This window comes from Sarcophilus harrisii, chromosome 4, assembly GCF_902635505.1.
Source record: "Sarcophilus harrisii chromosome 4, mSarHar1.11, whole genome shotgun sequence".
Classification (NCBI taxonomy): Eukaryota; Metazoa; Chordata; class Mammalia; order Dasyuromorphia; family Dasyuridae; genus Sarcophilus; species Sarcophilus harrisii.
In genome coordinates this window covers 267,892,711-268,036,889 of record NC_045429.1, presented here as the reverse complement: position 1 = coordinate 268,036,889, position 144,179 = coordinate 267,892,711, and the positions used below count along the sequence as shown (strand labels likewise).

The following is a 144,179-nucleotide window of genomic DNA, read 5'->3' as shown; positions in this document are numbered from 1 at the left end:
TTCCAACAAATGCCAATCATGAGAACTGTCTCAAGACCAAAGAATGATTGTGTTGTGGATACTTTCATGTATGTAAATAGCCCTAGCATCAAGCAGAATTAAGCAGGGAGAGACTTTCTTTTGCAAATGTAATTTTCTTCACTCTGAAATTAATTAAACTTCTGTTTGTGTCCTGACTCACCTGTCTCTAGCCTGCTCTTTTTCGACTCCAGCCAACCATAACTTAGAGCCCAGTTTTGATCTTGTTGACAAGATCAACAAAATTTTATTTAAGAAAGGCAACACCTTTGTTAAGCATATACTAAATGAAAGCAACTACAAATAACAAGCAATGGACAAGATGTGTCATAGGATCCCCTAAGAGTAATGTCAGAATAAATTAAATGGACATGGAACATATTATCAGACTTGGATAGAAGAATTTATGAATAAATAAGAGATAGCGATATTTGTGAGATGTAAAATGGATCATTTTGATTACATTAAGTTAAAAAGTTTTTGTACAAATAAAACCAATGTTTCCAAGATCAGGAGAAAAAGCAGAAAATTGGGGGGAAATTTTATAGACATTTTCTCAGATAAAGGTCTCATATCTCAAATATAAAGAGAACTATGTCAAATTTATGAGAATATGAGTCATTCTCCACTTGATAAATGGTCAAAGGATATGAACAGGCAGTTTTTGCATGAAGAAATCAAAACTATATATAATCATACAAAAATGCTTCAGATCATTATTAATTAGAGAAATGCAAATTAAAACTACTCTGAAATATCATCTCACACTTACCAGATTGGCTAAAATAATAGAAGGGGAAAATGACAAACATTGGAGGTGATGTGGAAAAATTGGGACACTAATATACTGTGAACTGGTCTGAAATTATGCCCAAAGAATTAATAAACTGTGTATACCCTTTGACCAAGCAATATTCCTATAAGGTCTATTTCTCAAGTTGATTAGGAAAAAAAAAACCTATGTGTTCTAAAATATTTGTAGCAACTCTCTTTGTGGTGGAAAAGACCTAGAAATTGTGGGGATGTGCATTAGTTGGGAAATTAATGAGCAAGCTATGGCATATGATTGTGATAGAATAGTACTGTGCTGTAAGAAATGATGAACAGGTCCATTTTAGAAAAATGTGGAAAGACTTACATGAATTAATGCTGATAAAGTGAGCAGAATTAAGAAAACATTGTATATTGTAATAGCAATATTGTTCAAAGAATAACTGTGAACAACTAAGCTATTCTGAGTATTATATTCAAATCAACTACGAAGTACCTATAAAGGAAGATACTATCCATCTCCAGAAAAAGAACTGATAATTAGAAGTACACATAGTATGTGTGTGTGTGTGTGTGTGTGTGTGTGTATCTGTCAAATGGAGGCCTTCTCTAGTTTGGGTGGGGAGAGAGAGAAAATTTATAACTTGCCATGTAACTTCTCTCCTCCCCCCAAATTAAATAAATAAACATTTTTTAAAAGTGATTTTAGGAGTGTTAAAACTTACAATGAACTGAAAAAAGCTAGGAATAACAAAAGGGTGGGTTGTCTCTTTTATTTCTTTGTTTTTAATACATATTAGGTAATAGAGGCAGCATGGTATAGTGTATTATGTTGGGTTTAAGTCCTACTTTTGACAGTTACAGACTGTGATCCATGCAAGCTCCTTAACCAACTCTGTATTCTTGACAATTCTCTAAGATGCAGACATGATACTGACCTATATTGGGTAGAGGGAATTTTCTCAGCTGAGAGTTCACTATATTAATGAACTCAAATGCCTAGTCCCTGTTTCTATAGATAGATTAGATCAAAAAAAGAAGACTCAAAGAAAGGAAGGGGCTGCTGCTCAAGAAGGATGAGCCAGTAAAACCTGAGAGAAGGCAGTTGCTGACCTGTTCTGCATCTGTTTTCTCTGCCATGGGGAAGAGTGATTTTTGGACTGAAAAGGACAGAACTAAAATAGCTACTGGGGAGTTGATTTAATACACTAGATAAGTAAGGTGACTATAGAAGAGCACTGAGCTGCCCTGGATAAATCCAAGGTGCTTGTCCCAGAAAAATTGCATCCTAGGGATGAACTGATGATGTCAATGCTGAGCCCTTGTCAATGATGATATCTAAAAAGTTGTAGAGAACAGGAGAAGCATGACCAACTTGAAGAAAGGCAACTATTGTCCTGGTTTTGTTTTAAAAGAAAAGAATATGAAGTTTGCAAATTATAGTCCAAGGAACCTGACTAATTCTGGATAAAGTAGGGAAAAGGCAGCCAGGTGGTACAGTGGATAGAGTACCAGGTCAGTGATCAGGAAGACTCACCTTCTGAAGTTCAGTAGTTGTGTGACTAGGTAAAAGGCACTCTACAGTCTTAATCACTGACCGGGTATTGTCTCAGTCAAAATGAGACCTATTAAAGAACTTAGCTAAAAAGGTCCTTTCCTACTGCATTCAGAACCAAATCCAATTATCTTGATCTACATCTTGCCGCTGGACCCTGATGGTTCCGGAGGAGGGAGAGAGGCTGGTGACTGCAGAGCCCTCTTTCACTTAAATCCAATCCACTCTCATGTAGTAACATCACCTCCCTGATCATCATGGTCCTCTTAGAGCATGAAGGACAAACAACAACAATGATCCTGGGCAAGTCATTTAACCCTGTTTACCTCAATTCCTCATCTGTAAAATGAGAAAGAAATGGCAAAACACTCCAGTATTTTTGCCAAGAAAATCCTGAATAAGGTCTTGAAGAGTTGGACATGACTGAAATGACTCAGCCACAACAAAGTGGAGGAAAAATGAAGTACTATTAAAGGGATAATTAGTGAATATCTTGAAAAGGAAGCAGTCACCACAATGAGTCAACATAGCTTCATTAAGAGCAGGATCTGCCTAATAAATGTTACTTTTCTTTTACAGATGACTAAATTGTCATATTAGGGGACATGCTGAAGAACTAGATTACCTAGATTTTCGCAAAGCATTTGATAGGTTCTTTCATATTGTGCTTGTTAAAAGTTGGAAAGATGTGAGCCAGGCATAAATATAATTAGGTAGATTGGGAGCCAGTTGAAAGGCTATACCCAAAGAGTAATCCTTAATTGTTTCATGAGAGCTTTGAAGAAAGGAATAGGATACCAATAGAATATAGTTATATGCTATGGTGTATTTATTGCTATAATTTTTATCAGTGCTTTCAATCAGTCAATCAAAAATATTTATTAAAAATTTCTGTGCTCCAGACAAGCACTAAGCAAAAATAAATAAATAAAGATAAAAAACAACCCTTTCTTCAAGGAATTCACATTCAAGGGATGGGAAATAGCATGTACATGATTCTGTACATAATAGACATATACAGAGTGGATGAGAGATAATATCAGAAAAAAGTATTTGAGCTGATACTTGAAGAATCCAGGAATTAAAAGAAAGAATTGAAGAGGAAGAATATTCCAGGTGTTGGGGAGGGCCAGTACAAAGGAAAGAGATAAGAGATGGAAATGAGTTTTATTTAAGGAACAGAAAATAACCCAATGCATTTTAGAATGTGTATAGGAGAACAAAGTACAAAAAGATAGGAGTAGTAACAAAGGGCAAGCAGATTGAGAACTTCACCACATAGAAGATTTTTTTTCCCCTGGAGGTAGTATTGGAAGCCAGTGGGGTTTGTTGAGTAGAAAAGTGATAGAATCAGATGATGGTTTTGGGAAAATGACTGTCAGCCGAGGTGAAGGAATATTGGAGTGGGGAAAGATTTGAAGCAGGGACAATGACCAGATGAGAAATGATGATGAAGGTCTGAACAAGGGTGGTATCCTAGGGTAAATGAAAGGAAATAAATTTGTATGAGAGATATTCTGAAGGTAGAAAAGATGAGAGTTGTCAAGGATGACAAAGAAGTTGTGCAGCTGGCCAATTAGAAAGAACATAGCATCCTTGATTGTAATAGGGAAGTGAGGAAGAGGGAAGAGTTTAGGGGAAAAATAATGAGATCTATTTGAGTCATACTGAGTTTGAGATGCTTATGGAACATCTAGTTCTAATTGCCAAAAGGCGTTTGATGATTTTGGATTATAACTAAGAAGGTAGACTAAGACTGAATATGTACATCTGAGGACTAGAGGTTTAGATATGATAAATGAAGTTGTGGGAGCTAATGGGATCACAAGAGAGATAATATGGGAAAAAAAAAAAACCAGAAGAGTACTCAAGACTGAGTGTTGGTAAACAACCACAATGGGCTGGCATCAAATGGATGAAAAACTAGGAAGGAGAATTCAACTAGTAAAGACAAGGTGATTGGCAGAGCAGAGACAATTTAGCAGAGGGAAGCATGATGGAATTATCAGAGGGTCTTGGCAGCCCTGCACTGTTGTATGCAGAAGTTGTGATGGCAAGATATATAGATGTGTGTCTTGGCCTGGTATATGCTCCTTCATGCCTGTTCTCTGGCCACATATATTTGCAGGATCTTGATTAATTGATCAACACATATTTGTTTTTTAAGCACTTACTATATGCCAAGAATTATGCTAAGTTCCTGTGATACAAAGAAAGCTAAAAAAAAAAATAGTCTAAACTGATCCAACTATTCTGGAGAACAATTTGGAACTATGCCCAAATTGTGCATACCCTGTGATCCAGCAGTGTCACTATTGTATCTTAAAGAGATCATAAAAGAGAGAAAAGGACCCACATGTACAAAAATGTTTGTTGCAGCTCTATTTAAAGTGACAAAGAACTGGAAAATGAGTAGATACCCTTCAATTGGGGAATGGCTGAATACGTTGTGGTATATAAAAGTAATAGAATATAATTATTCTATAAGAAATGATGAATAGTAGGATAGTTTACCTCTCAGACCTGTGGAAGAGGAAGGAATTTATGACCAAAGAACTAGAGATCATTATTGATCATAAAATAGAAAATTTTGATTTTATCAAATTAAAAAATTTTTGTACAAACAAAAGTAATTCAAACAAGATTGGAAGGGAAGCAATAAAATGGGAAAACATTTTTAACAGTCAAAGGTTCTGATAAAGGCCTCATTTCCAAAATATATAGAGAATTGACTCTAATTTATAAGAAATCAAATCATTTTCCAATTGATAAATGGTCAAAGGATATGAACAGATAATTCTCAGACGAAGAAATTGAAATTATTTCTAGCCATATGAAAAGATGCTCCAAGTCATTATTAATCAGAGAAATGCAAATTAAGACAACTCTGAGATATCACTATATACTTGTCAGATTGGCTAGAATGACAGGGAAAAATAATGTGGGGATGTGGGAAAACTGGGACACTGATGCATTGTTGGTAGAATTGTGAATACATCTAACCATTCTGGAGAGCAATTTGGAACTATGCTCAAAAAGTTATCAAACTGTGCATACCCTTTGATCCAGCAGTGTTACTACTGGGCTTATATCCCAAAAAGATCTTAAAGAAGGGAAAGGGGCCTGTATGTGCAAGAATATTTGTAGCAGCCCTTTTTGTAGTGGCTAGAAACTGGAAACTGAGTGGATGCCCATCAATTGGAGAATGGTTGAATAAATTGCGGTATATAAATATTATGGAATATTATTGTTTTGTAAGAAATGACCAACAGGATGATTTCAGAAAGGCCTGGAGAGAATTACATGAAATGATGCTGAGTGAAATGAGCAGGAACAGGAGATCATTATATACTTCAACAACAATACTATTTGATCATCAATTCTGATGGACATGGCCATCTTCAGCAATGAGATGAACCAAATTAGTCCCAATAGACCAATAATGAATTGAACCTGCTACACCCAATGAAAGAACTCTGGGAAATGAGTATGAATCATTACATAGAATTCCCAATCCCTCTATTTTTGTCTGCCTGCATTTTTGATTTCCTTCACAGGTTAACTGTACACTATTTCAAAGTCCAATTCTTTTTGTGCAGCAAAATAACTGTATGGACATGTATACATATATTGTATTTAACTTATACTTTAACATATTTAACATGTATTGGTCTACCTGCCATATGGGGGAGGGGGTGGAGGGAAGGAGGGGAAAAATTGGAACAAAAGGTTTTGCAATTGTCAATGCTGAAAAATTATTCATGCATATATCTTGTAAATAAAGAGCTATAATAATAATAAAAGAAATGATGAATAGGCTGAATTCAGAAAAGCCTGGAAAGACTTACATGAACTGATGCTGAATGAAGCAAGCAGAAGGAAGAAAACCTTACATAACAACAGCAAGATTTGTATGATGATCAATGATAGACCAGCTATTTTCATCAGTGATCTAAGGCAATTCCAATATTTGGATGGAAAATTTCATTTGCAGACTTAATGTGAATTGAAGCATACTGTTCTCACCTTTTTTCTTTTCTTTTTTTTTTTGCTTTCTTGTAGTTTCCCCCTTTTATTCTGATTTTTTATTCCAACACAACTCATATGGAAATATGTTTTAAAATGAATGTACATGAATAACATAAAAAAAAATTTAAAAAGTCACTTCCCTCAGAGAATTTATATCTTAATAAAGGAAACATACAAGGTACAGATAGAGTATAAAGAAGATAACTTTATGAAAGGATGGCTTTAGTGGTCTTCCCTAATCTGTGATGTGGTACTCTGTAAGAAAGTGTATTCCATGTATGATTGGGATACAGTGGAAGTGAAAGGGAGGAGAATCTTTTTACTTTATTTGTTTTGTCATTTGGGTAAATAACTTTAAAGTGTCCTTTGGATGACTGGTAAGAATTTCTATTGGAGATCTGTAAGCGATGCCTCAATCCTCTGATAACTTGTCTGCTGATCCACATCTGAGAGGAGCCGTAGGATGTATGTATTGTCATGGTGTTATGCCTCAGTTCTCTTTAACTGTTCTGACTTGGTTTCCCTGCACTAGTTTCCTTTGTCTCAGTTTCCTTAACTGTTCTGTCAAATCCCCTTAGTCATAAAAACCCACTCTAGTCCATTAAGGTTGGGAACCGTTTACTCTAAGGTTATATATTGCTAGCAAGATAAACAAGAGAGCAGAACTCCTGTCCTCAAGAATTTACAATATCCCTCTAAAATATTCCAAGATACCTCATTGACATCTTTATCTCTGGGTATTCAGACATCCTGTCTCTGGGCTTTTAGGAGTTATGGTCTCCCCCCAACCTGACAGAAGCCTTCCCGCCTTTTTTACCTTCTTTGTCTCTAGGGTTATTTAAAGGAGGGGGCCGCTCTTATTCGGGGTTGCATTCTTTGAGATGACAGCCCTGGGACCAACATGGTTTCCTTGGTCCCAGTATATCTTTATCTCTATCTGACTGGATAATTTGAGACGAGAGTCCTGTCCAGTCAATTATACTCTCCAATTAATAAACTATTGAAAACTCTCTAATCTCTCTCTTGCCTCATTTTCTCCAGCATTACAATGGGAGAAATATCTCTTTCTGAGTTCAGGGAATAGGTAATGCTGCTGAAATTGATCTATTACAATGCAGAAATTACAGAGATAAAAACCTAGTTTTTATTATTCTTAAGCATAGATCTTAAACAAACAAATAACCTTGAACAAAGATTAGGAGTCTAACAAGACTTCTTAGAGACAAAATTACATCAGGGTGACAGAGAAATAATTATTTTACATATTGTAATCTTATATGTTCCTCTTAGGCTATAAAAGTTAAAGAATAGATAGAATGATAATCTCATGCTTTCTTCAATGATCTTAAAAGTTGAACAAACTTGCTTAAGCATCATAATTTCATGCATCCCCTAAGGAAACAAACCCACTTAAACCAACTCTGTAGGTAAATTAATTCAGGTTGCAGATTAGACTACATTTAGAGGGTTCACAATAGGCTGTTTGAGGGGGGAAGATTTGCATATCATCAAGAAAATTGGCATCAGAGAGTAAGAAATAACAAAATCACTTTGGAGGGTGCAACTCCTTTTTGGTTATTATCAGAAGAATATCAAACATTCTTTTCTTAAGAGAATTAGTACTCTAGGAGTCAAGTATTGACCAGATGACTTTAATATTAGCAGAAGACAGACTTTTAGTTAACCAAATATTGGAAAAGAAATGAATCTGAGATCGAAAATAAAATTCATAAATTAACTAAATAAATATAAAAATCACATAAATATATAAGAAATAATTATAAAAAATAAAAATTATAAGTAAAGGAAATAAAAATTCCCATAATAATGTAGCAGTGTGCTGGTAAATATTTCCCTTTCCTTTCTATCCATAAACTCTTTGGAGGCAATTGGGGTTAAGTGACTTGGCCAGAATCACACAGCTAAACCTGAGGGAGGTTTTAAAATCAGGTAGTCTTGACTCCAGGATCAATGCTCTATCCATTGCACCCCTAACTACCCCACTGGTAAATTCTTAACAAGAATATACTTTTCAAGTTTAATCTACATTATCATTTTTTCCCACTAGTTTCTTTCTTTCTTTCTTTCTTTTTTCTTTTAATTTTATTTATTTATTTGTTGAGGCAATTCGGGTTAAGTGACTTGCCCAGGGTCACCAGCTAGAAAGTGTTAAGTGTCCGCAAGGTCAAAGTTGAACTCAGGTCCTCCTGACTTCAGGGCTGGTTCTCTATCCACTGTACCACCTAGCTACCCCCTTCCCACTAGTTTCTTAAGTCTAGATAATCAACAAAATAATAAATCACACTTTGATTAATCATGTTTACTGATTTCAGATGTGTAAATATCCACACTGTAAATTTAACAATCGTTCTCCTGAGCACAATCTGGTGTTATTCGATCCTGTACAATAGACAATAAACCCCTTGAAGACAGGGATTTTTTTCCCCAACTTTATGTCTTTAGTGCTTCCATAGTGCTTTGTGTGCAGTAAATCTTTATAAATGTTTGTTAAATTGATTTGTTGTGGTGTAATGGATAGACTGTCAGGCTCGGAATGAGGAAAATGAGTCTTCCTGAGTTCAAATTTGACTTTAGACTATTACTCACTCTGTGACCCTGAAAGAATCATTTCACTCTTTTTGCTTCAGTTTTCTTTTTTATAAAATGAGCTGAAGAAAGAAATGGCAAATACTCCAGTATATTTGCAAAGAAAACTCCACAAGATGTCATGAAGAATCAGACAGCAATGAAATGACCGAACAACAACAGTCACAGTTATTTTCTTGTCAATGTAGAAGCTTCCATCCTCTACTCCTTTCCACCATGATAGATCCATCATAGTTTGGCTTGAGGGGAAGACTTGCTGGAATTCCTGATTTGGTTCTAGACAAGATGCATCATTTGGCCTCTGTAATGGAAAAAAATTCTAAGGTGCTTTTCCCAGAAGAAAATTGTAGAATCTCATTTGGGTATGAATCATTTGCATTCAAATCCTCTTCACCTCTTTCCTGGATAGTTATAATAACCTCTTAATTGGTCTCCTTGTCTTTTACATCTCCCCTCATCAATCCATTTTCCATGTAGCTGCTAAGTTCACATTCTTAAAGCAAAGATCTGACAGTGTTAATCTTCCTTTCCCCACCTCAAAAAGCTCCAATGGCTCCCTATTGCTCCTAGGACAAAACACACATTTCTTCATTTGGTATTTAAAACATTTCACAATCAGGCTTCAGTTCATATTTTCAGATTTATTTCCTGTTATTTCTTTTGCAAATGTTATATTCCAGCCAAAATGACTTACTTGCTACTTCCCATTTCCTTTGCATAGGCTGACTGTCCCCTAGTTCTGGAATGCTTTGGTCCTTCAACTCCTACTCTTGGAATACCTAGCTCAGTGTTATCAGTGTTATCACTGATTTAATCAAATAGAAGTGGGGCTCCTGAGTTGTACATAAGGATCTCCACTGGAGCTTATTGACTTAGAAAACCACATATTCTCATTATCTAAGTTCTCTTGTATTTTGGGGGCAGCTAGGTGGTGGAGTGGAGAGAGTGGTGAGTTTGGAGTCAGATGTGAATTCTAATGTGACCTCAAACACTTAAAGAGCTATTTAACCCTGAGTGAGTCATTTAACCCTGTTTACCTCAGTTTCCTCATCTGTCAAATGAGCTGGAGAAGAAGATGGCAAACCACTCCCAGTATCTTTGCTAAGAAAATCCCAAATGTGGTCACAAAGAGACTCTACAGAGCAACAACAGTAATGTATTTTAATTTATTTTGTTAAATATTTCCCAATTACATATTACTTTGGTTTGGGTGAACTCAGGAGTATTAAAGGATGTGGCTATTGTGTTTGACATTTCTGCTCTTCATGATTTCTTTCTGATTTCCACCACCACCCATCCTACCCACACACAACTATTAGCACTGATACCCATCCTGAAATTACTTTGTATGTGTTGATTGCTTTCAGTTATGTCCAACTCTGCATGACCTCATTTGGAGTTTTCTTAGCAAAGATACTGGAGTGGTTCACTATTTTTGTCCTCAGCTCATTTTACAGATGAGGAAACTGAGGCAAACTGAATTTAAGTGACTTGCCTAAGGTTGAACACATCCTAAGTGTCTGAGTCCACATTTGAACTCACAAAAATGAATTCATATGCTTTATACACGTTTTGTAACTATTTCATGTTTACTTCTTTGTAAAAGACTATACTATCTCCTCTTCCTCATACCAGTAGGATATCAGAGCAAGTATTTCCATTTTTGTCTTTATAGTCTCGGTAAAATGACCTAGCATATAGTAGGTACTTAATAAATGTGTGTTGAATTGAATTGAATTTATAGTATGGTCTTATAATGCCCTGAAAGGGGGTGGGATGATTCTGAGTTAGAGCATTGTTCAGTTTTTTGTAGAGTCTGGGAAGCATTTGTGTTCAGACAGTTTCTATACACGGATGACCCACGATCCTTTGCTGTAACCCCATTTCCAAATGATACCATGCTATGCCTTTAGGAAAGGACTTTGTCTTTTTTAAAATTCTCCTACTGGCATCACAGCAGGATTTGTTTAGGCCAGGGTTTCATTTTGTGTGGGACAGATGGACCAAGGACATAGTCACCCTTCTCGTGATAGACAATAGGAATTAGTTTTTCAGATTTACTAGTATTTAGAACAGGAATTTGCAAACTTGGCTTTAAAAATATATCTTTGACAATGATTTCAATATAATCAGTTTTTTATTGTAATTCCATATATTTTATTTTGTTCATTTAAAAATATTATTTTGATGTAGAATGAGATGAATCTTTGAACATAATTAATGCTGAATTTTATTTTTCTTGACTACAAATATATGTTAAAAGTTTTGCTTTTCTTTCTTTATTTTCACCCAATAGGAGGGAAAGGTTAGAGGGAGAGAAAAAAGATTTTTGTTAATTGAAAAAAATTAAATTAAAGAACATAATTCTTTGGAATCCATAGGCTGGATAAAAGATTCTATGACACAAAAATATTAAGAATTCTTACTCTACAAGTTCCTCTCTAAAAGCATAGCAGTCATATTTTTGTTTGAGGGTATAAGAGTGAAGTTCTGAGCCATTCAAATGGGCTTCTTTAGACATGGCTCATTGTGAAGTATATTATTTGGTCTCTTTTTGTCTCCACAAAAAGTGCTAAGTGGTTTTGCCTATTCTGTTTGAGTATAATATAAGGTTTCTAGAATAATGCTTTTCTCTAATTCTCCCACTTCCAGGCTGCAGTTCCACCTCATACTCTCCTGAATTTTTATCTATTATGGGATGACATATACAATATGATCCCCAAATCCTCTGCTTTTTTATCTCCCCCAAATGTAAAGCAATTATTTGGCAACAAGATTTATTCTTATACTCATAGACCCATCAAACCAGGGAAACTTTTTCTAGATCTTTCCATTGCCCTTACTATTGCTATAATACTATGAATGTGCCCAATCTTGTCTGATCTCAGAAGCTAAATGAAGTTGAACTGGATTAATACTTGGATGAGGGAATTTCAGATAACAGTGCTCTCCTTCTGCTCTCTTTTGCTATGACAAGCAGTTTTTGGTCTTCTGCTGTTTTTCTCTTTTTCTTCCATTTTTCCATTATTTTTTTTGGTCTCTTTACCATACCAGCTTTGGCATCTATCTCCTACCTCATATATACAAACATTTATACATATACATATGCATTATATATACATACATATGGTTTAAATTTGAGCCTCTTTGTTTCTCAGTGATTCAAATTTCATTTAAAACATAACATCCAAATTTCCCTATGAAATTAATAGTCTTCTTAAAATCATATTTTGTTCTACGAATGTTCATATATGTCATACATATGATTTATCCCAGGTTCCACGTGCGCTGTCAAGTTGCATCTCCAAAATGAAGCTGGCTACATTTCCCCTTACATTTCTAAGAGATAGTCCTGAGGGATTGCTTGTGAGCTCCTACTTCTCTCAATTATCAGTTTGTATCAACAAGTATTTGCTGTAGTGCCATACAAAACATATTTCCCACTAGTGCATACAGATTCCAATGGAAAACAGACTTAAGATCAGAGTGTGCAAGTGGCAAAGGGGTAGCTCACAGTTGCTGAAAGTACTTTTAATGGTTTCTTCAAGATGATATCTTTTGGTATGATGTAGCTTTTCAGCTAAGCTCTTGTAAATTTCCCCATCTTGTCCGATGTGTCCATGGCTCTTGATACAAATGATGCCATTAATTGTCCAAGGAGACCACTAAGATATCAGTGGGAATATGAAGAAGTCCAAATCCTCTGGGACCTTTGAAATTCAGCAAGCAAGGTAGGAGGAAAGAGGCCAATGCTAAGATGGAGTTTCTCTAACCCCCATTTCCTCCTCTCTCAAATAGTTCCTTCTCAAAAGTCTGACTGGAGTCCTCTTTTCTTGATCAATGATCATTTGAATCTCCTAGGTTCTGAATTAGCTCCTGATTTTATACCACTTCTTTGCTCCCCTGCCAGGGTATGACCAAATCCCTTATTTAATTGGCACCTACTTCCTACTAAATTCACCTCAGCTTATCCAGTGACTTTCAAAGACTTTTTGCACTTAATCAAAGTTTTTGATCAATTGAGGCATGTTCTCATCTTGCTAAGGTATCAAAGCATTGTATTTTGGCACTTCCTTTAAGTGGGGTAGTGATTGTCTAGGTCAGGCGTTCTTAACATGGATGGATTTAAGAATATGGATAGGCAGGTTGGATCTTTATTTTAATATAATTGGTTTCCCTTATAATCCTAATATTTCTTATTTTTTGATTTTAAAACATTATTCTGAGAAAAGGCCCATAAGTTTCACCAGACTGTCAAAGGGATCCATGACACAAAAAAGTTAAGAACTTCTGGTCTAGGCTAACTCTTACCCCTTAAATATGATTTCTCATTTTATTTTTTTATCCTCTTAAATAATAAAAGTTAAATACAAATGAGATAAGAGATTTTGATACTCTGCAGATTTTAAGTCCTCAACAATCCAATATCTCATTTTATGTATTTCAAACTATTTCTTAGTGCTCAGTTTCCCTTGTTTTCCCTGAGGCAATTGGAGTTAAGTGACTTGCCTAGGATCACACAACTAGGAAGTGTTAAGTGTCTGAGTTCAAATTTGAACTCAGGTCCTCCTGACTTCAGATCCACTGTGCCACTAGTTTCCCCTAATTTCTCATTTTTAATAAAAATTTTTCTTCTTTCCCTTTAAATCACCAAATACTTTACATACAAATGAAGAGTCATCCTACATCTTTCACCAAGTGAATTCATCCTTTGTATTATTCTATAGTTTGTTTTCTATTCATTACTCAAATCCTGTCTGAAAGGTGTATTTCTTCATACATATATTTTAGAACTTTTATTAAGCTGAAGTTTTTTTTAAAGAAATTATTCCTTTCAGGTACCAGAATATTAATCTGTAGCAGCAACAACATCTTATATCCTTTAACAAATTTAATTTTTTCTTTTTTAAATTTAACTTATTTTTTTCTTTTAATTTTTAATTTAAATATTTTTCTTTGCACAAAAGTACTTTTTCTTCCCTATTCAGCTACATTGCTCCATATAAAAAGGACTTTAAAGGGACAGTACCTTATGGTAAAAGCTTGGAAATAGTTTGGTGGAGGAACTGGAATTTTTGGATTTTGCTCCCTTGTTGGAATGGTTTTTCCAAGTGATGATGATACCTTCTTCTCTGGGGTACAGTGGGGAGAAAGAAATCAATTTTTGATTTCTTGACCAACAGACTTGGGTAACTATGAGGAAAAGAACAGAGTGCTAATTGTCTTCCAACCTGTTGCAATCCATGCCAAGCCCATTGCTATGGGGCTCTTTCCTATGGTGGAAATCAGTCTCCTGCTTTTTTGTGAGGGATGGGGCAGAATTGGTTAAGGGAAGAGAAGAACCAGTTTTCTCACGTCTCTGCAGTCTTTTTGGGCTCCTCAATCCTGATTCTCCTTTCCCCATTGATAAATATTGATCAGAAATTTAGTTTCCTTCTGAAAAACCACAGTCCTTAGACTTATATCCAAGGGAGAAAGAGACTTCTCTATTCTGTTCCTCCCCCTACCTTTCTCTAAAGGATACTTGTAGGATGGCAGACCATACAGAGAGATGGTCCCATCATAAGGAGAAGTAGTTAGGATATCAAAGAAAAAAGGGATTCATACCAGAGTAACAATAAATGAGTTTTATTCAGGGAGCTTATTTATCAGGCTTGTCTTGAGTGGCATCAGAACAGTGGCAGGTTTCTAGCTCTGAATTCAAGTCTAGCCAGATATCCGTGGTCACATGCAAGTTCCCTCCCCTTCCCCCCCATGAAATGTAATTGTTCTTCTGTTTATATGATGATTATGGTACCTTAAATCACATCTCTACATTCTTGCTTCCAGGAAGCAAATTGAGACCAGAAAGTAGGGTATTGGGCTAGAATGATTTTTAATCTGCTCCCTTAAATATTGTTATCCTAGAGAATGGGATTTTCATGTTCAAACTAACTTCTCACTGCTATTTTGTTAATTGGGGGAAATAAGATTCCAAGCTTTATATCCAAGGTTTAAACTATCTTTTCCCTAAATATCAATTTCATAATGAACTCACTTAGGAAATAGCAAAGAAAACTATTTATCCAAATTGATAGCAAAACAGAAATCTGAAAGTATACATAAGGAATATAAACTAGACAATACAGAGTGAGGGAGCTATCCCATTGGGAGTGAGGTTACTCAGTTCAACCAAAAGAGAGAATTCTAGAAGTCTTCCAAGGGGAAATTCCCCAAAGTCCTTAGTGTAGCAAACTAGGCAAAAGGACATGATGGAGACAGTTCATTCCTCTCATGTTTCTTATGAAATCTCCTCAGAGTCTCAGCAACTTGAAGTGTAGTTAACCTTATCCATCTTGTCTCTTGAAGCTTCAAGCCAAAAGCCAGAAACATTTGAAGCTCAGAAACTAAAGAAATTAAAGAATTTCAAGAGATATGAACTTCTCTTTCTTGTCCTTTCCAATTCCACGTTGTGCCTCTAGCAGATAAAGGGCATGGATCTCTTCCAATGAAGAGAGACTCCCATACCAAAAAGCTTTGGGACTCGGGTTACACTTTCTGTGTAGGAGAGTGAGGAGCAGAAATTGGCAGAAGCATTCTGAGCGTAACAGGACCTTGCTAGGGTAAGGAGACTGGCCATGATTTAAAGCAGAGTTGTGTGCTGTTGTTCAGAGTCTCAATTCAATGCACACAGAGAAGAAATGTTTCTCCTTTTTGCTTTTCCATAGCACTTTATAAGAGAAACCAACCTTCTTGTCTATTAGAAGATGGCTAAGCTCTGAGTCTTTGGACATTTCTTTTGTTTGAGTTTACTTTGATCTTTTTGCTATTAAAAAATGATGGCTATGGGGCTAGGTGGTGCACTGACCCTGGACCTTGGAGGACCGGAGTTCAAATTCAGCCCTAGACGCTTGACATTTACTAGCTGTGTGACCCTGGGCATCCCCAAACCTCACAAAAAAAGATGGAAACTACTAAAATGTGTGTTCTGTCCTGGGTCCTCATCTTTTTTCCCTTTTATGCTATTTACTTGATCATCTCATCAGCTCCCATAGGTGCAATAATCACCAAGTGTCTCAATTTCAACATGTCCAGAATAGAAGTTATGATCTCTCTCAAAGACTTCCTTCTTCTGAACTTCCCTATTCCTACCAAGAACATCACCATTCTTCCAGTTACTCAATCTTACAACCTTTTTATCAGGTGAAGAGAAAAGCAATAAATGTATACCATAGAACAGGTGGCTTCCAATCATAGTTATAAAACTGTAAATCCTCCTCCCCTTTCGTGTCCTTTAAGAAAGATTGCCTTTCTACTCAGTAACATTTCCTGCCAGTTGCTTGGCAGTGGTTCCTCAAAAAACCCCTATTTTCCCCCTTTTGCTTCCTTCTTCCTCTACTGGAAGAAAGAAAGGAAGAGAGGCAGAGATAAATATAATACATACATACACACACACACGTGTGTGTGTATAGAAACAGACATTCAGAGAGAGAGACAGAGGCAGAGAGATAGAAATGAGCAGAGACAGAAAAATAGAAGGGATCAGGGAGAGAGGGAGAGGGAGAAGGAGTTTTGATTATTTGAACAATGAGCATATATATTTGCTAGGGCTTCTCCAAGTATCACAAGGAAACAAAGCAGTGTAGATAGCGACTGGCTGGGTAAGTCAGGCAATACATTATCCCGGGGACTGAAAAGAAGCCATTCCCCAGAGAGGAAGAACTGCAGGAGAGGCAGAAGAAAAAGTCTCCCCCTCCCAAGGGAGAGGAATAAAGGTGACTGACAGTCACTACCCAAGGAGCAGGAAGCACAGTCACGCTGCGTAGCTTCTCCCTGTCCTCCCAAGTCTGCAAATTCGCTGAGACTAGAGACTGTTATTTCTCTTCTCTGCGCTTGTCTAGCCCAGAGTAGACTGGTGAGGCGTATGGGCTGAAGACTGATGCCGACTGAATGCTGATGCAAGGGAGGCCCCCCACCCCCTGCCCCCAACGCGTGGTCACAGTGGCCACCTTGTGGCCTTGACACTAAACTGCAGCGGCTTTGCTGAGAACAATGGGGGGTGCGGGGAGGTAAGTAGCAGGTTCACAGGATTCAGATCTGGGGCAGCCGTGTCTGCTTTGAACATAGGAGTACATTTGTCACAGGGAGCCCACATTCATTTTAAGTTCTCCTGAAATTATGTTGGTAAAGGCTAGAAGTTGGAGGAGGGGAGGGAAAGCTGATTTAGAGCTGTGGGAAAGGTCACAGGGAGAAGTTTTATAGACTCTCCACCTGGTAACCCAAGATGGAGGAATCACAGAATTACAGAATTACAGAGCGGGAAAAGACCTTGGTAGGTATGTGGGGGTGCAGTGGAAAGGCTGCTAAATATAGGTTCAGAAAACCCTGAGTTTAAATCTGGCCTCTGACCTGCTTCCATTTCTTCATCTGAAAAATGGGGTTAATAGCACTTACCTTCTCGAGTAACAACTCGAGAATGAGATGTAAAATTAATTTTTTTTTATCTTTGTGTGTGTGTGTGTGTATGTGAGAGAGAGAGAGAGAGAGAGAGAGAGAGAGGCAATTGAATTCAGGTCCTCCTGGTTCCCACTTACCATCTAGCTGCCTCATAAAATATTTTTCAAATGTTAAATTTTAGCTCTTATCATGCAGGAAAAGAATTTCAGGATAATATGTCTGATAAATGGTCATCTAGGTTTTAAAGACCAAAAACTTGAAGAGTGATAAAGTGAAGGTGGCTCAGTGATAGAGGCCTGGCCTGAAGTCGGGGAGAGAGAAGTTCAAATTCAGCCTCATATTCTTATTAGCTATGTGATCCTAAATTACTTGATCTCTTCTATTTGGTCCCAAAGGGCAGAATCAGGAGTTTTAGGTAGAAGTTGCAAAGGGCCATGTAGACTTGTTGTCAATTCCTAATGATGACTATTATCTCAAAGTGGAAGGGGCTGCTTCTGGATGGAGCAGGTTGGGGGTCTTCAAATATAGCTTGGATGAACATTTTGGGGGTTGTAGAAAGGATTCAGGGCCAAGGATTTATGACTTTTTCATTAGTAAGAAATTACTTTTTTAGGTTTTTGATTCCGTGGGAAAAGTTCGTGTCGTTTGCCAGTGGAGAGCACCCAAACTAAAGTTGCATAAAGCCAAATCCTGGCTTTGGCTTGTGATTCAGTCACTTTCCTGGCCTTTTCCTATGTGGCTGTGGAGCAGGGAGGAGAGAAACATGAAGAAATATGAAAAAACCAAGACCGAAGAGATCCTTTTCTGTCTGTTATTGTGAGCAAGGAGCGATCCAATCACCTGACTTTAACTTTTCCTTTGGCTTTCTACTCCCAGCATTCACAACTGATACCCATCAATTATTCCTTAAGTATCCCTTAAGCACATAATTTGGGCTATCTTTCTGTCAGTGTCCAGCAGCAACTCAGGGAAGGGAAGATCCCTCTCCTTATTGCTCACCTTCCATCTGAGTGAGCAAAGTATTGTTCAAATAATCATAGAATTTAGAATTAATGGAAACCAAACTAAGAAATTTGAGTCATCCCATGGCACATAAAGCAGTCTTAAACCCTAGTTCTCTAATAATCTTTCTATTGATCTGTCTTGCCTCTTCAAAAATCAAATATACCATTGTGGGGATCATGGAAGCCTGTCATTGGATAGAAAAACAAGAAACAGAGAATTCCATTTCTTTGGTAATTGGTGTTCTCTCCTTGATCCTCAGGAGTGGTTAAAAATAGCTGGAGGTGACTCTGTGAACTAAACTAGCAGTGTACCTGGAAGTGTGACTTTTCTTATTTAATCCTTTTCATCCTGTTTTCACCACTGACTTGCCAAAAGACTTTGGATGAGTTATTATTCTCTGTTAGTGTCAGTGACCTGAGACATAAAATAGGTTACTGTTTTATCCTTGCCAATCTACCTTAACAAGGGATATTAAGGAACAGTAAGCAGGAGGAATTTGATAGTACTCTGCAAATACAAGAACTAAAATCAAAACCTGGATATTACTTTGTGGTTTTGGAAAACCTAAAAGGGTAATATAAATATCCTGAATATGTGTGTGTGTGTGTGTGTGTACGTGTTCTAGCATTAGATAAATCTGATGAATTTGCTTGCTCAAAACAGTAATTCCGATGTTATTTTATCTTTATGGTTATGCCCAATTCTTCATGATCCCATTGGGACATTTCCTTAACTGTATGATCCTAAGCAAATCATTTAATCCTGTTTGCCTCAGTTTCCTCATCTGTAAAATGAGCTTGAGAAGAAAATGGCAAACCACCCTAAGTATCTTTGCCAAGAAAATCTCAGATGGAGTCATAAATAGTCAGGGATGACTGAAACAAACACAGCCTTTCTCCACAGCTTTGGAACCAAAGCTGTTCTCTTGGCCAAAATTAGGTTGAGGATGGAGCATTTGCTGATGCTGAGAAGAATAGCTTTCAGGCCGCTAACAGCCAGCATGACTAGGCTCAGTCCCTTGGGAATTTTAATGTTGTATCTTTTATTTTCAATTCCATTCAGTAAATGTACTCTAATATAACATGTGAGTGTAATCACAGAATCGCAGGCTTGGAACTGGCAGGGACCCCAGAGACCAGCTAGTCGCATCCATAATTGAATAAGAATCTGCTCTATATTATGCCCTTCAAGGGTCAACCAGCCTCTGCTTGTCTCTAATGGGAAGGGAACAGGGGCACAATATTAAATGTTTAACAATCAACTTTCTGAAGAAAAAAAATGGAGGGTACACCTTTACATTTAATCTACATTATTAACATTTTGGGCAGGTAGATGGCACAGTGGATAAAGTACCTGAAGTCAGGAAGTTCATCTACCTGAGTTCAAATATAGTCTCAGACATTTATTAGTTGTGCAACCCTGGGCAAGTCACTTAACTGTTTACCTCAGTTTCCTCATCTGTACAATGATCTGGAAAAGGAAAGGGCAAGCTGCTCTAGTATCTTTGCCAAGAAAATCCTAAATGAGATCAGAATCAGGCATGACTGAAAAACAACTAAACACACTGAATTAACATTTTCCCCCATCACTTTCTTGAGTCTAGACATTCAATAAAACAATAAATCAATCTCTAATTTGCAGCAGGTTGCCAATTTCTGAGGTGGAGATGATTACACTAAAAATTAAACAATCTATTTTCTGGAGCTGATATGAGCTAGCTCTGGCACAACCCTGGAAGGAACCCACTATTTCCTAAGATAGCCTGTTCCCCTTTGGCATAGTGCTAATTATTAGGAGATTTTTGCATCATAACTAAATTTGCCTGTCAAAATAGTTAATATTTTAAACATTACTTGGTTTATGAGAATACCCAGAAATCTAAGTGTGAAGGACAGATATAGTTCCTACCTCTGTGGAATTCCTGATCTGAAGAGGAAATATAGATCCTACCTTATTAGACTAGTGATGAGATCTAGAGTTCAGAGGGGCACAGAGCTTGAGAGTTGGAGGGGATTGCTGAAACCACCTAGTCAAACCTCATTTTACAGATGGAAAAACCAGTGTTTAGAGTGTTTAAGATAGTATGGTGTAAGTCTAGAAAAATGGGCTGGCATGAGGTTATGGAGAGCTTTGAATGCCAGGCTGAAGAGCTTGAACTATTCCATAAGCAATAGGGAGCTATTAAAGGTGTTTGAAGCCAGGGATAAGGGAAGCTGGGTATTCTCCTTGAGAGCCCACTCTGTAATCATAGGATCATAGAATTGGAAGAAACCTTATAATCATCTCTTCATAAGATCATTGGATGAGACCCTTGATACCATCTAATATCATGGTTACATTACAGATCAGAAAACTGAAGTTCTGAAAAGGAAGTGACCACTTAACCACTTTCATGAGATCATTCACCATAGAGCCTTCATTGGCACAGGAATTTCCATAGGTGTCCTCTTCCACATATGACTGTCATGGGAATATATACTTCATATACTGTAGCTAGTAAATTCTAATCAGAATTTAAATCCGGATCCTGCTGCATCAGGGCTACCAACCTTCTAATTTAATAGGTAAGGAAGCTCATACACAGATTCAAGTTTCTACTCAATGAAAACTCACACTTTTCTTTCCTTCCCCTCCCCTTTCTTCCCAGTCTCCAGGGCTTAGGGTAGTTGGAAATGGGTTTTGTTTTAGTCTAGATCCATTATAAACCTCTTCTTGGTCTTTGCTTCCTTTCCTTGCTCTCTCTGCATCCATCTCATCCCCTCCTTTCTCTAGCCTCTATACTCTAGGGAATACTGAGCTCAGCTCTTCCCATCAGTAAATCTTTGGCTAGAAGAGTGGAAAATTAGATGAAACAACTGAGGCTCAGTTGTGCCACCAAAGGGCTAAAAGAAGAATTGACCAAGTCAAGTCAAATCAACAGTCATTTATTAAAGGCTTACTGTGTGCCAGACACCATGCTAAACACTGAGAATACAAAGAAAGATTTAAACATCCCTCAAAAAACAAAAACAAAAAAGTCCTTTCAAGGAGTTCACAATGGGATGAAGGAAACAACATATAAACAACTATGTATAAAGAAGACATATATGTGATAAAATTGGAGATAATCAGAGAAGACACTAGGATTAAGGAAAACAGAAAAAATAGATTCCTTTGTTATTTCAGTGTTAAGGGCATGGAGAACTATTATTATTTTTTCTCAATAGTATTTTATTTTTCCAAATACATGTAAAGATAATTTTCAACATTCATTTTTTATAATAGCTTTTCATTTTTCAAAATACATGGAAAGAGTTTTCAACATTCATTCTTGCAAAACCTGTGTTCCATATTTTTCTCCGTCCCTTCTCATCTCCCCCCTCCTCTAGATAGCAAGCAATTCAAAATAGATTAAACACATGCAATTCTTCTAAGGGTATTTCCATATTTATCGTGCTGCACAAGCAAAATCAGATCAAAAAGGAAAAAAAAATGAGATGAAAAAAAAAAACAAGCAAGCAAACAACAGAAAAGGTAACAGTACTATGTTGTGATCCACATCAGTCTCCATAGTCCTCTCTCTAGATACAGATGGCTCTCTCATCAACATTAATTTTTGTAAGCCTTTATGGTTTTTCTCCTTCTTTTACCTACCTTGAGACAGCAAGCAATCTGATATACGTTAAACATATTTAACTCCTTTTAAATATATTTCTATATTTGTCATGTTGTGCAAGAAAAACAGAGCAAAAGGGAAAAAATCGTGAGAAAGAAAATACAAACAAAAAAGGTGAAATACTATGCTTTGATCTATATTCAGTCTCCATAGTTCTCTCTCTGAATGCAGATGGCTCTCTCCATCACAAGTCTATTGGAACTAGCCTGAATCACTGAATTTCTGGGAAGAGCCAAGTCCATCACAGTTGATCATCACACAATCTTACTGTTACTGTGTACCATGTTCTTCTGATTCTGCTTATTTCACTTAGCATACAGTTCACATAAGTCTTTCCAGGCTTTTCTGAAATCAGCCTGCTCATCATTTCTTGTGGAGTGATAATATTCCATTACATTCACATATCATAACTTATTCAGCCATTCTCCAACTGATGGGCATCCACTCAATTTTCAATTCCTTGCTGCTACAAAAAGAGCTGCTACAAACATTTTTCGCACACGTAGGTCCTTTTCCTTTTTATTTATTATTTTCATGCATTTTCTTCTTATCTCATATAACAAGAATGTCTAATATTTAGAGAGGAAGGCTTTATTTCATTGGACCATTTTCATGAGGTCATTCACCATGGAGCCTTTCACTGATACAGGTATTTCCATAGGTATCCTCTTCCACATATGACTGCCATGGGAAAAAAGATGCCATGACATAAAAACTCAGTCCTAGAGTAATAAATACTTTGGATCAAAAAAAGTTGGGAAGAAGACAAGAATCATAATGGTATCAGGGCTGTACCATTTTGATCAGGTTATGAAATAAATTATTATAATTTTTATATTTTAAATCTTTGAGGTGAGGTTTAACTGGAATTGATTTTAAAGCACTTCAAGGAGGCTAGAAAATATGGGAAGCTGAGATCAATCTGTACCTGCATAGATAGAGATGGGGCTTAGGCTGGAAGTCAAAGATTGGGGTTCCTATTGTACCTGTGTGAGAGTCACTGAGGTGGAGTTGGAGTGGAAAAGTGGAGCTAGTAACTGAAGCAGCTTGAGCATGGAGCACCATCTAGTGGTGTACCTAGAGACTGCACCCTGAGCAGATAGTCTTACCTTTCTACTTGCAGCCTACATGTAAAACAAGTCCTAATGTAGTGAGAATTTCTGCACCTCATTTATTTATATGTTCATCTCATTTGTGGAGACACAAACATTTTATGTCTATCAAAGAAGTGGAAGAAGTTAAACCTAGAGATAAAAATAGATGGAATACTATTTTTCACAACAAAAGCAATAGGAGGGTTGTAATGTTGCAGAAAAGGGGAAAAAATGTATGGTCCTTGGAATCACAAGACAGAAGATCAAATCCTGCTTCTGACACTTATTATCAATGTGACTTTAAGCAAGTTATTTTACCATAGACCTCAGTTTCCTCGTCTGTAAAAAATCAAGGGCACTGAGATTCTTCCCAATTCTAGATCTGTAAACTAGACCTATGAACTATGAAAATGTAACTTTACACTAACTCTACATTCTTAATACTTTCTGAGAAAGCTAATTGATGTCAACAGGTTGATTGATTAGGGAGCACATCAGATTGTGGTTCCTGAAAAGGCCCTTTGAGTCCTCCCCTACTTATGTAAACAGGAAGAGGGAAGAGGCTGAGAGGGGTTATTAGGCAAACATAAATATTCATTCTCCAGTGGTTAAATATATGAACATGCAATTGTTAAAAGCAATGGTACTAATCACTTGAAAAGCTGTCCAAACTTTCTAGGAATCAGAGAAATAAATTTAAAATAATTTTGAGGGGCCATCCTTGAGGGGGAAAGGGGCTCTTAGAGACCAGTGAGTAAGGTTACCCTCCATGATTTTTTTTCCTCCCTGGGAAAGAGTGAATAGTACAGGATGAATCAGAATGGATGGTTTGTGATAGTTTTGTCTTTCACTCTCAAACTCATTAGAACTTTTGGGTTTTGGGTATCACCTTTCCTCTAGTCACACAGGACTGTAATTTTGATGTTATCCTTCTTTCATCCATATATCCAGTTGATTACCAAAATTTGTTTCTACCTCTTGCAGTTGTCTTCTCCTTTCTACTTTTATGACTATCATCCCAGTTCAGATCCTCATCATCTTTCCCAAATTATTATGATATTTTCCTAAGTGGTTTCCCCTGTCTCAAAGTTTCTCCCCATCTTCCACAAAACTATCAGATTGATTTGGGTCTGACCATGTCATTCTTCCTACTCAATAAAGTCCCTTTGGAATCTTACCATAAAATAATATGTAATCTTTAACTAATCCCTATTTAATTTCTGGTTTTTGCACGTTTTATAATGTTCATAATTATTAGCATTTTGTCTATGATTTATAAAATAAATTTATAAAAAATATTAAAAAAAACCTAAACTGGTGGTATATGCTCAATTTCTTTTTTCTGACAGAGGTGTATGATAGGAGCAGTATTCTAACCTATGCCTTCATACAAATTAGTCTGGTTTTTCCTTAAAAGTAATTGAAACTATCTTTTAAACTTGATTGGTTCAGGAGACCAAAGGCTCAGGTTGTTGACATAATTTTCTTGCTGATTAGTCACAAGGAACTCCAGCTATTATGTTTGGCAAACAGTGATGGCCTACTGGCAAAGGAAGTTTGCTTAGCTGGATCAACTAGGAACTGATAAAGGAATCTCCTTTTATTAATTGTTAAGTGACCAATAAGTGTCTCATTTTGTTCCAAAATTGAATTGCCTAGAGGTAACTAGTTAGTGCAGTGCATAAAGAATACTGAACTTAGAATCAGAGACTTGAGTTCAAATCCTATCTAAACATTTATTATTTGTGTGATTCTGGGGAAGCCAGAATAATTTAAAAAAATGATGATGATTATTATTAACTACCTGGGCCTGGCCTGAATTGGGTCTGTCACAGAACAGGATATGTGATCAAAAAAGTTTCTAGGAGATTATTCTATAAATCAGATGTTTGATTAAAAAGAAAAGTATAATTATGTAGTAACATTAAAAAATTTATTTTCCCCAATTACATGTAAAACATTTTTGTTATTCATGTACACTCATATTTCCATATGAATCATGTTGAGAGATAAAAATCAGAACAAATGAGAAAAATATGATCACATTTAAAAAACTGTTTATAATAGGAAAAAATGGAAACAACCTTGTGATTGTGGAACTAGTTGAACTGTGGTTTGTCAGTGAATAAAGGATTGCTATGTAGAACTGAATAATGAATATCAGACTCTTATAAACGAAAATGAAGATAGACCAGTGATGAAACACGATCCTAGGGAAAACTAGTACACAGTGTTTTTCTCCACTGGCATCCTCTCCATGTGGGGAAAAATTAAAGAAATCAAAATCCACCTTACATAAGGTGGATCTCCTCACTCTGTATATCCTTGAACAAACTTCTGGGAGGACCTAGAGAAGAGTCAAAAGGAAAAACAAATATGGCTGAATTGAGATTTACATCCTTGGAAGAAAGATCCATATTAGTGAAATCATGGATCTATTTGAGTATTTGAGAATATTAATGGAATGGAGTATGCTTACATCATAAAAATGATGAAAAAGAAAAAGGAAAGATTTAAAGCAAGGAAAATATGAAGAAAGCTGCAGAATTCAGAAGAACAGCTTCTATACCAATTAGGAACAAATTAAAAAAGAGGAAAAAAACTGGATAAAAGGGAAAAGAACAGACCCCAGTTTTGAGAATGCAGTTTGTATCTCCTGCAATCTAGAAACCAGAGATGGTTGTTATGTTTCCAAGGAGAAGGGAATGAATCTCGCTTTCCCTTTATATTTTAAAAATAATGTAAATAATTCAAATTTAATTTTAGGATTTTAGTATTTATTTTGCTAATTTGTTGAGGAAATTATTAAATTTATGATGAAAAAAGGTTAGCCATTAGAAGGATGATTATGTCGATCGCATGCAGGATTGCTTGTAGAATGTAGGTACTGGAGACAAGGAAACTAGTGAAAAAGGCTCTTCCAGTATTGTTTTAAAAACAAGTGAAATAATATTTATGAAATAATTATCAAGGTGCTTGGCACATAATAAATGCTTGTTCTCTTCTTTCCTCTATTTCAAGAATCTGAATTTCTCCAACTTGGTATTCATGGTCCTTAACGCTTGATTCCCATTGTATCTATTCAACTTCATCTCTTCCTATTTTCTTATATCTATAATTCAGTGCTAGTCCTTCCTCTGAATATGTTATATATGTATGAATTAAATGCTTTAACTTGTTGGTGTGATTTATTCCCTTTCTTTTTCCTCACAAAGAGTTGGACATGACTGAGTAACAATAATCAGAGTTACTCAAAAGTGATCCTGAAATATTGAGCAGACCCTGTCACTGGAGGTCTTTAAGTCCACATTCTTGTGGAAAGGCATGGATAGAATTAAAGGAACTTTGAGGTCCTTTTCAACTCTGAAATTGATTCTATGCTTTTGGTCTAATTCCAATAAAGTTACAAAGAGGCAGATTTCTACTTGATGGGAAGGGGAGGTATGCTAACAAATGAGACTATTCAAAAGTGGATCACAGATTAAGAACTGAAAAGAAGCTTAGAAATCATCATTTCATAGATAAAGAAACAGGTTTTAGGGCAGCGAATCTTTGCTCAAGGTCACATACAAGCAATGTATTGAAATGAGGCCTTCTGACTACAATTCAGTAGCTTTTCCACTGAAACATTCTGTCTCTAAAGGTAGTGAGCTCCCCATCAATGGAATTCTTCAAGCAGAGCCTGGATAACCATTTGTGTAAATGAAGTTCTGGTTCAGCCTTGGGCTGGACCTCTGAGATTCTTTTCACTTTTAAGATTTTAGGAGGTGTTTAGCTGCGCATTTAGAGTTATTAGAGGCAGGAAGGAATTGCATAGAAGGTTTCAGCTGAATTTGTATAATTAAAACAATATCTAGGTACTTTTCCTCACGCCTGTTCTTTCAATGACACATAATAGAGTGAAGCTGATCCTGAAGTTCTTAATGGAAGACTATCTGTTAGGTCTCTCTTAAGTCATAATGGGATGTCATGGGCAGGGGGAGTCATTTGTAAGCTGGCTTAAAAGCTAATTCTTTATTGGCACTTTGGACATAGAGAAGAGCCTGAAAGTTATATTGCCCTTTATTATAAATAATATTCAAGTATTTTGTACTTATCTATATTCATTGTATTCCCTCAGGAAAATGTAGTAAGCTCTTCGAAGGCAAAGACTCTGTCTCTGTCTCTCTCCGTGTGAACCCGAAGGTGTGTCTAACAGTATCTGGCATACAATGTGTGCTTAATAGATTTTTCAAAAAATTGATTTGAGGGGAGGAGGCTCCAAAGTAGGCAGGGATTACTTCATTTTCATTGAAGCATCCCGGCATGTAGCACATAGCATTCTGTACATAGTAGGTGCTCATTAAATGCTTGCTGAATTTAACTGAACAATAATAAATGGAAATATGAAAAAATCTCAATAGATTTTCAGGGTTAGGAAATGCCGATGGGCCTGGCAACCAACAACAAGTAGTGTGAATCAGTTCGTGGTAAAGCAGCTTGATCTTCTCATTCTACAAATGAAAAATCCAATTTTGCTTGCTGGGTAGCTCCCAGCGCTTTCGCATGCAGATCTGTTTTTTTTTTTCCCCACCCTTGCTCTTAAGGTCTCCAACTGTATCACATTTTAGTGGGATCAGAAGCCTGAATGAATATGAAGGGGACAAACCATTCGGAAGGAGGCTGGGGAAAATCAAAAAGGTCAATTCCAACTTAGACAAAGGGAGCTTCTAGCGCAAGTGAAAGGAGAAAACACTTTCGAAAAGAGCCGGGTCTCCTTGCCGTGCTCCACGACTCCCTTTCTCCCCCGGTGCTGAGAATGCACTTAGTATCTCCCGTAACCTAGAAACCAGTGATGGTTGTTACGCTTCCAAGGAGAAGGGAAAGAATCTCGCTTTCCCGGCTCTCTCCAACTTGCTCCTAACCTCAGGCTGGGCGGCGGAGCATTTCATTAGCTGCAGCTCCAGGTACCCCCTAAGGTGATGGAGCCCAGTGAATCATTCTCACTTGTGGAGGAGGCCAAGAACGATGGTAGGAAAACCGTGAAGGAGATTTTGGGGGGCTTGATTGGGAGTGAAGGGTGCTGGGAAAAGGTGAACAATAGCTTAACATGGGCTCCAGCACTTAGTACAGGGCCTGAAACACAGTAGGTGCTCAATAAATGTTTATTGGTTGATTCGTTCATTGATAGTAGATACATAACTGGTTATTAAGAGTAAGGGGTGGGGCAGCTAGGTGGCACACTGGATAGAGCCCCAGCTCTGAAGTCAGGAAGGCCTCCGTTCAAATCTTATCTCAGACACTTAACACTTCCTAGCTGTGTGACTCTGGGCAAGTCACTTAACTCCAATTGTCTCAGAAAAAAAAAAGTAAGGGATGTATGAGAAAGAAGGCATAAGTACAGCTATACACACCCCTTGAAGCTCCTTCCTATCCTATAGAATTATGGCCTCAGGAGAGGGAGTGGGCTCCAATGAAAAGACTTTCCTTTAGAGATCACTAAAATCAATCCCTCCATTTTACAGATGAGGAAACCAAGTCCTAGAGAGATGAAATAATTTAGCCAAGATCACACAGGTAGTTAGTGGCAGAAATTGGATTCAAATTCAGGGCTTCTAATTCTGCTTGTTCTAAATAAAAATGGCTCTTCCCACAAGAAAAAAAAAAAGACTTTCCTTGCTAATCCATCCTTCTGGGTGACAAGGAGTCAGATATGTATGTCATTCATGAAGCTCATGCTCAAGAAGCTTTGGTGGCTCCCTACTGCCTCTGGAATAAAACAAAAACTCCCTTGTTTGACATTAAATTTCTCCACAAACTGCTGACAGCCTTTCTTTCCAGGATGTTTGCATATTTTTCTCCCTCATGTGCCAGTTTTTCATCCAGAAAAACTGTGCTATTTACTGTTCTCAGTGTCTCACATTGCTATCTTTGCCCAGGCTCTTCCCCATTCCTATAATGCTCTCCCTTGCCACCTCCTATTCTTGAAACCACCAGCGGTTTTAAAACTCAGTTCAGACTTCCTCCTTCCTGTTTCCTCATTTGTTAGTGTTTCCATGCACCACAGTGATGAGCCCTGTGTATTTATTCACCCTGCATTGACTTATCTGTGAACATTTATCAATGGAATGGAAGATCTTTGAGGACATGGAACATCAGTGTTCTTAGCACTGTGACAACTGATATGTAATAGGTACTTAATAAATGCTTGTTGATTAGATGATTGATGTGAATCTCCCCAGGGTAGCATTCATGTTCCATTATTGATCAATGAAAAGGAAAAATTGAACAACTGGCCTTAGCTCTGCAAGATCTAGGGTTAAAAGGTTAGAATCTAGTCCCTTTGGCTTAATTTACCCATTCTGGCAGCAGCCCAAGAGCAATAGAGAGGTGGTAGGCATGATATACCATTCGTTTTAGTTGGGAAAATTGAAGCAGGAGAATCCATAGTCCTTCTGCACATTAGATATTCACTTTCTTGAGAACAGAGCTTAATATTTTTCCTGAGGCAGGTGGGGTTAAGTGACTTGCCCAGGGTCACACAGCTAGGAAGTGTTAAATGTCTGAGGTCAAATATGAACTGGAGGGCTGGTGCTCTATCCACTGCTCCATCTAGCTGCCCCCCAATAATTTTTTTAAAAAAGAAATTTAACTGGCCTCTCACCTGGTTCTCCATCATGGCACAAGATCAGGGTGAAAAGGAAAACTCCATGCTAGAACTGTGCATATGAAAGCTTTGCTTCAACATCTGTGTTGGGGAGAGTGGGACTGGATGACCTGGGAGACCAAAGTGTTGGAGCTGCTCACAGGATAAACCCCAGTGTTCTCCAAAGCACACTTTATGGTCAGGTCTTTTGGAATCAGGAAAAACAAGATCATCATTCACCAGACAGTCATGCTGCCAAAGCTGAAGAGATTCTGGAGAAGGGGCTGAAGGTGCTAGAACATGAGTTAAAGAAAATAAAACTTCTCAGATACTGGGAACTTCAGCTTTGGGATCCCAGGGCATATGGATCTGGGGGTTGGATGCAATGCAAACATCATCATCCATGGCTTGGACTTCCATGTGGTGCTGGGCAGGCCCGGGTTCAGCATGGCAGACAAGAAGCATGAGACAGGCTGCACTGGGGCCAAACACAGAATTGGCAAAGAGGAAGCCATGCACTGGGTCCAGCAGACATGCGATGGCGTCACTCTTCCTGGCAAATAATGTCCTGTTTTCTATTAAAAGGTCAATAAAGTCATCACTGAAGTAGAGCGAAAGAGGGAAAGGGAGGGAGGAAGTGAAAGAAAGGAAGAAAGAGAAAGAAACAAAGAAAAAAAGTTGAACTGGGTATAGTTGTGAATATGTATAAGCCCTTCACCTGGGAAAGACTGAAGATGGTGGATCTCTTGAACTCAAGAGTTTAGAGTTGCAGTAGGGATAAGACAATTGAGTTTAGACATAAGACTAAAGTTTAGCACCAATATATATAAGCCCCCAAGATAATCAGAGCCTATGCATCCATAATACCAATGAGGGATGCACTTCTAGCATGGGTGAGAAAAGAAAAAAAGTTGAATTGGATACTTTAAAAATGATTTTCTCCAAAACTCAGTCTTCAGTTCTTTTCTTTCTTTTTTGTTCAATTTCATTTACTCTCATAGCTTATCTGCTTTGTGAGGGTGGGAGAGGTGAGTCCTAATTCTATATTTCAACTTCTGTTCTATTGTTTATATTTCCAGCTATGTTTTGCACTTCTCCGTCTGAATGAAGTGCTTTTGACTAAATAGCATTTTCTCTAAAATCAAACTCTCTGTTCCCTACTCTACTTACATACCCTTCTTGTTCAGTCCTATCCAACTTTTCATTACCCTGTGGACCATACTGTCCATGGGGTTTTGGGGGCAAATATACTGGGGTTGTCTGCTATTTTCTTTATACATCCTGTCCCTTCTCCCCATCAATTGCCACTCTTGACTTTCCTAATTCTGTCAATAATAGCTTTCATTTCTGAGTCACTAAAGATCAAAACTTTTAATTATTCTTGATTCTTTTTTTCCCTCACCCTCCTCCCAACCCAGTCAGTTACAAGGTTTCATCTTCCTACCATCTCTTCTAAAGCATTACGACATAGTGGAGAAGCCACTGGACTTGAGACTTGGTTTCTGTCTCAGATAATAGCTATGTGACTCTTGACAATTCATTTAACCTGTGTCTCATTTTCTTCACATGTCCAATGAATGTGGTAAACTTGATGGTTCCTTTTACTTTGGTTCCATTCACTTTTAAATTCTGTGATCTTGATTCCATTCATTCATTTCCATGCCCACTGTCACTATTCCGAGAAGGTTCCATTGTCATTAATATTACTGCAGAAGCTTTCCAACTCATCTACCTACCAGCTTTCAGCCCCTTCATCCTTCCTTCCCATCACCAGTCCATTTTACAAAGCTATCATGTGAATCTTGGATTCAGTATTGGAGTTTGGAAGATAGGTATAGGGGTGGTAGAGAGTAATAGTTGTAGATCTGGGAAAACATTGGAAATCACATTTTATACCGGAAGAAACCGAGACTTAGAGATGTTACGTGACTTGATCATGATCACATGGGTAGTAAGTAATAAGGACCTAATTCGTGGTTATCTTTCTACTACACTGCCACTAGAAACCCTTTTTTGGGGGGGGAGGTCTAGAATTGTGATTTCCTTGGTATATGGGATACCTAGCAAGGAAACTCCTACTCTGAATGCTCTTAACTTAAAGCCTGAGAGAGTTTCCTGGGGAATTGAGAGGTGAAGTGAGTTATTCTGACATAGCCAGTATGTGTTCTGACACATACTGGAAGGGAACCTGAACCCAGGTTTTTCTAATTCTCATTACACTAATTCTCATTACTGCCTGTCATGAATAGTTTTTTCTTGGGAGCTATGCGAGTAGATAGTTCACTAGAGAACTGAACATAGAGATAAAAGGACCAGGAAAGGAGCTCGAAGAAAGATCAAAGTTAGTGGATAAGATGAAGAAAAGCTAGTGGAAGAGTCAGAAAAGAAGGCAGAGAGTTTGGAGGAGAAGGTGTAGTGTCACAGAAGTTAAGGGAGTATTTGTTAAATAAAAGAGAGGGCTTCTGTGGAGGAGGCAGTGAAAGAAGTGTACTTTTTTTTATTTTTAGGGAAAAAAGTCAAGGAGAAAATTTAAAAGAAGATAGATAGGTATCAGAGCAGAGAATTCAAGAATGAGAAAAGGTCTTTGGATTTCTCCATGGAGAGGTCTGTAAATATGGAGAGAGCTCCTTCAGTATAGATGTAGGGGTGGGGAAAGGAAGGGAAGAGTCATGAAGAAATAGAAGTGGGGGCTGTGATGATGATAAAACGAACATTTATGTGGTGCTCTAAGCTTTGCTGAGTTCTATACCTAATGATTTTAAATATATAATATATGAAGAGAATACATATATAAAATATATAAGCAAATGAGTACATGGGTAAGTAGGTGGTCCAGTGAATAAACCACTGGGCGTGGTATCAGGAAGATCTGAGTTCAAATCCAACTTTAGATATTTCCTAGCCTATGTAATCCTAGGCAAATCACTTTATCCCATTTGCCTGTTTCTTTATCTGTCAAATGAGCTAGAGAAGGAAATGGCAACCCACTCCAGTATTTTTATTAAGAAAGCTCCAAATGGGATCACAAAGAGTCAAATATCCCAACATGAGTCATAAAGCAATGTGTATGAAAAAATAAATTAAAAGAGTCAAACATGATTGAAATGACTGAACCCACAAATATAAGCATATGCATAAGTAAAAAAATATATATATATATAATATATATATTTATAATTGAATCTCACAACAATTTTGCGAGGTCAGTGTTATTATCCTCATCTTATAAATGAGGAAACTAAGACAGATGCTAAATGACGTGCCCAAAGTCACACAGCTACTAAGTTAGGATTTGAACTCGGGTCTTCCTGACTGAAATCACACCTTATCTGTTAGGCTATCTGGAAGTAGTATAGATTGTTCTTTTGAGTGAAAGTGCTTTACAGAAAGAAGGAAAAGCAAAATATATTTTGTAATTAGATTTTGACCTTTCACATCTTAGATGAGCTTCAAATACTGAACAAAATGCTATTTTTGATAATGTTATTAAAGAATTAAAAATATGTTGTGGCAGGTACCAATGGCAATGGCAGTGTGGAGCCTGAGGAACATGGTCCTAGTGTCAATCCACTTACACATCCCGTTCCTTCGTCTGTTGCTGAAAGTTCCTGCTGTCTTCAGGTTCTCCCCAAAGGACAGGCTTCTACTGAGTAAGAGTCTGATAAAGATTTATGAACCACTTTAGCCTAATAAAGCTAATAGCGCAAACAGCTCATATTCATGTAAGGGATGGCCTGATAAATATTTAACCAATGACTCTTAGGGGAAAATGTTCCTATGACCTACTTTTAGGTTTAGTGTCCATTATTAACATTTTTTCATCATTTACTTAAATCTGATAAAAATTTATTAATCATTTTAACCTAAAAGAGCTAATAATTTAAACAGCTTGTATTTATACAATATTGGGTTGGTAAATGTTTAACAACTGGCTCTTGGGAAAAAAGATGCCTACAATACATTTTTAAGTTTAATATCTATTGTTAATAGTTTCCTATCACTTTTTAAAAGATCTACGAATCATTTTAGCTTAATAGAGTTAAAAGCCTAAACAACTCATATTTATACAAGAGCAGACCGGTGAATAGTTAACAACCGACTCTTGGGGAAGAAATGTACCCATTCTACATTTTAATATGACATTTTCCCATCACTTTCTTAAGTTGAGACAATTAACAAAAATAAATCAACAAAAAATGGTTTATAGTATTTGCCAATTTCTGCAATATAAATCCTCATATTGAAAATTGAACAATTGAGTTTCATGATCCAGTTCAAGATGGCTCTAGCACATCCCTACTTTATATAATAATAACCTATTTGTATAGCACTTTTGAGATTTACAGAGCATCTTGCTCATAACATCTCTATGAACTAAATAGCATAAGCACTGTTGTTTAGTCATTTCAGTTATGTCTATGTATGATCCCATTTGGGATTATTATTATTATTATTATTATTGGTAAAGCTACTGGAGTTTTTTTTGTTTTTTGTTTTTTGTTTTTTTTGCCATTTCCTTTATTAATTCACTTTATAATGAGGAAAAACTAAGGCAAACAGGATGAAGTGTCTTGCCCAGGGTTACACAGTTTAAGAAGTGTCTGAGACCACATTTGAACTCAGATCTTCCTAAATTGAGGCACAGCTCTCTATCTACCACAACATCTAGCATAAGGATTATGTTCCCCATTTCAGAGGTGAGGAAATTGAAGATATTTTAATATTTAATATATTTATCTTATATATATTTAAACTATCTGCATGTACTTAAAGCCATGAAAAGCTTCTGGAAAGGAGCTTGAAAAGAGGCCAAAGTTAGTGGGAAAAATGAAGAAAAGCTAGTAAAAGAGTCAGAAAAGAAGGCAAAGAGATTGGAGGAGAAGGTACAATGTCACAGGGCTTGGACCAACTTCCCATACTCTTAACTCTCAAAAACTAGAATCAAGTCACACCTCTTGATGCTACTCTTCTATCCCTAGAGATGGGGTGGGATTAGGAGAGCAAGGATGATTTGCTGTGAGGGTGAACTGAAAGCCAAATCCTAAAAATTCAGTGTGACCATTTTACACCTCGGAAATCAGCAAATTTACAAATCAATGTCTGATTGATTGTTTTGTTGATTGTATAGATTCAGGGCAGTGCTAGAAACCACTTTGATGATGCAGAATAAACTTCTCAGTGTTTTGTGGTGTGGTTTTGGAGAACCAGTTAAACATTTACTAGCACAACCCCAGCTAGAATCAAAATCTTGGAAGAGGTGAAAATGAAACAAAACGATGCTCTTGTAGAATACTGAGGGTGGAATGTATTGGTCCGGGTCAAACATCACTCACAAATACTCTCCCAGCTCTGAATCACCTGTATTCTCCCTGAGCATTCTGTTTTCTCTGGAAACTATAATGCTCAGAAATCATCTTCTCATATATCAATATATCAAATATGATAAATTCATGATAAGAGGGTAAAATGTTAAGAAAGGAGAAGAAGATGAGACCATTTCTAGCTGGAAGGATCAGAGAAAGCCAGACCAGTATTTACTGACAGTATCTACCTAGTTTTGATATTACCAAATAAAGTTCATTCTAGTCAAGGAAATACTTATTTGGAAAGTTCTTTCCAAAGCATTATTTAAGGAAGGGTTAGAGTTAAATGTCTCTGACTTTGAGTTTACCAGTAAACCAGGATAGTTCATATATAGAAACTTAAATAGCTAAAATAGTGTAGTGACATCTGCAAATAAACACTCTTTTCATTAGAGGAAAACTTATGGATATTTCTATAGGGAAATTCTTTTGGGAGAGTCAGTAGGAAATTAATTTTGTAATTGATGATGCAAAAACAATGAATGGATTAATTAAAATAAAGTCATTAAAATGAGGGAAAAGGAAATTACTATGTGGTTTTAAATGTAACATATTTTTGTGCCTTTTAAATTAGACAGCTAGATATTGCAAGCAGAGAGCACTGGGCTTGCAGTCACCAAGACTGGAGTTCAAGCCTGGCTTCAGACATTATTTGTGTGATTCTGGGCTTAATTTTAACATTTCATCTCTGTTTACATTAGTTTACTCAGTTGTGAAATGGAGATGATAATAAGATCTATCTCCTAGAATTGTATAGAGGATCAAATGAGATGGTATTTATGAAGGACTTAGTATAGTGCTTGGCACATAGTTGTTGTTGTAATTATTATTATTATTATTATTAATGTCTTGGCATAACCCTGAATGCCTCATCTTAGTTATAGCTCTCTTTTTTGGGGGGCAAGGGGTCAGGCTAGAGTTGAATAAAGAAGGCTTCATTTTAAGTTTAAAAAAAATCAGTTTTTAAAAAAGTTGGGCACATTGGAAATTTATGCATGCCTTTTAATTTTCTTAAAATGAGAAGAAAATATTGATGAAGGATTTAATAAAATAGATTAATCTCTGTGTTAGTTCTGGATTTAATCACACATGCTCAGTTGCTTTATTTCCTGTCTATCAAAATACATGCTATGATAATAAAAGGGCCATGGGATTTATAGCTAAAAGGAAATTTAGTGATCACTTAGTTTAACACATTCATTTCCTACAATGTGAGAAACAGAGACACACACAGAGAGGCCCAAGGTCACAGCAAAGTTAGAATTTGAACTCGGGTTTTCTGACTCCATTTCCAGTATTTGGTACAATTCTAGAATGGGCTATATAGGATGACAGTGGAACTCAATCTGTGGAATACCAATAATGGCCATCATTTGGCAATATGAAATAAATGAGGAAACAAAGGTTCGAGTTTCTGAGTTGCATAAACAAATGGGGACCAAGCTCTTCAGTTTAGCACTGGACTTCAAATATAAGAGGAGATAGATTTTTTTCTTTTTTTGCATCAAAAGAAAAAAAAATTAACAAGATATAAACCAGGATATAAGATTAAGTAATCTGATTTCTAATTGAAGGAGAGACTAAGGACTTTCCAAGTTGGGAGAGAGAATGAATGAATTTCAAGAGTTGAGAAGAGGAGAGTAAATAGGTGCAATTCTCCAAAATCATAAAAAGAAGTGTCCTATTCCCCACAATTGTCTGTTTTCAGTCAAAGGAGCAAAGAAACGGTAACTGACCAGTTTTTAAGATACTGGAGCCAGTTTTCAGATAAGGGTCAGTTTTCAGATAAAACATATGAGTTGCTTGAGATGTAATAAAACTCCTTGTATCAGTCTTGGGATCTGATTGGGTTTTTAGTCGGCAAAACTCAGGTCCTTAGTTAAAATTCTTGTTGTTTGTCGGTAAGCAATAATAGGTAGAGGTGGTCTACCACCAGTTATAAAGGGCTAGGTTCAAACAGTGCAGTAGTTTTCTTATAATTCCCACATTCGAATGAAATTTTTTCATAAGACAGAAATTGGACTGGACTTACAACTGAATACAAAGGAAATTGAGCTAGCTCCAGAATTGTCACAAGAGATGACTTGTTCACTAAATTCCCAAAATTCCATCCATGATGAACATATGTACTCAATGAATACTTGTTGAAATCAATCAGCATTTATGTGGAGTATTGGGGATACCCAGAAAAGTATAAGACAACCTCTAGCCTCAAGGAATTTATAGTTTAATGAGGGGAGACAACAGGCAAGTAGCTGCGTATAAACAAGCTATCTCCAAGGTAAATTGGAGATAATCTCGGATGGAAGGCACTAAGGTTAAGGGGGTTGAGAAATGACTTGTAAAAGGTGAGACATTTGGGGTAGTTAGACCTGGAAGCAGGAGGATCTGAGTTCAAATGGGGCCTCAGTCTCTTAATACTTACTAGCTGTGTGACTCTGGGTAAGTCACTTAACCCAATTGCCTCCCCTTCTCCCCCCCAAAATAAAATAAAATAAAAATAAACTAAACTAAGATGGTGAGACATTAGCTGGGATATGAAGAAAGTCAGTGAAACTCAGAGGGAGAGAAAAGGAGGGAAAAAATTCCAGATATAGAGGTGAAGTTGGTGGGAGACAGAGTGTTATGTTGTAGGAACAATGAGCAGTCCAGTGTCCCTGAGGCAGAGAGTGCTTGGGACAGGAAGAAAAAAGACCACTGGAAAGGTAGGAAGGAATGCTATGGAGGACTTAAAAAGCCAAATAGAGGATTCTGTATCTGATTTTGGAGGTTATAGGGAACAAATGGAGTTTATTGAATATGTGTGTGTGTGTGTGTGTGTGTGTGTGAGAGAGAGAGAGAGAGAGAGAGAGAAACAGAGGAAGAGGAAGAAAAATAGAGACCGACAAAGAGAGAGAGAGAAGAGAGGAAGACAGAGACAGAGACAGACAGATAACAGACAGAAATAGTATTTAAATTAATGTTATATAAATACACATAATTATATTAGGTTATAATAATGACATAAATTTATATATTTATATTTATTATACTATAATTTTATATAAATTTATGACATGTTTTATACATTTGTATACAATTTATATTATACTATATACATTTATACAATACCTATATTTATTATATCATATAACATTATACATGTTTTATTATATATATATTTATTATACATTTTATTGTATCATTACAACATTATATCACATACATTTACATAAATTCCTTTATAGAGTGCTTTCCCAAGGGTTGTTGGGTTGCGAAAAGGGAAGTATCTTGTAAACCTTGAAGTATTGTAGAAATGTTATAGAAATATAGAAATTATTACTGTATAGCTATGAGTTACTAAATGGTAGAGTTTTGCCTTACTCTAGTCACAGAGATAGCCATGTAAGTATGGAATGAATGAATTAGCTCCAGTTTACTTTTCACCAGAGCTCATTATCTCTGGATCAGTCTCAGCGCACACACACACACACACACACACACACACACAAATCAGAATCTTTTCTGCTTCCTTTGTAGTCATCCTACGGCGGATGTCGAGCTGCTGCCCAGGCCATCACCTTTTGCCATTGATGATCCTCTGGCAACAAAAATTATAGAGAAAGAATATCCAAAGGAAATCATCCTACTCCGTGAGTGAAGTCAAAATGTGAGCCTGTGTCTTAAAGATCCCCAGCAGGAGTAAGCTCTGGGAGGGGGATTTCTTATATGGGATATGTGGCTTGCCTGACACACTCCTCTTCCATCTGTCCCCCTTCAAAAAAAAAACAAATCCAAACAAGACAAAGCAAAAATGTCAATGAATACTTGTTGGAGTGGCAGCTGGCAGTGAACTTGGGGGAAAATTAGTATAATTAGGAGTTCTTAACTTTTTGTGTGTATCATGGATCCCTCTGGAGAAATCAGAAGAATGCTTTTAAAATTATAAAAGAAAATACATAGGATTTCAAAGAAAACTAATTATGATAAAATAATTAATATAAGTATATATCACAAATATGAATGTATAAGTTATATATGATATATAAAATACATAAATATACATTTATAGAATATATATGACTTTATATTATATCAATAAAGCATGTGAATTTATATTTATATAAATATCCATATATTTATATGTGCATATAAATAGGGAAATATAATATAACAATATATTTGTATATTTATATATAAAATATAGAATATTTTTATGAATTTATATGAATAGAAATATTATAATATTGTTGATGTTGTTCAGCCTTCTTTATTGAGGAGGACCAATAACATCACAAGAGTGATATACTGAAATTAGCATCACTCTTTCTTCCTGAGTCTGTAGATGGCTTTGGATGCAGTGGGTGACCTTGATCCTTTAAAATGAAGTCTTTCCCAGGCTCAGTTTATTTGAGTCAATGCCCTTTCAATGATTTAGGACAAGGTAAGAATTGAGACAAAAGATGATCTAATGAAATTATTTTTGGTTCCAGCCAGAAATTTTGAGGTCTTCCTTTCCCAGGTTGATAAATAAATATGACATATATATATATATGTGTGTGTACATAAAATACGATTGTAATAAAAATAAAAAATAATAATAAAATATAATATAATTTTTAAAATTCCCTATCCTAATTCACAGACCTCCTGAAATCTATTCATGAGTTTCTTGGGGATATATGTGTCTGTGGCCCTCAGGTTAAAAACTCCTGGTATAGAATGAGTTCCCTGTTTCCTTTGCCACTTCAGAACACCCCTTTTTGCCATATAGCTGGTTTGAAGTGAGAAGGAAAAATAAAAAAGGAATTTTTGACTTTCTATTTCTTTCTCTGTCTCTCCCCTTCTTTTCTTTTCTCTCCCCTACTCTTTCTTTCTCCCTTTCTTTATTTTAAAAGATATTTTGTCTATATCACAGTTATTTTCAGCAGGAAACATAAAAAATTCCTCACTCCTCCCTTCCTGTTCCTTAAAGCTTATAAAGATCTGAGAATAGGACAAAGAAAGCAATTACCTTCCTTGCTAAAGCTGTATAGTTACTGAGCACATTTAAGAAGGTCCATTCCAATACAATTATTTTAAAAATTCTTTTATTATTGAATGATATAAGTACTTCTTATAGGTGGATTTTCTTATGTCTTTCCAAAGATCAAAAAGATGAAGAATGGAGTTTTTATCCAAGACATGGGCATCTTCATACCTATCATAAGGGGAAAAAGTGTCATTTCGATGGTGTCTTTCGGGCATACCAGAGATTTTCAACAGAGATAACACTGGACAAATGCTTTGGGAGAAAAAAATATGGTAATTCCCCCTCTCATTTTTCTATTCTTCAGTATCTTCCTCAATAAACACTTACTCTTAAGTCTGGAAGAATTCCCTGGAAGGCAATGACAAGCTCTGGCAAGTTCTACCAAATGGGAAAGGCTTTCTGTATAGGTGTGTTGATAATAAGAATAGCTTTTAGTTTTTCAAGGCATTTTATATATTCTGTCTCTCTTGATTCTTACATATTCCTGTGAGATAGGTACTTTTTATCTTCATTTGACAGAAGAAAAACTCACACCTGAAAAAGGTTTGTTGTCTAGGGCCATATAATTAGTGTCTGAGATAGGATTAGATCTTGGGGCTTCCTCAATCCTAGTCCAAGGTCAGGCTTACTTCCACTATGCCACACTGAATGAGTGATGTTGGACTTGCCACACCATGGCAATCATAGTGAAATCTAACTAGGTTAATCACCAAGCTTGACTATAAGGTGGGGGGAGGATGAAGGATGTATTCTGGAGCCATAATAACTCTTGAAAACTATCTATTGAATAATAAGAGGATTGGAACCTGTTTTAGAGGAACGAGTATTTATGTGGATGAAATCTTAAATCCTTGATGTATTGTCCATAAGCTAAAAGCTCAGAGGATGTTATTTCCCAGCTCCATGCTACTTCATAGGAAGGCATTGCAAATCAATGCAATTCAATTATTTCTTAATGAAATTTCATTTTTTCAATAAGGAAAAAATATATTTTATCTCCTTCCCACCTCTCTCCCCATTAAAAAAGAATAAATATCAAATTTCAATTTAATAAACTTCTAGTATGTACAAAGGACTATGCTAGATGTTGAGAGAGACATAAACACAAAACTGTTATAAAAGATGGAGGGAAGATGGGAGCAAGAGTAGGTCATAGGGATGGAGAAAACAAATTCCATTATAGAAATGTTGGCATCCTACTGGAACATTACCCTTTTATGTGAAGGAGAAAATCAGGCTCAATATGGATTACTTTCAGCTTGGAAATCACAGCACATATGTAGAGACATATTTTTACTTACCTCTGAGTTTTATAATATGGTAATGTCGCATTGAAATCATCACATGTGTGTTTTTTTGTTGGATATTAATAGAAAACCTTACTGAAGTCCAAAGAAAAGTATTTCTACTTAGCTTATGTTTTAGCTCCAGACATTAGCATTACATTTTCCTTTCCACAGTTCTAAGCCTGAATAAATTGTTGTAAAGTTGAGTCAGACTCTTTGTGACCTCGTTTGGATTTTCTTGGCAAAGATAGTGGTATGGTTTGCCATTTTTTTTTTCTGCAGTTCACTTTTACAAATGAAGAAACTCAGGCAAAAGGATTAAATGACTTGTCCAGAGTCACATAGATGGTGTCTAAAGTTGGATTTGAACTGAAGAATAGGAGTCTTTCTGACTCCAGGTCTAGTGTTCTATCTACTTCATCATTTAACTGCCCATATTGTTAATTAACATTTCCATACAACTTTTTTGACCATTTATCTCTTGGGGATCTTTGAGTGGAAAGTTCGTTCACTCTTTGTATTAGCTATTATATTCTCATCTGCGTGTCTTCTCTTATATCTGCTATCCTCTCAGATAGATGGGTTTATTTTACTATTCATTACTTTTGGAACTGACTTCTGGTGAAAAGTCAGACCTTGTATATATTGCTTGATTACCTGATAGCAACTAGGGGTTAAATAACCAATGGGGTGGAACTGTCGTTGGTATTCTTCATTCCCTTTAAAAAAATTTCAGTTGCTTTTGGAATTTATCTCTTACATTTTAAGGAGTCCATCCCTGTGGTAAACTGAAGGTCACACTTGATCAATTGAAGCCAAGGAATATGAAAGGAGATTAGTTCTTGCTGGAGGCATTATTTTTAAAATTTAATTAATTTTTTTTATTATTATAGCTTTTTATTTACAAGATATATGCATGGGTAATTTTTTCAGCATTGACCCTTGCAAAATCTTTTGTTCCAACTTTTTCCCTCCTCCCTCCCCCCTCCCCCAGATGTTAGTATACCAATACATGTTAAATATGTTAAAGTATATGTTAAATACAATATATGTATACATATCCATATAGTTATTTTGCTGCACAAGAAGAATCGGACTTTGAAATAATATAAAATTAACCTGAGAAGGAAATCAAAAATGGCAAGTGAACAAAAACAGAGGGATTGGAAATGCTATGTAGTCATTCACACTCATTTCCCAGAGTTCTTTTGCTAGTTCTATTCATTATTGAACAAATGGAACTGATTTGGTTCATCTCTTTGTTGAAGAGCCATATCCATCAGAATTGATCAACTGGAGGCATTCTTTAAATGGATCAAAGACTAGCTTAAAAGGTAGCTTGAAATTTTGGAAGAAAGGGTTGGAAAGAAATTGAGTCATATGATTTGGGGCTTTAATTAAGGAAAGAGGGTGCTCAGACTAATCCACAGGGAAGCCAGAGGTGGGCTTAGCAAATTTTGGAGCCCTGTAAATATAGCTTTTCATAGCCTTCTGATTTGTGGCTTGGTTTCTTAGTATCAAACTAGACTGCCCTGTCATCATGATAGTAACATTTACATTTTATTAGATGATTTTATTTTATTGCTTATCTTAGAATTGATAACACCATCTTAGGGAAAAGGTTCTTAACATTTTTTAAAATACAGATGCTTTTAACCTAGGGTAAAATCCATAGATTTTTTTTTCAGAATGATGTTTTTAAATACATAAAATAACATAACAGAATAACAGAAACCAATTGTATTAACATTCAGTTATCAAAACATTAGAAAGAAATTCATTGACACCAATTAAAAGCCTATGCCAAAAGGAGACAGAGATCAAAATAAATGAATTGTTAATTATTATATAAAAATTTTATATTATGTATAATTAATTGTAAACCTATATAGGGTATGTGTGTGTATTGCTCATGTCTTTATGTGTGCTCAGAATAGTCTGTGTAGGTATGGCTCTTGGGAATATATTAACCGAGAGTATCCTACTTCTACTCTCATCCAAGGGAGAGGACAAGCAGGAGATTGGTGCTAGAGGCTGGTCATTGGGCTTTCCACACCAAAAGGATACTAGGCTAGAATTATAATTCTCTGCCCTCCATATATATTGTTAGGCTAGACTAAATAATTTTTAGGTTCAAGCTGCACTCAGATTGCTATCCCTTAACAGGGAAGGAATGCCTGAAGTAATATATACAAAATTTGACTTTTTACCTGAAGTAAGTTCCACAAAGACCACAAGTACTGAGTAATAAAATAAACCCATATAGCTAAGCTATAGCAGATATCAGAGAAGACATGCAGATGAGAATAAAATAGATAATACAAAGACTGAATGAATTTTCCACTCAGAGAGAGTTATCTTAGCTCAACTAAGAGAATCCTAGATCTTAAAGGGAAATTCCTCCAATTATCTAGTGTAGTAGTACACTAAACTAGGAACATGATTAAGGTGCTAGGTCCTCTAAATGGTTTTTTTTCCCCAGAGTCTTTTTCTTCCTTCCCAGACCTCTCCTTGAAGAAAATCTGGACCCACATATTTCCTCTCTCAAAACTGGGAGAATGGAGAAATTCAATGGGAAATAAAGATAATGTAAAAGCAAAATAGTGATAATTTTTTGAAAGACAAATTATAATGACCACACTTGATTCCACAAGAGACATGAAAAAGCACATTCTTTAATCCTCAGAGGAGGAACACTGCATATACTCCATATAATGTCAGACACAGTTGATGGATTGGTTAGCTTTACCAAACTTTTTTTTTGTTTGTTTATTTTTGGTCTCCGGGAAAAGGAGGGAAGGATATGTGGATATATGTAGATGATATAGAATATTAATATATATGTACATATATATACACACACATATTTTAAAGAACCACCTTAGACTTTAGTCATGTAGTTAAGCTCTTAAGGCTTGTTTCTTTCTTCATCTGCAGAATAAAAGGGCTGAAGTAGATTCTCTCAAAGATCCCTCACACTTCTACTATTAGAGAGGCAGCTTGTACAGTGAAGGCACTTGATGTCAGAGGAAATGGGTTTAAATTCTAATTCTGCTACATACTCCCTGTGTGATTTGGGACAAGACATTCAGCTCCTGTGGGCCCTAGTTTCGTCTGTAAAATAAAGGGGTTGGAACAATACTATATGATGACCAGTTCTGATGGACCTGGCCATCCTCAGCAATGAGATCAACCAAATCATTTCCAATGGAGCAGTAATGAACTGAACCAGCTACGCCCAGAGAAAGAACTCTGGGAGATGACTAAAAACCATTACATTGAATTCCCAATCCCTATATTTATGCTCACCTGCATTTTTGATTTCCTTCACAAGCTAATTGTACAATATTTCAGAGTCTGATTCTATTTGTACAGCTAAATAACGGTTTGGTCATGTATACTTATTGTGTATCTAATTTATATTTTAATATATTTAACATCTACTGGTCATCCTGCCATCTGGGGGGGGGTGGGGGGGTAAGAGGTGAAAAATTGGAACAAAGAGGTTTGGCAATTGTTAATGCTGTAAAGTTACCCATACATATAACCTGTAAATAAAAGGCTATTAAATAAAAAAAAAAAATAAAATAAAAATAAATAAATAAATAAAGGGGTTGGAATAATTGGTCTCTGTGGTTCCTCTATGCAGGAGTGTGCCAATAAATGTGTAATAAATAATTAGCTTCCCAGGGGAAAAGTGACATAACCTTTATATTTAGTTGCATCATTAGCATTTCCCCCCATCACTTTGTTAAGTCCGGGCAATTCACAAAATAGCAAGTCTTTATTTGTATGATTGTCGATTTCTGAGGTAGATTTCACACTAAAAATTTAACAACTCCCTCAAGTAGATTTGAACTGGCTCTAGCATATCTTTGATCTTATGATATAGTCTATAATATTTATTTACTATTCACCTACCTATACTCACTCATTCATTCATCTGACAAATATTTACTATTTAATGTTTACTTGACATTTGAGAAATATTTATTAGCTAATATTTATTTTGAGAGTAATATCTCTTGGAAGTTTATGACATATGCTACTTTGTGCCATATATCATTCTAAACATTTTTCTCTTTCCCATTATAGTGCATTGCTTAAGAAATGTTGATTGAATATATGAACAAATTAATTTTTCCATTAAGACTCTGAAGGAATGACAGGTCTTTTTATTTTCTTTCTGTACTTAGAAACATGTACATTGTACATACTTGCTCTTTTTTAATGTTGATGTTTCAGCTCACAGAGTACTCATTAAAATTTTTACTTGCCTATAAGATGTTTAATGAGGATAAAGGGGGAAGCAGTGACTTTCATATATTTTTATTTCTGGTGGAAAAAATATCAGTTTTTGGATTTTTAGTTCACATTCAATTTCTGTAAGCTGACTAATGGCCTATCTTTAACCTTTATGTAATTTGATTTGGGGCACATTACTAATAGACATTGATGAAAGGAATGGACTCCCAGAACGAACTCCAGGGGATAAACCATATTTAAAACCAGAGGAATGTCCAGATTTTTACAAAGATGGAGCAACTGTAACACCAGTGAATTTTTCAAGGTGAGTTCTAGTATGCTAGTGTTTGCTTTATTTGGTTACCTTTATTTATTGTTGTCAACAAGCTTGTTTTGTGTCAGCTATATGCTAGATGTAGAGTAGCAGTTTATGGTAGCTATATTTATACAGACAAAAAAGAAACACTCCCTGCCTTCCAGGAGTTTAGATTCTCTTAGTGCAAAGCAACCTGCAAATAGAAAATTAAATACAAAATGTATAAATTTTGGGGGGAGGCCATTAGCAATTGAGGATGGGGGTGGGGATGGGTATCAATATAGGCTTCATGTAGGAAGGTACAATTGAGCTGGATTTCGAAGGAAGCTAAGGATTGTATAAGAGGAGAGAGTAATTTCTAGTCTTAGAAGAAAAGATTGCAAAATCACAGAGGTAGGAGCCTAGATGTTATATTTGGGGGAATGACCTACTAGTAGCCTTCTTTAAGACCAATACTGAGTGTGTGAAAGAGTGAAACAGAATCAGAATAAAGGGCTTATAAAGCCAATCACTGGAGTTTGTATTTGATCCTTGAAGCAAGAAGAATCTGGGGGCCCTTTATGAATAAAGGAATGGCTTATATTGATATCTATTTAAAATTACTAATACAGGAGGAGTCCTCATCAAAACTCCAGTCAATAAACACACACAATGTATGTGCTAGGCCTTGGGCTTAATGCTGAGAATACAAAGGTACATAAAAGATAGACCCTTTTCTCAAGATGTTCTCACAATCTAATGAGGGGAGAGAACATGCAAACAACTATATCCAAACAAAATATAGACAGGATACATGGGAGATAGTTAAAAGAGGAAAGGCACTAACTTTAAGAGGGACCACGAAAAGCCTCTTGTAGAACATGAGATTTAGCTAGGTGGTACAGTGGATAGTGAACCAGTCCTGGAGTCAGGAGGACCTGAGTTCAAATATGGCTTCAGGCAATTATTAGCTGTGTGACCCTGGACAAATCACTTAACCCTGTTTGCATTCGTTTCCTTATCTGTAAAATGAGCTGGAGAAGGGAATGGCAAATCACTGCAGTATCTTTGCTAAGAAAACCCCAAATGAATCACAAAGAGCTGGACATAACTGAAATGAAACTGAAAACCAGGGGGCACAGATGAAGAGAATTCTAGGAATGAGGGTTAGCCAATGAAAATGCCCAGAGTTGGGAGTTTGAGTATCTTGTTCAAGGAACAGCAATGAGGGCAGTATTACAAGATCCCTAAGTACCAGGAGACAAGGTATAAGAAGACTAGAAAGATAGTACCCATGGTAGGAAAGTCTTTGAATGACAGAAGATTTTATATTTGGCCCTGAAGATTATAGGGAGCCACTGGAGTTTATTGAATATAAGTTCATTAAAGTCAGACCTTAATCAGTTTGACAGCTGAATAAAGGATGGGCTGGAGTGATGAGAAACTTAAAGCAAGACCAAAAGAAAATTTTTAAAAATTTCCTTAAAAAGATTTCAACTTTGATCAAGTCCAAACAGCAATAAAAATCTTAACAATTAGCAGTGTCCAAAAGTGAGTTAACTTTCTTTGGGAGATAGTGAGTTCTTCTTTACCGAAGAGTAGAAGCTGGATAACCATTTGTCTGGTAAGTTGTACAGGGGATGGATCCCTGGTCAATTATAGATTGGAAGAGATGTCTCTGAAGTTTCTTCCATCTCTGAGGGTAAGGATTTTATGAAGCAAGCATGTTGGGAATATATTAATGTATCACTGAAGATATGTGTGTGGTTCCTTGTCATTTGGACATAAGTAAATGCACTATTATTTTGTTCCCACTATCAACCTCTGCCTTCTACACTCCCCTCCCCTTCCCACCCCAGCAAAGTCCCTTAAATTTCTAGATAGACTTAAGACTATTGATCTTTGATTTCTATTACAAATAACATGAGTTCTAACTTGAACTCAAATCCATTGGAATAAAGAGATCCAACTAATCAAAGATGAAAATAATTAAAAATTAATGAGGATTTATTTTGGAAGAACATGGAAAAGTGTGGCATTGTGTGTGTGTTTTTAATTTATTGATAGCTTTTGGGTTTTCTATTGCCTATGTTTCCAAATATATCTCTCTTCCTTCCCCATTTCCAGTCATTTCTTGCAACAAAAAATTCCAAAGGGTAAATAAATTAGTCTGGCAAAACTAACCAATATATTAAAAAAAATCTGATATTTAGTTGAATAGTCTATGTGTGGTAGTCGTTTTTCCCATTTACCAGCATACTGGCTTTTTTGATTAATTTCATTTTATTTATTTGTAATTTCAAAATGTATATATAAGTATATATATATGTGTGTGTGTGTATGTGTGTGTATTTGCTCAAATAGGTTATGTGTGTATATATATATATATATATATATATATATATACATACATACACACACACACACACACACACGAGTTTCAATAAATGTAGCTTGCAAGGAAGTATAAAGAGATATCTTTGGAATCTTTTTTATCCTTCTCCAAGGAAAATTTTGATTTCTGCCTATAGGGAAGGCAAATGGAGCATTGAGACTAACCAGTTCTGCTTTCCTCAAAGCAAGTTTATCAAATTAGAATGATACCTATCTGTTCCCTTAAATATTGTTAGTTTAGGGGGAATTGATTTAAGTTTAATTGCTTTTCTGGTTGCCATCTTTTAATGGGGAGAAGACCATACAAAAGCTTGATTGTCTTTGCATCAAATGATAATTATAAGAAGATCATCACAAATAGTGAATAAATCTATTCATCCAAGCAGACTGCAAATAGAAATCAGAGAATTTATACAGATTAGACTATACTAGACAATATAAAGTGAATATGGAATAAAATGTGTTTGTGTGAATGTGGTGTGTGTGTGTGTGTGTGTGTGTGTGAGAGAGAGAGAGAGAGAGAGAGAGAGAGAGAGAGAGAAACACACAGAGACATAGGGAGACAGTGAGAGACAGAGAGAAAGAATCAGAGACAGAGAGGCAGAGACAGAGAGAGACACACAGAGAGAACGAATATCCTATTTAATCCAAAGGAAAATTTCCAGAAGTTTTTAGTCTCGTAAACTGGAAATCAGGGACATATTGAATCCTGGCTCCTCTACATGTCTCCTCCTTCCTCAAGTCACTCTTCCTCGTTGAAGAGAAGCTAGAACCACTTTGTATGCTAGAGACAAGAAGATCTCTCTCTCTCTCTCAAACTCCTCAAGAAACACTGATCATGAGCATCAAATACTCAGTCTTTCCATCAAGGTCTTATGTAATAACGCTGGGTTATATTTATAAATATAACAAAGTAACATCTATTACAGAATAGAAGGAATTTCTATTTCGGTGAAAACAAATGTTGATCTGGGTGCAGTGCCAATCTTTGCTAATTTTATGGTTGCCTTTCATTGTTTTCAGAAAGCCATATATAAAGAAAGTAGATACATTTATTCCTCTGGAACCTCTGCCAAAAGAGTATCAGTAAGTATTGTTAGGTTATTTTATATTATTTATTTAGGTAGATCACAATGCATGGGCAGAATTTGCCCAATGAATTTTCATTTTTAAATCTTTTTGAGAAGGCAAAGGGGATATAATGAAAGGAAGGTTAAATTTTGAGTTAGATGATGTGTTTTTAAAATTCTAGTTCCTCCATTCTGTGTAACCTTAAGTAAGTCATTTTACTTCTCAAGGATTTCATTTTCTCATCTATAAAATAAGAGAGATGGACTAAATTATCTCTGAGGTTCCTTTCAGCTTATAATTAATCCTCCTTCGATTTACTAGGCTTTGGCTGGGTAAAACACAATTATTATTGGGGATGTTTGTCATCATTTCCACATTTAACTGGTAAATCTTTAATTAAACTTTAGGGATGATTCTATTCCACATGACTGAATCTTAGGGATGAGATTAGCTGGGTGAAAAATAATTTTAGAGATCAATAAGACTACATTATGATACTTTATCAATTAAGATCAAAGATTTAGAACTGGGAAGGACCTTAAAGGTCATCTGGTCCAAGCATTAATGAGGAAAAACAAGGCCCAGGAAGGTTGTGATTTTCTCGAGGTCTCACAAGGTGACAGGTAGCAGCAGCTGGATGGCCCAGTGGATGGAATGCCAGTCCTGGACTCAGGACTGAATACAAATCTGATCTTAGACACTTCCTACCTGTGTGATTTTGTTACAAGTCACTTCATCCCTTTTACCTCAGTTTCCTTAGCTGTAAAATGAACTGGAGAAGAAAATGGCAAACTACTCCAGTATTATTGCCAAGAAAATCCCAAATGGGATCATGAAGAGTTGAATGTGATTAAACAACAAGAATATGATATGAATCCAATTCCAAACCCAGGATTCTTTCCACTGTACTACACTGCCTAGAGAGAAAGAACAGAGACTTCTGAGGTTTTGATTTTAGTTCACTAGAAATGTCTTTGATTAAATGAAATTCAGGAGAAGTAGCATTTTTGAGTGACACGACAGATAGATTGCTGAACTTAAAATAAAGAACACCTGAGTTCAAATCCTGCCTTAAACAATTATTAGCTGTATGATTCTGGATGAGCCCTTTAATCTTTGTCTGCTTCAGTTTCTTTATCTGTTAAGTGGAAATTGTGCTAACACTCATCAAATGAGACAATATTTGTAAAGTGCTTTGCAAACCTTAAAGTGCTATATAAATAAAAATATAAATTGTTATTATTTCATGAACATTAACAGCATCATAACTCTAGAGATGCAAAGGACCTTAAAGGTCATTTAATCTGACTACTTCCCTATTTAATGCATGAGGAAACTGAAGCTCAGGGAGGTTCAGTGAAGGTCACATAGCAGCCAGAGTTGGTATGTGATCCCAGATCTTCTGACTTTAAGGTCAATGTTCTTTAGAAGTAAGATTAGAACTCAGATCCTATAAGAGAACAAGAGGCAGTGAACAAGATGCTGATAAGTTCAGCATGGACTTCTTGTTGAATCCGAGTTCTTGTGTAACACAAGTGTGGGGATTTATAGAATATTGGAAATGCTTTAAGAGAGGTTTGGATAATGAGGATAAAAATTCAATTCAATTTGACCAACATTTATCAATTATATGTTATATGCGAGGCATGTGTTGAAGATACCCCTCCCTTCCTTCCCTTCCTTCTCCTTCTTCCCTCCCTCCCTCCCTCCCTCCCTCCCTTCCTCCCTCCCTCCCTTCCTCCCTTCCTCCCTTCCTCCCTTCCTCCCTTCCTCCCTTCCTTCCTTCCTCCCTTCCTTCCTTCCTTCCTTCCTCCCTTCCTTCCTTCCTTCCTTCCTCCCTTCCTTTCTCCCTCCCTTTCTCCCTCCCTCCCTCCCTCCGGCCCGGAAGGCAGAGTGTGTGGACCCTGGAAGAAAAGAGATAAGGGCAAGAGAGAGGGGACGAGCAAAATGGAGGCAAGTCGAATCCATCTGATCAAGCCTCATTTTAATGGGTGCAATAGTACAGATATATATAGCAGTAGAAAAGAAGGCAGGGTTGTTCAAACACAGTACAGGGTGGGGGTCCATGACAAAGGGTTGGTATCCCGCCCAAGGATGAACTGCTCAGATGTTTCTGGTGGCAGGAAGCTCTATGATGTGATTAGGGGATGCCTAGATATCTGCCTATTCAAAGTTAGGATGTGATTAGGAGATTCCTATTCAGGAAGTCTTTGGTATAATGTGAGTAGGAGATTCAACCTATTCAAGGTTGGCCTTATGTGGCTGTAGATTAGTGCCTGCTCCCCACACTTTCTTTTTAGACAATTTAGATTAAATGACCTGCCTACAGTCACAGTTACTCAAATGTCTGAGGCCAGATTTGAACTTGGGTTCTCCTGAAGCCAGGCCTGTCTTTGTCCCAGGGACTTCTTAAAGTTTTTCCATTCATGATCCCTTTTTGCCTGAGAAATTTTGTGTGACAATGAATTATATATATATGTATATAAATCAAATATTTAATGATAATAAATCATAATTCATAACCCCCATATTCACTTACAAGACCATAAATGGAGTCACAAACCACACTTTTAAAAAATGGGATCACAAACAACAGTTTAAAAAACTGTACTCTATCCACTGTACCACTTAGCTGCCCCTTCTTTTAACATTCTTTTATCATGATTCTATGAAAAATACAGTTTAGATGATTATACAGTTATGTGAATTCAGAATTGCTTGAATGAAAGGACTGTTGACTTAATGGGACATTGGTGAATATAGATTTCTGCCACAAAAATCAGAAAGATCAAGAGGAGGGGCTTTTTTTCTGTTTTTGGAAGGGGGGAGGAGAAAGAGGTAGAATTAGGAAAGGAAAAATGGGTGAATTTTTAAGACAACAGGTTATCTTTTTTTTTTTAAGGTTGAGGTGCCAGCATGATGCCCAAGTGGAAGTAACTGGCAGGTAGTCTGAAAATATGGTGATGTGGGGACTTAGAGATTTGAGAATCATCCTATTCAATATTTATTAAGCAAGCATGGTATGCAAGTGACCATGTGCTGGTCACTAGGGATGCAAAAATTTAAAAAAAAATCCAGCCTCTGTCCTCTGGGTATTTACATTCCACTGGGGGTGGCAGTGATACAGATAATGACATATGCACATAAGTATAACATAGGATTGGGTTTGCTAAGGAGCAAAGGAAAGCTCTAAAGCTGGAGTTACCAGTATGTTGAGGGCTTGTATTCAAATAGGACCTGAGCAGTAAGTAGCAGTCTATCTCCAGTCTTCTCTAATAGTGTGAATTCAAATACACGGGACCACTTTAGGAGGTTGATTATTTGCACTAATTAGCAATCCAACTGTGGTCCAAGTATCATCAGCCCCCTTTTATAGTCCTACAAACTGAAGTGCTGAGAGTTCAAAATGACTTGTTCAGTCTCACATCACCTATAAAGCAAAGCTGGGATTTAAACTCAAGTTCTCTGATTTCAAGCCCAGGGTTCTTTCCTCAATATCATGATGTCTCTCTACAGTTGTACAGGTAAATGTTACTGTCATATGACATGTGGTCTGTTCTTCCTGCAGCTTGCCTTACTTTTTGAAGGAGAAAAAAAGGAAAAAGCAAAAAGAAATAAAGGAAGTAGAAGAACTTGATGACTGGATGCCAGCAGTCCCCTTAATGGATTGGTTATTCCCTCCTGTACCACTGGCGAAACAAAAAGTGGTAACAGTTTGAAAAGCATTGGATGTTATAAGAATAAAACTTTTTGGGGGGTTATGTAAAAAACATGGCAGAGTACACCCTTCTTGCTTGTTTATTATATTCAGGTTGACTTTTTTTAAAACATGAATTTTCTTTTAAAAATATTAAAGTTTTCTTGATAATCTTTGATTTCTAGTTCATGGTCATTTATTCTCTCCCTTTCTTACCTCCCATCCCTTTCCACTCCACCACAATTGATCATCTTGCCCCATTCTAAAGTCTCCTATCTCTTTACTAATAGGAAAGAAGCATTTTTAATCACCTGTACTGGAGATTGGTCATTACAATGAAATCAGAACTCAGCTACATTTAATGTTTTTATGTTATTGTAGATATAATTATATATAATTTTTCTTTGTTCTGCCAATTTCAACTTCATCTGCTTGATTTGCCAAGAGGAGAATGGATGATGGATAAAAGGAGGAGACTAAAAGTATCAGGAAAGTGTGGTATCTTCTAGAACAGAGCTTCTTAAACTTTTTCCACCAACGACCTCTTTTCACCCAAGAAATTTTTACATGATCCCAGACATATAGGTATATAAATCAAACATTTACTGATAATAATTTCATGACTCCCCACATTCAATTTCATGACCACTCACTGGGGATGACAGTCCGCAGTTTAGGAAGCTTTGTTTTGGAGGAGTATGGTGTTTAAGACATAGCTAATCCTCCCTTCTGCCTCCCCTCCCTACCATCCTTCTTTGTGTCTGTCTCTCTCTCCCCATTTTTCTGGGCTAGGACTTTAGCAGGCAGACAGTATCACTTTTTTGGGCTTGAGTGAGAAACCAGGAGTGGGTTGTAAATTAAGCAGTGAGCGGAGTTGATGAGTTAGCCAACTTGGGAGACAGCAGCTGCAGTACAATAAAAATTATACAAGTTTCCATTGATTAGGGCTTCTCTTGTCTGTCAAATCAACCAAATCAATTATACAGTTGTCTGCTTAGAGTACAAAACAGTCTATACTACTGCAAAGTAGGGACTATTTCATTCATTATATTTGTACTCTTGGGGCCTGGCAGAGTACCTAGCACATATTAAATAATTAATGCTTGTTGATTGATTTATTGGTTCCTGAATTTGTTCTAACTAGACACATAGGTTCTCCTGTTGCAGGGAATATAAGAGTTGAAGCATATTATTGAGGTGTAGACCACATGTTGAGGTCTACATTTGGGGTACCTAAATGAAATTAGGGTTTAGTTAAGGTCTAGTGGCAGGTTTGGGGTACAGAGAGTCAAACAGAGTTCCCCTGCAACCTCCTTGGATTCGGCGCAAGGATACGACGGTATAAGGTCTAGTAGCGGCATGGAATTCCCAATAAAAGCATTTATTGGCCCAGAGAGCTAGATTAGTAAAAGAGGTTTATTACTGAGTTTAGAAGTAAGAGATAGGTGTAGGTAGAGATAAGGAGGGCACTGGACAGAGGGTCCAGTGGACAGAGGGTCCTCACATGGTGACCATGTTTGGAATCTCTGCAAAGAGGGTTCCCAGTGTGGCCCTTTTAAGTTGGAGACTTAGCTTGAGGGGCTTTGGGGTGTAGCCCAAAGTTGCTCAGATCCGGGTGGGGCTGGGACAGGTCCGGATCTTCTATTGAATTCCCAGCATCATTATGAGCCTCAGACTGAATAATTTTTGTGACGAGGTAAAGTGACCTCCATACCAATGTGTTAGAGGCAATGTGTCCTGTAAACATGAGGCACTTTCTAGTTGTAGTCACACCCTGCCATCTCTTTTGTAAATTGTGTTCAAATTTCCCATTTGAATTGGCAGATTAAGGTTTGTGGTTCTTCAAGCAGGTAAATGAGAATGTCTTTTTCCTTTGTGTCCTCAGGGCTTATCATGTATTTATTAGGTACTTAATAAATGTTTACTGACTGACTTTAATTTTATTTTATTCTGCTTTTATTAATCAGATTAAATGTTTGTTCTCAGTATGGGAGACTTGAGTAATTATAAAAAGGATATTGTCCAGAAAAGAAGAGGAGTGGACAGTTGTTAGGGGCAGAAGCAAGACAGTGATTGACAAATAAACCTTTCAATGTCATAAGGATTTGGCACATCTAATGTATGTAGCAGAGCCAGTTAGTGAATGGCAATCCACATCTGGGTCCTCCTGATAGTTTTAAAAGATCAGGTCACCCTCTATGTTCCCAGTGTGCCACCTGGTGGTCACAGAAAATATTTTTCTCTCAAAGTTGTAGTTCTTGTGAATCTATTGTTTAGATTTAAGGTGTTTCCCTTTTGCTGAATATTTTCATCTTCATCATCATCACCATCTCCTCCTCCTCTTCCTATTCCTCCTCCTCCCAACAATTTTCAGGCACGGGCTGATCCACTTTTGAAGATCCACCAGACAAAACATGTCATATGTTTCTATTCTTTTTTTTCCATTACTCACCAGCATCTTAATTCAGACCCTCATCACTTCTTGTATGGACTGCCGCCAAGACCTCTTAATTAGTTTCATTTTAATCCATCCAGCACATGACTGATGTAATTGCCCTTAAGTGATCTGGCCATGTCACTTCCCTTCTCAAGATACTCTGTACTGCCTCTAGGATCATATATAAATTGCCTTCATTGTTTTTTAAAGTACTTCACAACCTGGTCCTAATCTATCTTTTCAGTAGTCTCATTTTACATTAATAACCCTTCCAAATTCTACAATCCAGCCAAAATGGCTTTCCCTTTGTTTCTCACACATGGTATTCCATCTCCCATTTTCTTTCTTTCCCACCACTCCAGGCAATTGGGGTTAAGCGACGTGGCCAGAGTCATACAGCTAGTAAGCGTGAGGCTGAATTTGAACTTGGATTCCTCTTGACTTCAGGGCTGATGTTCTATCCACTGTACCATCTAGCTGCCCCCTTCATTTTGAATTTCTAAGTCTTTATACTGCTTTCTATACCTGGCCTCCTTTATCTTTGATGTTTGTGGTCCCCTGATTTTAGGGCAGGGGGCTTTTGTTCTAACAAGTCAGGCAATCCTAAATCTTCTAGTTTTGGAATCTGCCTCAAAGGACTTTCTATAACTCCCCATCTAAGAATAACAATCTGTCTGATTTTGAATTGACTACTTCTCAATTCATTGCTGATTGATAATCTAATCAGTGAGAATCAAATTCTGGAAGACCACTCCTCTGTCCTATCTCTGGGTCAGAAAATTAACATGCCAATGGTAGAAAGCTGGATAAAGTTGTCGTCTGCTCCTTATTACTCTGCTATTTCTCTTTTGGAACCTAGCCCCCTGTTTTCAGCGTTAATAAACCCTTTGCCACTTAGAGACTGGTTCTGAGAATTCTTTTGCCATACCTGCAAACCCGACCTGGGGGACTCCCAAATGTTGTTTTTAGAGTATCTTACCCTTAACATCTTCAGCTCGTAGGAGTTTTTATTTCCTTCAAAATTCACCTCAGCTATCACCTTCTAAATGAAGCTTTGCCTGATCTCAAGGAGGAGGTTGTAGTATCCTTTCATTTTGTGCATATTGATTCTGTCTACTTAGACATGTATATTCTCTAACTCAATAGGATGTAAACTCCTTCTGAATAATGACTTTCATTTTTAAAATTTATATCCCTGGGTCCTAGTATAGTGCTTGCACATATTAGATACTTGTTGATTAATTTGTTTCTGCATTGGACAGATAAGTCCTCATGTAAAAGTGATTATAAAGGTTAAAGATATAGAAAGTCTTGCTATGCTGGACAAATTTGCCATAAAAGAAAAAAGAGGGATGTAGCTATAGGAAGGGGAAAATGTTCCCCTAATTCGATGATAATTCCAGGCAAGAGTTATATAGATGATTGCTTAGAATTTTAGCCAATTTTCATTCAAGAGGAAATGTCATACAGGAGAAATCAATGCAGGAGAGTGCTACATCTGGTGCAATGGATAAAGTACCCAGGCTACAATCAGGAAGAACTGAGTTCAAATCCAGCCTCAGACACTATTTAGCTATGTAGCACTGAGAAAGTCATTGTAACTCTGTAAACTTCAGTTTCCTCATTTGTAAAATGAGCTAGAAAAGGAAATGGCAAACCACTCCAGTATTTTTGGCAATAAGACCTCAAATGGGATCATGAAGAGTCAGATACAACTGAACAACAAACCTCTGCCAAACCAAAAGTCGCTTTCCTTACTTTTCTCTGAGATAAAGCTCAAAGATATCAACACTAAAAGCTGCTGGCATTATGGATCATTGATTTAATGATCCATACAATTATGTATGGACTCAGTCCCATACATTCCCAACAGTCATGCTTGGAATCAGATTTGGAATAATATCAATTACAGTCCCATAAGAGTTTACTTTAAACAGCAAGTTTAGGTCTGTATTCAATTATTATTCACGTTATTGAGAATAAATATTTAAATATTATAGACTGATCTCTCTCTTTTGGAGGCAATTAGGGTAAAGTGAATTGCATTTGGGAAGCTGGATTTGAACTCAGAGACTTCTTACTCCAGTGTCTATGCTCTATCCACTGAATCACCTATTGTCTGTAGATTGACCTCTTTATTAAATCCCTAAAACTGTAGCCTTTAAGACTGGTTGATTCAAGATATAGAGCAGTCCAGGTATAAATTCATAAATTTCATAATCATAAATTACCCAAAAACTATTAATATGGTATAAACTTACTAAACAGTATTAGGAATTTCATTCTCAGAAACCACATTTTGAAGTTTTCCAAGATAAAGATCATAGTAAGTAGCAGTCATTTCAGGCAGAGCAATAAGTTATAGGTTGGGTTACAAGACTGTCTTCCTTCTATATTCTTTTGTTTTTGTTTTGCAGTCAATCAATCAATCAATTTTTATTAAGCCCTTACAATGTGCTAAGCACTAGGGATACAAAGAGTATAGTTTGGGTATAATAAGCATTTGTGCCCACTGTGGCACAGCGTCTTATGATCTCCTCTAAAGGAGCATCTTTGTCTAGTCCCCATATAATTCTTTTGCAAATCTCATTGGCATTTTCCTTAGCCAGATGTCTCGTCATTATTTCTGTAGTAGTATTGTCTCCAATGGTTCTGATTACAGCTGTTTGCAAACGTCCCACAAAATCTGCAAAAGGTTCATTGGGACCTTGCTCTATTTTTGTGAAAGCTTTATTTCCATCTTTCTGTCCAGGGAGAGAATTCCAAGCTTTTATTGCAGCCTTAGAAATTTGCTCATACACTGGTATAGGATAATAAATCTGCTCTGAATTCTCTGCATACTGACCTTCACCAGCTAGTTGGTCAAAAGTGATTTGTCCAATAGTTCCTGTTTGCCTATTGCGTTGAGCTTGAAGCCTACATAATTCATGATACTCTGAAAGCCACAACAAATTTTGTCCCGGTTCTAAGCATGTTTTTGCTATGGATTTCCAATCATTCGGGGTTAAGATTTCATAAGACAAATTATCTAGCAACATCTTCATATAAGATGATGTAGCCCCATAAAGAGTACAACCCTTTTTCAAATCTTTAAGTTTTTCCAAATTAAAAGGAGTGTATTGTCTTTCTTTTTGACCTGAAGAGTCAATCTTTTCCATCACAGGATATACATTTATAAAATCAGATATATCTTCTCCTTTATTTTTTGCTTTAATTAATGCTTCTTCTAATCTTGTCATATTCTGCTTCACAGGAGAAGCTGACTGTGTTTCTGCCTCTCTCTCTTCCTATTCTTCCTCAGATGAGGAATGATCTAATTCCTCCTGCCGTGAAGTATCACACTTAGAATTGTACTTAACTCCATTATCTGAATTTTCCTTCTTATCACCTAGTTTAGTTGGCATTTTCTTCTTTTTCATTTTAACACTTAAATAACTTCTTATAGCCAGTTGTATTAAATTATATGTATTAAATATGTCTTTAGAAATTGAGTTAGGGCCATTTTTATTACAGAATTGACAAAGATCATCTCCTACTAATTCCCATTCATCCAGATCTAATTCTTTCTCCAGAGAGAAATAAGGACATATGTTCTTAAGTTTGTAAAAGTTCATTGATCTGCTCCATAATTATAATCAAACCTTCGCTTTCCATAACTTTAACAATGCTCTCTAAACATTTTCCTTGTACAGAAACAGAAGGCTGTTTTCTAAAGATCTGTCCCATCTTAGCTGAAATTCTACTTTAATTCTTTTAACAAAATTTCTTTGTTGTACTCACTCTAATTTCTGAGTTTGAAGAGACTTTTCTACTCCATCAGGGTCATAGGCTTTTCCACTTAAATCCACCTTCTGGAGGGAGAGGGATTCTGGGTTATCTGCCAGAGTGCTCTCTGGCCATAAGGGAGGTGTGAATTCGGACTAAGCCCTACACGAGTGAACTCCATTGAGTACTTAAATACTTATGAGCTCTCTAAAGGTGTGAACACAAGCATTGTTCAATCAGTTCCACTTAGTACCTTGTTTCAATTTCTGGCCCAAAATAATTCTTTCTAAGATTAAATTAACTCCAATGGATTAACACTTTGTAAAAGATTCTAACAAAAGCTTTTTGTTTACAAAGCATATGCATGGGTAATTTTTCCAACATTGATCCTTGCATAACCTTTTGTTGCAAATTTTCCTCTCAGTCCCTCCACCCCCTCCCCTAGCTGGCAAGTAGTCCAATACATATTAAATATGTTGAAATACATGTTAGATCCAATATGTGTATACCTATTTATACAGTCTTCTCTATTCTTAAAATGAAAGGCTTGCTATTGTAAGTATGGCTGCAGGGCCCTTTTAAAATTCAGATGGTACGGCAACAAGAAGACTTTACAACTATCAATTCTGATGGATGTGGCTCTCCTCAATATTAAGATGATTCAAACCAGTTCTACTTGTGCAGTGATGAGGAGAGCCATCTACACCCAGAGAGAGAACTTGGGGAACAGAGTGTGGAACACAACATCGAATTCTCACACTCTGTTATTTTCATGCATTGTGTTTTCTTTCTCAGTTTTTCTTTTTCTTCCTTCTTGATCTGATTTTTCTTGTGCAGCAAGATAATTGTGTAAATATGTATACATATATAGGATCTATCATGTTTTTCAACATATTTAACATGTATTGGACTACCTGCCAGCTAGGGGAGGTGGTGGGGGGAAAGAAGGGAAAATTTGCAACAAAAGGTTATATGCAAGGATCAATGTTGGAAAAATTACCCATGCATGTGCTTTGTAAATAAAAAAGCTTCAATTAAAAAAATAATAATAATAAAGAAAGAAAAAAAGAAAAGAAAAAAAATTAAACAAACAAAAAAATAAAATTCAGGGTAGAGCCAGCTAGGTGGTAGAGTGGATAGAGCAACAGCCCTGAGGTCAGGAGGGCTTGAGTTCACATAAGGTCTCAGACACTTAATACTTCCTAGATGTATGACCCTGGACAAGTCACTTAATCCCAATTGCTCTTGAAAGAAAAAAAAAAGAAAACATAAAATTCCTGTAGTGGATATAGCCATAATTCTAGAAGTTGAAAGCAGTTGCTACCAAATTAAGATGTAGTTTTAATACAGTTAGTTAAGTAGATTTAGGCAGAACTGATTTCCTTTAAGTAAGATGATTTGTAAACTTTCTCATTCTAAATAGGTATGAAACTAGCTCTTCCACCTCGGAGTCTCAAAGCTCTCAGGTTTAAGTATTATAGTAGAACATATATCACCAGCGGAGTTGAAACAAACTTAAATCTAAGTAAAATAAGTCTCAATGAAGAAAAGTTTTGAAATCTTTATTATAATCCAAATGAAATAAAACAAACGACAGAATGGCAGTTTTTAAACAATTCTTTAATAACTAAGTTTATAACAACAACCTAACAGTATCCCAATAATAGGAAAAGTCATTTTTCTAAATATGTTGATGTTACCAAGCTTCACAACATAATATGCACTTAAATTATTTTGTACTAGTTGAGATTCACAACAGTCATTATTAGGTTAGCTGGGCCAAAGACTGTCATTGCCATTAAAATTTTTCATTCTTAAAAGTTTCTGGGTGGAGGACTGATTTTTGGGTCCAGGCAAAAAGCCCTAAGAAGTTTGAGCTGATGCAGGCAGATATGGCCCATTGAAGTCTTTGAGAGTTTTCACAGAACACAGAGATAGCTAATACAATGATTCTATAATAGCAATGAAAAAGTTTGGAATATTGCAAGCATTACCAAAATGTGACAGAGACATGATGTGAATATATGCTGTTGGAAAAATGTCTCTGACAGACTTGCTTGACACAGAGTTGCCACAAAGCTACAATCTGTAAAAAATAAAATAAAATGGAATATCTTTGAAGCACAAAAAAATGAGGGCCTTTAAAAGATAGAGGGTAGAATTAATAGGTGATTGACACCAATGTATACTTGGGTCATACTTACTACTTCTGATTATAAAACAATTATTTGTACACTTCCATACTGCTACCTACTTGACTACCTTACTTTGTATCAGTTCATACAAATCTTTTTATATTTCTCTGAATCCCTTGTATTCATATCTTCTTACAATTCAATAGCATTCTATAGCATTTATTTGCCATAAGCAGTTCATTTTTTTTTTTTTAATAAAAGCTTTATTTTTCAAAACATATGCATGGCTAATTCTTCAACATTAACCTTGTGTTCCAATTTTCCCCCTCCCTCTTCTCTAGATGGCAAGTAGTCCAATATATATGTTAAACACTGTAGAAATATGTAGAAGGCCACAGACAGTGGAGGAACTCTGGGTGAGGTATAAGACCCTTCAGACCAGAGGGAATTTGCTGACAATGTCTGATATAGCTCTCATCACCCTTTGGGGACAGTTCAGTCTACTTGAGAAATCAGGGGAGTTGTGACAATCTGTTTTACTTGAAGCAGATACTTGCAGTAAAGAGGCATTTACATAATAATATCAAGGTGCTTATAGTTTAGCTGATATGTGCTGTGGTGATACAATCATACTATAATTAGCACATGCTCAGTGTGTTGTGATGTAATTGTACTAATAAGGTGTTTAAGGCTGCGTAAAATTTAAATGATCTATTTTATAATCACCTCTTTTCCTCCTTCGGTTAAGATTTTCCCCAAAGGTATTTCCTTTCCTTTTCCTCCAATGTTTAATAATGGCACTTGGGATATATCACATCTGGGCCAGTTACTATTCCCAGCTTTTTCTTTTGAAGCATCAATTCCACTTCTTCACATGGTGTACTGGGGACTGAAATCCTAAGGCTACAATTCAGCGGTGCCTCTGTCAGTGATGACGAAAATAGATTTGTAAAGAAATGCTGACAAATTTGTCCTCTTTTTTAGCTGTTTTGTTCCAGCTAGTTATATTTATGGATGTCCTTGGTAGGACGCAGCTCAATCCCATTTTATGCTAAGCCTTTCTTTATAGTCTTGTTAGCAGCTGTGTTTAGGTCACCCTGAAGGCTCTTATGCCAATTTTAAGAGAACTTTATTCTTGCTTCCAACCCCAAACCAATGCAGATTACCTTTTACAAAAAGTCTTTCCTAAACCCTTTTAATTTTGGTATCTTCCTTCTTTTATTTCCTATTTTCTCTGTATTATATAGCTTGCTTGCACATCCTGGTTTCCTTGTCTCTATTAGAGTGTGAGCTCTGGAAGGGACAGGGCTTATCTTTTGCCTCTTTTTTTTTTGCATTTTATACAAAATAAATATTCCATAATATTTCCATAATTATGGATTTCCATAAAATATCCATAATTATATAAGCATATTCTTAATAAGCAAGTATTCCATAAATAAATATTGACCGAGATCCCACTTGTTGCAGGAGCCACCTGGCGGGCAGGAGAGATCCCTTCATGTGAGAGGATGATGACGCAAGGAGACTGAGAGGCGGTTGCGCTCTCCGACCTCTCTCCTCCAGCTCTGATCTATTTCGCTTCCATTTCACAAACATGTGTCGGTATAGGCTGATGGCAATTCCTCCCAGTGTGGTGCTTCCGGAGAAAGAACCAACCGGACCCTTAAAGGTCAAGTCCCCTTTAACCCTTTAGAGGCTTTTAGGGCTTCGCATTCTGGCGCCGTCCTTAACACCACTCATCGATCGGGCAAAACGCCAAAATAAAAATAAGATAACGGCGAACTGAAACGTGTGAACGGAATACAAGAGAGAAAAAACCTGCCGCAAAATTCTTCCTCACTCACACAACAACTAATTCTTGCCCTTCCCACACTCCCAGTGGGGCGGGGCGTCGGGGATGGGGGAGGGGCGCGGGGAATCAGGGGAGGGATTAGCGAGCCTCTAAAGCCCCTGACAGCTCCCGGTCTGCGGGCCTGAGCCACGCAGGGCTCGCTACACCTGCTTTGTGATATTTACCTTTTAGTTGCAGGAAATGACATAAAGCGCTCGAGGGCCGGCATTTAAAAAAAGTCTCTGAATTTCTCGCCCGGGGCCCAGCCATTCACATTACAGGCGCCTAATAAATATTCATAGAATGGAACAGAATCGAACCTCCGCTCCCAAAGCTCTAACCTGCCCCGGCGAGAGAACGAACTTTCCCTTCTATGACGCGCCTCCCGCCGTCAGACGGCGCTAAGCGTACCACTGCCCTCTCTCCCCGCCCTTCCTCGACGCAAGCGCAGATCGATCGGGGAAACGCAGCCGCTTATTCCAGCTATTTATGCGCCTGCGTGCCAGGAAGCGCAGGCGGGCGCTTGGACCGGGAATCTGTCTACCTTGTTTGGGCCCGGTAATCTCGCGTGATTAACCTCCTCTCTACGCCTGCGCAGAGCACTCTGGAGCCGAAGGTCGTGCTGGGAAGAAGGGTTGGTTTTGAGTTCGGGGACCGCTACGCCATTTCAGTGTTGGCCCGGTCGCGTCGGCTGATAGCCGAATCTCTCATCCCTCCGCCAAGATGCCGCGTATTATGATTAAAGGGGGCGTATGGAGGAATACGGAGGTGAGTTTCTTCTTCCTGCCACTCTACCTGGCCTCCCGCGGTGGTGTGTGCGCATGCGCCGTCTGCTGTTCTAGAGGCTATGGGGGCGGGGAGGGGAGGGGAGGGGAGGGGGTGGTCAGAATCCTAAAGTGTGTAAAGTTGGAAGGGACCTTAAAGGTCTCCATCCTTGTGCCTTTCCCCTGCTTCCCTTCGCCCTTTATGACTTGACGCCACCCTGCCTTTCCAGGGTTATCTCCTTGCTTCCGCGCAGTCTACGATCCAGTCAAAACTGGACAACTGGGCAGCGCTCCATGAACATCCTGCGCCCAACCTCCCACTCTTGGTGCCTTTGCTCTTGCTGTTCTTTCTCCCGCCGTGTCCTTCCTACCTATCATGTAACGTTACATTTCTCTTTATCCTCTAACGCCCAGTTTAAAAGTCTAATTTGCAGAGAGCAAGCCCATTGCCTTCCTAGACAGTCGTTGTCATTTTAAATGACTAACTTCTAAGGAGTTTTTCTTTATATGAAAGCGAAATTTGTCTTCTGCCAACTCGGTGGTAATAATAATAGCCAGCAGAGTTTGCAAAGTGCTTTATATTTGATCTTCACTATCTCCCTGGGAGGAATTTGCTGTTAATTAATTGGTTTAATTAATCGTCTGATCTGCCCAGGGTCACACTAGTGTTGTGTCTGAGGCAGGTTTTGAATTTATGTCCTCCTGATTCTAAGTAGGGTTCTATGTCTTGTGCCGCCTGTCTGCTGCTTGTATTTTCATTGACTATAGTTGATTGTGTTTTCTGAACGAATTTAATCCTCCTTCCAAAAAATTTTTTTGTTATTCTGAACTTGACAATCACCAAGAAAATGACCGTTTCCATGTTCAACAAACAAAAAAGATTATAAAACTGCAAATATTGCTTATAGCTTTAAAAAAAAAAAAGAATATGAGGGGCAGCTAGTTGGTATGGTGGATAGAGCATCAGCCCTGAAGTCAGGAGGACCTGAGTTCAAATTTAGCCTCAGACACTTAACACTTCCTAGCTGTGTGACCCCTGGGCAAGTCACTTAACTTCAATTGCCTCAAGGGAAAAAAAAAAAAAAATATATATATATATATACACACACACACACACACACACACACACACACTTATATATCTATATATATAAATTCAATTTGTTAGTTTTAAAGTTGTCCTTTTCTTTTTTAGACTCAGAACCATCTATTTTTCCTATTTTTATATTTCCCAATGGCTCTTCCTTCCTTCCTTTTTTTCCTTTCTTTATTGCTATTAAACACAGTCAAGCAAAACAGATCTACTTGTTGGCCAGAATAGAAAATGCCACTTTCTGCATTTTTTGTCTATTATTTCTCTTAAAGTGGCAACAGTTCAGTTTCAGATAGATTGAAGACCTAAATTCAGATCTGAAGCTTAATATCTTTGTGACATTGAGCCAGTCAATATTCCTGAGTTTAACTTTTCTCATTTCCAAAAGAAGGGGTTTATGATTATACTGCCTTTGATATTTCTTCATACTGTAGCAGATCTGTGTTCTTGTAAGGTATTTGTAGATAGCTTTCCTGTCCTGATGAACTTTCTCTTCTTCAGGCAGATTATTCCTTTTTCTGGTGCCCTAGTTGATAATAGCACATTTTCAGCTGGGATGATGGAAAGTGTTAGAGCTAAGTCCCGAAAGACAGTAATGATTCTTAAAGCTTTGGATGTAGGAGGGAGTTTATTTCAGATATGAGAAAATAGCTTGAGCACATGGAGGTGAGTATTCTGAGTGATTCAGATTTCTGGAAAATAAAGAGTGTAAGAAGGGAGAGTAAGGTGAAATACTATTGGAAAAAGCATATTGGAGCTGGGTTATGGGGAATTGTTCAAGACTAAGAAATTTGCATTTATAAACAGTAGGCAAGATTTTTTGAGCAGGCGTGATATGATTTAGATCTTTGCCTTGGGAAGGTTATTTGGGTATTTTCTGAAGAATTGTGTAGAGAAGAAACTGTAGGAACTGTTATCATAGTTCACAGAGGACATGTTGTGAACTTGGCTTATTAGGATAGAAATGGTTACATCTTAGTTGAAGCTAAGGTTCAGAACATTTGGGTTCATTTAATAGAGTTGGAATTCTGGAATACAGCCAGTGGGTAGGATGGGTAGGATAACATAGGAAAGCTGCCTATTCAACAATTCTCCTGTGTTAACTCTATAAAACTTTGCTAGCTGTTGGGGATGATAAAAGAAGTCTAGATTAAAAAAGGATTTCTGTCAGAGAGCTTATCAAAATGTGTGGTAGGGGGAAGTTTAATATGCTTTTGAGCAATTTCTGGGGTTTATTGGATTCTTTTAAATCTAACTTTGTTTATCATTAGTGCAGAATAACACTACATAAGGCATATGGATACGAAAGCTAGCATCAATCAGGAAAATTTGTGTGAAAGTCATATCTGACACATATTTGTCTTGACTTTGTGCAAGTCATTTACTTTTCAATGCTTTGAGTAGTTCTCCAAGACTATAAGTTGTATAAATTGCAAAGCAAGTGCTGATTTACATTAGCCATCTTTCATATCCCTATCCTCCCCTCCCCACCCCCACACAATATTCTGCCCAGAGTACTTTATCTCTATCAGGAGTTGAATAGTCTGATTCATCATCAATCCTCTGAAATCATGATTGCTTGTTATGCTGATCAGAGTTCCTAATTCTTTGAGATTGTTTGTCACTGTATAAAATTGTTTTAGTTTTGTTCACCTTATTCTTCATCATTTTATCTGTCTTCCCAGATTTCTCTGAAATGATCCCATTCATCATTTCTCACAGCACAATAATATCACATTACATTCAATTCCAAAACTTGTTCATTCATACCCCAATTTATGGGTACACCCTCAGATTCCATTTCTTTGTCACTTCAAAAAGAGCTAGAAATATTTTATATAGCCTTAGTTTATTCCCCCCCCCCTCCCTTAAATCCACTCTTCCCCCTTAATCTTCCCCTCCCTACTACTTCTCTTTCCCTGTTAATAAAATATATATTTTTTGTTCACGCGCGTGTTGTGTGTGTGTGTGTGTGTGTGTATGTGTGTGTGTGTATTCTTCCATCTTTGGATTGAATCAGATGAGAGCAAGGTTCAAGTATCAATTACTCCCCCTACACAGAGGACGGAGGGGGCAAATCTCCTTATTTATATAAATGTCTGCTTGTACATGCTGTTTATATGAGAGAACTTCTCTCCTCCTTCACTTAAAATTTTTCTATTCTTTTGAGATCATCAAGAAATAACAAAACCACTTCTATATCTTGCCTAATTGGGCTTTCTCAATGACTTCTGATAAATGATTGGGCTGAGAGGAGAGACAGATTATCTCCAGTTATTAGAGTATAAGCAGTCTATCCTTATCTAGTCCCTTATGGTTGTTCATTTGTGTTTTATATTTCTCTTAACTCTTTTGTTTGAACTGAAAAATTTCTATGCAGCTCTGGTCTTTTCATCAAGGAAGATAAGTTATTTTATTTTTAGTTTTATTGTTGTAATAATAGCTTTTTACTTTTCAAAATACATGCAAAGATAGTTTTCAACATTCACCCTTTCAAAACCTTGTGTTCAAATTTTTCTCCCTCTTCTCCCCCTCCCTAGACAGCAAGTATTCCAATATAAGTTAAACGTGTACAATTCTCCTAAGCATATTTCCACATTTATCATGCTACACAAGAAAAACCAAATTAAAAGGGAAAAAGTAAGCAAATAACAAAAAAGTTGAAAATACCATGTTGTCCCTAGTCCTCTCTCTGGATGTAGATGTCTCTCTCCATCACAAGTCTGTTGGAACTGGCCTGAATCATCTCATTTATTCAAAAGAGTCACGTCCATTAGAGTTGATCATTACATAATCTTCTTGTGGCTGTGTACAATGATCTCCTAGTTCTACTCCATTTAGCATGAGTTCATATAAGTCTCCCCAGGCTTCTCTGTAATCATCCTGTTGATTGTTTCTTATAGAACAGTAATATTCCATAACATTCATATACCATAACTTATTCAGACATTCTCCAACTGATGGACATCCACTGAGTTTCCAGTTCCTTGCTCCTACAAAAAGGGCTGCCACAAACTTTTTGCAAATGTAGGTGGGAAGATAAGTTGTAAGAAGACAGGGAAGGGTAGGAAGGATCCAGGTTATCAAGAACTTTAAATACCAAACAAAGGATTTGATCCTGGAGGTAATAGAGCCTTTGGAACTTATTGAACAGGAGTATGACAAGGTCATAATATACTTTAATTTAAACATTTAAACATTTCACAATTAAGATATACCAATACCTTTTTTATGATCCATGAAGTTACAGGCCCAGGCCCATAGTAGAAATATTAAGCCAGTATAATAATAATAGCAAGGTAAACTTTATATAATGGTTTAATGTTTGCCAAGTGGATTATATTTACTCATCGTTGAAGTGAATACTTTATTGTCCTCACTTTACTGAGGAGGAAAATGAAGTGAGGTCAGGTTTCTTGTAATTAATACAGTAAGTGAATGTCAGTGGTAAAATTCACATCTAAGCCTACTGGATTACATGTCCAACTTTCTGTCCACTGTGATATAGTAGGAAAGGACTTGATGGAAGAATCAGAAGAGTTAATATCAGTTCTGCCAGGTGTCAGCCAGGTGACTTTGGGAATCACTTTTTTGGCCTTGATTTCTTCATTGGTGGAATGAAACCATTGAATCATTTAATTTTTTCATTTCTTTTCCAGCTCCACAATTCCTGATCTTCCTTTTTTTTGGGGGGGGGAAGAAGTAATGTTCCCTAATCTTGTTTGGAAAACCATAGAAACCTGCTGTATTGATTCTTTCTAATAAATAATTTTTGTTATATCCTTTTCTTGTTCATTTCCTTAGGATGAAATTCTCAAAGCGGCGGTAATGAAATATGGGAAGAATCAATGGTCTCGGATTGCTTCCCTGTTGCATAGGAAATCAGCAAAACAGTGCAAGGCCAGATGGTATGTGCAAGTCAGTGAGGGGAAGCTGGAAAAAACTTAATATGTACTTAGTTTTAATGGGGGACACATGGCAGTTCTTTAAATTTAATTAAGGAAAGAGCTGGAATTAGAGTGTGGTGTAAAGATCTGAGAGTCAGGAAAACTGGGTCCTAATCCTGGTCTTCTCATAAACTTGTTTGACTTGGAGCAAGTTACTACACATATTTGGGCCTCAGTTTCCCAGCAAGTTGGAATAAGTATAGTTGCCCTATGCTATAGACCTATGAGAGTGGAAGGAATATTTCAAGACTTTAGAAACTTTAAAGCGTAAGTGGAAGTAACAAGGAGGTTTAGGAATAGATTCCCAACTAAAAGTATAGTTTTGACATTGGGAAAATTTCATCTATAGTCCCACTATTCCAGTGAAAAATATTGCAGTTTCATAGAATATGTTTAAATGTATAAAAATGTATTTTATACCAAAATAACCCATAATATTATCCTAAATACATCTGGGAGTGTTTACAAATGGGGAAATCTGACCCTGAGTGGAACCTTATGAGCAGAGTGACTTCAACAATGATGGTGAAAGGGGAGAGCAAAACTTACTAGCTCTCAGAGCAGATAGGGAGTTATTAGAGATATTAATATGATAATAAAAAAGAGGAAGAAGGTAGCCTCAAAGGGAAGGGAACAACATAATTTGCAGCATGTTTTTTAGGACAAGAAACTTATAAGGGGTCCATGAAGGGTACAAAAGAATTAATCCATGTTATTAGTTATCGAATAACACCATTTCTTTGTGACAGGTATGAATGGCTGGATCCAAGCATTAAAAAAACAGAATGGTCTAGGGAGGAGGAAGAAAAGCTTTTACATCTGGCCAAATTGATGCCAACCCAGTGGAGAACCATTGCCCCGATCATCGGGCGGACAGCTGCACAGTGCTTGGAGCACTATGAATTTCTCCTGTGAGTGAGTCTTTGAAAACAAACAAACCATTTGAATCATACATAGTATATGTTGAAAAAAACTTTGGATTACTTCTTTTGATGATAAATAATTTTAAATCTGAATAAAAGTAAAACAAGTTAGTTTAAAAGAAAATTCTTTAATGTATAAAATCAATGTCAATAGCCCTTATGTTGTTTAGATTTAAGCCTGTCATCTGCTAACATGAATTAATCAGGAGGAGGGTGAGTTGTCTCAGATTTCAGTTAAATTGAAGAAAAATTAGGAAAAAATAGGATATAAAATAAAGTGTGTGTTTCCTATTAGTCCTTAGATTAATAGGCACAGTTCTTTGAAGTTCTTTAATATTTGTTTTATTAGTTGAACTCCAACTTGATTTTTGTAGTAACATACACAATATATTCAAATCTTGAAGTCCTCTTAAGGACATTTCAAAGATTTGCTGAATTTCACTAGAATAAGGTTTTGAAAGCTATGGTTACTCTTAACATGGAAATATTTTTTAAGCACATGAACAAAAATCAATTTCCCCTTAAAATTTCTTGGGGATAGTAAGATTCTATATATTTTATTTTTTCATTTATATATTCTAATTATTTTAAGAATTACTTAAATCTGAATGGATACCTTGGAATCACAATGATTGAGAGCTCTGTTTAGGGAAGAAGGAAATAGTATACAACAAAATCATTAACTTTGCAGTTAAACCTTAGGCTATGGACAGTGTTCTGGGTATACAGTTCCAATCCTTTTTTTCTCCTGCTGTTTAAAAATGTTAGGTTAATGTCTTCCGTGATTTCTCTCTCTGTGGAAGAGGGCTAAATAGCCTTTTAAGTGATTTAAGTAATTTGAAGACTAACATAGCCTTTCCTTGATTCTCTTGAAATAGGGTGACCATAACCACAAAAAGATTTTACTTTAAAAACTAATGGCTACAGAGAAAGAAAACTGTAGTCTACTCTAACTAATGAATATTAATGCAAAAAATTTAAATAAATTCTTATAAGGGGACTAAAAAATATTTATCCAGAAAGTAATTCATCATGAGCAGTTTGGATTCATGCTAAGGATGCAAGAATGGCTCGACATTAGGAAAAAATGAATATAATTCATTCTCTCAGCAACAAAGATAACAAAAGCCATGTGGTTATTTTAATAGATGCAGAAAGAACTTTTGACAAGATATGGCATTCATCATAAAAACTCTAAAACACATAGCTGTGAAAAGGCATTTTTTTAAAAATATTAAAAACATACATATTTTTGGGATTTCTAAAGTAATAGATAAGGGGAATATTATGGATAACATGTAGGTTATCTAGATTTTAGCAAAGATTTTATAAGTATCTTGTAGTAGAGAAGAGATATGGGTTAGGTGAACATGTAATTAGATTTAGGATTCAGAACTAGTTGAATAATTAGACTCAAATAATAATTGTTAATGTTTCATTACCAACATGGCAAAAGAAGTGAAGTGTTCCTGGGATGTGATCTTTAAATCTACAAATAACCTAGAGTTGTTGGGGAATAGCTCACACTTTATGACAAAATCAGATTTCAATGAATCTGTTAATTTAAAATTTATTAGAAACAACTGTAAAGTCTTTCCCTTGGGCACGCAAATGCCAGCTTCAGAAGTCCAGGGTGGTAAAGATATGGTTAAATAGCAATACTGAAAAAGATCTGGATACTTTAGGGAACTGAAGGCTCAATGTGAGTCATCAGAACAATGTGTCTGCCAAAAAAGATTATGTGACCTTGACTTCATTAAGAAAGATAATGCTTCCAGGAAATAGATCATACTTCTACCACACTCTGCCTTTGTTAGACCTTATCTGGAGTATTGTATCCAGTTTTGGATACCTAGAGAAAATAAGACTCAGGGGGATGTAGTTGCTGAAAGGGTCGTTATGTGAAGGAGGCTTAAATTTGTTCTATTTGGTCACAGAGGAGAGTACTTGCAGCAAAAGGTGTAAGTTGCCAAGAGGGCATTTTTAGGCTTGATGTCAACTAAAACTTTCTGTCAATACTTTTCAGAAATAGAATGGGCTACTTCCCTTATCTTGAAGTCTTCAGGTTAGATGGAATGACCAGTTGTCATTTATATTATAGATTGGATTAGATGACTATTGAAAGATTTTTTTCCATCCTCACATTCTCTTGATTCTGTGACTTCATGTTTCTCAAAACGAGGTTTCCAGACACTAGCAGGAATAAAGCAAGCATACTCAGTTTTCTTCATAATTATTCAGTATAATTCTAAAAGGGCTAGCTGTACAGTAAGCTAAGACAACAAAATCAAAGGCATAAAGGCATTGCAAACTATCTCTTTGCAGATGACATCATGGTTATATAAAAAACCTCATGGTATCAGTGAAGAAATTAAGATGATAGTTTCAGTAAGGTTTCAGGATGAAAAAATAAATTCATAAGCTCATAGCTTTTCTTTACAGTATTAACAAAAACCAAGAAATAATCATATCTAAAAGCTAATACTAATTAATTGCTAACCTCATGCTTTAAGACTTACAGAGTACTTTGCATAAAAATTTGTTCAAAATTACCACAAACTACATTATAGAGTGGTAGATATTGATATGTCCTTACAGTGCAAGAAAATTTGGGTTCAAGTACTTCCTCTCTGTTTGTTCAGCCTATGTGATTTTTGTACATGTTCTTTCAAAGGTTCATCATAGGGGATATACTTAACATGCTGGAGACCTTTTTTTCATTTTCCTCAAGGTGCCAGTGGAGCTCTCTGGTTAATTCTTTATTCTTGCTGTGTGACCAACTCATCTTCATTTTCTATCAAAGGATGTCTTTTTTTCTTTTTTTAATTAGTTAATTTATTTTAATACATATTGCTTTATGAATCATGTTGGGAGAGAAAAATCAGAACAAAAGGGGAAAAAATTATGGGAGAGAAAAAAAAAAACAAGGAGTGAATGGCATTTTCTGTCCAATTTCTATTGGGATTGCTTTGGATAACTGAATTACTGAGAAGAACCAAGTCTTTCATAGTTGATCATCACACATTTTTGCTGTTATTGTGTACAATATATTCCTGGTTTTGCTTGTTTTGCTCAGCATCAATTCATATAAATCTTTCCAGACCTTTCTAAAATTAGCTTGTTTATTTTTTTATAGACTAATATTATTCCATTACCTTCATATACTACATTTATGATGTCTTTTTTTCTTCAGAGTTCCTTATTAGTTATATTGAACAGTTTACAACACCCACCATGTGCCTTTCTATCGCCTTCTGTGATTTTTTTTTAGTTCTCATTTTTAGAGTTCCAAATGCAGTTGAATTTGTCCTTCTATTATATCGCAACACCAGTTGAATATTAATAATTGAAAAAATTGGCCTTTGCTTTCATGGAACTCCTGGGTCAGTAAAAGAACTCTGCAATTTCTTGAAGGTAATCCAGCTTGCTCGCCTTTTCCTGTTTAACTCTGGGCCTAACTAATTCATCTGTCTTGTCTGTTCAAGATATACATACCATTGGATCATCTCTCCAGTATACTTATTCAGTTGTTTCTTGAAATTCTGGCAGTTGGCCTGTTCTGTGTGGGTGGTTGAGCCAATTTTTATTAAGAGGTTATAATCCTCTTCTGAGAGGCCCTAATCTACTCAGTGTCATCTGCAAATAGGAGCATTTGCAGGACCTGACCACATCTACAGGTAACCCCTTTTTGACAAGGACTATGTGCTGAATCTCCATCATCACAGTGGTGAATACCTTTGGAGAACATATGTGTCCCTTTTATATAACTGAGGGTTATCAAATGGTAATTTCTGTTATTTCTTCTTAAAAAATTTGATTTTTTTTTGACACATAGATGGGGACATGTAAAAGAATCAGTAAGATATAGCATTTTGTCTTACTGATTCAAAAAACAGTTTCATAATCAACAAGTACCAAACACAATGAAATCATATATTCTTTACATCTTTCAGTTAATTGTGAAATGATAATATATGATCTACTGTTTAAGGTAGCTCACAAAAGCCTGCTTATTCCCTCATCAGGGATGTCCTTGATTCATATATAGACGACTCTCGAAGATTTTATATAGATGAGGGGAATTGGCATATAGGCTTGTAATTATTGCTATTCTCTTAATTGCCTTTTTTTGGGTATAAGGTCTGAAGTTTTTTCCATACCTTTTACATATTCCCTTCACTCAGATACTTGGTATATTAGTCTCTCGATTTACTCTGCCTCCTGCAGAGACAGCTCTTTCCCTCTTTCCCTTCATTTCCCCTCCTTTTTTCTCTTACACACACATACATATTTGCCTTTTCCTCATCTTTGTTCTCTTTAGAGCTACTAATCCTTGAGGGAGAAAGAACATTTTGTTAAAATGGCTTTTGTAATTCTTTTCCATTTTTCTAATGTTTCTGTTCTCTTCCCTACTTTAATCCTTGAATGACTTTGAGATGATTTGGTTTATTTACATATCTTGCCAAACTTTGAAATGGTTTTACTCTACACTTTTTCATGAAATGATTCTCTTCATAATTGTTCATCATTCTTTTTTTTTTTGTAAATTTTTGCCTATTTTTTATTTTCAAAATATATGCAGTTTTCAACATTGACTCTTGCAAAAGCTTGTGTTCCAAATTTTTTCTCCCTTCCTTCCTTCCTTCCTTCCTTCCACTCTTTCCCTTAGACAGCAAGTAATCCAATATATGTAAAACATGTGCAATTCTTCTATACATATTAACACATTTATCATGCTGCACAAGAAAAATCAGATCAAAAGGGGGGAAAAATGAGAAAGAAAACAAAAAAACAAGCAAAGAACAGCCAAAAAAATGAAAATACTATGTGGTGATTCATATTCAGTCCCCGTAGTCCTCTCTCTGAATGTGGATGGCTCTTTCCATCACAAGTCTATTGGAATTGGCCTGAATCACCTCACTGTTACAATGAGCCATATCCATCAGAGTTGATCATCGCATAATCATGTTGTTGCTCTGTACAATATTCTCTTGGTTCTTCTCACTTCATATCAGTTCATGTAAGTCTCTCCAGACCTTTCTGAAATCATCCTTTTTTTCATTTCTTACAGAACAATAATATTCCATAACATTCATATACCATAACTTACTCAGCCATTCTCTCACTGATGGGCATCTGCTCAGTTTCCAGTTCATTGCCACCACAAAAAGGCCTGCTACAAACATTTTTGCACATGTGGGTCCTTTTTCCTTTTTTATGATCTCTTTGGACCCAGTAAAGACATTGTTGGATCAGAGGGTATGCAGAGTTTGATAGCCCTTTGGGCATTGTTCCATATTGCTCTTCAAAATGGTTTGATCAGTTTTACAACTCCACCAACAATGTATTAGTGTCCCAATTTTCCCATATCCCCTCCAACATTTATCATTATTTTTGCCTATCATTTTAGCCAATCTGAGAGGTGTGTAGTGATATCTCAGAGTTGTATTAGTTTACATTTCTCTGATCAATAGTGATTTAGAGAATTTTTTCACAAGGCTAGAAATGGTTTCAATTTCTTTATCTGAAAATTGTTCATGTCCTTTGACCATTTATCAATTGGAGAGTGTCTTATATTCTTATAAATTTGAGTCAGTTCTCTCTAGTTTAGGAATGAGCCCTTGATTAGAGGTCTTGAATGTAAAATTTTTTCCTCAGTTTTTTGCTTCCCTTCTAATCTTGTCTGCATTGGTTTTGTTTGTACAAAAGCTTTTTAATATAATAAAGTTATCCATTTTGCATTTCATAATGTCCTCTAGGTTTTTTTTTTGTTTTTTTTTTGGCCACAAATTTCTTCTCCACAGATCTGAGAGGTAGATTTTTTTTTTTTGTTCTATTTTGCTTATAGTATCACTCTTTCTGTCTAAATCATGAACCCATTTTGACCTTATCTTTGTATAGGGTGCGAGAGGGTGTTAGGTGTGGGTCAATGTCTAGTTTCTGCCATACTAATTTACAATTTTCCCAGCAGAGTTTGTCATATAGTGAGTTCTTATTCCAGAAGCTGGGGTCTTTGGGTTTGTCAAACACTAGATTACTATAATCATTGACTATTGTGTCTTGTGAACCTTATTTATTCTACTGATTGACTACTCTATTTTTTAGCCAGTACCAAATGGCTTTGATGACCGCTGCTTTATAATATAGTTTTAGGTCTGGTACAGTTTGCCTATTTGTATTTGTAGCAACATTACCTTTGGTAGCCATCTTTTTGTTTGTCAAATAAGTCTGAGGTTTCCTAAGATCTTGTTTGGCCTTTTTTTATCCTTTTTTTTTTTGTGACAATTAATTTACATTGATTGAACTTGTTTCAAATGATTAGATTTGGTTTCTGTATAATTTCTGTTGTTTATTTCCTGTTTTTCGTTTTAAATAATTTGTTGAAATAGTTTCAGCATTAAGTTGTTTTCAGTCACACAACTTTTTTTCCATTAATTTTCTTAATTTTTTATTTTAAACTCATCTTGAGCTTAAATGCTAAGTTTAGGGTCTGACTAGTAAGATAGATGATTCAGGTATGATGGGAACTGATTCATATCAACACCACTTCTTTTTCTGTCAAAATATAATTTATTTTTGTCCTTTGTGGTGTTATTTGGTACTCATCAGATTCAGTGTCTGTTGATTCATTTTTTTTGAAGAGTATATTCCTAATATAAAGGTGTGAGACTTTTCTGTAAATTTTCAGTCTTTGGTGTCTCTCATTCCTCTTCTTGAATCATGCTTTCCTCTGTATCTAGCCCATCCTTACCTTCTCTCACGTTTACATTTAAGTTACCAATTTGTCTGAACATATGTTGATTTGATTCAGAGCCTCTTATCCCATTCTTAGTAGAATTTGTTTACCCCTAAATCACAGCAACCAATGTTAGTGCATAAGCTGCAATAATTTATGTGGTAATTTTTTTGCAAATGCTTGTTAGTTTTACAATAATTGATGACCAAATATGCTTTGAAATAATGTTTCTTGTTGCATGTGGGTATATGATAAAAGTTACTATGCCAGCTTCTTTCTTCGCCATCCATCTATTTAGCTGCAAATTCCTTTTTCTAGTTTAATTTATAGCAGGAATCTCAAGATGGATATGATTCAGTTTCTCTAGGAATATGTTTGTTGGTATGGTCATTGAACAAGGATCTCACATTTAAGATATCAACAGTCAAGGTTTAATAATGGTCTGAAAATTGTGAAATTCTTAGCACCTTCTTTGTTTCATTTCCTGCCCCTCTGCCAGCAACCCTGCAGGAATGGAAGGGGGCATGCCCAGGACTGAGGATTGTTTGAATAAATAAAACCTGCAAGACACTTTTTGATAAAAAGAAAGGGATACGGTTACTAGTTCATGGGACTGCAATATAAAAGCTCACACCATGAAAAGAGATTAGGTATCATTCACAATTATGGGAAAAGAGATTTTCATCTAAACAAGGGAGCTAGAACATAAAAAACTAGAAAATTTTGACTTCATAAAAGTTTTTTAATTAGAGGAGAAACAGCAGTGTGGAGAATACTTATATTTTTTCATAGACACAAGTCTGATGAGCAAAGTAATACAGGGATTTGACATTTCTGGAGTAAATGTAGCAGTGATGGTAAAGGAGACAGAAGATTAAGTGTCAGTTTTCAAATTAAATATTAATTGTGAAGTAAAATGTTTGGTATAGCAATTTTTTTTTCCCTGCCACCTTTTATTTAATAAAAGCAGGAAGAAATTAGTGAAGAGAGATGGCTTTTTTTTTCTTTGAGAACTTTTAATTTTGGCTTATTTAATAGACAGAATCCTAAGGCTGTGGGAAGTATAAATTTCTAAGAATAAGTAATTGAAAGATGTAGGTATAAGGATAAGATTCTGCAGGTCTTGGCCCTCAGTTTCCCTTCACATCCATGGACAGTGAACTATTAATTCACTCCTATTTTACAGCTGCTGAATAACCCTGGGAGCAAATATAGCTTAAACACTGTCCTGGGTGGGTTCTGGACAAATCCATCAAGGATGCATTATCTATATATTGGAACTAGCCATTCCAGGAGTAAAGCTTCACTCTTGAAAGACTCTGGTAGGACTGGCCCCCCTTCTGGATTCGCTCAAGAAAGTGAACTCAGTATTGCTGGCATTTAGTCACCTTTGTTCATGGGCTATTTAAGTCATGATAGATCAGTACCCAAATTGGAATCTCACCCGTGGAGAGGATGCTCTGCTGGGATCCTCCTGGTCGGGATTTGCAGGATTGTGATCTGAGATTCCCCAGCCAGAGGACCAATGTTAGTGCTTCCCTTAATTGGTGATGTAGTCTGTCTTCTCTTGCTCTCTTGTCTATGTATCTCTTTATATTGTATAATCATATTAATCATAGGATGCATTAAGTGTCTTTGTTATAAGAACTGCACTGTCAAGTCTTGTTTTCCTTTTTTATAATTCATTGTTATTAAACAATTAAATACAACCTGGTATCTTAGGTCCTGTTGTGGGAGTGAGCCATTACATAGGAGCAAATTCATAAATCTTAATTTATGTAATTCCTTCTTTCCAGGGATAAAGCTGCCCAAAGAGACAATGAAGAGGAGACAGCAGATGATCCACGAAAACTTAAACCTGGGGAGATTGATCCAAATCCAGAAACAAAACCAGCCAGGCCTGATCCAATTGATATGGACGAGGGCAAGTGTTTTCCCATGATGAAATTGTTTTAACTTTGAATTGCTCAGATTTTTTTTTTTTTTTTTTTTACCTCTCTGGAGTTTCTTAACTTGGAAACCTTTTGGCAATTATTCTTTCTCTTTAACACTTTCTCTTTTCTTTAATGGTTTCCATTTTTTTTTGTTTCCTTTCACAAATTAATTGTTCTTTTAACCAGTGATTCTTTTATCTAATTGTCTTCAAAGGAACAATAGTTATTGTGGAGAAGAGGGGAAGTCAGGATATCCGAATCTTGTTCCTAATTCTATTGTGGGTGATTTAGGTCATCTTGGGAGGAAGTTTAATGTCTCTTAGCCCTAGCTTGCAAATACATTTGACACTTGGTAACAGCTCATTTATCCTAGGGTTAGGATCAGATGGGATAATATTTGTAAAGCACTTAGTACAATGCTTGAAGTGCTATATAAATTCTAGCTATTATTATTACCTCACAGGATTATTGTGAGGCCCAATGAAATGATAGATATGAGAATACTTTGAAAAAGTTAAAAATGCTATCTATATGCACTAAATTCTACACAAACATATAAATCTTCAAAATGACTCATAATAGTAACTCATATTAGTAATGGTGTTTTATAGTGAGGGCAAACCTATAAAAGGAGATAATACTAAAAGGAAATTTACTTGAGGGGAAAAGATATTTAAAATATGAATTAACCCTCTAGTATGTGCTTGATTTTACTAGAGATACTGAGTTGATGATGGAACAGAAAAGATTCTCTTTTTTGGATCTCTACACGAGTATTGGGTGTTAAATTTCCATCTTTTTTTTTTTTTTTTAAAGTGTATTTAAAAAGAGTCAATTATGTGAAAGCCCATTCAGTTTTATTATGCAACAGGAAAGAATCATTTGTACTATATAGGTTCCTAGTATCTTCCTTTTTCTGAGGGAAAGGCATTAAGGATTTTTTCTCCTCCACAGATGAACTTGAAATGCTCTCAGAAGCTAGAGCCCGTTTGGCAAATACCCAGGGAAAGAAGGCCAAGAGAAAAGCAAGAGAGAAACAACTGGAAGAAGCAAGGTCTCTCTTATTTTTTTTTTTTCACTGAGTCATTTGTTAATCAAAATAGTCACAAACCCATTGAAAATATTGTGCTTTTTTTTTTTAAACTATGTCTTGAATATTAAAGAATTGTTCATCTTTTCTTAGTGTTAGCCCTTAATTTCATTGTCCTAATATTTTGATGGTATCCTAATTTTTTCCTTATTGAATAAGCATTATAATTGCAGAAATGGTAAGTTTTTGAAGTCATAGCAGAAATAATGTTTTTTATTGCTTGGAATTTACTTTTTGCTAGCTATTTATATGATATACTAATACTTTTCAAAAAGAGGATAATGGTTTTATGACTAGAAGATACCCTATGTTTTGACATGCCTGCTAATTAAGTATGAAGAACTACTGACATATCAGGAATTCTTCTGATTAATAAGAGAGTCCTTTCTAACTAAATGTTAGATTTTTCCTTTAATTTTATGGAAATGCTTTTCTATTTAATTTTAGAAGGAAAATTTGCTCTTAACATTTTCTAACTTTTTGGAAATGCCTTTCCTTTTTAATTCTAGAAGGAAAATTTGCTCTTATCATTTTCTGATTCCTCAGGCGCCTTGCTGCCCTTCAAAAGAGAAGAGAACTTCGAGCAGCTGGCATAGAAATTCAGAAGAAAAGGAAAAAGAAAAGAGGAGTAGATTATAATGCAGAAATTCCATTTGAAAAAAAGCCTGCTCCAGGTTTTTATGATACATCTGAAGAAAATTATCAGGCACTTGATGCTGACTTTAAGAAATTACGACAACAAGATCTTGATGGGGAGTTAAGATCGTAAGTAGCCTTTTTAATTTTTAAAAAAATTTTCATTATAAAGTGGTACTATCACAAAAAACACTCAGAAGGAGTAAAACCTTATATAAAACCCTTAAAACCATTTAACAGAGTAGAACTAAATGAACAATAAAAAAAAGCATCCTTCCAAGTTGAATCAATCATATTTGAAATCATATGTAACATTTCATATCCATAATTAACATGCCTCCATTTTCTTTTAAAAATAATTATCTTTTATTATCATATTGCCTTCATTTACAAACATCTCTTACCCCCAATCCACCCAACTGGTCTTTGTAACAAAGAATTAAAGAAAGAGGAATATAGAATCAGTTCAGGAAAACTAATCAATATTTCATCTCAGCCAAACTGCATAGACATTTCATAGCCCTTTCTCCCATCTCTGCAAAGAAGAGAGGGAGTGACATACATTCACTTTTCTGCTTTGTTCACTATAATTGTACAGCATTCAGTTTTATTTTTTTGTTCTTTCCATTTACATTGTTGTACTGATGTATATTGTTTTTCTCATTCTGCTCACTTTACAAAGTCTTCCCATTATAATCATCATCTCTTATGCTACAACAGTATTCCAAACCATACCCCAATTTGTGTTTACTCACTTTTTTCCCCATTATTTTAGCACCAAAAAATGTTGCTCTTAATAGATTAATGTTTATGGATCCTTTTTTTTTTTTTTAATCATCGACTACTTTAAGATATATGTCTAGCAGTGGGATTACTGTGGAAGGACTTGGACATTTTATTAACCTTATTTCTGTTTTCCAAATTACTTTCTAGAATGTTTGTACCAATTTATAGTTATACCAGTAGTACATGTGAAGGGGTGTGAGAATTGAGAATTGAGAGATCCTCTAACAGCAATGGGTTCCCTGTTGGTTAGTGGTAGGTTTTGTGAAAGAATTTGCTAGATCCCCAATGAATATAGGTTGGAGGTTTATAGCAAGAATGGGTTTATTTATGCTAAGAAGACAGCTTTCTTAGGGGGCAAACTCCTGATTAGGAATTAGCAGAGATGGATTGACAAGCCTTTGGTTTGTCATGGCCCCTAGCTGGGACTATTCTTCAACTCAGTAGAGGAGTTGACCATGTTCCAGGCCAAGATTTCCAATTGAATGAGATTACTTATTTGGGAGTTTCCCCTAGAAGAGTGGGCCTCCTCTCAGAGGCCAGGAGGCCAAAACCTTCCCCCAAAGATTCTTTTCCAACCCTTCAGAATTAAGATTAAGGGGGACACAGTTTGCATCAGTGCCCCCCCAGATTAAAGGGGACACAATTTACACATTACATGAATGTGCCTCTTTCCACTAGCACTGTCCTTCTAGCACTAACTATTTTAATCTTTTATTGTTTTTGTCAATTTGATAAGTGTGAGGTGAAATCTCATATTTGTTTCAATGTGTAGTTCAGTCAGGAAGTTGACAGCAGGTACTTACAGTGTGATAAGTGTTGGTGATATAAAGGCAAAAATATGTTCCTGACCTCAAGGGTCTCACTGTCTAATGGGAGAGATAATATGAAAATAACTATGTATATTCAAAATATGTAGTGTAAATGGAAGATAATTTTAGAAGATAGTCCTCGGTCATGGGGTAATTTCACAAAAATTGGTCTCCTCCAGAAAGCAGGATTTGAACCAAGCCTTGAAGGAAGCCAAGGAAGTCAGGAGATAGTAGTAGAAAGTATTCTTTGCCTGGAAGAAAACCAATTAAAAGACTTTTGGGAGATGGAGTATCTTTTCTGAGGAACAAGAAGTCCTGCCATGTTATGAATGGTATTAATTGAGTATTTTATTTATAATCATGGAAATAATAGGGAGCTACTGGAGTTCGTTAAGTTAGGGGTGATGGTCAGATCTGTGCTTTAGGGAAATTATTTTTGGCAATTGAATAGAAAATAGATTGAAGAGGGGAGAGACGTGAGGTAGGAAGACCCAACTAGAAGGTTCTTATAATAATTTTAAATTCTCATTGTAAGTTATTTGAATCAGTCTTTGATGTGATTGTTAATAATTTTTCATTCTTTATATATAATTATCAGTTGGGGAGTGGCTCTTATTATTCTTTGTATTATACAGAAATATATGTGGGTCTGTGTATATCTGTTCTGTTTGTCTTGGATGTTAGACCTTCCTCAGAGCTATTTGATTCAAAAGTTTTTCTCCTTTTCAAGTTTTTTTTGACAGTTTTCTTTACATCTTAGCTGTTCTAATTTTGTTCCTGCAAAATTATTTCCATTTCTTATAATTGGAATTGTCTCTCTTTCTGTAATCTCCTATATTACTAGCTGGGGCAGCTAAGTGGGTCAGTCCAGAACACTGGGCTTAGAGTCAGAAAGATTTCATTTTTTTGAGTTCAAAACTGGCCTCATACACTTATTAGCTGTGTGACACTGGGCAAGACACTTAATCCTGTTTTCCTCAGTTTCCTCATCTTTCAAATGAGCTGGAGAGGGAAAATGGCAAACCATTCCAGGATCTCTGCCAAGAAATCTCCAAATGGGGTCAGGAAGATTAGAATTTAATTTAGATAGTTGAGCAATAGCAATGTATTCCTAGCTTCCTGATCTTTAAAATATTATCTTTTAATACTAGATCAAGTTCTTAGGTCTTGTGAATTTCTTGATGGTGTTTAATTCTTGCTAAAATGACACATTTAAAGAAATCAAGAGAGACAGTGTTGTATATTGGCTAGAAAATTGGCGTTGGGAGTCAAGAAGACCTAGATTCAAGTCCTACTTCTGACATTTGCTATCCCTATAACTGGGTGAAATCATTTATCTTTTTCAAGTCTTGGCAACTCTAATTCTATATGTTGCAGAATAGTTGTTGACAATGCATTGATAAATGGAGTTTCCTTCACCAATTAAATTATATCTCTAAATCCTCCTCCTTTCTAAGAAAAATTCATTTGAGAGTATATTATGGGAATGTTATTGATTTGTGGCATTTTAGCTTTTTTACTTACTTTATGCTATTAAATTTTTTTTTTGCTGGCAGAATTATTTTTTGTTTATTCATTTTCTGTTTTGATTGAATGTTGTTTTCCAAAATAAGCATAGAATACTATTCTTTCTGGATTAGACTGTGAACTCCTTGAAGACAGGGACTACTTTTGCCTTTGTATCTTCAGTTCTTAGCACAGTGTTTGGCATGTGGTAGTTGTTTAAAAAAATGCTTGTTGACTTGATTTGACAAGGGGTTTGACAATATATATCAGGATGGAAAAGTTATTCCTGACTTTTTTGACTTTTGACAACCAGCCTTTTGGTATCACCATTCACTTGGAAAATTATTTAACTCTTTTCTCCCCCTTTTTTTTTTCCTTCCTCAATACTTCATTACAGTGAAAAAGAAAGTAGAGATAGGAAGAAAGATAAACAGCATTTGAAAAGAAAAAAGGAGTCTGATTTGCCATCAGCTATTCTTCAGACCAGTGGAGTATCAGAATTTACTAAAAAGAGAAGCAAATTAGTACTTCCTGCGCCTCAGGTAAATTGTGAAATGTTTTTTTCATTATGTTAACCATTGCATGTTTGCAGCCTGTATGATAGATATCCAAAGTTGGAAGCTCCCTAAATTTTACCAAATTTTTTTTTTTAAACTTATCTATTGTCTTATTAAATTTGGAGGCTCCTGGAAAAGAATTGTGGAACTCACTGTGAAATGTATATAATCTTGGTGTCTGATGAGCCCTAGAAACATATTTACTTCTTTCTGGCTTCAGGTACTTCCATACAGATGCACATAGCCTTGCTAATGTTGTGACTTTGCCAGGAGCCTTAGAACATTGTTTGAATCTTTGGAAAAGCGTTTTGCTTTCTTCTGCCTTCATCTGAGAAAAAAACTGAATATTTTCTGGGGGTGGGGGGCTTTGTTAACTTCTCCCATATTCTTCTTGCCTCTGATTGAGGTAATCCATTTGAGCAATGGTTGGTTAGAAATGCATCATAATACCAAGGAAAATCTAGTTTTGTTCAAAATAACAACCCTCAAAAAGCCATTTCTTAGCTTCATAAAATACTTTTTCTGCAGTCATTTTAGAATGAGGCAGAGCTTTCAGCCTGTGGTTGGTGAAGCTAGGGTAAATGGAATATTTTTGGAGAGGTGGAAAGAAAACTAAAATACTATAATTTTGTCAGTAAAGGATATATCCATTTTAATCCTGAGAACCAAGTGAAAAAAATATACATATGAACAGGGCACATTGGGTTTTTGGGGCTGGTTACAGGAGCATGAATTAGTTGTGTCATATTTAGTGTGACATAGTGTAAAGTGTACTAACTTTAGCATCAGTGGAGATGGGTTTGCAGTACTCACACTAATATATAAAGACTCCTGGATTTTAATACTGTCTTTACCATTAACTACTTGGGTGATCAGCTAAATCATCTTATTTCATTCAGTTTCTCCATTTGTGAAATAAAAGAGTTGGTGTATTAGTTTACTTTAAAACTTTATGACATTTTTCCTTTTTCCCTTTTCTTTTTGTTGAGAGAGGAATATAGAAAGATGTTTTACATGACTTCACAGGTATAAATTGATAGCCTTGTTGCTTGTCTTTTCAAAGGATTGGGTATAGAGGAAGGGAGAGAATTTGTAACTTAAAATTTAAAACTAGCAGAATGATGATAATAACAAGTGAAATTAAAAAATAAAACACAAATCTAATTTATATTTTAATATATTTAACATCTACTGGTCATCCTGCCATCTGGGGGAGGGGGTGGGAGGTAAGAGGTGAAAAATTGGAACAAGAGGTTTGGCAATTGTTAATGCTGTAAAGTTACCCATACATATAACCTGTAAATAAAAGGCTATTAAATTAAAAAAAAAAATTGTACCAAGAATGTTAGTTATAGCAATAAAGGAAGAAAAAATAAGAAATAAAAACAGGCAATGAGGAAATAAAGTTGTAACTACAGGTGATATGAAAATTCTAAGGAATTAAATAAAAACAAGAAATTCAAGAAAAAAAAATAATAAAACACAAGTATATAGATGTCTGATTTAAAAATCCTACGGTAGGCCCCCCAACTTTATGTATGGGTCTAAATATATTAGTAAGTGTTTTGAGGGAGTTATTGTTTGAAAACTTTTAGAACTAAACAGAAAAAAGCTTATGGTAAGTTTAGGCACTATCAATAAAATTAAGAGTCAAATAAAATAAAAATACATAAATCCACAAATTCCAAATTATTTACAATTTAAAAAAAAAAATCTGATATGATATGAAATGATAAAATAATGTCAAAATATTGTATTTGTTTCCATGTTTTCTTCTAGAACTAATCCTTGTAAATTTAAAGCTATTCTAGTTTGGGGATTAAACATTAAAATATTACTTAGATCGTTGATTTCTTCCTTTCAGATTTCAGATGCAGAACTTCAGGAAGTTGTAAAAGTTGGCCAAGCAAGTGAAATTGCACGTCAAACAGCAGAGGAATCTGGCATAATGAATTCTGCTTCCAGTACTCTTTTGTCTGAATATAATGTCACCAACAATAGTATTGCTCTGAGGACACCCAAAACTCCCGCTGCCCAAGATCGAATTCTGCAGGTAAGTATATTTACCCTATACTGTACAGTATAATAATACAGATAGATAGTTTTGTATCATGAAATAAAGCATGATATTTTGGGGTTTTTTTTGTTTTGTTTTTAAATCTTATCTTTTTGGCAAATAGCTGGAGGTTGGGTTTTTGAAATCACAGTTTAATAGACCCTTACCTCTTGTCTAGTTCAGGCTAAACATTAAAAGATTAGTTATTTTAAAATTAATTAATTTAAAAAGATTATTTTAATTACAATTTCACTTTTCTAAAAGAGAAACACCTTTTAATCAATTTTACTTAAAGTATATGAACTTTGTTCATTTGTTTCTTTTGAAATGATTACACTTATTTTAATACTTAAAAAATATCCAGATTTACAATTTTTATCCAATAGTTTTGGCCAACTGTATTTGTAGGGTTTGTGGCTCAAAGAAGAGAAGTAGTAGGGTATAGGAATGTGGGGCAGGAATCAGGAGCCTTAGAAATTCAAGTTTCTGGCTGCCTTTTTTTTTTTTTTTTTTTTTTAAATAGGTTGACCTCTACAGTTACATAACCATTTTGAATCTTAGAAGAATCTGAAAATTGGGGATAAAATTTCTTTTTGTTATTGTGATAAAGTGGTATGTGTATATTTTGAGAATATCTTTGATGAAAATGAGAAGAAGAAATCATTGTTTTATAGATGGTACTTTGTAGCAGTTCATAGCTTTAGTCATTTAGTTGAATCAGAAATGTAGAGAAACAAGAAACTTTAAGTTTCTCTTGTTTTTAAAAAATTATTATTACAAATATTCATTTAACTGAGTGCAAGACTTAGTATAACAGATTTCATCCTTAGAGGCCCTCCTACAATCAGTTGGTTCATGTGCATATGTTATGATCATTTTCCTTTTTCAGATGATTTTGTAGTGATTTCATTGAACTCTGAACACTACATTAGATTGTTAATGAGATTTGTGACCACTCAAAAAAAGATTGTTTTAATGATCAATATATGAAAAAATCAAGTGGAATAAGAATGTTTATTGCCTACATTATGGTATAGGCAATATGTTGAATTTTGGTTATTTTTACAAAATGCAAAGTTCAGTGATCATTCTAAGGATTCTGAAGTTTGCAAACCTCATAGATTCCTGAGCTTCCCTTAAAGTTCAGCCCAAGTACTGCCTTCTAAAGGAAGCCTCTCTTAATACCCCTGTTTGCTAGTGTTCAGACATTACTTTGTGTTGTTGTTTTTTTTTTTTTGCATTTTATTTTCTATGCATATGTTGTTTCCCCTGATGGAAGCAAACTTCTTAAGGGCAGACAGTTTCATTTTGTTTCTGTATCTATAGACAGCAAGTATTTATTGATTTGAATTGAGTCAGTTAAGCAGTTTACATAGATTGCAATTGATATTCAGTACAGTTATCTACAAATGTAGAAAATTATCAGATTCATCAAAACTCTTAAAAATTTATTAATTCATCATTATTCATTAAATGCTTACTATGTGCTAGTCACTGATAACTACAAGAATACAAAAACAGACATGATATGATTCTTGTTCTCAAGGAACTGACATCCTATCGGGAAGATTTGTCCATAAGTATATGAAAAATTTATACAAAGTAAGTAAAATGTAATTTTGGGAGAGAGGGAACTAATTGCTGGATGGTTCAGAAATGGCGTCATGTCTCAGGTGGTCTTGAGGAAAACAAAGGACTCTGAGAGGTAGTGGTGATGAGGTAGTGGTGATGAAGAAGTACCTTCCAGGAAGGTGGAATGGCCAGCATAAAGGCTTCTGGATTGGAGATAAGGTGTTGAGGAATAGCAAGGAAGAACACTGTTTGATAGTGGTCAAAAAAAGAGTGATTTAAAAAAAAATAAAATGTGCATCTTCTGATTTAATATTAATTTTTGAATTTTTAATATGCTTACATCTTTACAAAGTGAACTGGCAACTTGTAAAGATTTTGGCTTGTGATTATTATAGATTAGGACACAAAAGCATGGCTTGAAACAAAACATTTTTGCAAAATTTCTGTTGTATGTAGTAAATTGAAAGAAAATATTGAAATACTAAACATTGTCACATTCTAGGTTTCTTAATTGAACATAAAGATTTTGATAGAATTGTTCATGTCAGTAACAATGTTAACATGGTGCTTATGCATTCTATAAATATTTCCCTTCTAAATCGTCTTCACATTGCCAAAAATGTCTGAAACGTACTTATTTTAAACCTCTTGTTAAATAGGAAGCACAGAACTTGATGGCTCTTACCAATGTGGACACCCCACTGAAAGGTGGTCTTAATACACCATTGCATGAGAGTGACTTCTCTGGTGTAACTCCTCAACGACAGATCATTCAGACACCAAACACAGTCTTGTCTACCCCATTCAGGTATGGTAAGCATATTACAGGACAAGTTTGTAGTGGAGAAAAATCCTCTAAATATTAAGGATTAGACAATTTGTTTATTTTATTGAGATAGATGCAGAATGAAAACAACCTCATTTAGTTTTTATCTTCCCTGCTTTTGTACCTACCCAAATGCATAAATAACCCTCCAGAGTTTAATTACAGAGTGTTTTATCCCATTCTCATAGTCATTTTCTTTTGCTAAAATGAAAGTTTGGTGAATTATTCCAAAAAGCTTATACATCTCTGGTTCATTGAGGTGGATGATGTGCTTCCCTTACAACAGTTGGGAGGTGGATAGTGCAGGCATCATCACTGCTCCCATTTTAGATTAGGAACTTTAAATCCCAAGGATAAGTGACTTGTCCAGGATCATGCAGGTACTTTTTTGAGAACATGGGTTGTTGTTATCTTTTAAGGGAGAAAAAATTTCAGTGAAAGATTGTAGAACTAAGGGCATGTTGTTTTAAAAGGAATTGGAACGTGTGGTTCCTTAGAATTGCTTTTGAGATTTAGTTTGATCAATTTAGGTATTTGCTATCTTAATGGCTACTTGACATAAGGAATATATTTCTATCTGTTGTAACTTTGTAAGTTAACAGATTTTGCACACACACAGACAGTTGCATCCTTACAGGGTTAAGACTAACCCTTACAGGGTTAATTAATTGGGGAGCTCCTAGAAGAGGAAACTCCTGCTAATTAAGAACTGTTATTTTTTTCTGCAATTTATAGTCTTAGACTGTTGTAAAAACACAGAATTTTAAGTGACTTGCTTGATCATGCAGTTCATAGGTGGCAGAAGTAGTTATTTGAACTCAGTTCTTTGTAAGGGCTCCAAGGCTAGCTCTCTGTCAGCTATTCTTTGGTTGCCCCTTAAATAACTTGCATAAACCTTTTGTGAAAGATTAGGAAGCGTTGTTACTCCCCTTTTTCATATATGCATCTTTTGTATCCCCAACTAAAGTTTGTGAGGCAATAATAATGTTCTTTAGTAAGTAATATCCTCATTTTCAGGTACTGTAAGATTTGCTACCAGAGACCTATAACATGTTGCATTTTATTAGTATAAGTCTTTCCTTTTTGGTTTGTTTTAAAAACTTTCCTTAACTTGGGAAACAGTAATTTTAATCATGCAACTGAGCCTTTATTCCTTTTATTCTTCTGTAGGTCTTACTTGACACTGAGAAGGGAAATATGAATTTTGCAAATACTGATTTTTCTTCTCTCCTTTTTCCTATGAAATATATGGGAAAGAACTCTGCAAGCATCATCATTATGAGAGTATGGTGTTACTTGTGTTTTTAATTTTGCCAGGACTCCTTCTCATGGAGCTGAAGGATTGACTCCTCGAGGTGGGATGACTCCTAAACCCGTTGTTGGCACTACTCCAGGCAGAACCCCTCTAAGGGACAAGTTAAACATAAACCCTGAAGAAGGATTGGCAGATTACAATGATCCCTCATATGTGAAGCAGATGGTAAGAGACAAACATAGATCCTATTTTCATCTCTCTCTCTCTCTCTCTCTTTTTTTTTTTTTTTTTTTTTTTAAATCTTCTTTCATCATTTGGAGCTTGTGAGTAGTAAGTTTTGGGTAAATTTGTAAAATGAGACTTTTTTCTCTTTCTCAGTCTTATTAAAAATATCTCAAAATCTGCATTTAGAAACCAGAGGAAAAAAATGTTTTGAAGGAATTGAAAAAGTAACATCTTTTTTTTTTTCTTTTAAACTTCAGTAATACAACAAATGCTCATGGATAATAATGTATTTTCTTGGATTGGATTTCACTTTACCTTTTGTCAATTGTATTCCTAACTTCTGTGTTTTGTTTAAACTTATTTTCTTGTCATCTTATTTGTTAAATTGCGTAGTTAATTTTTTTCCTTGGTTTTTGTATTTAACACTTTTTAGGAAGAGACCCAATCTTGACATAATTTTAGCTCAAAGAATGGGTTGTATTGTCTTAATATTTACTAGTGAGATCTATAATATCCTTTTGGTTACTTTGTGACATGATATGTAGAAATTTAAAAAGCTACAAACTCTATTTCTGAGGTGCAAAATCACACACACACAGAGTCTTCTTTTGCACCCCTTGTTCCCTCATTAACCAACTTGCTCTGCCAAGCTTCAGCCTTGGATCACTCTCACCATCTTCCTTGTGCGGTTGAACAAAGCTTGAGAAATCATAAAACTGCTGACTAGGGCAATCACAATTCCTGTGATTTTTATACTTCCTTACTTATCCATTCATCACAGAAACTCTTTCAGACTTTTTTATCCCTCTTCAAATCCTTCCATAGTTCCCCTCTCACTTTTCTCTCAGCTTCATGCCAAGACCTCCTTCTTCTTTTGTCTCATTTTATATCATTCTGATGCCTTCTGCCACTATTTTCTCATTCGCCCCATCTCATATGGAGAAGTGACCCTTTTCATCAAGACAAGATCATCTGTATGCACCAGTGATTTCATTTCATCCCATCTTCTCCAGCAGATCGCTCCCTCCACCATCCCTTCTCTCTCACTTATCTTCAGTCTTTACCTGTCTTCTGGCTGCTCCCCTATAGCTTACCAATGTGTCATAGTTCCCTTGTGCTCAAAAAACCCTTTGGATCCATCCATCCCTACTAGCTCTTGTCCATGTTTTCCTACCTTTTGTGGTTAAATTCCTTGAGAAAGCTTTTACTTCTTTTCTTCTCACTTCTCATTATGATCTTAATGATTCTCATCTCATTGTTCAACTGAAACTATTTCCTAGTTGATTCAGGTAGCATGACAGAGTGGTGACTTAAGGAGCTGACATATTGTCCCCTATCTCTTCTGCCTTTTGTGTACAACCTATTTGAGAAGATCATCTACAATAAGTGCTTTTGCTTCCTCTCTTCTCGCTCTTCTTAATCTTGACTTCTGTCCTCCTCATTAACTGAAATTGGTCTCTCTAAAGTTACTAATGATCTTTTATCTTAACATTGTTGGTCGCTCTCTTTTTTCTAGACTCTTGGGCCACCATTCTTTTTTACAACTACTATCTGATTATTCCTTCTTGGTCTTCTTTGCTGGATTTTCAGTCAAATTAGATTTGCTAATTGTGGGTATTCATAGGCTGCTGCCCTGGACCATTTTTGCCCTTTATATTATTTCACTTGGAGATCTCATGAACTCCTGTGGATTTAGTTGTTGATTCTCAAATCTACTTATCCAACCATAACCTTTCTGTTGAATTCTAGTCTTAATACTATATTTGGGACACTTTGAATTGGATCCCACTAAAAAACTCACAATGTCCAAAACTGATCCTTCCTTGACCCCCCCAAAACAAAACAAAACACTTCCTCTTCTCCTAAATTGCTAATTAAGGTTGAGGTCCCATTGTGCTCCCAGTGGCTTAGGTGTACAGCCTAGGCATCATAGTTGACTCCTTATTCCCTTTTACCTTTCGTATTCTATCTGTGGCTGAGACCTATTGACTTATCTTTGTAACATCTTTTCTTCCTTCACATTATCACTATCATGGTACCACAGTCCTCATTACCTCACATTTGGACTATTAGATTTTCTGCTAATGAGTTTGCCTACTTAAGAGTTCTCCTTTCCCTTGTTCATCAATTCAGATATCAAGATCTTGCAGATTTGACCATTTCATGGAATAACCTCCCAAGATCAAATATAAAATCTTCTGGCATTCAAAGCCCTTTATAACTTAGTGTACCTCCTAATCCCCCATCTTTCTTATACTTTACTTCCTCCCCACCCATCTTCCAACTCCTGCTGTGATCCCATGACACTGAGGAAAATCTCATCTTTCCACAGGAAGCCCTTTCCTGATTTCCCTTAATTCTAGTGTCTTCCTTCTATTGATTATTTCCAACTTAATCTGTATATGGCTTTTTTGCACATAGTTGCTTATATGTGGTCTCCCCTGTCAGTCCCTTGTAAGTTCTTGAGGTTACTTCTCATGCCACAGAAAGAATTTAGAAATGTAGTATTATTGGTGTACTTTGAAATAGAAAACAATATATTAATTTACCCATAATCTTGACCACATTAATTTTATTAAAGCAGCTTTTCTTTTACATCTCTGCTTTGTCTTAACTGTTATCAGACTTTTAAAATTTATAATCTCACCATGCCTTGACTCTAGGCTTGTTGAATTTTTTTATCTCAAAGATATGAAGTAGTTTCCTTCTTATAATTCATTAGCTTTATCCTGTGAATAATACAGCAGTATCAGATTTTCATTAAAAATTCAGATATGTTTCACAATTGACAGTAGCCTTGCATAGCATGATAGTAATACAGAGGACATTGTTCTTTTTCTTATGGTATTCTTTGCACTCTGTGCTTCCCTGATATGTGCTTGTACCCCAAGATTGTTCTGCGCTCTAGACTTTCCCATTTCTTTCTCTCTTTCCTCTATCTAGTTTTACTTGATGTTCTCATCAGGTCCTTTGGGTTCCATTATCATCTATTTATAGATGACATCCAGGATATTTTAATTAAGGACAGCCTTAAGAGTTTGAAAATCCCTATTCATCAAATAAACATTGAGTTAATAATTCTATTTGGAGAAACATTGAATCTGATTGTTTATTGATCGATCCATCTGTGATTTCAAAAGATCTCATTTATTTTCAACAGGAAAGAGAATCTCGAGAACATCTCCGTTTAGGTTTGATGGGCCTTCCTGCTCCCAAGAATGACTTTGAAATTGTTCTGCCAGAAAATGCTGAAAAGGAGCTAGAAGACCGTGAAATTGATGAAACTTATGTAGAAGATGCTGCTGATGTAGATGCTCGAAAGCAGGTAACATTTGTGTAAGAAAATAAAGTTTGTGGTCTGTGTTTTGCAGGTTTAGGAAATGTTTTGGCTCTCACATTGAATAACTGGAATTTAGAGTTTTCCTTAGGGAGTTTAGATGGGAGTGAAAATGGTAGAAAATCATATCTTTATCTTTATTTTATGGAATTTTGTATAATTTAGTTTTATGATATTTATATTTATCATAAATCCCTGTCTATTTTGATGTATAGTCAACTCATTTTAGAAATTGAAACGAGTCTTTATGAATGGTATTTTGTTCACCTTTATATCTTAAGGAATGGCATTTTGATTGGGGTTGATGTTGGAGATGTAGCTCAATTCCTAAGGCTTTATTGTCTCAATAGAAAATAGTTCAGTTTAAAGAGTTTTTTGAGATGAATGAGAAGAAGTCAGTGGAAATGATAAAGTATATTTCCTGAAAGATTAGGATTTTTTTTGGTACAGGAAAGGAAAAAATATTTAATGGATGGGAGACTCAAAACAGTTTAGGAAATATTCTAGGTGATGGAAGCACATCCTTAGTCTCAAAAATGTGGAACATATTAGGAAATGTTTAATATCTAGGGCTTTATTGTCTCAAGAGAAAATGATAGAGATTTCCTTACTTCACACTTAGAATGTGTGATTAGCTTTAGCTTTAGAGATTGGAAGCTAAGTAAGCATATATATAGAAATATAGAGATTTTTTTTCAATTCACATTTATTAGGAAATGTCAGATTATTTTGTATTTGAATTAATAGGTATTTTTAAATGTTCTAGGCTATCCGAGATGCAGAACGTGTAAAGGAATTAAAACGAATGCACAAAGCTGTTCAGAAGGATCTGCCAAGACCTTCAGAAGTAAGAATTTAAAAATACCCATCTTTCTTCCTAACTTAAATTGTTTCTTTTGAGGATACCACCCTTAAGGTTCTCAATTTTGGAGCCATTTTTGAATTTTTTTCTTCTCCCTTACATTTCCTTTCAAGTTGTGATTCTGTTTTTCCACCATATCCTAAATCTGTCCCCTTCTCTCCTCTCACACTGTAAATACCTTAAATATCAGGTCTTTATCAATTCCCTTGAACTTCTGGCAGAAGCCTCCTACTTAGTCTCTCCAAATGTAGACTCTCTTCTTTCTAGTCTTTTCTCTTCACAATCACCAAATAGTGATAACCACACGCTGCTTCAATAATTCTCTCCTTTCTCTAAAATCAAATATAGATTTCCCTTAAACCTGAGGCCAGCCTGCTTCTCCAGGTTTGTTGCACAGTGCTATTCCTTGTGTGCTTTATGTTCTAGCTCGTTACACAGTACTCTCCATATCTTTAGTGTTTGTGAGTCAAACTGGCCTAGGTGCTGTTTCTTGTGCTCAGCCTTCCAACTTTGTCTTTGCATAGTCTGAGCCTCCTTACCTGTGCCTTGTAGAATCCTGATAATTTTAAAGTTTGCTTCTGGTGTAGCTTTTCACAGGATTGCTGCACTTGTTATTCTTTGTCCTCTTCTAGAAATTATTTGATATTTAATTTGAACATACTTTGCCAAAAGTTTTTCCCCCAAAGGAATATAAAGTCTGGAAATTACTTGGTGTTTATTTTGTATTAAATGTTCTATATAAATATTGTTTTCTCTCAAGAGAATATAAGCTTCTAAAGGATAGGAAAATAAGCTTCTAAAGAATAGGAAAATAATTTCATTATTTGTAATCCCATTGCCTGCACAATTTGGTGGATAAGTGCTTCAATGCTTGTTGAATGAATGAATAAGTCTTTTAATGAAATATCCATTCTTTTCATACGATTCATCAATCTTTTACCTGGCCCATATAATTTTATCTAGTTAAATTATTTCATTTTTGTACTATATAGGCTTAAGAAATTTTGACAGCTTGTCAATTTAGTCCTTTAATATATTTCAGTGGTATTCAGAAATTATACAAGTAAAGAAATGCTTTAAAATTTGGAAAAATTTGTTGCTTGATTTACACTAGGACAATAGCAGCCTAAATATTCCTTAAACTTTCGTTGTATTTGGTAATTGATTATGTTTAATCATATCATGTATTTTTTTTTAAATTTTAGGTAAATGAAACTATCCTAAGACCCTTAAATGTAGAACCACCACTAACAGACCTACAGAAAAGTGAAGAACTGATTAAAAAAGAAATGATCACAATGCTTCATTATGATCTTCTGCATCATCCTTATGGAGAACAAGCTGGAAATAAAAAGGGGAAAACTGTAGGATTTGGAAATAATAGTACTGAGCATATAACTTATCTAGAACACAACCCCTATGAGAAATTCTCCAAAGATGAACTCAAGAAGGTATGGTGTAACTAGAATATTTTTATATCTGATACACAAATTATATCTATGAATTTTGATCATTTTCACACTGATCAACAATTGAAAAATTCATTCAGAATCTAGGTGTTTATTATAAGCATAAAGAGAAATTGTTTTATGATGTAAACCGCTTATTGTTCATTAGCAATTTTAGGAGCTTTTTTTACCCAGTTATTATTGTTCTACCCCCCTTGTTAGAATAAACGAAGACTGCAGAATTGGGCCCATTGAATTTCTTAAAACTTTTTTTAAGTAGGTGCTTTTGGCCAAGGAGATGAGAAAACTTAGATGTTCTTACAAAATATACAAAAATTTACCATCTTTGAGAGTAGCAGTTTTATCAGATAAAATCATCATTTTGTTGGCATGTTTCAAATTCTGAGCCTTGTTAGTGTGGTAGGTGAAGAAAGATTACTATGATCATATAATTGTTCTTACTGCTATTGGTTACTTAGGCTTTAATGGTGCTGCTACTTGACTTTCAATAAATTGTTGCTAATTTAGAGTTATGGGGGAGGTAAGCACATAGAGATAATTTTTTTAGCACATTCCATGCTAATTCAGGGGTTTTATAATTTTATTTACTCAAATTTCTTCTATTGAAAATTTTTTAAAAATTGCAATCTTCCTTGTATAAATCTTTTCTATTTCTTCCCTCTTTTCCTCTCTACTCCCCCCCCCCCCCCCCCCATCTTAATTGTTTTTCCTGATTTGACATAGTGGCCATTATTAGGAATCATCCTGTCAGTCTTTATAATTTACTTTAGATAAAAAGGTTTAAGTAGGATTCTAAGCATGGATTTGGATCAAGGCAGGGAGAAAGAGTATGAGAAGTAAATCCTGGTTAATTTTACTCTGAATGCTCTTTTACTTTGTATCATTATTTTGTAGTAAATGGGAATGAGATTTGGATCAATGTTCCAATAATCAGTTAATTAGCTCTTTTTGAGTAAAGATCATAAAAGAGGAAGGAGAAGTGAGAAAAAATGAAATATGTAGACTAATACAACTTCAGCTTACAGTGTTGACTAATAAAGGTTCTTGGAGGAAGTTATATTTTTGATACTTTTTCAGTAGTATAATTTAAATTGTAATGTAGTGAAAGTAGGATATTAAAGCTAAAAGGGATATTTAAGATCATCTAATCCAACCTACCAGTTTTCTAGGTAAGGAAACTGAAGTTTAGAATAGCAGTAATTTGCTTATTAAGGCCACACAAATTAATAGTGATACAGCAAGGCCGGAGAAGTTTGTTATTCTGAATTAACTACTTCTAATTACTTGGAATCCTTTGTGTGTTTTTTGTTTATTTGTATTTTGTCATTATCACTTTTCTAGTGTTTTTGAAATTATTAAATTATTATTTTTGCAAAATAGATGAAATAATTTCTCTTTGCTTACTTTTTTTTTTTACAGTAAACTCATTCTTTATAGATTATACCACAGTAAATTTGAGCCTTTTCTCTAGTTACCACAAAAACTTAATTATGAGTTTTTGTCACATATGATATTAATATAATTTTGATATGAAATCATGGTATTTTATAAAGGGACTTCTAGTTTAGCTGAATAGGAATCCTTTTGTCAAGATCAGTCATTAAATAGCAGTCTTGTTCAGTTTCCATTCTACCATACTATATTATCCTCTAGCCCACACCTCTCTATTTGATCATGAAACTTCCAAGTTTCTGTAACAGTTCCATAATCTATTAATGCACTGTTTTGGGCTACTTTGATCTCTTCCATTTATGAATTTCTCTTGTTTTTACTTACATCACCCAATTTGATACTGGAATGTAAACTAAATTGTTTCTTTATCTAATTTAGTTAAACAAATCCAACAAATATTTATTTAGCATCTACCATGTATAAGTCATTACACCAGGTGAAATGAGGGGTAGTGATGAAGTAGATAATCATGCCCTTGTGAAGCTGTAAAATATAATTGTTTGGAAAAGACATGGTATTACAGATTTAGAACTCAAATATAGATGAAGAAATTGGGACTTGGGAAAGTGGGATTTATCCAAGACCATACAGTAATAAGTATTGGGGGTATGATTTGGATCCAGCTTTTCTGGCTCCAGAGCTGGTGTTCTTTCCACTGTATTTTGAGCACAGGTAATAGCAGCACAAAATGTAAGAAAGTTTTATTCATAAGAGGGTTGTATGGTATGCAAAATAATTACTGCTCTCCCTTTTCTCTGTGATCTTGGGCAAGTTATATTATTCTTTAGTTTCCTCTTAAGTAAAATGAGAGTTTGGGATTAGATGATCTATAAAGCTCAACATATTAAGAGGCTAAGACTGCTTATCACATCATTACAAATTAGTTAAACCCAAAAGAACCTTTTAAAAATAATTTTTCTTTTATTTTGTGTCTTTTTTTGGCAATTAAATTTTATTTTTTTGCAAGGAACAAAAATGGTTCTTGTTTCTAATTGAAAAAAAAAAAAGGAAAAAACAAAACCCTTATAAAGATATGCATGGTCAAGCCAAACATTATTTTTTTGACCATTCTGAAAATATACATTTTGTACCTTGAATCCATCACCTCTTGTCACCAAGGATTGGTGACATGTTTCATCATCAGCCCTCTGAAAATCATGGCTTAGTCATTGTGTTAATTAGTTTCTAAATCTTTCAGAGTTTATTATTTTTAGATTTCTAATATGATTGCATAAATTGTTATTTTTGCTCTTTTCACTTCACTCTGCTTCAGTTTACAAAGTCTACACCCAGAGAGAGGAGTGTGGGAACTGAATATAGACCATAACATAGCATTTTCACTCTTTCTATTATTTGCTTGCATTTTGTTTTTTCTGTTTTTTTTTTCTTCTTGATCCGATTTTTCTTGTGTAGAAAGATAACTGTATAAATCTCTATACATACATTGGATTTAACATATTTAACAGTGGATTACCTGCTATCTAAGGGGGAAGGGAAGGAGGGGAAAATTTGGAACACAGGATTTTGCAAGGGACAGTGTTGAAAAATTACTCATGCATATGTTTTGTAAACAAACTTTAATTAAAAAAAAATAAAGATTAAAAAAAAGACAGTCTTCTCAGATTTCACCAAAACCATCCTTTTGTCTTTTCTTATGGCACAGTGGCATTCCATTCCATTCATGTGCCACAATTTGTGTTGTCAGTCTCCCCAACTCATAAATACCCACCCACACCCACACCCACCCACCGAATTTTTTAATTCTTTGCTACTATAAAAATGGTTGCTATGAATATTTTAAAATATATTGGGGTTTTTTTTTCTCTTGTTAATCAGTTTTGGTCTAGGTGGTAATATTTGTAGATCAATGGAATATGCCATTGATTGACTTTTGAGGCATAATTACAAATTGTTTACAAAATGAATTGGATTAATTCACAATCTTACCAATTATGCATTAATGTTCCTGGTTTCCCACAGCTCTTCTGTATTTTTCATTTTATATTTTTGTTAACTTGGCCCCTCTAATGGGTGTAAAGTGTAGCTTTAAAGTTGTCATTTTGCATTTTTCTAATTATTAGTCATTTGGAACATTTATGGCTATTGATAGCTTAAAAACTGCCTTTTCTTATCCTTGAATCATTTTGGTTGGGGAATGGCTCATATACTTAAATTTATCTTGGAAATGGCTTTTCTCATAGGTTCTTGCTGCAAAGATTTTCTCCCATTCTTTCCTCTTAATTTTAATTGCATGGATTTTTAAATATGGAAGCCTTCAAGATTATTGATTCCAGGTTTCTTCCCTTTTCAGATGAGGGAAATTGACAGGGTTCAGAGAGTTTTGCCATGTGAAATATGGTGGCAAAATTTTCAGCTAGTTTAACTAGAAGAATGAGGAAAAAGTAGGCTTTTAGAAAAATTAAATAGGCCATGTTTTTAAAAATAATGACATATTCTAAATATATTCTCTTATTTTACTTTAAATGTGGGTTTTATATGATGGTCACTTTTCCTTGATCCAAAATCTTTTGGGCTTATGTTTATTTTCCTACATTACCAGCAAGATTTAAAGCTTATTACAGTATTCAAAGGGTTAGTTGCCAGTTTATTATCAGCAATATATCATACTGGTAAAAGGCCATAAAGGCAAAGGTAGACTTTTAACATATGTCTGGACTGCCTTTTTGACAGTGTACCATGGTGGAGTTGGGCAGATTTCCCCATACTCTTTACAGTTGATAAGAGAGGCTGAGCTTACTGAAATTTGTCCTATGTCCCTCACTCTATACTCTGACAGCCCAGAGGATATTCCCAAAGAAGAGACATATATTTTAGTAAAAAAACAAAACAAAACAAACAAAAAAACCTCATAGCTTGATTCATATTCACAATATTTATTACAGTCTGTAAGGCATAAATGAAACAAAAGGGTTTGGAAGACAGAAGAAGGAAAGGGAACATGAATAGTATTTGGCATTTGACTAAAATTTTAAATCACTACTTGGTATGATTTCATAGAGCTCTTAAGTTCATTTTGTATAACTATATAGTTTCTTCTACCAAGTTTTGCCTTGCCTTGGAAAACTAAAGCTTTTATAAAGTTTTCATTATAAACTTGGTGATGGCAGGTGTTCATGGTGTTCTTACTTATTTAAATTATTACCACAAACAGGCTCAAGACCTTTTGACACAGGAGATGGAAGTAGTAAAGCAAGGAATGAGCCATGGTGAGCTGTCCAATGAAGCTTATAACCAGGTGTGGGAAGAATGTTACAGTCAAGTTTTATATTTACCTGGGCAGAGCCGATACACACGAGCCAACTTGGCTAGCAAAAAAGACAGGATTGAATCTCTTGAAAAGAGACTTGAGGTTGGTATCCTTTTTTTCTTCTTTCTTATAAAATGTGACGTCTTTATAATACTGATTCCCTACTAAGCCAAATCTTAGTGTTGCTGAAAGATGCAGAATGAGAGAACTTTAGTATGTTTTAAATTTAAAACAGGTTATCATGCCCCATACCCTAATAATTGCCAAAAAAGAAATAAGCAGAATAGCTTTCTAATCCTCCTTGTCCTTGTTTAGTAATTATACAGAGAAATTGATGGGACCTCAGGGTATTACCCAGGCCCATTGTAAGTCTGTAGCATTTAAGTTTGAGTGGAATTAACTCTGGACACTTTTCAGGGCCAATTGAAAGCCCTCCTCTAGGATCAAGGATCATGCATTTCCTCTTAACGGAAATGTCTGTACTTAGGGGGCTTGCTTCCTAGTGCCAATAAAGCAAAATTGAAAAGCTGCTCCCTTTGCTAGTAGTAGTTTACACAAACTCTAGGGTATAGTGGTAGAGCAGAGATGCTTTACCTGGGTTATGGCTTAATGATTTTACATGTCTGTGAAGTAAGTTGGAATGTATCAAATGGAATTTCACAGCATGTGGTTTCTTTATATAAGCTGAATGTTTTGAATTCCGGAAGCTGTGTTGGCTTTTTGCCAGTGGTGTGCCAACTGCGGGACAGCAGACTGAACTGCTTGTGAGGTTCATGAGGGTGGATTTTTTTGAGATCTCAGAGTCAGACTGCTCACAGGAAGGGATAAGTGTTCTACAATTGGAATGTCAAGATTTACTTCTTAGAGCTAAAATTATTATTTTTTCCACTGGGCAAGTTTAACAATTTTATTTCTTGGGAATAAATCACAGCAATATATTTTTAATTTGAAAACTGTTCGGAGTCTTTAAATAATCTGTTTTCTATAAAAATATGTCTATGGACCCCTGTTTGGTGTTGTTTTTTCAACCACCAAACTTAAAAATTGGAGAGATCTGCTCCAAGAGAGTGGGTATCATGGATGGGGGAGGCATGAGTTTGGTTTCCTCATGAAGAAATCTTCAGAGCAAACTTTAGAGGTTTTCATTGCTTACATTTAACTGAATACTAAAGCTGTACTTAATATCTTCCAGTAGGGTGTACTGTTGCTCTGTGTTTATTTTTACTTTACTATAAGAGTGATAGTAAAATGTTGGTTGATTTGTGAACTTTATTTTCTATTATGTGGATTTCATTTTTTAAAAAATAGGTTTTTAGTGGTATTTTTTGTTTTTTACATCATCATAGTTATTCCTGGTATTCCTCCTCTGTCCTTGTTAATCATTTTCAGTGAAATGATTTCTAGCATGTGTTAAAATGAGTGTAATAGTCAGAATTTAGGTCTAGCCCTTAAATTTAAAAAGGTTTGAAAGTGATATAAATTGTTATTTAAGGAAGTTTGGCTGAAAAGTAAATTATGACATGTTAGTTATAAAATGTTTATATATATATATATATATATATATATATATATCATTCATATATATGTTAGTTATAAAATCCTTCCTTAGAGGTGGGAAGTGATACTTCTCCCAAAATTTTACTGGCAGGGTTAATTTATGGAAGATACATTATGTAGCATTAAGTTCTTAGAAATAGAGATTGACTTTAATACTGCAAATAAGATAATATAGTCAGCAATTCATTGTAGTGTCTCTGAATTATATGGCCACTTCTCACTTTATGGAATTTTTCTAGCAAAATTATCTGCACAAAGAATATGAACAATCCTATTTCTCTTCTGGCTTCTATTATAAAGTCAGAATCATTTGCTAAGAAAAAAGTTCCATTAAACAGAAGAAAACGGAAGAAAAAAACATTAGTTCAGATGGTTGTTAACTTCATGGTATGCTGAGTGGGGCTGTTCTTGCAAGGATCGCTTGCCACTTATGTAAACTCTTAAGACTTGGCACATTGATAGCTCTAGTGTAGCAGCATTGATAATAAGATTCAGTAAAATCAATTAATTTGTGTCATACAGCTTGTATTTAGCAAAGATGAGTTTCTTGAATTTTTTTCCCCTCTGTTGCATTTCAGTATGACATGATCTTCCATACAGTTTAGGCATTACATAGAAAATAAAATCACCCATGGTTCCCTAGAATTTTTTATCTTAATAAAATCTGACAAACAGGAAGATAATGAAAAAACTTTTCAAATTGACTCAAAGGCAGTTTACTTTTCCTTTCTTGTGTTTGATGATTTTAGTTGTCTACTCTTTATTTTTTCCTTCCTTTCAAAGTTTACCTTCTATAAATTATTTTTGTAGTTTCTTGGAATCCATAGCCCAGTGTTTTGAGCCGGAGATTTTTACAAAGCTCAAATTAGGTGTAATTTTTGGCATTAAATGGATGCTAGTAGTTTAGAAATTATTAAAATTACTGGTGATTTGGGGATTGTTAAATGACTCAACAGTATGGGGTGAGGTAACTATTATAGGTAGAACCTTCCAGGATATAAAAAGCTGCCATAATTATTCATGAACAGTTTTTGAGTAAAAGGGTTATCTTAATATTATTATTAAGACCCAAGTTTTCCTCTTGTATGAATAAGTCAGTGTGATAACTTCTTTGTTTAGTTCTCATGGAAACTGTTGTGCCAAAAGACCTAGCAACTCGTTTCCTATGAATCCTTTTCCTGAACAGGTTGGGAGAATAAGTAGGAGGATGTGTATAAAACATTCACTTGATGATGTGTAGTAAACCAGATCTATAGATTATAGCACCTGCACATTGCACATGCTCTCTTTCCCTCTATCCCCCTTCCCTTCTCTTCATAATACCTCCTCTTTTCCTCCTTTTTTCTCCTTATCCCCACCTCCATATTCCTCTCAGTGCAAGAAATATTGATAAATTTGTGAATGCATAATAATTGGATTTGGCATTTAATGAATCTCCACTCCTTGATGGCTCTGAATAAGATGGTATTATATGGTTCTTGATTTACTGTGAAACACAACATAGCACAGTCAATCCAGAACTTACACATTTGATTTTAGAATGTGTTTATTTTTATTTTGAATATAAGTAAAGTAACATATAAATATTTTGGAAGTGATATGTAAGCATTTCAGATATGGTTATGATTCACAGTGGAGTTGACTTGCAGATTAAGGAACCTCCATGGTGCACCCAGTTTGAAATATAGGTTATTGAAATCACATTCAAATAGAAACAGATCCCTGCAGTTATATATTGACTTTGAAAAATACAAATTAACAATTATAATTGTATCAAATATTTATTTTGTTAAACATTTCCAGATTGTGTTTTAATCTAGATCTTGCACTGAAGAGCTTTGCACCCAGACAGTGAGTTTAACATAGCTGGTGAAACCTCAAAATTAGACATAATGAACAAGTACTTCATCAGAAATATTGCTTCTGAATTTGAAAAACAATGAAATGGGAGTCTTTTATGACTTCTGACTCTCTTTAGACAGGTGAAGAAAAAAAGACTGCACTAAAACTCTTCTTTCAGCTCCTTCTGTTTAAAAAAGAAATTGTGTAAAAAATTGTTGTTTTTGGAGGTTGAGACATTGACTTGGGAAGAATGAGGAATGGACATTCAAGGGTGATTGCCCATTGATGGCAGAGTAAAAATCATGCAATGTACTCTTACTATTTTACTGACAGACAAAGCATGCTGCTTGGACAAAGCCAGCTAGGAACTGGCAAATGATCCCTTATTGAATGGTGGTGTAAATAGCCCCAGATATGTACAGGACAGTCTTAACAGTTGGTATTCATAACAACCCTTAGTCATTGAAGAAAAATGAAATTCTTATTCTACAAAGGCAGGGGAAACACAGGTATACTTACACTAATGTTTATTGGTTGTGGGAAAACAGTTTGGGGCACATCAACCTAGATTATAAAGGTAGAGTTAGAGCCAGATGCATTTTAGAAGACCATCTAGTCTAGCCTCCTTTTAAAAAGAAACAAATGAAGAAGTGTGTGTGTGTGTGTGTCTTTGTCTGTGTGTATATGTACATAAAGCAGTTAGTTCCATAAGAGAGATTGTATTTTAGAGCACGTCGCTGAGGCTTTTCTGACTTCTCCACTCTGGCGGCAGCATTGTTTTGGTTTTGAGGACTCATACGATCTATCAATTAGCATTATTTAAAAAAATCTCTTCTGGAATGTTTCTTTTTCCTCAGAACTTATTCTTGGTTAGAACTGGGGTTTCTTTCTTGGTGTTCTTATTTTTATTTTTGCCAAGTATAGAGCACTAGGAATTTATTCTAACTTCAAAAGAGCCAAACAACATTCAAGGTGTAGTCAGCAGCCCTCTTGTGGTGAGGTTTGGTGATAATAAATTGTGATTGCTTTTGCAAAATGACATTGGTTAGGGAAATAGAGGAGTGCTATTTGGATTATATGGGCAGCTAGGTGGCCCAAAGGATAGAGTGCTAGGTGTGGAGTCAGGAAGTCCTGAATTCAAATGTAGCCTTAGACACTTAGGTAGTAGCTATGTAATTCTGGAGCTGGAGAAGGAAATGACGAACTACTTCAGTTTCTTTGTCTAAGCTGAATGGAGTCTTGAAGAATCAGACATGACTGCAATGACTGAACAAAAACAACAAAAATTTTCAGACTCAGACTGGAAACAATTGAAATAAAAATAATTTAATTTGTAAAAGGGCAGTCTCCTCAGCTATTTGGAAAATTTAGCTATCCAAGATGAATACATTTTTAAAGTTTCTGGTTATTTACTTTAGTCTACTTGTTTGTTCATTAATTGAAATAAGTGCTCTTTTAACTTGAAGAATTTTTTATTTGTCTTGTGTTATAACTTTAGAAGAAATTAAGTAATTTGAAGCACTTTTTTGGCATGCTACAGAAATAACTTATAAATATGCAATATGTAAAACACATTTTAAATTTTGTTTTACCCCTTGAAACCAAATGGTGATCCATATGTTTTTAAATGGATACATCTTTGCCTTCAGAGGAATACACAGTTCACAAAACCACTAAAGTGAGAGAGTTGTTGACAGGGACTATAGAAGGCATTTGTGTTGTATTAGTAGTTGTAGAGAATTTATTATAACTTACTGTGGGGCATCATGAATAGTTTCAGAATACAGAGCCATGATATTCACTTTAAAATAGAGCCTGTTATTCAGGTAGAATAGTTGAGACACATTATGAATATCTGACACAGGTGCTGCTATACAGCCCACCTCACTCCCTTTTTTCATCTATTTTCATTTATATACATCATATTGCAAGCTTACCTGTAATAATCTCTCTCTGATCTTCCTGTAAGTAGTAGAATAGCTTCTTTGTTTCCAATGCAGCTGCTAGATTGATTTTAAAGACCAGGTCTAACTCTCTCCTGCTCAAGAAGCCTGAACAGATCATCTTTAACTCCAAAATGAAATACAAATTTGTGTGTGTGTGAGTGTGTGTGTGTGTGTGTGTGTGTGTGTGTGTGTGTGTGGTATATCCTGCTTGTAGAATATACACATATATATTTGTGTACAAATATTGCTGAATGTTAGCAAATAATGTATTCTGTAAATGTTGCATGACTGAAAGTCAGAAAATATTTTGCATTAACAATATATTATCGGCATCCATAGCTGAACCTTGGAGTCCAAGACTTTTACCTACTACTAATGTTTCTAGGAGTGGCTTTTGTTTGGTCGGAATAGGTTCACAAAATCATCCATTAAGTACCTTCAGAATGCTTAAAAATTTAAAGATGGAGACAGTTCTAAATGTCTAAGTATTTTTTCATCTGCTTGATATCTTTTATTTATAGAATTCATCTTTTGCTAATATGTTTAGTAATTTTTTTTGTCAGTCATAATATGTTTTCTTAAAAATCTTTGTTTTTTGAAGTTTAAAGTATTTTTATCTAAATAGATTAAATGATAATTATCCCGCTTTATAAATTTACCTCTTTGGTAGTAACACAGCACTCCCTTGTCCTTAGCAATCCGTGCACTAGTTTTAGTAGATGTTTGTACTTTTGCTTGATTAAGCACTTGATTACTAAAAGGAAAATACACCCTACTGGTGTCTAACTGTTCTAAAATGGAGGTGGCAATGGTTATAATTGAATACCACTGAGTTGTCTTAGCAGCTATAAGGAAGCATTTATTCCTGGCTCTCTAACGTCTAATATACCTTTAGTGTTGAAAAGCCAGATTCTGGGGAGGTGAACTTTTACCCTTTATTTAATTTGGCATCTGTTGTGCTATGTTCTCTGAGAAAACACTGCTAACATTTTCCATGAAAATAGCCTAAAACAAGAAGCAAATCCATATGACCACTAAAACAGATACATCCACATGTTAAACGCTACACCTATCTAAACCATAGGATATCTGAGAGTAAGGGATTTTTTTAAAGTATAAATTTTTTTATTTTCAAAATATATGCAAAGTTAATTTTCAACAGTCAGGCTTGCAAAATCTTGTGTTCCAAATTTTTTTCCTGTCCTCCCCACTCTCTTCTCTAGACAGCAAATAATTCAATATATGTTAAATATGTGCAGTTCTTCTATACATATTTCCACAATTATCATTGCTGCAAAAGAAAAATCAGATAAAAAAAATGAGAAAAGAAAACAAAAAGCAAACAAATAACAACAAAAAAGTGAAAATACTATGTTGTGATCCACATTCAGTCTCCATAGTCCTCTCTCTGGATTAGATGATTCTCTATCACAAGTATGTTGGAATTGGCCCGAATCACCTCATTGTTGAAAAGAGCCACTTCCATCAGAATTCATCATCACATAATCTTGTTGCTGTGTATAATGTTCTTTTGGTTCTACTCACTTCACTTAGCATCAATTCATGTAAGTCTCTCCAGGCCTCTCTGAAATCATCTTGTTGATCATTTTTATAGAAGAATAATGTTCTGTAACATTCATATGCCATAACTTATTCAGTCATTCTCTAATTGATGGACATTCAGAGTAAGGGATTTTTAAAAAAAGGCATAATTCACTTTGTTATCATTATATGGAAGTGGTTTGGAGATGAGGGTGGCCTGAATTGGACTTACTGATCATAATTTTTCAGTTGTGACTTCTAGTATTATAAAAATAAGTAGGTTCCTTTGCTGCCTTTTCTCTAAGGCAGTATGCTATATTAAAGGAAAAAAGCGAGAAGAAAAAAGACTTTTCTGTGGGCTCAAATATTGAAAAGAATTTTTCCAGGGACATTTCAAAGTGCTGAAGGTAGGTTAGTTAAGTTGTAGAGTCAACATTTACAGTCTCTTGATGTTAATCAAAACCCTAAAAGGACACATTTTGGTTCTACTTCTCCCCTTTTAGTGACCTTTCCCAAATTAATGTTTCTTGAATAGGTTCCTAATTGGTCTTCTGGCATTTAGCTGTAATCTCTTTCCAATCCATCTTTTATAGCTGCCAAATTGAGGTCTTACTATGTTGTTCTCTAGCTCAGGAAGCTTCAATGTCTCACTGTTACCACTAGAATAAAATAGAAATTCCACTGTCAGTTTTGTTCTAAAAATGAAATCTACCCTCAGATATCCCATTAATGATGATCTTCAAAATACTGTACTATAGTCCCTGAAAGTATTTTTTAAAGAGTTTAAGAATGTTTTGAATTATGATAGTTTGGTTAGAATAAGTGAATGGAAATTTTGAAGTGGACAGCCTTTATCTGAGTGTGTAAAAATCTTGGTGTGCAGAATTTGTTTTCATTACTTTTATAGTCACATCTCAATTATTTGATTAAGTAAATCTATGATATAAGAAAGGCAGGTATTTTTGGTAAAAAAAAAAATCACTTTAAAATAATTTTAGTGAGCAGCAGTATGTCTCTTATGTTCTACCATTTTCTCTGAAATCAAGGAATAACTTTTGTAATGTCAACAATTGGCAGATGTTTTTCAGCTTAACTGTTGTTTGATAGGTTGTTGATGATGACTTCAGTACCTTCACTTATTGCTTGCTCTTAAAAGTAGTAAAGACCATTATCCTAGAATTCTTGAAACTTGGTTATAAAGTGAGAATAAACCTATAGATCATAGTACTCCTTAGAGAAAAGTGTCTTGAATAGGTTACTGTCAGCTACATAGGTTTTAGAATGTCAGCAGAAGGTTCTTTTTGGAATAAAACTGTTAACCTCATCTGTTAAACAGGATTTTCATATATATTGGATCCCCTAAAACTCTTTGCATTGCCCATGTTTTAGTAAATAGTAAGGTCATAACAAGATTGCCTGAAACTTATTTGTCAACTTCTATGGATGATATGAAATCTAGAATACTGAAGACTGAGTGACCTCAAAGACTTACTACTCTGTCATTCCCAGATGTGATATGATGTGATGGTCTCTTTTCAGATAAATAGAGGTCATATGACCACAGAAGCTAAAAGGGCAGCAAAAATGGAAAAGAAGATGAAAATTTTGCTTGGTGGCTACCAATCTCGAGCGATGGGACTAATGAAACAGTTAAATGATTTATGGGACCAAATAGAGCAAGCTCACTTGGAACTTCGTACTTTTGAGGAGTTAAAGAAACATGAGGATTCAGCAATTCCAAGAAGACTAGAGGTAATATGGTTCTTCCTTGTGGCCATTTGATTTTTATTACTTTATAATAAAGAGTGATGAAACAAATTAAACTTGTGTGATAGCTATCTACATTTCAGCCCATAAAATTTCCTTAATGACCAGACATTCTGAGGCTCTGTCAACTTTCTTTGACCATTTATTTCTGTTCACTTTTCTTTTTATTTGGTTGTGGTTAATGTGTACTGTATTCTTCTGATTCTGCTTTTTTTGCTTTGTACTATTTTTAGATATCTTCATAGATTTTCTATGTTAATCATATCTCTTTACAGTTTTGCTATAGTAACATACCATCATTTATTCAGCTATTCCCTTATTGGACATTGATATTTCCAGTTTTGATAATCTTTGAATAATAATCTTTGCCAAAATTTGAATAATACTGCTATATAAATCTTTGAGAAATTAACATTTTCTCCTCCATCATCTTTCCTGTTTTTTCTGCTTCCTTTTCTTTTCCTTCCTCCTTCCATTTTGTGGGTGTGAAGTGGTACTTCACAGTCATTTGAAGAAACAAGGACATAAAAGTTAAATAACTGAAGTTGAATGTTCAGAATAGAGTTTCTTTATTAGTGAAGCTGAATGATTTAATAAGTGGTCATTGTGTTTCTTTCTTTGTAAATTATTCAACTATGTTAACTTTTATTTATTACTAGATGGAATATTTCATAAGATAGTATAATTTAAAAAAAATTTCATATTTTTGTTTTCCCAAGTGTTTAAAAGAAGATGTTCAGCGACAGCAAGAAAGAGAAAAGGAACTTCAGCAAAGATATGCAGATTTGCTCCTGGAGAAAGAGACTTTAAAGTCAAAATACTGAAACAGCATTTGAATTTTGTTATAAAGAGTCTGATGCTTGTTTTCATCTTTTGGAAGAATGAAGCTGATGTTTATGTTCATCAAAACATTTGCCTGTTATCTATGACTTTGAGTTTGTTATTTGTTTTGAATGGATTTCATCATCTAGATTCTTTATGTATAAACTCTGACTCCACAAAACTTTTTAGAAGTTAATTTATTAAGAGAATCATCTTTCTTTTAGTAATGTCATGTTTGCTGAATTTTTTTTTTAGTTTGACCTTTAAAAATCACATTTTTTATTTTTAAAAGTGTTCTTAAACATGTTGCCTGTGAGAAAATTCTTGAATAAAAATTAACTAAAATTTTTGAGAACTATCATGCCTTCAGTGTTGGCAAATATTCATTAATTTTATTAATATCTCTGTGCCTTTTTAGTTGCCTAAGGGGTATGTATGGTGAGGGGAGGCCATTGAGAAAAGAGTGATCAATGGGAGAGAGAGAGAGAGAGAGAGGTACATCAGTAAGATTTGGATATTGGGTAGTTCTGAGAGAGGGAAGTTGAAGGGGATTCCAAGGTTACAAATCTGGGACCAACAGAAATGGGGAGTAGGAGGTGTAAAGAGGAATAAATAATGACGCATTCTGTGTTTGACATACTAAACTTCATATCTATGTGGAGGTGCCAAAAAAGCATAATAGGGAAATGGAGTTCAGGATAGAAATTAAACCTGAATTCACAGAAGTGACTGTTATTTGTGCAGAGCTGAGAATTCCATGAGGGTTGATAAAAATACCAAGGGAGAATAGAGAATGAGAAAAAGAATGAAAGTAAGACTTGTTCCTCCAGTAGATTTTTTTGTGTGTGTGTATGTGTGTGAGGGAGTGCAATTGGAGTTAAATGATGTGTCTAGGGTCACATAACTAGTAAGGTGTCTGAGGCTGAGTTTGAATTCAGGTCATCCTTCAGGGCCAGTGCTTGAGTCATCTACTACCCCATCTACTGCACCTTCATAGTAGATTAAAGCAATTAAAGCAGTTCTGTGGTTTTACTTCATACCTATCAGATTAACAAAGATCACAGAAAAAGTTAAAATTGCAAATATCAGAAAGAATATGGAAAAGCAGGAACATCAAAGCACTATTGGGGGAGTTTAAATTGGTCTATTTCTGGAAAACAATTTGGATTTTTAAAGCCTTAACATCTTATACTTTAATTCTCTTCCACATATTCTGTGTTCCACTGTCACTGACCTCCTTGCTGTTTTATATACAACACTTATTTCTTTATTCCATCCATTTTCAGCTTTGTAATATATACCTAGAATTTTTTTTTGGTCTCATCTCCAACTACATCTCTAGCCCTTCTCTAGTTTCCTTCTGATCTCAGCTAAAATCACACTTTCTGCAAGAGGCCTTTCCAATGCTTGTGTTAGGTTAGATGCATTACACTCGAGATAGTCTGTGAACTCCCCAAGAACAGCAACTGTCTTGCTTTTCTTTGTATCTGCAGCACTTAACACAATGCCTAGCACATAGCAGGTGCTTAATAAGTGCTACTAGACTAGTGTTTTCCCCCTGTGATTACCCCCAATTTATTCTGTTTACTTTTATTTGCATGCAGTTGCTTTTATGTTGTCTCTCCCAATAAGACTGTGAGCTCGTTGAGGGCAGAGACTTTTTTCCTTTTTTTCTAACTTCAGCACTTAAAACAATTCTTGGCATAGTAGATACTTAATTTGATGACTTGAGAACAGTTTGGAATACCAGAAAAGTCACTGAACTGTAGATAGTATTTGTCCGACTATTGAGCAGCTATTTCAAGATCAGGAAATGGGGGGAAATATCCTAGATATACAAAAATAATTAGTAAACACTTTTTCTATTAACAAAAAATAGGAAACAAAGCATGGGCCCCTTGATTAATGAGTGGTTAGATAAATTCTGGTATATGAATGTAATGGAACATTCATTGTTCATTGGAAATGAGGAATAAGAATAATTCCAAGAAAGTTGGAGTGATTTGTGTAGATTAAGCATGGCAAAAGCAGCAGATCTAATGGTTTTTACACAATGACTGTAATGTAAAGGAAAACAGCATTGAAGTATGTCTAAATTCTGAACAATACAGTAATCAGTTGATACCAGGATCAACAGTCCTCTTTATGAAACACCTTTTTCCTTATCAGATGTATACAGGCTGAGCCATACATTCTCAGCTAGGGCTATTGTGTTGGTTATACTTTGTGTGTAAGTGGGGTAGCATTTCAGTTTTTAGTATGTTTGGAAGAGGAAAGGGATAAGATAAAATACATATATGTGTGTGTATGAATATGTATATGTGTATATATATATATTTTTTTTTTTAATTTTTTTTATTTGTAAATATCGAGGATAGAGCCTAGAAATATATTTAAGAGCAAAAGAATAAATGACAAAAAAGGAGGTGTGTGTGTGACCATTAAGCAGTTTGGTGGTCAAGAGAATGAGAATTGGAAAATTGTTGGCAGGCTTGGAGTGCAATTTGAAGTTTGGGAGGGGAGATTGGTGGGAGACTAGACCAGTTATGTGTTTTAGGAAACTAAAAGCAAGTTTAGGACATTGCCTTGAGAGATGCCATAAATTGAAAGTCTGAATAGATTGAAGGAGTTTACTTCCATAATTGTTTTTAAAAGGAAAATGTGAAAAATGATGCACTTTTGTCAGTTTGAGAAGTATTTGATATCTGCTAGGTTTTAAGAGAAGGCTGAGAACCTGGGCAACAGCATCCAAAGAAGATAACCTACAAGAGGAATTTATAATCATCCTTTTCTATAGGAATGACAAGGAAGACTCAAGCAGGAGGACTGGGGAGAGTGGGAATAGGGAAGTGCTAATGAAGTTAAGAAGTGCTAACAGTAAGCAAAGACTTGAAGAGACCTGACGCAAATGCAGATGTGATGAGGTCCTCGGTCACTAGGTGGGGCTGGCAGAGAAAGTCTCAAGTATTGATAAAATTACTCTGGGGTAAGCAGGAAGGGCACAGACGGGAATCACCTCAAACTTATGGTCCCCTCCTCCCGTGTAGGTTGTGAGTAACCACACCTTACTGTATTTAATCAGAAAGCCAAGTTATGTCAACTGTCTGAGGTTAAATTTTCCCCATCTGTCAGTAGTTCACGTCATCTTTGCCGAATCCTTTTGAGTTATCCCACCATGGCATTCTGCCTTGGGATATTTCCACTCACCTCTTCCCCATACCTTGTGGTGTCTTTCATCTCCCATCACCTCTCATGATGTCTTTATCCTTGTTAATTGTTATATGTTCTCCCAAATCTATACCATTTCTAGTGTCTATGTATATCTACATTTTGTCTGCAACCTCTTCTCATAAATAAATCTACCATTTGCCAAAGAGAAAGGCCATTGTGAATTCTTCCCGGGATTGAACATTTGGTGCCAATTACTCTCCTAAATCCCATCATTTGATACCTATATGAATCTCAGCATTTGGTGCTCAACCTTAAACATCAGAATGAGACATTTTGGGGCAACTTGAGAATTTATTTTTCTTGACCAAGTATGTTACTTATTTTTAATTGAGGGGAAAGACAAATGCTTATCGAGAAAAATAAAGAGTAACAGGTGATGTGAACTCTAAACTAGCTAATTCTCTAGAATTGCTAAAATGAGCCTATTCTGTTCCTATTATCAATGATAAGCAGGTCAGTTTTTCCAGATTTGTCTTGTTCGATCCCATAGAATGATGTGAAATAGAGCTCTCATCAGTTCGTCTGGCCACTTATAGTGCTTCAACTTCTGAGATAAGATTAACATAATTTTAGACTATCAGCCTCCTTCCTGGATCCTACTCGCCCTTCTCTCCCAAGACTTTAAAAGTTATTCCCCCCAAAAGCACATTGCTAATAAGTATGATTTAGCTTTGTTTGAGTCCGTGAGCTATTTCATATAATAAGTGGTAAACTTTTGTAATGAGTGATGGATGTCTGGAATAAATTTCTTTATATCATGAATTAAATTATACTCTCCCAAATCTATTTCATATTTTTACTTCATAGGAGTGTCCAAAAGGCATTGGATTGGTGGGGGGATTGGCAATGAATTCAGTTTTATGTTGAGCCAGGGATCCCAAGGCAGACTACATAGACCTGAAAGTCATCTGCCTCAGGGAAATTTAACCTACAGGAGTTGGAGCTCACAACATGAGACAGAAAAGACCCCTAATACAGACCTTCAGGGCTAGACTTAGAGTTAATGAGTGTGATACAAATCATGAATCAGCAAAGGAGACAGAGAAAATGTGCTTAAATCAAAGCACCCACGAGGATAAAGTGCACAGGAAAGTGGTAGGCAGTGTTAAATGCTGCGAAGGTCAATTAGGTGAAGGTTGAAAAGAAGTCTTAGATTTGACAATTAAGAGATCATTAACTTTGGAGAGGGCCGTTTCAGTTGAATGGTGATGTCCAAGCTAGATTTCAGAAGTTTAAATGCTACCATTATTCACAAAGTGGAGGAAGAAAAAGTAGTCTTTCAAGACAACCTAGACTCGGGTAGGCAGAGGTTGGTTCGGGGAGTCGGGGACTGTGCTGGCTGCTGCCAGTTCTAACTCACAATAGACTTTAGTGGCCCTGCGAGCCAGAGCCCAAGAGCCTTCGACAGGAGGTGAGGGCCTTAGAATGAAGGAGGGCTTGTTTTCCATCCCGGTCTCCATTGCTCTGGGGAAGGCTTGGGGATTAATATTCTGCTCACTGCAGTGCTCTTCCTGCCCCTAACATTGCCACTGAGCCCTTTGCTTTAGACCACTCATTATAGTCACAATTTGTCTGTTATTTGTAACCAGTGAAACGTGCCTTTTCATAGCCTGCCCAGGAGGTGGGGGGCACATGTGATAACTTAGTCAAATCAACATGATACTTATTTCATTTCCCTGCATAGTTGACTGCAAAGAGTCTTTTAAAAGCAATTTTCTGAGACCTCTCCGTAGGCCATTTGTTATACCGGAAGCTTTCTTTCTCCCCAGAGGGCCTTGTGATTATAACCTGGAATGAGAAAGCACTACTATTAGAAATATTTGGTCCTGGAAAACTTGAGTGAAGTTTGAGGCTGAGGCATGGGGCGGACAGGGGGATTGCCAGCCAGCTTGCACAGTTATTCCCTGTTACTGGTCTGACAGACAGAGTGCGATTCATTTGGCATTTTGATGGAGAGGCAGGGAAAAATATTAGCTCTATGCCTCCAAAGACGCAGAGTTTTCTCATGTGCCAATTAAGATTCTCTGTACTGCCAGAATATTCCAAATATAGAAATGCATAGGTATGTGTGCACACTCATGTATAATGTAGATGCATGTGTGCATTTTTGTATCTATACAAATATGTATAAATACATGTGTATATTCTTTTTAAAAATTAATTTATTTTAAATTTATGCAATAAAACAAGCACACAGATATGCACACATGTATGTATATGTAAAAATATCCTATACATCTATTCCTGTATTCATACTATTTTATTTCTATTCATACTTCTATTCTCTGGATGCAGATGGTGTCTTTCTTCAAGTTAATTTGGGTATTTAGAATAAACAAAATCGCTTATTCACTCAAAGTCGTTCTTAAAACAATATTGTTACTACATACAATGTTCTCATGGTTCTGTTCATTTGGCTTTTCATTATTTCATGAAAGCCTTTCCATGTTTTTCTAAAATCTTTGAGCTCATTATTTCTTATAGCACAGCAATATTCCATCACAATTCTTACCACAACTTGTTTAGCCATTCCCCAGTTGATGGGCATCCCTGCAATTTCCAGTTCTTTGCTACTACAAAGCGAGCTGCTATAAAACATTTTAGAACATATAGCTTCTTTTCTTTTTTCCTCTAATCATCTTTGGAAGTAGACCAAGCTGTGGTTTTGCTGGGTCAAAGGATAAAGGTAGATTAATAACTCTTTGGGCATAATTCCAGGTTGCTCTCCTGAATTGCTCAATTTTTTTACATCCTCTCCAACATTTGTCACTTTCCCATTCTATCATTTTAATTAGTCTGGGTAGATATAAAATGATATCTCAAGGTAACTTTAATCTGTATTTAATCTACTTCAGCATTTTTCATATAACTATAAATTGTTTTGATTTCTTCATTGGAAAACTGTTTATGTCCTTTGATTATTTATCAGTTAGGGAATGACTTGTATTCTTACAGATTTGGTAAAGTTCTTTTTATAGTTTAGGTTTGTGAGCTTTCTCTGATAAACTATAAACTGCCCTTCCCCCCAATTTTCTGCTTTTCTTTTGATCTTGGCTATATTTGTTTTATCTTTTTAACTTAAAAGTAATTGAAATTATCCATTTTTAGACTTAAGTTTGCTTTCTATCCCTTGTTTTATTCATAAATTGTTCACCTCTCCATAAGTCTGATAAATATGTTCCATGTTCTACTTTTCTTGTACAATCTCTCTTTATAAATAGGTCATTTATCCATTTTGACCTAATCTCTGTAAATGATGTGAGATATTGGTCCATGCTCAGTTTCTGCTATCCTGCTTTCAAGTTGTCCCAACAAATTTGACCAAATAATGAATTATCCCCAAATCTTATGTTTTTACACTTGTCAAATATGTTATTATTTTTATTTGTTGCTATAAACTATATGTCTCTGTCTATATATGTCATCTAGCTTTCATTTCTTAGCCAGTACCAAATAGTTTTGATAATTACTACCTTATATTATAGTTTAACATCTGGTACTGCTAAATTCCCTTCATGAAAAGTTTCTTCTCAAACCGGGGTAGATAAGCAATTTGTCTGTAACTTAGAATTGCTTGGGGCACAGAGGGGTTAGTGACTTGCCCACTCTATATGTGTCAGAAACAGGATTTGAGACTAGGTCTTCTGAACTCTAAAACTGGTATTATTGCTTTGCATCATTTTCTCTCCCCCATTCCTTTCCTATTCTCTCTCCCCACCCCCACCCCCACCCCATTTGAAATCAATCCATTCTTTTTCAAATTTTCCTAGAGCTCTCTGGAGCTCTCTTTTGATGTATTTGAAAAAATAAAATACAATTAAAAATAAAAACTCTTTTAAAAACCAGCAACAAAAAAACCCCATGTCCTCCTGAGTCCATTGTAAGGACTTTATATAATTTATATAAATTCAGTCAAGAAGATTTTTAAAAATATAAAAATAGCTTTTTATTTTTCAAAATACATGTAAAGATAGTTTTCAACATTATCCTTGCAAAATCTTGTGTTCCAAATTTTTCTCCCTCCTTTCTCCTCTCCTTCCTCCCTAAGACAGCAAGTTATACAATATAGGTTAAACACATGCAATTCTTCTAAACATATTTCCACATTTATCTTGCTGAGCAATAAAAATCAGATCAAAAGGGAAAAATGAGAAAGAAAAAAACCAAGCAAACAACAAAAACAACAAAAAACAATACTATGTTGTGATCCATATTCAGTGGATGTGGATGGCTCTTTCCATCACAAGTCTATTGGAATTGGCCTGAATCACCTCATTGTTGAAGAGCCAAGTCCTTCATAGTTGGTTATCACATAATCTTCTTGTTGCTGTGTACAATGTTCTCTTGGTTCTGCTCACTTCACTTAGAATTAGTTCATGTAAGTCTTCCAGATTTTTCTGAAATCAGCCTGCCCGTCATTTCTTATAGAACAATAATATTCCATTACACCATAACTTATTCCGTTATTCCCCAACTGATGGGCATCCTTGTCACTGCAAAAAGGGCTGCTATAAACATTTTTGCACATGTGGATCCTTTTCCCTTTTTTATGATCTCTTTGGGATACAGACCCAGTAGAGATACTGCTAGATCAAAGGATATGCACAATTTGATAGCCCATTGGGTATAGTTCCAAATTGTTGTCCAGAATGGTTGGATTAGTTCACAACTGCACCAACAATGTGTTAGTCCCCAGTTTTCCCATATCTCCTCCAACATTTATCTTTATCTTTTCCTGTCATCTTAGCCAATCTGAGAGGTGTGAAGTGGAACCTCAGAGTTGTCTTCATTGACTTTTCTCCAATCAATAGTGATTTAGAGCATTTTTTCAGATGACTAGAAATGACTTTAATTTTTTTCATATAAAAATTGTCCGTTCATATCTTTTGATCATTTATCGTTTGGGGAATAACTTGTATTCTTATAAATTTGAGTCAATTCTTTATATATTTTAGAAATGAGGCTTTTATCAGAAACATTGAACATAAAATTTTTTCCCACTTTTCTAAAGAAGCATTTATTAAGCACTTGTTATATACATGATACTGTCACCATGTAAAACACTTGATTAACTCTAAAATATGATGTGGTCCAAAGCATCCTGGGAATCTCTGAAATCCTTTCAGAGAGTCTACAAATTCATAATTAGTTTTAGTTTTTAAAGTGATCAATATCTATAACTATAACCCACATAAACAAAAACTCTTTGGACAGATCCTCAATCATTTTTAATAAGATAAAGATATTGAGAACAAAAGTTTGAGGACCACTGCTCCAGGACACTGGCCCATGTTCTGTGTACCCCTATACTCACATCTATATTGTATTTTAGAGTAACTAAGTTCTTCACATAGAAACAGTACCATGTACACAAAACATGCTTAATAAATTATGTTGGCAACAGATTAGATGGAAAGGATGTGGGAGAAGCAAAGATGACAGTTGCCTAGAGAATAAAATATCAACTCTTCTGGTTGACTCTATTAACTCTTGACAATCTGCTTTTTCCCCCCAAGCTTTCCAATTTACTAAGACATTCCTTTCCAATCTGCTCTCTGCAGTTTAGTCATGCTGGCTTAACTCACTGTTCTGAGCACAGGACACTCCATCTTTGGTTTGCATGGCTTGGCAGGGGCTGTCCCCCATTCCTGTAAGGCACTCCCTCTTCACTTGCATTTCTCAGAACTCCTAACATATTTCAGGCCACAGGTGCTATATTTTACATGAAGAGTTCCCTGTCCCCACCTCAACTGGTAGTGCCTTCCTTCTCTTAACCACTTAATGTTAATTTTTTTCTTAATTTTTATTTTTAATTTTGAACTTGAACATCAAAAAGAACACTTCTATACACACAGCAGAGCACACTCAAAAAGATTCTCTAAGAAACATTACATCTCCATTGTATTTCCTTGCCTTTTAGAGGCCCCTAAGTGATACAGTGGATAGAGAACTGGGTTTTGAAGTAGGAAGTCATGTATTCAAATATGGTCTTAAAAGCTTATTAGTTGTGTGACCCTGGATAAGTCACTTAACCACTGTCTGCTTTGGTTTTCTCAACTGAAATGAATAATACCCATGCCTCCAAGGGTTGTTGTGAGGATAAAATGAAATAACATTTGTAAAGTACTTAGCACAGGGACTCTGGCATGAAGGAGGCACTTAATAATACTCATTTCCTTTTTTCATTTAAAAAATATATAAGTTCTAAATGTTAACTTTTAAAATTGTCCTACCTGTTTATGTTACTTTCTGAACTTTCTTCTGTTCATTTTTGGAAAAAAAAAGTTTCAATGACTTTTTTGGGGGGAGGGGAAGATTGATATTATTATTGCTAATCTTCCCCATCCTATTAAAAATCACAAGAAAGAAAGAACAAAAAAAAATCTTGTAACAAATAAATACAAGACAAGCAAAATTAATCTACAAAGTGTGGGATGGATGGGTATTTGTTTGGTTTCCACAATTATGAAAATTAAATTGGAAAAATGAAACAAATTAGAAAGCTGAAACCCACAAGGATATCAAAGATTCATCGAGAGTGGAGGTCATTTTCCCCCAAGAGAATGTAAGCTCTTTGGGGGACAGAGACTGACTTTTGTAATCAGGAGTGATGGCCTGAGATTTAAAAGAAACCTTTTTGCTCTTTGTCCCTAGCTTTCCACTGTTGAAGCTTTTCCGAAGCCTGAAAGAGTGGCTTCATTTATGAAGCTTATCTACAGTTTTAAAGGACTTTTTTTTGTTGTTGAAGTCACTTCAGTTGTGACTGACTTTTGTGAGCCCATTTGGGGTTTTCTTGGCAAAGATACTGAAGTGCCATTTTCTTCTCCAGCTCATTTTGCAGATGAAGAACAGGGTTAAGTGACTTGCCCAGGGTCACACAGATAGTGTCTGAGGCCAGATTTGAACCCATGAAGATGAATCTTCCTGATTCCAAGCCTAGAGCTCTATCCACAGTGTCACCTCGTGGCCCTTTAAAGAGCTCCCCAGAAACTTTGCTGATACTTATTTGGTGAATTATCAAAACAAACCAATGAAAACCTGCTCCCTTTTCTGAGACAATGGGTTCTGTTGCTCTTTAGGAGAAGATAGACTGAGAGAAAGGCTCAGGAGGCAGATGTGTTTAATTTTAAACGGAATTCAAACATCAGCTATTGTTGTAATTATTTTGGCACTTAGCCCATTTCAGAATTTGCCATATTGCCAGTTCTCTGATATAAGAAACACATCTCCAGCTGTGGCAGCTCAGCAAGATGGAAGCACATGGGCAATTGCCATTGTATATAAATGGACATTTTCCATAACCGAGGCAGCCACGGTATATGCAGCACATACTGGACACTTGAGTTTGCATCCTTGCTCTGCTACTTAATGTTAAATGAGTCTGGGCAAACCACTCACCTCTTTGTCCCCGAGTTTTCTCACAGGTGAAATGGGGACTAATCATACTTGCATTGTCTACAGTTGTGAGGAAAATGCTTTGCAAATCCTGAAATGCTAAAGAAATGGGAGCTATTATTATAAAGGATGGAAGAAATATTTATCCTCTTTTAAAATATGTGGATGTTGCATCTTCTGAAATAAACTGGAAAACTCACTATAGAGTAGAAGCCATCTGGTCGACTGGAGAGAATAATGAACTTGAATTCAGAGGCTTTATTTCTGGCTGTTTGTGTTTTATGCAATCTGTATATGTGTGTGTGTGTGTATGGGGGTGGGAGAGAAGTTGGTCCCTGACCTTTTGATTTCTCTCCAGCCCCTTTGATATAATCATAGAAACTTAGAGGCAGATAATGGAGATAAGATTAATTAAATGAAGTACAAATGTTTCAAAAAATGAATTTTTTCTGATGGAATTAGAGACATTTTCTTTCCCTTGATTAGAGAGTGGAGAATGCCTTCTGAAATTTCCATTTAATGACATTTCCCAGGCCAGCCATCTATTCATTTCTTAAGTAGGATTTCACCTCTCTAATCTTCTCCATCATGCTCCTACACTGGGTAGCAACTCTCCTCCTGCTGTCTTCTCTATTAGACTGTAAGCTTTTTGAATGTGGAGTCTATCTTTTGCCTTTTTTATTGTATCCTTGGTTCTTAGTGCCTAGCACACAGTAGTCACTTAAATGTTTATTGACTAGATAGACCATTTCCTTGGTAGTCTTTAACAATTGAGTTTCACAATTCTGGAACAGAGTCTAAGCAAGAAGCTGCTTTGGAGTATACGACCCCTTCATCTCTACCAGAGGGAAGAAGGGATCTCTCTTTCCCCCCACCATTGGCCATGGCATTTTTCAGGGGAGCAAAGACTCCTTAGAGCTGGAAGGAGTCTTTGCTCCCCTGAAAAATGCTGAAATCCAGTGTGTGATTTTGATGCTGAAATCCAGTGTGTGATTTTGTAAGAAGCACAACATTCAGCACAGAGCAAGGAAAGATTGTTGAGAGACATTTGGGTCAGGAAGCAGCTTCAAGGAAGCAGAGAAGAGAGCCAAACCTGGATTAAAGAGAGAATGAGCCCTGGTAGTCGGGAGTAGGGCTGTAGAGAAAGAGAGCAAGGAAACTGAGCCGAACAACCTCCATAGCAGATGTTGTGCTTAGGGGAGAGCAATATGAGGACTTAACAAGAAAAGAAATTGTGCCTGGTACTAAAGTCAAGAGCATTTTTGGCTATATATCTATATACCTCATAGTCCAAGTATATATTCTAAATTTGTATTCACTCTTTATATGATACTATGTGAGGATATACACTCCAGGTTTTTGAGGGGGAATAATACAAATTATTATAGAAATTGTTCTTACTACATCATTTTAGTAAATGCCCTTATTTTGAGGTAATTATTTCTGTTCTATATCTTTTTTCTACTTAAAAATTTCTATTTTATTCTATTAATCTGGGAATTTTCTGCTTTTGTAATTTTGTTGGCATATACTTGGACAAAGTAATTTCTAATGGTTTCCTTTTTTCCTTTTTATTTTTTATAAGTTCTGCTATTTAATTTTTAATGGTGGTAATTAACTTAAAATCAAATTAGTTAGCAGTTTCCTTCTGGCTACTTGCAGTATTTTTTTTCTTTAATTTAGGAACTTTAGATTTTGGCTATATTCCTAGATATATTAGTCTATATTCTTGGATATTTTCAGAATAAGGTTTCTTTCAGGAGGGTATCAATGAGTTCTTTTATTTTCATTTTGTTCTCTGGCTCTAACAGAGCTTGTCAGTTTCCTTTTAGTATTTCTTGAAAAATGGTATGCAGGTTTTTTGTTTGATCAAGGTTTTCAGGAAGTCTATTGATTTTTAATTATTTCTTCTGGACCTGTTATCTAGGTCAGGTGTTTTGTCACTTTTCATTTTCTTGGAAAAATAATTTCAATCTTTAAGTTACTTGAATAATTCTTGTCATTTTTAAAAGTCATATAGGATTGATTGCCTCATTTTTTTCCCCAGGGAATCTATTGCTTGGGAAGGGATTTTTACCTTCTACATCATTTACTATCCTTTCAATTTTTTCATCCACAGCTTTTATTTTAATTCTAATTTTATTTTAAAATCATCCAATTTATTTCTTCCAGTCATTCTTATTGTCCTTGTGGCCAGTTTCCTTCTGTGACTCTACTAGTATATATTGTAGGGTTCTGCCCTTTGGCTGTGGTTATTTCTCAGGCTCCTCTTAATTAACAGAATTTCTTCATCATATTTGGCAGGGTTTTTTTTTTATTTGCTCAGGTGTTTTCTTGTGTATCCCCCCTTCTCTCTGGGGTTACAGGTTTCAGATTTCTATGCTAGGGTTTACGTTGGCATCTCTGGTATAACTCCTTGCATAGTCATTGTTTGTCTCCGAGTATCTTTTCATTTTGAAATTTTGGATCGGATGGAGGTGCATACTGGTGCTTTTTTATATTTTGATCTGAGGTCCTCTTGTGTGCTTGGAAGATCTAGGTTTCTCTCCATATTTTCATGTTGTTATGAAGTTTGGGCCTGAGTGGTAGTTGGTTAGGGGGTCGCCTAGCACTGGAGGCCATCTCCACAGATCAGGGTCTGAATGATGGTAGGGGGAGAGAGCAGAGGAGGTGGGAAGTGGGAAGTAGGTGATGGGGGACAAATACCCTTTGCTATCTCATTACCAGATAGTGGTGGAAGGTTGGGATGAAGTGAAAAACTGCTACCAGTACTACATCACTAATTACATCAACCTTATAAAATCTGATCCCTTTTGAGTTTGCAAAATACTTTCACATGCTTTAATCTTACTGGGTCCTTTCAACAACTGGGTGAGATAGGACAGATATTATCTTTATTTTACAATTGGGAAAACCTGAAGTACTGAAGAGCTAAAGAGGCAACGTAGAAGTACTGGGTTTGGCATCAGAGGAACTGGGTTTGGATTTCATCTCTACTCCTCTTTCTTTGATCTTGGGCCTTTTCTTCATCTCTAAAATGAAGAGTTTGTGCTAGTCTCTGAGGTTCTTTCTGGTTCTAAATCCTAGAGAATAGAATAGTGAATAGTGAATAGAATTCTCTTTTCTTAAAGAGACCCATCTGTAAAAGCTTCCTTCCAATAACCTTCCTAATCATCATAATGGAAGATTGAAATGGTCTCTACTTGCAATTTTGGTTTCTGCTTTATCTGGGTCAAAACCAAGGAGGGGGAAATGGAGGTCCTCCATGGGAGGTCTGCCAACCCTTTGATAGACAAAGAAGAAATTTCGATAATCTTTTTCTCCTTCACTATTTTTATAGACATTTATATGAGTTTGCATTTTGTTATAGTGTTTTATTTTTCCAAATTCATGCAAATATAGTTTTTAACATTCACTTTTGCAAAACCTTATGTTCCAAAATTTTCTCCCTCTGTCTTCACCTCTTCCTTCCCCAAGTTAGCAAGCAATCTAATATAGGTTAAACATATGAAATTCTTCTAAATGTAAGAAATTTCTAAAATCTTGTGGCATTATATTTTATACTCCTCAGTTGATCCTTGCAACTAGTGCAGTTAGGGGAAATCATTGTCCTCATTTAGCAAATGATGGAAATGAAGGTCAGGAAAGATGATGAAAGGGCTTATTCAAGGTCACACAAGGTCAGGTAGGAACTAGAATCCAGGGAAAGGGTGTCACGAAAATAACTTCATCCTATTTTAGCCTTGATGCAATAATTAGGTCTCAATTTATCACTCATGGGCAGGTCTTAGATGAAATGTTAAAATGCTTTTGAACTGGAATGTGTTTAGATCAAGGAAACTTGGCCATAGCCCAGGGAGCATCTCTAAATTATTAGACAAATAAAGAAGAGATGGGATTTCAAGAAACTGAAGCAAGAGCATATCCCTGGGGAAAAATAAGCTAAAAGAGAAGAGACAGGGCTCAGCTTCTTATCCAGGTTTTCTCACTCCTTTCACCCCTTCCCCACCCATTTACAGGAGAAGAAGCTAATGAGTTTCAAAGGAACCAGAGGATGTCATGCCTTCCATTTTCCATTCAGTGGCTTCGCCAGATCCTCACATTAGCTAGTTGGCAGTGACTCTGCTTAGGAACAAAAGTCAAACTAGATTGATAGGTTGTATAAAGAACACAGAAAATAAATCATTTTAAAGGGAACTTCTTGAGCACCTCATGAATGGGAGAAAATACTTCCAGTAACCTAGAACTGTGAGCTACTCTTTTATCACATGTATTCTTTAAAGTTGAACCCAGTTTCTTCTGAATTCTGTATATAATTTATGGGGCAGTGTATTACAGATGTGTGTGTGTCTTGGGGTGGAGGGGGGTAATTTGTACTAATTATTCTTAATGTATCATCTTAGTATATACTCCTTTTGAAAAGCTACTTAAGGTTGGCTGAACAAAGTTGATTTTTAACTGGTATTCTTTGGAGAGAACACTCAAAATGGTATCAGACCTCTGATCCTCAGGCATGTATTCCAAGTTCATATTGTATTGTCAGATTGGACTCTAACATAGTGATGTCATTTTGGTCCTCATTGAGAATGAAAGATAACAGCCAACCAACTGGGTCATATGAAGAGATGTAGGTAGGTAAATTCTGGAGACTTGACTTATCAGCGAGAATGGGAGATGGAATAAGGATGCATCAGAATGGTCTACTCTAGATTTCTAGATTCTCAGTCTGGTTTTGTTTTCCTGGCTCTACTTCCAATTTTGGATTCTGTACACAGGGGTAACTAACAGCAGAAAACCTCTAAAGTTATTCCTATTCCAAGAATTTGAGGATTCAGTGAGTGGTGGCAGCTGTGCTGAGCACAGTTCAAGGGATTGGACAGAGGATCATAGGATTCAGAGCTATAAGGTACTTCAGAGCATATCTAGCTCCACCTGCTTCTCATTTTATAGAGAGAGAAACTGAGGCCTTAGAGAAGGGAAGCGACCTGTCCAAATGTACAAGGTGCAAAGTAATGGAATCAGAATTTAAACTGAATTTCTCTGCCTCCAAAGCCAGTGTCTTGCCTTTCTGTATAAGAGTTGTTCAAGGAAGGACCAAGGTCAGGGAACTGCTGCCTTCCCACACTGACGAGATACTTACTTGTCTACAGGCAACTAATATCATCATGCTGACTCATTTAATTCAGCATCCTCTTGCTCTCATTCTCCACCCTCACTCCCTACTCCCACCAACTATTTTTAGCTGGAATCATGTCCCTTTCACCATCAAAAGTGCTTGATACCTGATCATCTGTCTTTACTCAGTCTCTCCAAAGGAGAACGTAGGTTATGCAAAGCATAGCCCGTCACCCCACAATTATATCCTCTGACCATCAGTCCTTTTCCTTCTTTCATTTTTCTCTTGTCCCCCTTTGGTTACAGGAGGGGGATGAAAGGATGGAAGGCTGGCTGGCCACATCTGTGGACGTGCTCACTGCAGCTAACAGCTGGAAAGAGTTTTGCTTTTGGCATGTGAGCTCAGTTGGGCCACTGGTGTGACTAATTGTCTGAGAAGGATGTCAGGGTGAGCCAGGCTGACTTGCAGACTAAGCAATCTGGAAGGAGTGTGTGGCAGTACTGATGGAGAATGGTGGGAAGCTTTGTAGAAATAACTCTGAGGTCCAAAGACCTAGGGATCTCTGATGCTTACTGCCTGTGTGATTATGGTCAAGTTACATCTTTAGTTTCCTAGATCTCAGTTTCCATCTTTTGTAAATTTAAGGTATATGTGTGTGTGTGTGTGTGTGTATACATATATGCACTAGATCACCAGGTTTCTTCCAGTTGTAGATTTATGATCCTAGGACCTTCTCTTATTAGGTCTTGCTCTCATCTTTCTGGATGGTGACAAAAGAGAATGAAGGCTGTCTACAACTTGCTCCTGCTAGGAAGTATTCAAAGCCTCTTATTAACACATTATACTTTCCAGATTTGTTGTGGTTTCTTGTTCTTCATTCTCAAAGAAGACCACTAACATCAGGAGGGTGATGGCTTGACTTGAAAGTGAATTGGATTTAAGTGAGGCAGAGCTATACAAAGTCATTAGCCTTCCTCTCTCCTCCAGTCATCAGAGTCCAGGGCAAGATGTAGGATAGAGGACTAGCCCTCACACTTCTTCAGAACAGGTTTTTATGCGATCTTATTAGATTCTCACAAACAGCCTTAAAAGATGGGTAAGGCGGATAGCAATATTCCCGTTTTTATAGATAAAGGAATTAGGGCTTGGAAAACTGGGATGGATGGATTAGAGAGTGATGTGGTAAGATGATATTGGAACTGCATCTGATTTTGAGTTTGATGCTTTTTTGATACCACCATGTCCTCTGCTAATATTCACGATCTGCACCATGGCCTTGTAATGGAGAGTACGAGGATGGGTGAGTTGGGAGATTCCAGATGTGTCATAAGGAATCTTTTCATGAGCAATGACCACTCAGCTTTCATGTATACATACATCTTGTTTCTTCACTTGAATTATAAGCTCTCTGAGAGCAGGAATCATCATACCTTTTTGTGTATTGCTTTCCATGCTTTTATTGTTCTTCCTTCTTGAAGAGGACCAAGGACATCATGAAGGTGATGTCTTGATTTGCACATGAATTGAATTTGAGTGAGGCATCCTTATTTTTTTCTTTGCATCTCAGGATGCAATGGGTGATTTTGACCTTTCTAAAATAAGGTCTTTAAAGCATTGAGGGATATATAGGAGATATTAATTTGCTATGTTGATTAATACATGAAGGATGAATGAAACATTTATTAAATGCTTACTATAAGCAAGGCACAGTGCTAAGGTCTAAGAAAATAGAAATAATAGAAAATAAATAAAAAAGTCAGACAGCCTCTGTCCTCAAAGAGCTTAAATTCTAATGTGAGAGACAACAGATATGAGAGTTTTCAGCTGCAAGTCAAGTGGAAAAGTTTCATGATCCTTAGGATCATGGGAATGCATGCCTCACTATCATTTTCACTGATAAAATCATATCTGTTTCTGATGCCAAATCACTTGACATTGTCAAGGACTTTGGGGCAAGAACTTTTTTTCTTGATTTTCAACAGTTGTGGCTAATTTTAGCATCTCCAGGAGTGCTTGCCAAGTGATTGCCAAGTTTGTTGCAGAAACCTCTGTAAGGTGCACAGTTTGGGAGTCTTCTGTCTATGCTCTATATCCCTATAGGAATTTTAAAAAGAAGATGAAAAACATAGAGGAAAATGGACCAGTTCAGAGCTTGGTATGAGTGAAGCTGTTTCAGGACTCATAGGACAGGAAGAAACACTAGAAGGATTATTTGGATCTGTGGGGAACATTTGGATCTGTTTGTAGGTGAAATGTAGTGAGCATGCTCAGGATGTGATTGAATAATTGAGTTGGGCCTCCTTCCCTGGAAATTTTATGGGTAATTGAGCAGAATATCCTTCCCCTGAGAGTTTTTCTTCCACAGAGGGGAACTGATGAGCAGAACCTGTGGGAGCAGCATCACATTGTGGATTAGTACCTAAGTGGAGAGTGTGATTGTGGAGACAGGGATTATAAGGTGTGTAAAGACAATAAAAATGAAATATGCTAAGAAACTCTTAGAAGAATAGCAGTAGAGAATGGGTAAAGACAGGATTCAAGGATTTTGCCTTGTATCATTACCTCATGAGATATATTAACTTTTAAAACAAATGTTAACCTAATCAGAGTTGGCCAAGATTATTGTAGTAGTGATAAAAAAACTCAAATTCCTTTTTTGTTTGTTTGGTTTCATATTTTCTAGATGGTACTTGTTTGTTTTCTTTTTCAGTCCTATTTTTATCTTTTATTTTTATATCACCTTTACTTCAAAGGTATGCCTTGTCCCTGCCCCTATTCAGCAAGCTATCTTTGTAAAAAATAATTTTTAAAAAGAACGAAAAAATGAAATTTATTAAACATCAAATATTTTTGGGAGAGAAAAATCTAAGACTTGAGGGAAGATGTTGACGATACAGGAAGAGGCTTCCCAGAGATTGTTGCCAGTCTAAATTGGTAAAGAAGACACACTTGCTAATTTAGGATCTTTGCTCTTAGAGGCAACTAAATGATGTAGAGCTTAGAGAGCTGGATTTGGAGTCAGGAAGACATGAATTCATATCTTCCCTAAGATGCTTCCTAGCTATGTGACCTTAGTAAGCCACTTATCTCCTGTTTGCCTCAGTTTCCTCAACTGTAACATGGGGATAATAAAACCTACCTCTTCTAGTGGTTGTGAGAGCTAAATGAGATATTATTTGTAAAGAGCCTGGCACATAGTAGATGCTATATAAATGTGATTATTATTATTCCTGCTATTGCCGTTGTTACTACTACAACTATTATTATTGCTGCTTGTGAAGACTGCGTATTTTAAAATCAGCCGGAGTCAGGAATTCAGGTTAGGGGAAAATCGTCAGTCTTTATTCTCAGTGAAGAAAGATTGGAGGTGGAAGAGAATCAGCGATAGCAATGTGTGCAGCTGAGTCAAGAAGCTAGCTAGACCAGCAGCCACACGACCAGCAGCTACAAGCATAGAACCCAGGCCAATCTCTCCCAGCCTCTCTTTCCGTCTCTCTGCCTCCACCCACCAAAATCGTCATTTCCTATACAACACATCAGGACTTGCACAGAGAGTGGGCGGGGGCCATTCTTTATCCAAGCATGTATATTAATAGAGTATAGTCCAATTACTATTTAGCCTCACGTGCTTGGGACCTCAGTGCATCAACTCAAGCCTCAGTCCATTACAGCTGCTGCTGCTACTATTTCTATTACTACTGCTACTACTACTTTTACTACTACTTCTACTGCTGCTACTATTATTACTAATATTACAATTACTATTACTGCTGCTACTTTTACTACTACTGTTACTATTACTATTGCTGCTACTACTGCTGCTGTTGCTACTATTATTGCTACCCCACTATTACTACTGCTGCTGCTACTATTACTGTTTCTTGTTCTTCTTGTTCTTCTTGTTCTTCTACTACTACTACTATTACTACTACTACTACTACTACTACTACTACTACTACTAGGCTTATAAGGTGAAATAGGTTATACAAGGCTGTATCCTATTGTCAGGTTCTTTTTACTCTATAGGCAGCTTCTTAAGGAAAGACTAGAACCTTTGTTCATCAAGGTAAGTAAGATGAGAGAGGAGATGGTGTAGATATGTAACAGTCCATCACTTAACACACCAGATAGAGCAATGAATAGAATGCTGGGCCTGAAGTCAGGAAGTCTTAGCTTCCTAAGTTCAAATCTAGCTACTACTGCTCAGGCACTTTCTAGCTATGTGACTCTGGGCAAGTCACTTACTCTTACTCCTCATTTGTAAAATGAGCTGGAGAAGGAAATGGCAAACCACTCTGGTATCTTTGCCAAAATAAAAACACAAATGAGGTCACAGATTTGGATGCAGATAGAATGATAGCATGACAACAATGTACCCTTATCCATCCAGTGGCAGGTACCATAATTACAATCAAGATACCTATAGGAAAGAATTTGGCCTGACCTAACAAACACCCCTATCTCTCCAATCTTAGGATCTGTCTCACTCCAGAAAATGATTGCCTGATGAACAATATGCTGCCAGGCAGGCTTTCAAAGCATGTGTCTTCATGGTTGGAAAACTCAAACCAAAATACCAAAATTCATTTCCCCACACATTGCTCTTCCTGTTGGGTTCTTCCTTTTAAACACCACAGTTCCCGCCTTCTTGGTCATTACTATTCTTAAGCACAGGGCAACATACTTTGGTCCCAATTCTGGTTCGCCAAAGAAAATTAACGACCACATCCACTTGCTATGTTATAAATAGAGGCCAACTGCATGTGAGTCACTGAACCACGGAATAATGTGGCCCCTGCTTGCTCCCTATTTCTTTTCTGCCTTCCACTCTGCTCTCTTCCCTACATTTACCATATTTTAGCCCTACTCTGGAATATGTGGCTATGGATGTGGCCAGCTTCTATCTTTAGTTACTTTTTCTTTGCTTCTATGGCAAGTGTAGTCATAAAAGAATTCTATTTTGAATCAGAGGATCTGGATTCAAGTCTCTGCCATCTGATGACTTAGGGTTAGCCTTCTTCTTATGCAAAGTGATGGTACAAAATCATTTCTAGATTTAAAATTATATAGTCTCATAAAATAACACATATGGAAATATCTAAAGAAGACTGGATCAACTTTGGGATTTCAGGAGTTCTTGAATGGTGATAAAGATGAAAATGTTCAAAGGAGCAGAAACTGCTGATAGTGGCACCTCAGAAATGAAAATAAGGTAAAATTAATATTTAAAATTGATATTTTTCTTCTTTTTCCTCCTCAGAGTTTTTTTTTTTTAGCTTGGTACTGCAAAAGCAGGAGGAAGGGAACTTACATTTATTAAACTCCTATTATCCACCAGGCATTGTGTTAAGCACTTTGTAAAAAATAACAAGCAGTAATGGTAGAATTAGTTTAATAATTATAGAATTTGGAGAATCAGTGGGAGACATAATTAAGCTAATGATCTCAGGATCTTTTTAATTTGGATGTACTCCCTTTAAATATAAACCTGGCCTAAAAGTGCAAATAACAATTTGTTCTATGATGGCTTTGTAGTATCATAGAGTGTTAGGCGATTCCTTAGCTATCCCTTTATTTTGTAAAGAAGGAAACCATTTGGGCATATATTTTGCCCAACATTACACAAAAGAGTAAATAAGAGAGCTGGGATTTGAACCCTTCTTTGGGGTGACAAATCTAGTTATTTTTCTACTTTACTATCAATTCCTTCTTCTGTTTTTGCCACAAGACAGGGCTCCCTTTGTAACCATATTGACTTGGAGATGGAGGCATTAGCAACCTTACTGTCTGAGTCCACAGCCTACCCATAGAGACCCAATCAAGATGATGTAGTCATATTTACTATCCCCCATCTCATCCTCTACTTATTAGGAGAGGTAGGAATTACAAGAGGTGGTTCCATTCTGCCCATTCATGGATAGAAAGAAAAAATCACAAGCCTCCTTTTGTAATAGTAGTATCTACACCTCTGTCTCCAGGGCAAAAATACCAAGGGAAAAAATATTTGAGGCATTTCCATGGGAAATGGTAGCCAACAAATCCTGTTGGATGGTGCTTTTGTTAACTACAGGAAAGCAGACAGCCCAACCAGGATATTACCTTTCTTAGAGGGAAAACTGTTGCTTTGAAATACATTTTCAACATTGAGGAGACCTTTTCTCCTCCCTCAGTTTTCATATGTTTGCATATTCCTCACTGGAGAGAGACATATTATCAGCACACAGGGTATAGGGGTGTGAAATAGATAGGAATCAGAGCCAGGAGAGGATCTGGTTCTGCCTGCAGCAACCTTTTGGTAAAAGATAGCTAGTCTGTATTTCTTTAATCTAGGAAGCCCATGTGAACTCCTGAAGAGAGCTGGACTAAGGACATCCCTTGCTTCCATTGTCCCTTCTCTTCTCATCTTCCCCATTCCTTCACTTTAACCTTCTAAACCTAAACCCAACCTGTGACTTGGAATTGTTACTGGGGAAGGGGAAGGAGCAGGAAATGAGAACAAGTGATTGCTATTCTTAAAAACAATTTGGTTCACTAGAACCTCTTTTTTTTTTTTTTAAACCTAGAAAATCCTTTTAATTTGTGTATGTGTGTTTTCAGTTATGTCTCATTCTTCATGACCCCATTTGGGATTTTCTTGGCAAAGATACTGGAAAGGTTTGTCATTTTCTTCTCCAGCTCATTTTTGCAGATGAGGAAACCAAGGCAAATGGAGTTAAATGATTTGCCTAGGAGTAGCTAGTGTGTGTGTATGTGTGTGTGTGTCCATCCCCAAAGCAGACTGGTAATAATGCCTTAAATTGGCTTTCACATCAGTTTTCTCATACAATTTCCTGAATATTACATGGGGGCAATAAGTCTCATTTTTCAGGAAAGGAAACTGAGGTTATATGACTTTCTTAAAATCCAATTTCAATTATTAGTCATGTAGGAGGGATTATGAATTATAAAATAGAGATCTCCAAGTGATTGTATCGAGAATCTCTTGAGTCAGTAGAGATTTAAGTGGCTATTATTGGTAGCTTGGATGCCTTCTTTTAAGAACTTCCTGTTCATATCTTTGGACTATTTATCAGTTGGGAAAATACTTAAGATGATAATCTCATTGGCTTATAAATTTAGAACTAAAAGGAACTTTTGAGGTTATCAAGTACAACTGTACTCATTTTACAGATGAAAAAAAATGAGCCTCAGTGGGTTTGTGTCTTGCCCAAAGTCGCACAGACAGTACGTGGCCAAATTGGAGTTTGAATATAGGTCTGCTGACCCCCAGAGTACCTAGGTAATTCAATGGAGAGAATACTGGCCTTAAATACTTACCAGCTGTATGATCCTGGGCAAGGCATTTAACTCTGTTTGCCTTGGTTTCCTTATCTGTAAAAATGATCTGGAGAAGGTCATGGCCACTCACTGCAATATCTATGCCAAGAAAACCCCTAATGGGGACATGACTAAATTACTGCTCACTCCCAAATCCATGCTTTCCCCACTGTACTCTAATATCTCTAACACCCCTTATTTTATAGATGATGAAAAAGTGTCCCAGAGAGCGAATAACTTGCCTGTGGTTATGGAACAGTCAGTATTCTAATCCAGATGCCCTGACTTCAAGTTGTTTGATTAAGAGTGGGGTGTGGTGTGAGGAGGCTGAGGGGAGGGGGAGAATGTCTCAACCTTTTTTTTGAGTCATGGACTTCTTGGGCAGTCTAAGGAAGCCTAAAAAGACTCTCAGAATCATGCTTTTTAGATGTATAAAATAAAACATGTAGGATTTTTAAATGAAACCAATTATAGTATATATATAGTTATATAATACCATTTATATAAATATACTTACATACTTATCAAAATGTTAAATAACAAAACAAAACCAAAAGCCAAAGTTGTAGCTCTCAGGTTAAGAATCCCTGGCTTAGAAGTTGGTGGCTATGTCCTGAAAGAATCAGCAGTGTCATGGACACACAGCCAATGGGAATTGGATGAATTCTCTCTATGGATTTTTTTTCCTGTTATTCTGTTAATACATACATATTTCATGATTCTTGAGGGATCCAAGAGAATTCAATTGAGGGTTCTAAAAGGGATCCACAGAAGTCATAGTCTCTACTCTCATAAGTTTTAATGTGAAAGCCCATAAAATAGGACAAGTTGGTTTTTAATGTGAAAGCCCATAAAATAGGACAAGTTGGTATATGAGAGACAGGAATGAGGGAGGGGAAAGTTGTACTGTAGGTAGAGCTGAGAGGAGTAGGTTCAAATCACTTCCATGCCACTGGCTAGCTGTGTGACCTTGAACAAATTTTTCTGTGTTTTCTGAAGCTTTGTTCCCTCCCCATCCAATAAAAGGGTTGGACCAGGTGATCTCTAAGACTTCCCAAGGTTCTGTTAGGCTGGGAAGTTCATGTTATAAGTGAGACAAGTATTCTGATAAGGGTAAGACTGGGAGGTCAAAGTGATTGAGAAAGGTTTCTTGGGAGAGGGGAGACTGAAATCCCAATTTTATGACTCTTATCCCAGAGCTCTTTCCAGTAGGCCATCTTGTCTTTCTTAGCCCATTTCTTTAATAGCTTTCAGATGTCCAGGGCCCACAATCAGCATTCTCATGACCTGAATGTATTTCAGTGTACAGACAGGAATTTTTAAAAAAATTACTTTTAAGGCAAACATTGAGTCATCAGTTAGCATTTCTATAAGCACTTAAGTTTGTAAAGCATTTTACAAACACAATCCCATTTGATCTTCAAAACAACCTTGGGAGATGGGTGTTGTTATTATCCTTGTTTTACAGATAAGAAAACAGAGTCAAGCCGAAATTTAAGTGATTTGTGAAGAGTTACTTAGCTAATTTCCCACTGACTGGTGCCCAGATTCTTAAATTTGGGTGTGCTGGAGCCAGCTGAACTAACTTAAGAGAATCAATTATTAAATTTTAATTGTGAACATTTGTACCTTGGGAATAGGCAAATGAAGCAGGACTTGATTTTTTTGTTTGTTTTCTTGATCTTCTAAATTTAAGAAAGTGGTTAGGAAAAAATGTTAATAATGCAGATTAAGTTAATGTATCCTGCATATATTTCCTCCCTGAAGAGTTGATTATTAAATCAGCAGCATACCACTAATGGCATCTTCCTGATATCAAATCTGACCTTAGACTCTTCCTAGCTGTGTGATGCTGGCAGAACTCTTTTGCCTTCATTTCTTCATCTATAAAATGAACCTAAAAAGGAAATGGCAAATCTTTCTATCATCTGTGCCAAGAAAACTTCAAATAAGATCTCAGAAAGTCAGACATGACTGGAAAATGTCCTCTGCTTAATGGCCAAGGAGCTTTAGCAAACTGATGGATCAAAAGGGCATTTCTCCCTTTGTAGATGACAGGAGCCCCTGAGTAAATTCATAGCTTTGGAAGGAAAGGCCTGGATGTAGCAGCCTGAAGGACAAGTCCAGTTTCTACCAGTAGGCTGTGCCCCTGGTGCACCAGATGGCTGTCTTCAGCTCATAAATAAAGGGAGCCAACATAAAAAGATGCTTTTGTTCCATAACATTGGGGTTTATTTTACCATCATTACAGTAAGGGGAAAAAAAATTCTCTCTCTTTCCTTTGTTCCCTCTATTTCTTTCTCTTCCTCTTTTATTTATTTTTCTTGTTCTTGTTCTCTTTCTTATGTAACTGTTACTCTGTCTTTTCCTGCATCTCTTTTTCTGTCTTTCTGTCTCTCTTTCCTTGTGTGTGTCTGTCTGTCTGTCTCTATTACTCTTACCATTTGTTTCTGTCTCTTTTTTTTTTTTTACTATATCTGTTTCTCTCTCTCTGTTTCTGTGTGTCTCATGCTATACCTGTTTATTTCTGACTTTATCTGTTTCTATTATTGTCTCTGTTTGACTCTCTCTGTTTCTGTCTCTCTTTCTCTCTGAGTATTTCCATCTTTGTTTCTTTGTCTGCTCATCTCATTCTTTCTGACAGTGTGCTGGTGGGCTGTAGTGCAACCAGTAAACCCCTGGGTTTGAATCCAGGCTTTCTCTGTTAAAAATCCCTCCTTGGACACTTCTTATGTATGTGACACTCATAGAGCAAATCACTTAGCCTTTCTAGCCCTCAGGGAGTTAAGCTGCTAATGTAATAATCGGAATGTTTGGCCTGGAATAAGGAAGACTTGAGTTGGAATTCTGCCTTACTCATTAACTAGCTGGGCAAGTCACTTACCCTTTGACTGTCTCAGTTTCCCCAACTATAAAAATGCAGATAATACCCCCATCCCAGTAGTTGTGAGAATCAAATGAGAAAATATTTGCAGAGTGGTTATCACAGTGCATGGTATACAATCAGCACTTAATAAATGCTTATTTCCTTCCTCAATTTCCTCATTGGTAAAATGAAGAGGTTGGACTAGATGATCCCGGAATGTCTTCTGAACCTACCTTTATGTTAATATAAACTTAGACAAGTCATTTCATACTCCTCTGGGAAGTTTCATGTCTAGGGAATAAAATTCTTGGCAATATTCACCTTCCAGACAAGGTCATGTTTAGTAAATTACTATAGAAATGCAAACTGTTATTTCTTCTTTGATTGAAGTAAGCTTAATTCTCTTTCTCCTCAATTTTTGTGATCCAGGATCTGGATTTGCCTGTGGATAGAGAATTATCATTTTGTTTTGCTGACACTTTTGGCCAATGTGGGGTCAGCCCCTCCTCTTTTCTGGCTCAGAGACTTTTGTGTCTCTACATGTCTCCTGCAGCATGAAGACTCCCTCCATTCTGTTCTCTCTTGCCATGACTTTTTCTAGACCTAGCTTTTTTACCTCATTTCAAACCATCTTCCATTCAACCACAAAAGTGATTTTTCAAAAATGTGGATGTAACCATGTCATCCCTTTAATAAACTCCATTGGCTCCCTATCACTTCCAGGATCAAATACAAAATGTGCTGTCATTTAAGGTCCATTATAACCTATTCCCCTCTTACCTTTCCAGTCTTTTTACACCTTCTTACACCTTACTCTTATCAATTCAGGGACACTGATTTCCTGACAGTTCCAGGAATAAGCCAGTCCATCTCTCTGGCTGTCCACCAGCTTGGAACATTCTCCCTTCTACAGTCCGATGACTGACTTCTTGCTTCCTTGAAGTCCCAACTAAAATCCTGTTTTTTATTGTAGCCTTCCCCAATGTCTCTTAATTTTGGTGCTTTCTCTCTATTACTTCCTATTTATCCTATGTGTGTGAAAGTTTGAAAGCAAAAGGAAAAGGGGATAGTGGAGCATGAGATGGATAGTTAATATCATGGAAGATCTTGGGATAGACTAGGTGGTAGTGTAGGACAGAAGGGTCCAGTATAGAGTTGGACATGACTGAATTCTTCTTCTCCAAAGAATGCTCTTAATATGTAAAATAAAATATGAAGAATTACAAAGAAACCAATTATAATATCATTTTGATTCATTCTTTCTTCAATCACATCTGACTTTTGTGATCCTTTTTGAGATTTTCTTGGCAAAGAGACTGGAATGGTTTGCCATTTCTTTCTTCAACTCATTTTACAGATAAGGATACTGAGGCAAACAGGGTTGAGTGTTTTGCCTAGGATCACATGGATAATAAGGGTCTGAGGCTAGATTTAAACTCCTGAAAATGAGTCTTCCTGGATCCTGGCACTGTGCCACCTAACTACCCTGAATTAAAACAGTTATCAAAATATTAACAAAAGTTCACAGACCTCAAGCTGAGAACATTATCTCTAAAGAGTTGATTATGCTAACTTCTCAGGCTGGGATATGACTGGCCATTTTTATAGGGCTTCATAATGCAATGAGCAGCTTGAATTATGAATGTAAACTGAGATAGACTCATACACACAACAAACACACATAGGAGACAGATATAGTGATAAAGAGACAGGAAGAGACAGAAAGACACCCACATACACAGAGGAAGAAAGAGAGAGAGACAGACAGACACACAGACACTTTACACATTCATTAGGGCCAGCTTTTTTTAAAAACTTTTTTTGATGCTATGCAAATGTAATTAGCCTATGCTTATAAAGTGGGAGCACTGGTTAGAGGAGAGGGTTGGGATTAGGAGTTCTTGGGGCAAAAGGAAGGTAGATTATAACAGAATAAGGTAGATTAATTGTATTGCCATTCCTTCCTCATTTATACGAGTGAAGTGAAAGTGTGAAGAGAGGGTTTTACAATTTAAAGTGCATGAATTGAAGAGGGGGAGAGCCAATTGTTAAATAGTTACTAGCACACTCCTGAAATGGGGTCTTTTACTTTCAAAATCTGATTAAAGAAAAAGTCTTTTTTTTTTTTTTTTTTTTTTTTTTTTTTTTTTTTTTTTTTTTTTTTTAAAGCAATTAGCTGATGCAGTGGATGGCTGAACCTAAAGTCAAATCCAGCTTCAGAAGCTTATTTGTTGTGAAACTGGTCAAATTTCTTAAACTCTGCTTTGATTTTCTCATCTGTAAAATGGGGATGATAATAGTCTTTACTTTCCAAGATTGTGATGATAAAATGAGATGACATTTGAAAAGCACTTTGCAAATATTAAAGTGCTATATTAATGCCAATTGTTATTATTAGCTGGAGAAATCTTAAAGTGATATATAAATGCTAAATATTATTATTAGCCAAAGTCATGTGATTCATAGACTTTGGGTAGCCAACACAGTTCAATGAATTTAGAAAAAAGAGGGAAAAAAAAGAAATTTTCACAATAACTATGTGGTATATTTGCAAGGAATAGCAAGTTGCACATACCAGATTTGCAGTTTCACATGCAATCATCTTTTTAAAATTGTATTGTATTATGGAAATGTTTATTTTAATGTTTTTAATTTATGAAAGTAAATTAAAAAATAAAATTCAATTATACAGTTTAAGAAGCTTTGATCTGTCCAATCCCTACCTGAACAGGAATCCTCTCAAACAAAATCTCTGAAAAAAATTGCCAATGTGGAATATTTATTATACAGGTTTTCAAAATTGAATTTTATTGCTTTTTATTTTGAATCTTCTCATATGTTCTGCTATAAACATGGCCGTCCATCTTTTTTTTTGCTTCTTTGTAGGTTTTCTTTGTTCAGAGTTATATTTTTTCCTTTGTATGCCTAGAGTAGGGGTTAATAAATCCTTAAAAAGATTGTAATGGGGTACTCTTCTGTTATAAGGAATGATGAACAGAATGGTTTAAGAAAAACTTGGAAAGACTTATATGAACTGATGCAAAGTGAAGTGAGCAGAACTAGAAGAATGTTGTACAGAGTAAAAACAATATTGTATAAGATCAACTGTGAATGACTTTGTTATACTCAGGAATACTACAATCTAAGACAATTCTAAATGACTTAGGATAAAAAATGCTTTCTACTTCCAGAAAAAGAACTGATGTCTGAATACAGATTGAAATACATTTCTAAAAATTTTCTTTATTTTTATTGATTGTTTATATATGTATTTTTGTCTGTGTTTTCTTTTATAACATGGCTTGAAGACACCAAGATCATCCACTAAATCCGAGCTCATCATTAGTTATCCTGACTTATCTTGCTACTGGAAGTTTATGACTCTAGAAGAGAGAGTTAGGATTTTTATACAATTCTCCCTCACTTAAATCCAGTTCATGAGCAAGAAATGCCTTTGTGATGTCATTAGTCCCCTTTGAAAATAATGACTAACAATATAGAAATATTTTGCATGACTGTACATATATAATCCATATAAAATTGTGTATCTTCTCAAGAAGGGAATAAGAGGAAGGAGAGGAAGAGAGAATTTGAAACTCAAAACTTTACTTGGTAATATTTTATTCCCAGCCCAATTACCTGTAAATATAGTTTTCAACATTCATCTTTGTAAGATTTTGAGCTTCAAATTTTTTTCTCTCTCTTCTCTTACTCCTTTCTTGAAAAGGTAAGCAATCTGATATAGGTTATACATGTACAATAACATTAAACATTTCCATATGAATCATATTGTGAAGGAAGACTCAGAATAAAAAGGAAAAACTATGAGAAAGAAAGAAAAAAACAACAAAAAGATGAAAATAGTATGCTTTGATCTGCATTTAGACTTTATAGTTCTGGCTCTGGTTGTGGATGACATTTTCTATCATGAATCTTTTGGAATTGTCTTAAATCATTTCACTGCTGAGAAAAGCCAAGTCTGTCATAGTTGATCATCACAATTTTGTTGTTACTATTCTCCTGGTTCTGCTCACTTGATTCAGTATCACATTCATTCAAATCTTTCCAGGCTTTCTGAAATCTGCCTGCTCATCATTTGTTATAGAACAATAGTATTTCATTACATTCATATATCATTACTTATTCAGCCATTCTCCAACTGATGGGTGTCCCCACAATTTTTGGTATTTTGCCACCACAAAAAGAGCTGCTACAATTTTTTTTTTGTATTTGCGAGTCCTTTTCCTTTTTTTACGATCTCCTTGGGATATAGATCTAATATTAGTATTGCTGGACCAAAGAGTATACATAGTTTTATAGCCCTTTGGGCATAGGAACTAAAGATAAAAAAAAAACACCACATGTTAAAAATTGTTTTTACATATAACTGGAAAAACTATGAAAAATTTTAACTAAAAAAAATCTTTATAAAGTGCTTTGCATTTGTTATATCATTTAATGCTCATAACAACCCTATAAGACAGGTGCTGTTAATATTCCTGAGGCAGAGGTTAAATAATTTGAAGAGGGTCACCCAACTTCTAAATATGTAGCCAGATGTAAATTCAGGTCTTCCTAACTCCCAATTTAATGCTCTATCCATTGTGCCCCCTAACTACTTCTATGTCTTAACCCATCTGTAAATTGAAAGGATTGCACTAGACATTTGCTGAAGTCTTTCAGCTTTAAATCTATGATTTGTGTGACTTGCATTTGAAACCTGGCTCTGCTGGGAGATGCTATGATTACATTAGAGAACCTATAATATTGGATATTACAAATAAGAGGGTGCAAATCTTTTCTGGCACCAACTATGGTACCACGGGCAAGCCATTTGAGGTTTTTAAGTTTCAGTCTTTCCATCTGAAAAATGGAGATATTACCCATAATACCCACCTCACAGAGTTGCTGTGAATTCAGTTCAAATAAGGTAATAATGCATATAAAGCAATTTACTGGTTTTTATAATACTCTATCAATGCTAGTTATTATTTACTATGTAACCTTGGAAAAAATCACTGACTAGTCTTCTTGGACTCCCTCTCTTCATTTATAAAATGAGAGCTTTGGAATAGATGACCTCTAAGATCTGTTAGTTCTTTAATGTTCTACAATTTCTCTATTCTATTCTCTATTCTAACCCCCTAATTATGGTGGCTATTTTTCCTTCTGGCTTCTGGGCAATAACCCGTCAGGAAACCAGCTTGTGTCTCAAGCTAGACCAGGGGGAAAGCCTAATGCTGAAACTCTGAGGTCAGGATAGGGTTTCACAGGGTCCAAAGAGAGGTTAACCATTTTGTTTTTCCCCTTAAGCTTTGGTTTCTCTTTTTTGGAAGGCAAGAGAAAAGAAGGGATGAGTGTGTGTGGATAACAGCTAATGTGCCAGGCAGACTGGCGTCTCCACATGGAATAGCTACTTCAGAACAAAGCCTTGAACTGGATGGTGTGAATACAATTGGAAAGGGGCATGCTAATATAAGTGTGTGTATATATTTAAAACCTTAAATCAGATCCAGCTAGTGATTATTTTAATTCAACCATTCTTTTTATTTTTTCTTTTTTTCTTAATAGCTTTTTATTTTTCCAAATACATGCAGAGATGGTTTTCAACATTCACCTCTGCAAAACTCTGTGTTCCCAATTTTTCTCCCTTTCTCTCTCTCCCCCTTCCTCTAAATAGCAAGCAATCCTATAGGTTAAACATGTGCAATTCTTCTAAACATATTTCTATATTTGTCATGCTGCACAAGAGAAATCAGATCAAAAGGTGAAAGAAAAAACACAAGAACAAAATAAGCAAACAACAACAACAAAATACAATACTTTGATCCACATTCACTTTCCATAGTTCTCTCTTACGATGCAGATTGCTCTATCATGTCTATTGGAATTGCCTTGAATCACCTCATTTTAACTATTCTTTTTAAAGGCAATCCTTTTTTTTTTAAAATAATTTAGCAAATCAGTTATGAAGCAGAACCAAACTTATCCATATCTCAAATTGCTGTACAACATGAGAGCAAATAAACTCCCAATCAAGGATGGATCTCTATTACACTTAGTCTCTCATTAAAAATGCATCAAATAATGTTGAAGAAAATATAGCACAAATTTATAAGTCTATACACACATATATTAATCGATATCTTTCTTTACATAAGAGTAATGTATAAAATAAGAAAATTTATACAAAAGTCTTATATATGTGAGGTGGGAGTGGGAAACAAGCATTTATTGAGTACCTACTATATGAGCAGGTAGTAAAGCTCCCTGGCCATCAAATAGACGATCCTGTGTCTGAGACCAAAATGCTCTGCATCTACAAGGGAGCTATGAGGATGCAGCTTTACTGGACATCTGGACTGGGCTAGGCCAGTAGGCACTATGGGCCCTTAGCAGCCCTGACTATGCTTCTTGGATTCTCCGGCAAGATTGACTGGAAGGAAGGCAATAAGCATTTATTAAGTGCCTACTATGTGCACTTAAACTATGTGTTTAAATTCTTTTTACAACTATAATCTTATTTGATCCTCATAACAACATAACCCTGAATGATAGGTACTATTAATTACTCTAATTTTTAAGGTAAGGAAACTATTAGTGCAATAGATACAGTGTCTGATCCAGAGTCAGGAAGAACTATAGTTCAAATCTGGCCTTAGATGCCTACTAGTGTCTGGGCAAATTGTTTTAATCTCTAGTGTCCTCAGTTTCTTCATCTGTAATGGGGATAATAGTAGTACTTACCTCCCATAGCATAATAGAATAATTGTAAAATGCCTGGCACATAGTAGGTATCATATAAATGTTAGCTATTATTATTATAAAGCCAACAGGGAAATATGTATTTAAATTCATATCTTCTTGACTGAAGCCCAGGGCTTTATCTGCCAAGCAGGCTCTATTTAAAAAAATAGTTTGCTTCTTCAATTAAAATAAGATCAAATTATTTATGCCTTGCTAATACTATTTTGTAGAAGAGAGATAGTATTGTATAGTGGATAACCCTGGCCCTGAAGATTTAGATTTGAAACTTGGCCCAACAAATTTAACCTTGTGAATCTAAGACTCAGTTTTCTCATCTTCCAAAAATGGGTATAATGATGACATTTTCCAGTATTGTCACGAGTATCCAATGAGATAGGGTGTATAAAGTACAATGCAAACCTTAAATTGTAATAATTAAAATAATAGCTGATTTAAAGTCTAATTTAAATTGAGTCCACTTCCTTCATTTGATAACCGAGGAAACTGAGTTCCAGAGAGAGATTATAAGACCATAATAATCATTGATTGAGAAGTAGAAGAATCACCTAGTTTAACTTTCTCATTTTATAGAGGAGAAAACTGAGACCCAGACAAGTAAATGATTTTTCCAAGGTGGTTGTTGTTGTTTGTACTTTCTCAAAGGGGACCATCAGGGAGGTGATGTCTGATCTTCAAATGAATTAGATGTAAGTGAGGGAGGGCTGGGCAAGGTCCTCTGCCTCACTTCCCCCTCCAGAGCCATCTGGGTCCAAAATACAGATCAGGAAGACTGGAGAAGGCCCTGGATGCAATGGGATACCTTGCCCTTTTTAAACTAAAGTCTTTAACAGGTCTTAGTTTGACTGAGGCAATGCCCAATCTGTAATTAAAGTGAGGTAGAAAAAGGCCTCTTTTACCTAATTAAGCAAAAAAAATCAGTCTGTGAGGGAGAAACCCTCAGGATTTCTGGTTAAAATAGAAACAGTTGTTATTTATATTCACAAACTAATCTATGCCCAGATGATGACCGAGTGAAGTTTGGCTTGGAACTATTCTTGGCCAATTAATGAGAGTCAGAGTGATTTAAATCTAATGGGTAAACCCTAAGATAGCTTATGAGGTTTTATCAAAATTGACATTCCTTTGGGCAGAATACCCGACAGATAAGGGTAAGATATCCTATGTAGATTGAGAGAAAGGAAGGAAGGAAGAAAAGAAAAAAAAGAGAGACACAGGTAGTAAGCATCAAAACCAAGAATTAAGCCTGTATCTTTTAATTCATGAATACTAGTCTTGGGTTCCTCCTATTACACCAATAGTTTTTAACCTGACATTTCGAAATGTTTTGCTGAAGTTTTAATAACTACGTTTCAACATAATTATGTTTGTTAATTATTTGTACTTTATTTTATATATTTAAAAACATTTTTCAGAGAGGGGGTCTATAAGCTTCAGCAAACTGTTAAAGGGGCTCACAACACAGAAGGTTAAGACATCCTGCATACATTCTCTACTGCCTCCCTTAGTTCATTTTGTGTCCTCCAACTGATTATAGTGCTTTGAAAATAGTAGATTTTGGAGGTTGATCTCTTACTTGAGTC

The 144,179-nt window shown here is 35.8% G+C and overlaps 2 protein-coding genes and 1 pseudogene across 2 annotated transcripts; all 3 read left to right on the top strand.

The window, feature by feature from the left end:
- Window positions 1–27,988: 27,988 nt before the first annotated feature.
- Window positions 27,989–53,333, top strand: SPATS1 (spermatogenesis associated serine rich 1). Its single transcript, XM_003769115.2, has 7 exons — window positions 27,989–28,180; window positions 33,310–33,445; window positions 38,678–38,790; window positions 40,286–40,441; window positions 45,905–46,025; window positions 49,413–49,475; window positions 53,029–53,333. The coding sequence occupies exons 1-7, from the start codon at window positions 28,132–28,134 to the stop codon at window positions 53,177–53,179; spliced, it is 789 nt and encodes a 262-aa protein (XP_003769163.1). The 5' UTR covers window positions 27,989–28,131; the 3' UTR covers window positions 53,180–53,333.
- On the top strand, window positions 29,827–30,531 carry LOC100929413 (annotated as a pseudogene).
- Window positions 53,334–63,759: 10,426 nt separating the features above from the next.
- CDC5L (cell division cycle 5 like) lies at window positions 63,760–110,264 on the top strand. The gene is made up of 16 exons (XM_003769088.4): window positions 63,760–64,096; window positions 68,989–69,092; window positions 69,881–70,042; window positions 78,587–78,714; window positions 79,679–79,778; window positions 80,361–80,579; window positions 83,949–84,093; window positions 85,973–86,161; window positions 88,396–88,544; window positions 89,880–90,042; window positions 93,203–93,367; window positions 94,146–94,226; window positions 95,447–95,692; window positions 100,335–100,532; window positions 108,857–109,069; window positions 109,804–110,264. The coding sequence occupies exons 1-16, from the start codon at window positions 64,052–64,054 to the stop codon at window positions 109,906–109,908; spliced, it is 2,412 nt and encodes an 803-aa protein (XP_003769136.1). The 5' UTR covers window positions 63,760–64,051; the 3' UTR covers window positions 109,909–110,264.
- Window positions 110,265–144,179: the final 33,915 nt, after the last annotated feature.

What these genes read in the sequence shown, in the direction of transcription:
- SPATS1 (XM_003769115.2), top strand. Translation starts at nt 28,132, where the DNA reads ATGGAGCCCAGTGAATCATTCTCACTTGTGGAGGAGGCCAAGAACGAT. An exon ending in AAAGGACAGGCTTCTACTGA is followed by an intron (nt 33,446 to 38,677) that starts GTAAGAGTCTGA and finishes CTTCCTTTGTAG; the next exon opens with TCATCCTACGGCGGATGTCG. An exon ending in CCTCTGCCAAAAGAGTATCA is followed by an intron (nt 49,476 to 53,028) that starts GTAAGTATTGTT and finishes TTCTTCCTGCAG; the next exon opens with CTTGCCTTACTTTTTGAAGG.
- CDC5L (XM_003769088.4), top strand. Translation starts at nt 64,052, where the DNA reads ATGCCGCGTATTATGATTAAAGGGGGCGTATGGAGGAATACGGAG. An exon ending in CTTGATGGGGAGTTAAGATC is followed by an intron (nt 80,580 to 83,948) that starts GTAAGTAGCCTT and finishes ACTTCATTACAG; the next exon opens with TGAAAAAGAAAGTAGAGATA. An exon ending in TAGTACTTCCTGCGCCTCAG is followed by an intron (nt 84,094 to 85,972) that starts GTAAATTGTGAA and finishes TCTTCCTTTCAG; the next exon opens with ATTTCAGATGCAGAACTTCA.